Raw genomic sequence first — 124280 nt, forward strand, 5'->3', positions numbered from 1 at the left:
ATAAAACTTGTTCTTCAGTTTCGAAAGTCGTTTCCCTTTATATTTTCATCTTAAAGTTTCGGGAATGATTGGCCAGTCATACCATTTCCGGCGTCTTCTCATCTTCTCCGCTGTCTTCCTCGTCTTTTTCACTCTTCTCATCCTACAAGAGTTGTCACGCGCACGGGAACTGGAGAAAGTAAAGGTCGTGAGCGATGAATCGCGACCCTGAGGACCCTGAGATGTGCCGGTTCCCTTGAATCTCATCTTATCCTTAGAAAGCATCTTTCATCTCTCTTCTTGTCGGATCTTCCTCTTGTTTCGTAGAAACTAAGCGCTTTCATCTGCCGGGAATTAATCTCTAACTGTGTGGACACGGTTCTTCTGTGTTTGCGACCTAATGCCTGCGCTTGGGAATCGAGAAGATCTTCGCACTTTTACTTACAGGATGGGCCAATAAAAATTACTATCTTCATAATCGTAGTATAAATAAGAAATAAGAAGTATTTTCTCGAATAATAGAATGATTATTAAAGATTATTTTAATAAAATTTCTACAAACTTGGATGATAAAATAATAATGTTTTGTTAGAATAGGAGGAGAAGAGCTTTCATATTGCGTTAATAATTTCTGTTTGTAGAAGACGCTAAATCATGTTTATTTGCAAAGTTTTTCTGTTTATGAGAAGTTGTAATCAAACAAATTTATCTCGAGTGTTTTAAATGAAATCATATAACTTTACAAGTATCTGAAATGTTGTTAAAACGAAAATCTTGTATATTATATCTTATACGTGTATCTAATCTAATAACAATTTAGATTATCTCAAACGAATAAAATAATTAATTAAAATAAAAAGTGAACAAGTGTAGTAGATTAGATAAATCATACACCGACTGCTGCTATTATCGCCTTAAATTTATAAAAAAGATTTATGTATTCCGATTTATCGCACGAGTAAAAGCTATATACTGTAAAAGTATTTTTAAACAAACATTATCTGTGTTTAATAATGATAAATAGAAATGATTACGATAAACTTCATATGACAATCGAAATTTGTAGTTGTTTGCAATTGCAGTTGGAGTTAAATGTTTCTATAGATGTGGCAGTTACGATTTTAGTCAGTTTTAACCCACTTTCATCCAGTATGAATTTTCTGTAGCTTCTCTTGTCAAACAGAGAAATTTATTTCGTGTTACGTCCATTCGTTGGGAGCCGCACATTGTTCTACCAGGAATTGAGAAGCTTCGAGTCATTAATTACTCGTAAACAAATAATTCCTTTGCGTAGAAACGCTTGTTTAAAGGCGAAAATCCATTAAACAAACTAATAAAATACACCTTACTCATAAAAGTGGATACTACAAGTTAATTCTACATTTCTAATATTTTCAATTACTAGTTCCTTTAGGATTCGAATATTTCTCCATTTATTCATATTAAAATATAACATAAAATTTATAAATATTCTAATTGGAATATTCACATATTATATTTTACGTGAAACTAAAAGAATTCGTAAATTAAAAAAAATGTACTTTATTACGGTAACATACACAAACATTGTACAAAAATATCTATATCTACATATACTTCCGTGAGGAATCGTTATTTACAAGTAAACAAAGAAAATAATTATATTCGATTTGTCATACATGGCTTGTTCAAGCACGTATGACGATTCTTACTCTACTATGTAACGCGGAATCGTATAAAATTTCCTATTTTGACTACCGGTTCCTTTAAGATGCATGGCAGAATTTATTTTAAAGACTTTACATTTTTGCTAATCGACAGTAGGTTCTGTTGTACACGAATATTAATGTTAATTTCCCAATAGTAATGTCCCTAATTTAAGATTTAATCAGAAACATAATTGAACAGAAAATCTCAATCAGAACAACAAACAGAATACAAATGATAAGATCTCTTGATAATAATCTCCCGAAACAAATATTCAAAAGAAAAAAATAATTAATTAAACATTTCACCTAGAAAAAAAGGTAGAATACGAGTAATAATCTCGCAGCAAAATAATTTCTCGATATTTCTCCAAAAAAGAGAAAGATATTATTGTTCTTCTATTCTAAAATCATTAGACATCAATAACTTCAAAATTTTCTATTATAAAATTATTCATTAACGTGACATTCTTTCGCTGCCAAGAATAAAGTCTCCTATTTTCCACGGTACTTTCACGTGATTTTACATGGTTTACATGGCTTCCTACAGACATAAAATAAGAAAATCTGGACTCCGTTACCGTAATCGCAAACAACAGCGGAGTCCTCGTTTTTTCTCCGAAAGGCGAAAGAGAACAAAAAGAACGCAAGGATGGCGACTTTCGCGATTCGCGAACCTTTGACCCCCGCTCTCAGGCTACAGCTATACTAGCAAAAAATGTGAACAACGATGAACGATTTTATCGTCGAGATGAGTAAAGATCGAACGAAGAATCTCATGGCAGAAGTTTTACTTGTATCCATGGTGTTCGTCGTGGTGAGGTTCAGTCTGTACCCAAACTTTCTCCCAAACGGGCTTCCATATCTTTTTCCACGCTGGTACCTGTACGTCCTTCCACACTGGCACCCATTTGCTCTTCCACTCATCCTTCCATACCTGCTTCTTCTGTGTTACCCAAATTTGCTTCTTCTCAGGTACCCAGACCTGAACCGATTCCTCTTTCCAAACCAATTTCTTGTCGCTAACCCAAACCTGTTTCTTTTCAGTTTTCCAGATCTGTTTCCATTCAGCTTTCCACTCTAGTTTCTTCTCACTAACCCAGACTTGCTTCTTCTCTGTCCTCCAGATCTTTTTCCATATAGGTTTCCAAATCAGTTTCTTCTTCCAAAGATCATGACTGGTATACTGCCAACCATGATGATCCTTACCAACATATTGCTCACCAGGAATACCTATTTTAATCCACTCAGGAACCCAGACCTTCTTCCAGTCAGGTACCTGAACCTCTTTCCATATAGGTACCTGTACTTCTTTCCAAACTGGCTTCCAAACTTTTTTCCAGGCTGGTACTTGGACCTCTTTCCACGCTGGCACTTGGATCTCCTTCCAAATAGGTTTCTGGACTTTCTTCCAAACTGGTACCTTAACTTCTTTCCACGCTGGAACCTGAACTTCCTTCCAAACAGGTACTTGAACTTTTTTCCATTCTTGTTTCCAGATTAATTTCTGTTCTGTTTTCCAGATCTGCTTCCATTCTGCTTTCCACGTTAATTTCTTCTCCCATTTTCCTTGAGGTTGAGCTGGTGGCCCATAGGATTGCGCTGGTGGTCCATAGGATTGCGCTGGTGGTCCATAAGATTGCGCTGGTGGTCCATAAGATTGTGCTGGGGGGCCATAAGATTGTGCTGGAGCACCATAGGAAGTTGATAATCCCCCACTACCACCACCGCCATGGTGGTCTCCTCCTCCTCCTCCTTCTCCTCCATGGTGGTCTCCTCCTCCTCCTCCATGGTGGTCTCCTCCTCCTCCTCCTCCTCCTCCTCCATGGTGATCTCCTCCAAATGAACCTTGGTCGCCTCCAAAGGATCCATGACCACCTCCAAACGATCCATGGTCACCTCCAAAAGATCCATGACCGCCTCCATTTCCATGATCATCACCAAAGGATCCACCGCTGCTATATCCTTGATCGCCTCCAAAAGAACCGTGATCAACACCGTGATCGGATGGAGCACCATAGGAAGAGGATGGGCCTGCTGGAGCGCCATAACTGGATGATGGTGCACCATAAGAAGAGGATGGGCCTGCTGGAACGCCATAACTGGACGATGGTGCACCGTAAGAAGAGGATGGACCTGATGGAACACCATAACTGGACGATGGTGCACCGTAAGAAGAGGATGGACCTGATGGAGCACCATAACTGGATGATGGTGCGTTGTAGGAAGAGGATGGTCCTGATGGAGCACCGTAAGAAGAGGAAGGTGCACCATAGGAGGAAGATGGTGGTGGTGGAGCACCGTAAGAATCAGATGGTGCGTTGTAGGAGCTTCCTACATTTGGAACTCCATAAGAAGTCGCAGGTGGGCCATATTGGCTTGGAGGTGGGCTTAGAGGTGCTCTGAAATTTGTAATTATTTTTTTCTATATTAAAATATTTGTTTTGTATAATATTATTATTATTACTATATACAATATAATACAAAATACTTAATCGCATGTGTTTATACAAATTCATATTTTTATGAACGTAGTTAAAAAAATAAGATCTAAGCAAAAATCTATTTTATCCTCTAAATATTATAACGAATACTTTTGGTTTTTTATATATTTTTACGTATTTAAATTTCCCATAAATGTATAAATATCCGCTAACTATTCACTATTAATTAAATACGATTTTTTAATTCATACATCTATTGTTACAAATTTCACAGCTATTTATTTCGCCAATTAATTACAAAGTCATCTACTCACTCTTTCTTGGTCCTTATCGGGTCCCCAAGAGCAGAGACGAAAAGGAAGCAACACAGGAATAACTGCAAAGATTATTTTTTAATTACCAATTATTTAAGAATTATTACTTCCTTTCACATCTATAATTTATTCATTTATTTCACATCTTTATTTATTATCAGGCATACGAGATAGGCAAGTATACAAACAATAAAGAAGGAGTAAAATATATAATATTTACGGAAATGTAAATGAAATCGAGTCGGTATCATCTATCGAAAGAAAATACACTCATCGTCTAAGCAAAGATGCAAATGAACCAATCATGGTACGTTAGTCATCTAGGTGACTCTAGTGACTGTATAATACATAATTATACTAGGTATATACCTAGTAACACAGTAACAACCTCTAAATATTCAAGCAACTGCAGATACAATCTACTGTGTTTTAACTGAAACAGTACCTCGTACACGAGCATTATACTTATAATTACAGGCTGATTTCAATCTATATTCCGCTCGACCTTCACGCGCTATCTCTCTTTACATCTTGACCATCGATCACGCGAGCGTTCAAGTACCTCTTATACTTTATTCCATACGCTAAAATTGAAATTTGAAAAGAGGAGAAGAATTTTAATAGAGATATCTTTGTAGAGGTGTAGTGCTCGTTGTTAGTGAAATTAATTGAACTGTTTCTTGATTATGAATCCATTCAGAATTAACAATTGATGAAGTAGTAATTAATTCTAATCAAATCGATATTGATTCCAACAAATGTGAATTAAATATGACGTAAATTTAAACATAAAAAGAAGAACAAAATTTAAAATTTTCATTGTTCGGTATCACATACAGTTATCAAAGATACAATTTTTTTTAATGTGAACTGTGTCTGTATAGTATCAACCTCTGACAAAGCTAATTGCAATTGCAAAATAATTTGTCTTTCATATTTCTCCCAGAACAATAGAAGTTACATTCAAAAGCTTCACCTTTAATAACAAAAATTTTGCAACACTTGCAACTTCATCCCAATAATATACTTCTCTTTTCTTTTTAGATTAAAAATAACGATAAAAACAAAACTCAAAGACCAAAAGAGAAGAGTAATTTTCAACAAGAAAAACAGTTCATGGAGAAGATCGATAACCACTTTTTCTGCAAACGTCCTTAAAAAGTTACGAATGATATATCTTGTAGGATGGTTTACAATCGTCTCTCTCAAAAATGAAAGTGACCGCGTGCAAACTAACGAACGGACATAAACAAGACCAGGAATGGGGTCAACGGTGGCCCCCTTTTTCCTCTTCTTTTTCCCCTTTACCAACGTGGAAACAGGAGCTTGATCGTGAAACTCGTAGCTGTTCATTAACGCCAGGAAGACCGACGGGAAAGTGGGCCTCTCAGTTTCGTTTCTCGCTCCGAAACGTGTTTGCTTTTTATTTTGGTCGGCAGCCATTTTGGTGAACCGGCTTACCACTGGCCTTCCTGTTACGTTGATTACCGTAAGCCACAGTTGCTTTGTCAAGATCAATACCCGGACCGATCCAGGAGAGTAATAACCCGAAGATTATTCGATTAATACAATTTTTCAATTTTTAATTTTTTTAGGGAATGAAATTTTCAGTCTTTGATTAAAAAATACACCGTTGTCAATGACATTTTAAGATTAAAAGTCTTTTAAAGAATTATGATATTGTTACAGGCTTTTAAGTCTCAGATTAAAAAATATGCTATTATAGACGATATCTTTTAATAAGAAAATATTCTGAGAACATTACCACGACACTAGAATTTAAAATCAGAGATTAGCAAATAAGCTATTGTCAAGAGTGTTTAAAAAAGATTATCACTATGCTATTATAGGTAATAGTTTCAGAATAAACTAACAATTTTAGAGACAAATTTTAATCATATTAACTTGTGTCAAAGTTGATGGTCTGTTAATTGATTGAATAAATGATAATGTCGATAATCCAAATTTATGAAAGTATTGGGAAAGTTGTTGGAAATGACATTAACCTAACGATAGAAAGGCAAAAGTGTGACATCTCGGCATATTCTTTCACATATAGATACATTAAAGATAAACCGCTGAACAATCACTAAGAATTGATGTGAAGAGCTTACAAATTTCAAGGAATGATGTTTGAGAAAAGAAATGTTGTAGAAATGAATAATTTAATGGAATTGGAATTTTTTTACGGAAACAGATTTCCGTAACTGGGTTAAATGTGGAAGGTAAACGAGTTTCTGATATCTTTGGTACAATTTTACGAAAGATGATCATTCGAGGCACGAGCACAACGGTCGACTTTCCATTCTGCACAACGTGAAGCGACGAGAATACTTACTTAGGATAGCTCCTAGAAAATAGCATCGACGTACTGAATTCGGTGACTCGAACGGAATGTTAACTTCACCAACTATTCGTGAACGAAACTATATAGTTTGGTTTTCATCAATATTTCAAACTGTAACCTTACTCGCAGAGAAGATAAACGAGGGAGATTTTCAAGAAATTCCTCAGATCAGTAGTATAACACGAAGAAGGAAACGGAACCTGCTAATAAAATATTCATTCAGAATTGCAATTTGAACTTTTCGAGAAGTTCTTCAATCTAGTAGTGTGACATCAAAATGATACCTACTGATTTACAATTCATGATTTCTGGAATTTTCAGATTCAAAAATCAAGGAATTCAGAAATTTTTGATGAGCAAAATTTTCATGTTTTAGTATAGACAAGTTCAATATTCCTAACAAGATAATTCAACCTTATCTTCAAAGAACCAAGAATCACTATATAACCACGAAGACCAATCGTTATAATGCTATGATACATTGAGATACGTGATACCAAGATTCACTGTCACCCTGACTTATAAAACCAACCTACTATTCTACTTGATATCTCGAGGAACAAAACTCTATTAACACGCCCACTGTGGATCGCAATGATTGAATTTCATTAACTACAATGTTATATACTACCAGTGAAAAATGATACAAGTGTTTCTTCTTCCAACAAGATAAATACAAGAAGCATACATATAAGCATAGAATACATATAACGAAATAGTATATTAATATTAGGTTGTCCGAAAAGTTTTTTTCGTTTCATAAAGTGATAATAGATGAACAACAATTTCTGTTTTATATTATTTTATTGAATTAGGTATGATAAATTTCATTATATTTCTATTATTATGTTCGTGCATAATTCAATAAACTAATATAAAACAAAAAGCATTGTGCTTCTATTATTTCCTTATAAAATGAAAGAAACATTTCGGATAACCTAATATTTAAAATCATACAAATTTCTCTACTAAAGAAATTATTAACTTTACCAATCTCTCGAATTAAAGATTTTGTCACTTGTACCACTTTTTTCTTGAACTACTCGAACAGTTCCCATATAACACTTGTCTGTATGTTACAAAACTTCGCGTGAATTACTATTCTTTATAACAATTATTTATCTTTTTCCACAATTTTGTGATTTCTTGCGTTCCACGTTTAATTCGGTATCCTATCCGTACGATCCAATGGTTCGCATAGTTCGCAGTGAACGTGTTAATTCACCAAAGCTCGGTTCCAATAACTCTCTCATCACTCCTCCGCGAGTATCGTTAAAAGATATCACATTTCTTTTGTTCCACAGATACACTTGTACTACACGAATCCGTGCCACGAAACAATAGTGACAAAGATGATGACAAAAATTGGACACTGACCAGGCTAGACCGCATCTTCACAAGTTTGAGGGGTGTCGTTCACCGCGCGATGACGAGGAAAAAACGGCAAAGGCTGCCGCCTTTATTATTATTATATATTTTTTTTTTTTTTGGTTACGGTTCGTCACTCCTCTGACGAATTCCTCGTGGCTACGGTGCCTTTTATAGCGAATGTTTCCTCCGCCTAGACGGCTAGTCGCCCTAAGCATAGAGATATTTCGAGGAGGGGTATATCCATGAGTGCATCCGCAACGCTATACGGGGGTCTCTGTGGCGCTTACATCCTCAACTCACCTCTGGAGGGGATCTACAACGCGTTATGATCATCGTCGAAGGTAAAAGGGGCATTTGGGTGCCATCACCGTACCAGACGCGAAACGTGGATTTTTTTCAGAACGTTGTGCTACTCGTCCTACTCGTTTAAACAGGTGAACACTTTCGAGTCAGGTTGCTGGCTAAAAGCTCTAACATTTTAAAACATGTTAGTAGGATTTTAAGTAAAAATTTAACTATAAAGATTGGAACATCTTATTAGCATATAGAGAGAGAAGATAATAAGTCCTATTTTTAAGTAGATTCACGCCTTTTCAAATACTTCAAGATTATGTAACATTTTCATGTCTAATCAAATCTTGATCAAGTAAATTCGAATCCCTTGCAAATACATACTTTAACCAGAAATTGAAACTGCAACAAAATTGTAGTGTACATTGTACATAATATAGCTTTCTTTTTTTTTTGCCAAGTTCTCATTTTCAAAAATAAGAAAATAAAACCTTGGTATATCTTCCCAGAAAAAATTTTTGGCAAACTTCGAATTCATTCTTATTAGAACTCATCTTGTAGATGTAAATTAAGGAAATGATGCAGCAGCATGAAAAATCTACATCTGTCTACACTCTACGCATAGAAGATCAATTAACATTGTAGAATTGACTCATTAAAGATAAGCCAGTCTCTTGAATCCTGGTATCCGAGTATATACAAGAAAGAACATTGTACGGTTGCGTATTTGTTTGCTTTCACTGCTAAAACAGTTAAAGCGTTTTATGCAATCGTCTATACCCGCTGGATCTCCGACTCGCATGTAATCCCAGGAAAGCGCTGAACGTTACAAAACGGCAACCAATTGGTATTTTCCAATGTCATAATTTCTATTAATCATTCGATTGTAGCCTCCTTGAAAGTCAGATATACCATACTTAATATGCATGTAATATAATTTTAAGTATAATTGATTACAATGGGATGAATTATTTAATGTTGGGTTGTTTTGAAAGTTCGTAAAGCTTCTGGAAATGTATATTATATCGTGTTGTATATTTGACTGGAATAACAATCCGAAAAAGAACTTTTTATTATGAATCTTTGACAAATAATAAAATAGCTTGTAAAAATTATTTCGGAAAATTAGTGAAAAGAAAAGACAAGAAATTAGTCAAGAAAGCAATTATAAAACTGTGCCATGGTGCATGATGATTAAAATACATCGATAAGAAAGATCTACATTTAACAAAATATTGATTTTATAAAAACATATTGTCTGTTATAAAATTTTCTTAACATTTTGTTAGAAAGTTTACGAACAATCCAATATAGATAATTGACGAATTATTACGATACCACCTCTTCCATTACTCCTCTCATTTCCATAAGGAACATCTAATTTGACTAAGTCAGACATTTGAAACATCTAATATTTTTCATCCCAACATGCTCTTTTCTTAGGTAAATACAATTTCCTAATAATCTTTAATTCTAAATTTCTAGAAGTTTTCTCAAATTTCATTCACTTTACCAATCTTAATTGGTTGCTTATCGTCATACAGATTCGTTTATCTCCAAATATTGAATTAACGACGATTTCCAATCTCATTTTAGGGATCAGGTAATTTGGTAACACGTGTGATCGTCGATTAATTTTTCTTTCTCCTTCCCAGAACGGGGAGAAATTTGGATCCACCTGTCTTCTGTTAGAGATTTCGTTGCCCAACCGTCGACCACGCAGCAGGGACCACTGTCTCGATTACGCAAACTGTCGGTAAAGATTAGATACGATGTGAGAGTTGTGAACGAGGAATGGGAACATTATCGGTCGTACTCCGTATAAAATATTAATGACCCTCGGGGAGCACGCGAAATTCACTTACTTGTCATGGAAACGTGCTTTGATCATCGACTCGTAATGAAACTTTTGTTTCGATTGACTCAAGAGAGTAAAGAAGACAAGAACATGTCTAAAAACGAGAGAAAGGACGCAGGTATTAAGAGGAAGCATGCAGAGCTCTTGTCGAATATGGAGAGAAATTGACATAATCGACTTTTCATCTTTATGTTATTTTTAATCTTCAAAATTTGTTCATTTTCCCCACATATTTCACTTTTCCAGCTTTTCAACCCTTTCTACTATTTCTAATCTTTTGAACTTTGTTGATTTTGCCTTTCTTTTTATCTTTAATCTTCTGAACTTTTCTGCCTTGGAAGGTGTTCTTATTATTTTTAATCTTACCTATATTTTTCATCCCCTTAACTTTTGTAGTATTTCTTAGCTTTCAGCATTTTAACTTTGACTTACGAAAATTCTGGATCCTCTTCCAGTTTCATCGTTAAGACTGATATTTTAATAAATCTTGAAATACTGGAATTATGATCAAATCATTAAATTACAAGTAACTATTTAATTAAAAGATAATTACTGAAATTTATGGAAATCAGACTATCATATCTATATCATAATCATATCTATAGTAACAGTTTGTACGAAATTGGTATCCTTCGTTGTTTAATTAGTGCTTAAATTTGAAAAATCTGCAGAATGTCCGACTGGATTTGACGAGAACAATCGACTAATTTACAAGCGTGCTCCTACTAATACATCGCCAATAGTTTATGGTTCTTTCTCTTTGAATAATTACTCCACAACATCCTCTTGGAATTTCAAAAATGAATCTTTAAAAGGACAATTAATACTCAACTTTCTAGAAAGGACTATTCTTTTTTATCCTTTTCTTTTAATGAGTTTAAACATCTATTATCTTTTAACAGACAATACATAATAACATGACATAAATTTTTCTACGTTTTACAATTCCTTATGCAAATGCTCACATTCCTTTTAGACATACTGATATGCCCTACTATTTCTCATATCTCTCAATAATTCTAAATCCGGTTTTATTTATTCCCTCAACGTAATATGGAAACTAGCCAACCTATTTGTATTCTAATAATGTTGGCTCATTTTTCAGCTCTCCTTTTAAACCTCTTTAAAACAGCTATAACTGTTTCTCCTTTCATTTTCTTTTCATTTATTTCCTTGTTTTCCTTTCGTATAAATGCATTTCATACTTCTATTAGCACATGGTCGACTTATCTCTCTTGTTATATCTAATAAATTATTACTCATTTAATAACGATAACTAACAATAATAGAAACATGATTCAACATAAAATTTTAACAAACTTTCTTTTAATGAAAGAGGGGAAAAATACTTATAATTTTCTAAAGTAGAAAAGAGAAAGAAACCACACAGTACATTCAGAAGCAAGTATATTGGAACCTCCAACCTGGAAGTGCATTTAGCTGACTTAGAATGTGGGTGAGGACGCGACAAATCGGAGAAACGCATCGGAGGCCACAACGTGAGAAGAAGCTCACAAACGACTTGTTTGAAACGAAGTGCACACAATAAACGTTTTACCGCCAAGAAACTACATCAACTCGATTGTACCTTTTAAAGAGTCACTTTGACTTTCTTTAGATTCTCCTCGTGGCCTGCTATTCGATTTAATACCTTTCACCGGTACCATCCTTTATTTCCGTAACAGCGTTAGAACGACACGGAAGTAAGACTCTTTGTGACCCCTGGAAACACTTACTAAGGAACATACATATGTAGAATATTAATAAAATAATAGCTTCCGATATTTGAGCATTAATGAATGTAAGTATTATAATGTACCTCTTGAAATTGCCCTATTTCTCAGAATTCTTTCTTGTTCTGAAAATTTTCTTGTTATATAGAAAGTGTATATTGGTGAAATTATGTGATTATTATTCGATGAAATGCATTTACAAATTATACTTCTTCTCAATATTGCCTTTAATTTTGAAGATCCTCTTGTTCTAAAAAAAAAAGTGAATATTGTTATTTAGATAGCATTCATATTTTTCAGAAGAACAATCATGGAAAAAAATAATGCATCCTAAAATTATCTTACTACTTAATCTTTTTTCTAATTTTAAAAATCTTTTCCTAAAAAATAATATTGATAGAATAATATACTAAAAGTAAATTTTAAAATATTTATGTATTAAAGTAAATAAATACAAATAATAATTATAAAATTTTGAAGCATAGGTACAATTTCTGAAGGAAATGAAAGTAAATCCTCTTGACCTTACAAGAAATAATGTTTCTGAAGGAAAGTTCTCTAATACTAGGTCGCGACCAAAAATTGCTCCGAACGTAAACTATTGCTTTCTTGATCTCGATGCATCAGCAGAGAAAATAGCATAGAGAATACCGCGAGTTTCTCGCTTCCAATAAAAGTACCGTTGACCCTGCTATCATCTTCATACCGAGTGTAGACCGTGAGATACACGCGCCAGTATATGTGTTTCGTATTTTCGAGTGAAAGTTCAAGCGTTCTGCATGAAATGAAAATCGCCATTCTTCCTTGGAAAATTAGACGTTTCAATTAACACAGCATCATTAATTCTTTTAAGTGCACGTCACTGCATCAATAATAAATTTCAGCTAACAGTATGATGCATTACGCTCGTGTGCATATCGTTGTAATTAAGTACAAATACTAATTAGACCAATTATTACTTTCTTGTTCTTTCAATCTTTGTTTTTATAGATTTTAAAATATAGAATTGACTAATCGTTCTTGCCTCTACAAATAAAATTTAAAGAACATGTTGTTGAATCATATTTAATATAATAATTATGTAATAATTTCTAATATAATAATTTAAATTTGATTCCTTAATTTTGGAGCATTTAATTTTATTTTTCTCAGTCTATGGGATTAAGTAATAAATAAAATGTAATAAAACAGAATGTTGAGTACAAAATAATATTAAATACTCCAAAAATAAGTAATCCATCTCAAATTACTGTAATTATATCTAATCCAAAAATACTAGTTGTGTGTTAAATAATATATTGTCAATTTGACGTAATAATGTATTGCCAACTTTCATTATTCTATTTTCAAAGAATTTCCGATATTTTTTCCTTCTAAATAATTATTGTTACGTTTCTCATGAACATTTGATTGAAACGTATGTATAATGTTAAAAATCAAACAGTATAGTTTTTGTGGTTCTATTTGAAATATAGAGTTCCTGATGAAAATTTTCAGATACACGTGTGAAAGATTCCAGCCACTGAAAGTCGTCATTATGCTCATGATCAGGTCACTTTGACTTTCTTTCGATTTAGGGTTGCAGCTGTCTTCTCCGCACTTTATATTCCAAAGGATAATGGTGCTTGGTTACTTTCACTGTGCCTGGAGCGGAGATCCGAATCATTCTACAAACAAGCATGATCATCGTCCCTCGCTACTTAAGAGTTCGTTTTAAAAGTAAAGGGATCATTACATCGTGTCTTATTTTATTTCTCTACGTTCGGGATCATTTCGAAATGTATGTGATTTGTATATGATTACTGGTATAGAAGCAGCTCGAATTAAATTGACATAACAATTATGAAATGTATAATAACCTACAATATGGTAAGTAGGGAAAAAGATTGATGTCATACCTACCTTTTAATCTTTTCAAAGGATTACATATCAAAACATACTTTAAATATGTGAAGACTATCGTAAAGCAAATTTCACTTTTTAAAAAACAAGTATTTCTAAAAATCTACTTTCATTGCGAATTAATTAATTAACGTTACGTTATTCAATTTACAAATATTTTGAACTTCATGGTATTATGAGCTTTGGTTAATATATAAATGTTATAATAAATACAATAGTATATAAATAAAGTGGCTTTTATAGCCACTGTAATACATACAATATAAACATAAATGTTTTCTATGAAAGTGTCCAAATACTTTATAAGCCATAGTAATATCTAACCATTCAATACATACATGTATATAATTCATTTTTCATTGGTGATATGATAAGTAAAGAGAAATTTGAGCCATGCCAAAATATACAGTTGTGAAAAGTAATTGAGCAATAAAACGTAAGTAGGTTTTTACGTTTTTCTTCGTTTAATCAATATGAATTTCCTGCCTTATCTGTTGCTTTTACGAAGGTTGAACGAAACGTTACGAAACGTGAGTACGCGCCAATTTTAAACTTCATGTTTCACTTCATATTTAATTAAGCTCCTTATGTTAAAAAATATTAAAAAAATTAAAGTATAAACTTCTTTTGCACTATGAATTATTGTTGAGTTTAGTATATTACAACAAAAAAATTGAAATTTAATATTGTTTGTGGTTCATATCTTTGAAAATGTTTGTGGACAAGGATCAATCGTCATAAGTTCTCTCCATATTCGATGCGCACGTAATAATGCACAGATGCGCATCATGCAAAATCTGTGTGTGGCCTCTAGACAGTATCGAATATCGCTAGAAGATGAGAGATAAACAGTCGGAGAAAGTAACTTTAGCTAATCCTATTTTTAATGCCTACGTATAACGTCATTCAGTGTCAAAAAAGAATGTTTATGTAGTATCGGAGATCTTTATCTCGAGCACCCTTCAGTTAATCGAGAGGAATTCGTATTTCCCACAATTAGATGTTCTTGTAAAAGAAAGATCTACAGGTGGGACTGTTAAAAGTTCATGGAATCTTTAAAACTATTATATTCGTCGAATTTGAAACATCTAAGATTACATTTTAAAAAAGTAAATTTATTTATTGCGGAATTCATTAAATTTTAAACATTTCAGAGTTACATTATATAAAAAACGTATATGAATCTATTGCGCATGCACAAATCGCATTAATATTTACCATCGTGCAGGAAAATCTTAATGGTTACCACTACAGAGCACACTTTCCTGTAGACTTTCCTTCCGTATTTATGTAGCAACAATTATGTGATCCAAGCGATGAAGAAAGGGAAGATTAATTTCATTAGTATTCACAAGGACGTCGCCTTGCAAATTAGGTTAGAATAATAAACCTCTTGAATTTAAATGCGCTTCCACTGCCTCCATCACAATAATGCAGAAAATTAATGTTTTAAACGTCATTTACAGCATCAGAACAATACATTAGGAACAACTACTTTTCCGGTGAAGAAGTTCTTGATCTAACCAGGAAGCTTCAACGGATAGAATTAAAACGATTACTCGGTTTCGGTTCCCTGTGTATTAACAGTTTCTGCGGGCGATTCTGCTGGTGGCTTGTGCAATCAATCAACTAACTAGTTGCATTCACATGTAGTGGTTTGTCATATTTGTAACACTGTGCGTCAACTATTGTACGGGCACCGTTGATTACTTTACTTCTCTGTTTTCTGTCTTTATCCAACGATTTTATGCTTCTACCAATTCTTTTAAATTACATTTATAAAAAGAATTCTGATACTTACTTAAGAGGTTATATTCCTCATCAAAATTCCTTCGTACAGAAATCATAACAATTTATTATCGACGACAAAATTTTCTTTGGTTAGCAATAATTAAAGTTTAGCATTTACTATTATTACAAGTTTTCAACCAATTGTCAGTGTAGTGCTTTAAATTGATTTGTTGATTTACATGGAAATTAACCTTGATCAGGCTAGAAAGATATTAGAGAAATTGTCTAGTTTTTAATAGATACAATGACAAAACCAAAATGGGAAGGAACGAATAACTTGAATATGAGAGAGTCGGCGGTGATCTCAGATTAATTTGCAGAACGTGTGAAGAATGACGGTAAAATGTCTGTGAGAATGAAAGTAATACTCTCCTCTACCTATTTAGATATGTCTCATTAATAAGACGCATCTAATATAAGTTTGTAAGTACTTTTGTAGAAGACTAAATTGGCTTCCGACAAAGCAGTTGCATCACATCAGACTTTATTTCACGATTTCTATATTGATAAGGCGAGCCACAGTGGTCAAACCAGCTATTTTAGCTAAATAAGTAGATTCTTAAGTGGTCATCAACGAGGAAAAGATATTCACGATGGCACCTCTTCCGGTTTACCATTTTCAACGAGGCTAATAACACTCTTTCCCGCTAATGATAGTCTTAAACGTAATTGCTATGAAAATCATTATGTCAATAAATTTTTATAGTAACATATTGCAAAGGTAAATGTTTTTGTATTATACTTATTTTATGTTACGTTATCTATTGACATAAATATTTTCGTCACTTTTTAACATGCATAAAACGATACGATTAGAAGAAGACAGCGAAAACTTTTGTTCCTTTGGAGGCGTGTCTGTGGAAATATACGATACCAATCCGTTCCACGCCATTCGTCTGCGAGGATAAACTAACAGATCATTAAAATTCGCCGAAAATACACGACTGATGCTGTTTCGTGTTTTCGAGAATTCGATCGAACTGTTGATATAGCCTCTTTACAAGTTTGTCAAAGTTTACAAATCCTGTTCCTAATATTCCATGTTTAGCACTGGATTTAGGATTAAAAATTAGTTTAAAAGTCATTAAGAAACTCTTGGTTCATTTGGTCTTCTTTACCTATTATGAAATATTTGTATTTGATCAGCTGTTATCTGTATCCTATTAATGAATATTTAAAGTGATTTACATTTCAAAAGCAGTGAATCGCAAATGTCTAAATATAAAAATGTAACAATATCTTAATTGGATTTTAATATTCAGAACAACGATAGTGTTTCATCAATGTTGAAAGGTATTTTATTAGAATTGTTAGAAAGTTATGTTTGTAATATGTTATATAATTGTTGCAAATCCTTGAGAATTCAATGGCTGAAAACGCGTTAGAAACTCATGATACTGTTTTGCATGCAACAAATACGATATGTATAAGTAGCACGTACTGTGATTTTAGATTTGTTCGAATACACAAGCGGCCACGTGAGCTGCAAAACGATTACGTTAAACTGTTAACATTTTCAGTCTGGTTTTCCTCAATTTCGATCTTTATTATTGGTGATTAGAGTAAGTGTCGCGCGCGAGACTTCCAGACTCTTGACTTGAAAATTTTTATTTAAATTTGAATATAAATTTGAATTTAAATTTAAATTTAAAAATTTGAATTTGAATTTAAATTTAAAAATTTGAATTTGAATTTAGACATTTCTATTTAAAATTAATGACTCAAGTTTGAATTTTTCTGTTTAAGGAAGTAACTGCACTCTTCTGAATATATGTTTACAGGATATATTACGAAAAACTTTTATCATGAAGTAGATAAATAAATTCTGCAGGTTTATTTCAAAAACCAAAGAGAAGACAAATGTTTGACATATCTAGTTGCCTACAATGAAAAAGGCGGATTTTCTACCGACCATTATGTCAAATACGTAAGTGAAATACTCTTTAAAGTGTATAATGAAGAATCCATGTACGAACTGCATTCCGAACGTGAGTAAAAGTTCGACCGGGAAGTACGACTGCAAATCTGATGTCTCTCTTAATGTACCACGAACTTTTTCATTTTTTCAATTTTAATACTTCAGTAGTCATAAAGATATTTTTTTTTAAATAATTAAATAAAGCCTAAAGAATAAGTATATGTAAATATTTAAATTAAGTAATATATTTCTGTAATATTATTACTGAAATAATATTTAATGCAATTTCAGAATCCAAAATGGATGAACCAAAGATGTGTTGAACATGAAAATGGAGAATAATTCAAAGCACTGGATCTCTTATAATCAATAGAATAACTATAAACATCTTCATATACCGTGTGACTATACAATTAATATTCCTTCTGCATATTTCTTCTGCATATACATACAATATCATCAGCTACCCTTGTTCTCACCCTTAATTCGCTTCTGAAAGAATCGACATTTACGCTACGAGACCGTTGTTCAGGAAAACATAGAATTCTCGTCAATCGACACTCGTCCCTCATTATCGCCTTTTTCTTCGCTATCTCAATCGTCACATCCTGCCTATTATTTCCATTATCTTTATTACTTGAACTTATCCAAACGGAACGTTCACGGTTTGACTAATCTTTCTAATTGCATACTCAGCGTCGATATGTAATTGATCTTATCATTGATTCCGTATTATCGGACACTCAAAATGGCCAACAAGAAGGTTGTAAAACAGATACTACAAGATGTATAAAAATTAGACTCTTAATTTCCTACATTCTTTTTTACCACTCAGAAGTAAAAATCAAATAAAAATTCTCTTTTTTGTAGAATTGAAAATATACAAACACCTATAAACGATCAAATAAACGCTTCAATGAAAGAAAACTTCCAGCGCCTCTTCAAGATATGGGGGAAATATTTCTCTCTGTGTATCGATTTTCAAAGGTATGGTAATTATTATTTTAATAGTTTTATGACTTTAACTTGAAAAAACGTAAGCAAGAAAAATTTTTATAAATAAAATTTCGTTAAACACATCATTTTTTTCACTTTCTTCTCATTCCTTTCTTAATTCTCGGTAGAACTTTCACGATATAGTGGGTAATACTAGTGGTTACGCAAGCTGCCGATTTTTTGTTCAACGTCGACATAGAGCCCGGACGAAATTGTTTGCTTCTTCCTGAAGAGAATCCGGAAGAGACTTATATAAGGATAATTATTTTCAATTTGGAAGCGAAGCCACAACCATAATTTGTATAATACGTGTACATCCTCTTTATTGGAGGTACTGTTTGTGCATTATTTATCACGTATTATTATTGATTGATAGTTTATTTCTTTATTCTGATTTTTAGATGATAAATTGGGTAAAGATTTAATAAAATTAAATAGTATGAGGTTGATGCTTTAAAAGTAGGAGGAAAGAATGACCATGCTTGTTTTGTACCATTACAAAGAATTTTCAGATAATAGTATGTACATTAAATGAAAATTCATAGAACTTATTTATAAATATTTTCAGTAAGACTATGCGCTGCGTCAGTGCAATTTATCATACCTGTCATCTCATAGCTGTGAGTTGAAGAATAGAGTGGTATTGATGAGGTACAAGCTAATCATTTGCATTCATGAGAGAGCTCCTATTCGACCACAACAATGATTGAGCACAAAAGTAGTATTTCATAAAAACGTAATATTTTATTTAAATAAATTAAATCAATCTTTTATTGACTAATAATATACCGATACAATATACTATTTCATTTAAGATACTCAACTCAACAATTTAATATAAAGATATCTTTTCCATACCAGACAATTCTCACAAACATCACTTTTTAGATCTTAGAAGATATTTCTTATGTTTCCAATTAAAAGAAACACGCTAGTGATAAGAAATTTCAAGTTAACGATCAATCAATCCGTATTTAAAAATCTGAAATCAACGAACTCTACGAAATCCAATTCAATTGTAACTATTATGAGATTAATTATTATCTCGTTGACAATTCAATCAAATGCCATCGAAGTGTCAAGAAGTTCGAGTGCTGCGATAAAGAGTGTTGCTGATTATTTTCTCTTTAATAGAAGCGATCATAACGAGCAAGATTAACGATAATCGATCGCTTGGCTGTTGCCCTGAACAAATTCGAGTAAATTGATGTTTAAAACGCCGGAGAAATGCTCCCTATCGATCGCGTACGCACTTTGAAAGTGAAAAATAGTTACGAGGGGAAAGTGGCAACGTCATCAGTCGAGCATTCGTCGTTGAGGTGCGATTAAGAAAAAAATATTTCTCAATGCTAGCTTCAAGGATAGTCGAACGAAACACAATGAATGGAAATGTACCTTTTTTGTATGTTTAGTTATCCACTGGACTTCTTAATATACTTTAACGACCTTGGAAGACTTATTGTCTGTAACCCCTTCATGACGAAGAAATTCAGTAATTATCTATGAAAGAAAACCAAAGAGTCAGAAATAAGGCAGATCTATTTTAGGCATATATCTATATATACTAAGTATATATCTAAAAACATTTATTTATAATTACAACACCGTAAAATTTAAAAAAATCAAGGAAAGCTACCAAAAATATTGGAACAAAGAAAGACTGACGATGCGTAAAATTTCAGAATGAACACCCATCTGATTAAGCTGCTACGATTAACGAAATACGAAAGAAGATTGTATTCCGAAACGGTTCAATGTTCGATTCGTGACTAGAATTTCCATAACGACTAACGACGAAACGATCCGACGTGCCTCACTTCTTCAACTTCGTAACACAGCAAATTGCGTAACACGTACACACGTGTCGTCCGTGTCGTAAAATAGTAACTACATATATGTATACCTTTGCATTCCAACAGAATCCACAAGATGCTAAGTAAATATCTAACAATAAATCAAATAATAACAAGAAACGAAAAAGAAAAAGCAGAAGAAAATCTCAATTATAATGAATAAGAAAAACAAGTATATTTGCAATATCCTCGACTACAATGTTCCATGTTACATGTGCATCGAGGACACAGAAAATGGTAATGGTATCCGGGAAATTTTGCGAAATTTTGCATAGAACCTGTAATTGTGGATCTCTTTCTACGAATCGACTGGTCAACCGCGATTTCTCTTTTTAAGAGGGATCAAGGATAACCGAAGGCAACAATCATCAATAGGAAATAGTAACCACGTGTGTGTTTAATGTTTTACGGTAGCTATTCCCATCTTATCATTTTGTTTCTTTATTCTTAGAAATAAGGTTCGTTCAACCAAACTGTGTACATTAATCTCTGTTTATTCTACAAACTGTTCACTATCTTACTATGCATATAGGTACCTATAGATACGTATAGGTACAGATTTATGTCCGCTTGTCCATATTCTCTAAAGTATCTTTTTCCTTTTTATTCACTCTTCAATCCTTTGCAGATATTGAAGATACTTTAATACAGCGTACATATTATACATACACATATTAAAAATTGTAGAGATTATATACACATATACTGAAGAATTAAATATTAGAAAAAAAATTGTATTGGTGCTATTTGAACCAGAGATTTTCAGACATTTCTAAATATCATCACTAATCAGAATTCTTCCATTTCCGAGCAGCTCGTATTGTTTTACACTTGAAAGTACTATTCACTAATTAAACATCATTCTCAAATTTTCTAACAACTTCATCGTCTTTCTCCATTCTTCTTCGGATTCTGTATTATCTTTCCTACGTTATGCAAATGAGATCAGTCTCGACAACAAAGGCGAATGAAAACCTGCGACCCGAGCACGGAAAGAATAAGAAAAGAATGTTTTGAAGGAGGGAAAACGGAAATGAAATTTCACCGTTGTGCGGCAGAGATGAATGTGTTAATTGGTTAACAAACTAATGTTTGTGTGGATGACTGTGACTTTTGCTTGTAGCCTTAAGAAATTTCGACTCACGAGAAAGATTGTTGAGATTATTATAGAGTGAAAACATGCATTTCGCAATAATAGAGTTTGAAGAAATTCTTAGGAAAAGTCTTAATGGTGGTATGATAATATAATATATATTGATATGAATAGTAGACTGAATAATAATATAATAATAACATAATGTATTTAATAAAATAATCATATGACTAAATCAATAATAAAGGTAACAAGGCTCATCGTAGATAAACGCGTATAAAAGTGGATCCAAAATGCTAGTTGGGGAAATTTTAAGAATTCCATCGTATTTATGCCGGAAACATTTTCCCAGGAAGAAACAGATTTCATAAATAATAGAATGTCTGATAGGTAATAAATCATCCGATAGCTTAAATCGACAAATGCGTGTTTTTATGAGATTTCGTATCTCTGTCCACATTCTGGAGCGTTGACACAGAAATCAGCCGCAATTCCTGTTCCATACATCTCTAACACATAGATACAAGTATTACGAGTTACATCAATGATATCGAAATCAAGAAACTAGCGAGTTCTTCAGGTTTCTTTCTTAAATTCTCCGTAAACTTGACCTTCGACGGGATGGCTTGATTTCACAATAATTATTTATATAGCTATAGTTGATCTACCAATCATAATGATCAATTGTCTCGCCCGTACAAAATAGAAAATCGCTAATTTATCATTTTGATTGATTAAAGATATCGAAAAGAAATAAAAAGTAAATTATTATTCGTTCAACTAATAAGATTGATCGATTCTTTTATGAAGAAATTAATCAGTTAAAATTAAAATGTTTAACATAAAAAAAGTATAAGACGACGTTCCAGAAAATGTCAAGGAAAAATATATAGATGTTAAACAGGAGTTAAAAAATTACTTAAAAAGTCAGAAAACCGTAAAACCTGTTGCACAGAACTGGTACACACGGAATAACTGTTATTTACATTTCGTTCGTGAAAGCGGTACTCGTCCCTATTTTCCTCTTTTTTTTTTTATTATCATTATTTTTAAATATTTCTGGAAACCAGCTTGATGTCCCGAATAGCAGTTGGAGAGTCGCGTACAATTCGACAGAATCGACTAACGGGAAACAAAATAACAACATGTAAGGCGAGGTATTTATACGCTTGTGACTTGCTGATGAGCTTAGTGCGATCACCTGAGGAGGATGGTAATCATTTACAAAATCCTTCGAGTGGAAGGAATTAATGGGATATCATTAATAGGAAATCACCCCGTTCGATTGCAGCAGATTGGGTCACCGAAAAAATGTGGAAACCTTAAACAGCGGGTTTAATCGGTCCCTGTATATCTAATCAATCGCTCGCTAATGGTAGATAAGACCATCCTGTCGAGATTCGTGGTATAAACGTTCAGTCTTTAATTGTCTGTTATTCAAGCAACAATGATGAAGTTCTTGACACTCCTGCTTGTAACACTGTGCTTCGCTTCCGAAGCCCTTTGTAAGTATAATCTGGATAAGTATAATATAGGTACTATATTTAAGTATTATATGTATACATTATTATATATATTATATATATTATATATATTATATTATTATATATATTATATTATTATATATATTATATATAATAATGTATAACATGTACATATAATAGCAATATATAATAGTACCTATACTGTAAATATGCTTCAAGATATAGTAGGATGTTGTTATGTATTAAGATATGGTGCTAATAAAATATGATATTTAAGTATAAATATGTATATCCTATTTATTAGATTTCTACAACAACACCATTTTCTATTTTAAATTCCTGCTTTATGAAATTATCATTTTCAAACTAGATCTTTCCAGTCTAATTGAGATACTTTATTTCAAATATTTTTTCAAACAACTAAACACTAATGTTCTACGAGATATCATTTACTCGTTTATCCACAAAAAAGAAAAAGTTCTGTCAATAGTTATGCAAAAGTGACTAAATCGTTTACTCTGCAGAAGAATATTCCTGTTTGTACTGTCATATTCTAAAGCTCAGCAAATATACGTAGACATCCAAGTTAAAATCTGCATAGTTTAAGCTACTCGTCTTTACACTTCCTTGCACCATATTCTTCAGTCGTTGTAATTCAGGTCAGATATTCTTCAACAAAAAAGAAAGAAAAATAAATAAATAAGAAAAGAATTAACGTTATATTCCACACGCTATTCTGTAATGTGGCATTTCTTTTTGAAGTAACGCAACTATGATCACTTCTAGTAATTTTAGTAGCGTCAACATATTAATACCATCTATCCTTCGTTTACTTCGACTAGAAATTACGAAATCTTTAAAACTCTTATGCAAATACGCCAAAGATTACGCTTCTAATCAAACAACGCTTTTACTCGACAGCCAAAAAAGGATTTGGTCCTGGAGAACAAGAATGGGGATACGTGAAAGTACGACCGACTTCGCATATGTTCTGGTGGCTTTATTATACCACTGCGAATGTGTCATCCTACTATGAGAAACCGTTGATCATCTGGTTGCAAGGTGGACCCGGGGCATCCTCCACATCCTATGGTAACTTTGAGGAACTTGGACCTCTGGACGTCAACTTGAAGCCGAGGAATTTCACTTGGGTAGGACAGAAAGTCAACAGATGACTTTAACATGAGTTAAAACTTATCGATTTGGTCGATCTTTCTTTCTTGTTTTATCGTGTTCCATTTAAGCAAGCCCCGATATCGGTGTTAACTTGAAATTCGTCAAATGAAATTAGATCATTGGTAAAGTAAATAGATGTCCGGTTTCATGATCTAGTCGTGATTAAAAAGAAATTAATCTTCTTCGGTAAAATGCTCTCACGGTTTAAACAGCTTTAATGTAACATTAAAACTAGAGATTGATATGTTATATAAGTATATATATACTTTCTTTATAAATCAATATTTCCGATAAACCATAGAATTTTTTATAAAAGTCTATCGAAAATTATTATTAATATTACATTTAGTATTTTCATTACGTACACGGAAAGTTAGTTTAAAAAAAGTCGTTGATAAAAATATCTCTGAAATAATTTCTTGAAGCTTTAAGAGTAATTAAGTAGATATAAATATCATAAATAAATATTGAAACATTCACAGGTGAAAGATTACAACGTTCTCTTCATCGACAACCCAGTCGGCACGGGCTTCAGTTATACCACTACGCTAGGAGGATATACGACAACGAATGCAGAGATCGCACACGATCTCTTGGAATGTATAAAAGGTTTCTTGAAACAGCTACCGGAATTCGCTGATGTGCCCACATATATCACCACTGAGTCTTATGGAGGAAAAATGGGTGCAGAATTTGCTCTTTCATGGTACAAGGTAAGGTAATATATTTTAATTAAATTATTTTATTTAATATCCGACTTTTGCATGTATGTTCCTTTTACCATTGCTTCATCTTTCTTTTTAAAATTACAGGCACAACAACAAGAAAAAATTAAGAGTAACTTGAAGGGTGTAGCCCTTGGTGACGCCTGGATCTCCCCCATTGATTCCGTGATGACTTGGGCGCCCTTTTTACTCGCCACAGTACGACAAACCTTCTTTAATGTTATCAGTTATATTTTCAGTTTTTACATCATCTATACACTATCCATTTTTTATATTAATTGGCAAAATATTTTTGTAGGGTATGGTAGACACTGACGGCTATGAGAAGATCAACAAAGCAGCTCTACGAACAAAAGAGGCCGTAGATAGCAAAAGATGGACAAACGCAACCAAGCTGTGGAGCTATACCGAAGGAGTGATTGGTGAAGTTACTAATAATATCGATTTCTATAACATTCTAACGAAAATAGAACCCGATAGCAATCAACTCTCCCTTATGCAAAGGCTTGTGTCAGAACCAACATTTGCTCAAGGTAAAAATATAATTTATTATTTAATATAATTGTCAATGATCCATACATAACGATATATAATAATATTAATATTAATTGATTATACAGGACGATAATTTTTAAGAATTATTTGATCGTTTTAGAATATTCCATCTTCAGCCAGGAATCCTTAAGCAAGCTGATGAACGGCCCTGTAAAAAAAAGCCTTAATCTACCTTCTAATCATAGCACCCAATCCGGTCTGGTGTTCAGCAAATTAAGAGAAGATTTCATGAAGCCTGTTATCCATATAGGTGCTGTCTAATAGATAATAGAAACATTAAGAATATGTAGCGGCACATGAGCTAGAGGACAATTCGAATCATGTTGTTGTTTTGCCTCGGAGTATCAACATCGTTAGGACATACATAATGTAATAATAAATAAACTCCGAGCAAAACAATGTCGCCGCTATGTGCAACTGTCAAACAAACACCATTCTCTACAAATAATAGAGAATCTTAATCAATTAATATCGAATTTGTTTTTCTAGTGGAAAGTTTGTTGAACGAAACTAAACTAAAGGTTGTGGTAATCAGTGGTCATATGGACCTCATCGTTGACACTCCAGGTATCTTCATTTCTAAAATAATCACCTTAACATCTCTTCAATTCCTTGATTTAATAGTAGAATAATAAAAAAAGAAAGAATACTGCAAAATTATGAAAAACATTTCATGTGAAAACTATTTATAAAAAATGTAATATACATTTCTGCGCAATCGTTTTGCATCACTTTCAAAGAACTATAATTTTTGCGATAACTACGTAAAGTATAATATTGACACAACGATGCAGGCACTCTACGCTGGGTTGAAAAGATGCAGTGGAAAGACGCTAATTCCTGGCACAGGTCCGACAGAGCTCCCTTGGTAGTAGAGAACATCATCGAAGGCTATGTAAAGTCTTATGGCAATTTCTCTATGTACTGGGTCAACAGAGCCGGACACATGGTAAATAAGAAATCTAACCATTCAGGTTGTTTCATAACTTGTCATTCGTACCCTCTGTTTATCATTGAAGTTAGTCCCACATGTTATGAAACATCCTTTATAACTGATTATTCTATATAAATATAATTATTTCATATAAAGATGTTATATAAAAATTACTTCATCATGCAGGTACCAAAGGATAATCCAGCAGCAATGGCATGGATATTAAAGGACTTTACAAAATAACAAGCAAATCATTTGAAACGGCTGATTGCATGAAATGGAACCCAACATTGAATGAATGAAAATTAGGACGAACTAAATAAATTAAGACAGTTACAGAAATTCGTTTTGCACCGTATTATACTTATTAAACTTCAAATTCACGACATTCGCTATGTTAATTACAAACAAACCACTTAACTACTAATGGCCAAAAAGAAAATTCGATTACCAGATTCTTCGATCGCGTTGTCCGTTTTCAAGGTCTGATATAACCGCAGCAAGATAGCGATGCTCGTTATTTCCAAGAAAATTCACCACCACGAGGGACTGTTCGTTTATTTTTTGCGATTTAGCCGGGGCCCTGAGGCGAAATGGTTTACCGGAACGACGTGGTTCTGGCTCGCGCTGTGAATTTTCCCACACTCGTAAAACGTCGCAGAAGCAACAATCCGAAACTGGCTAAGCCGCAGACGCCCGCCGATTTTGTCAATAAGGAACGATTGTTTAGATTCGAGCGGATACTGGGCAGTAAAACGAAACGATCCGCAAACAAGACCGCCTGCGCTTGCGGGGCAGTATCGCCGATAAAGAGGAAAGGCTTCTGCGGTTGCCCGATCCTGTAAATAAAACATAGGAAAAAATCTTTCTTCCCAGCCCAATCACCGAAAAACGCTCATAGGAATTTTTATATCTTTACGTTCTTCTTTAAAATATTATATAAAGAAATTCTTTAAAAGTTTCTTCTAATGGCAGTTGAAATTCCTATACTCCTACCTAAATTATATATGGTTTAGAAAAATTTGCTACAACTGGAAAAATAACTACTCAATATTTTGATCTAAAATTTGAATGAGTAGATAATAAGTCTTGACTTTAAATGAAATTAATTAAAAATCTTTTACAGGAATTTTATATATTATAGTAGTATATTTCATATACTACTATATCAATTTAAAAATAATAAAAAAAAAAAATTAAAAATATTCCGATAAAACTAGAAAATATAAATATAAAAAAGTATAATAGTATTGAATAAAAAATAGAAATGTACTTTCTTTCAGACGAAAATTATTTTTACCATCTGCCGCAGCTTCTGTAAATGTTTTTCTTTACTTATACCATCGGGATGATTTAAGGAACGGAAAACAGGGGCGCAGGATTAACACCACGAAGACAATTCTGGTTGTTTTCGAAGAACATACCGAGGATGCCCGGGATATGAGACCAAGGTACTTTGGAGCTTTGAATACGCTAATCCGCCGGTTCCTTCCGCCGTCAGATCCACGGTGATTTGTTTCTTAATATTTCAAGATGGAACGAAGCTCGAAGGACGGCACCAGAAACGGCGAACAAACAAATAACGACGTTTCTTCCCTCAATCTCTTCATCTTCGGTTACGGCCGTAGCTGTAGCTTGGCCTCTTCAAAAACACGATTGAAAGAAATATTTTTAAGTTACTGGATCGTTAAAAATTACCGGCAGAATGTTATTTCATGTGATGATAGTTTTTTAGATAATCTTCAGGAATCAAGGTTCATAAAATTTAGAGAAATATTTGAATATAATAAAAGTAGGAGTATTTATAATAGAAGATCTTGATATTGATTTGTTTTAATAACAACAGCATGCTGACAACTAATGATCGCTAAGAATGAGATAATAAAAGCATTAAGAAGAATGTGGAAACAAACCTAGTCAAAGATAAGTGAAGAACATATCTTCGTTTAATAGCTGCATTGATAAAAGTTAACCTTTATTGATAACGCTTTGTCTCAATTGTAAAATAGATCTATAAAAGTAGAATAGGAAAACATAGATAGCTTCTGTTTAAAGGATATTTAATTTGACCGATTATAGGTAATATAATTATATAGGATGATTATAAATAATAAAATTTATAATACAATTTTATCTTAAACAAAAATTTGATAAACCTGAAACATGTAGATCTAAATTATTCATGATACAATTTTAACTTTCACATACAACTTTTATAGATCTAGAATTTACTAAGATAAATTCTTAATAAGATAGATTTTAATAAGATTATATGCGTGTAATCTGGATTTCATTGATACAAAATTTATACCTAACTCACTTACAAATTTTCCAAATTTATAATAATTAGTAGTTAGCAGTTAGTAGTTCAGACATACGATAGTTCCAATATTAATTATAACGTTACTTTCTAGTCCAGCAGAAAGTGAATCGCGAAACTTCGTTGGAAAAGGGGTGACTTGACGGTTTTCCCCCTAGTCAAAGTCACCGTGGCCCGCTAACGTGGAAGAGAGGGTGGCGAGCACAGAAGAGGAAGACAAGAGCGGTTCCAAGAAGCGGCACGGTTTCGGTATAATTACCGCAACTTTGTTTACATATCGGCTCGTTTACTGCCGGCGTGGGTGTTGGGACAGCATATGTGTAAATAGCAATAAAACATGTACCCACGGGTCTCAGATAGGTAACGCGACGCCTCCCTCGCATTGAAAACGCGCGAACGACGTACCTCCAGGAAGCCACGATGGGCGGAGCTGGTCCATCCTCTGAATCTCCGAGTCAAATTAAACACCCTTCGTTAGAGAATTGGTCTAACCAGCCGCAAATCGTAGTCAGTCATCGACGTATACGAACTCGGACCAGTTCGAGGCGGTTCAGTGTTTCCAATCTTAAAAGCATTATACAACGTTTAACACCTAGAAGAACCAGTCGTGTCATTTTAACAAAGCAAGTTAAGCAATCAGCAAAAGTAATTATTTTTATTAAGAAGTACAATTGAGGATATCAGTGGAAAAATGACACAAGTGTGTCTCTCTTTTAATTAGGTAGATGATATAAGAAAATTTTGTATTATTTCTTTACATATGTAAGTTTAAGTTTATTAATATTGTGGACGGAAGACGTAAATCCACCTCTTTCGTTTACTTTGCGTTGGATGTCTTCAGTTTGGCCAATTTGTTTACCTTCCGATATTCTGCGGAAACCGAAATTACATACATGCGATTATATACCACCCACAATGCGTTACGGAATTAACTTCATTAATTTTTTGAAGATATTGTCATTGTACTGTTATTGTACTACTTTCCTCCCTGGACGGTTCAATTATTCATAAATTTTCTTCTTGGTGTTGAACAATTGAATTATAATTTCTAGTGTTGAATTACGATATTAGATCATAAAACTAATTGTGAATGATTGTGAAGTGCTCTCTAGGTGATTGTTCAATCTGAAAGAATGCATGGTTCGACTGTAGAGGTACTCGAGGATTTTCTTGGATGTTGTTGGTGCTTGAAGACAAAAGAAGTGGACACAGAGAACGAAGTGCTTGCGATTTAGGCTATTTACTTGTGAAATTGTATCTGTGTGAATCACAGTCTTGAAACGACTTTTGAAAATTTAGACAATGGCACTGGTAATGACGATGAGAACGAAGATCGACGAGGATAAGGCATAAGAACATGAAGAGAGGAAGGAGATAGTGAAATTGTATGAAACTACAAAGATTTCAATTTTATAATAGGCTTCTAAAAAAATCCAATACTCCAAATAATAAAGAATTCAGTTTCAATCCTAAAAATCCAAATAATAATAAAAATTCTAATTTCGGTCCCTTATAACTTGAAGAAATATCGATAACAATATAAGAAAGTGCACGAACATCAAATGTTTTGATCATTCCATCTTCTAATGGAGCCAAACAGCTACCAAAACCACCCCTGCTCCTTGTCGAAGATCTACAACTGCGATCTACGCAGAAGTTACGAATTTTGGAGCACAGAAGAAACATTTCCAACCATGTGTCCTCTACCAAGCTGCTATAACTTAGTCCCGGATGTGTTGACCACGAGGAGCGTGCCTCTTTCGTGGGACCTTCCTCTACTAAGATACAAACCACAGCCACGCTATGAGAAACCACCATACTCATACATCGCTTTAATAGCCATGGCAATCAATTCTTCGCCTAAACAAAGACTCACCCTTTCAGGGATCTACAGATTCATTATGGATAGGTTTCCTTATTACAGAGAAAATCGTCAAGGATGGCAGAACAGTATAAGGCACAATCTGAGTTTAAACGATTGCTTTGTGAAGATACCAAGGGATAAAGTGATTGGAAACGATAATGGGGAAGATCAAGCTGGTAAAGGAAGCTACTGGACTTTAGATCCTTCTGCAAGTGAGATGTTCGAGCATGGTAATTATAGAAGAAGAAGGATGAGGAGACAACGAGGATTGACGCAGGATAAACAGGAACAGCATCACACGGTGGTCTCGGTATGCAAAATCAAATTGAGTTGTATCTTTAAAAAATTTTATTTTACTATTTCTTTTTTCTTTTTCACTCCTTTTTCCATTTTTCTTTGTTTCTTCTTTTTTAGTTTTCGAATTTGGTTTCAGAGCTTCTTACAATGCCTTCTTAAAAAGAAACTGGGTCTACTTGATCCAAGTGTTGGAATAATTTTTAGATAATGTGGAAGATGATTATATTTTTTTTGTAAATTTATACCTTGTTATTTTAGGTTTCGCCGGAAATCATATCCAATTTGACACGCAAGGAAAAAGATGAACAGAGATGTGAAACAATTGAGAAAAATGCTGAACAAGCTCAAGGACATTGTGTAAAGTCGATGATGTTTACGATCGAGAATATCTTGCGAAAATCCACAAACGAATCTCCTATTTAAATGTGTAGAAACTATGCATTTTTAATATAAAAATAATTAATTGTAAAATAAATAAATAATTGATTTGATATTGTTATTGTATACTTATTCGATATACTGAATTAAGGTTATCGAAAATTCTTGAATACAATATAAAATAAATGCTGTTTATTACAAAAATGTGCTTATTTTTCTAATTATATATCGCATGTTGCATATAAAGATTAAAAGTATTATTTAACGATTAATCTAAAATATGGTACATTATATACAAAATTATAGTGTGTGTACAAGGAAGACTTGTTGTATACAAGAATTGTGCTATCTTTCAGCAATTAAATGTTTTTTTAAGTTGAATAATTTTTTAACTTCTAGAATGTAGTCTTTAAAGCATAACAGCAAACGAGTAATAACAAATCTATGACGATCCTTTTACAAAATATATGGTATATGGAGATTATACCTAATGAAATTAAATAATATTTAGTATTCACATGTGTATGTGTGTAGTAAATAAACTAAAAAGAGCTATTTTTTTTTTTGTATCTTAAGTAGTAGAAAGCTCATCTATGTCTGACCCAAGAATATATATTATATTAGAATTTCTTATAATATAGTAAACCTACTTTAAATATTATTGTCTCATGGAGACATAGAATGTATTTTAAAAATGCATTAACTTCTATCATATCTTTATCTTGATAATTTCAGCTTCTCCCTTATCAACTTCTTATCATCAATAAACAATGATTTCAGGCATTTGAATTTTTTCTCATTAGTTCTAAATCAGAATCCATCATATCCTTTACAAGACCCTAAAATAATACTTCTTAATACTATATTTATATTTATATATTATTATATATTATTATATATAAATATAAATATTTACTATATTTATGGATATATTTATATTTATTATAAATATTAGTATCAAGTTTTTTAATAATTAAATACCTCAAACGTAACAGTAGGTTTCCAGCCAATTTTTTCCTTCGCTTTATTAGCATCACCCAAAAGTACATCCTGTACAAGCAAATATTTATAATTAATCTATAATGTTACAATACTGTGTAGTTACTGTTACATATAATTAATACTTACGACTTCCGTCGGACGGAAATATTTAGGATTTACTTTAACCAATACTTGTCCTGTTTGTGCATCCTGTCCTATTTCGTTTATACCTTCACCTTCCCACTTAATAGTACGACCTACATATAGAAATGCTGCCTCCACAAATTCTCTAACACTATGCGTTTCTCCTGTTGCTATAACATAATCATCCGGAATTGGCTGTTGCAACATCAACCACATTGCCTGTAAAGTATACAGATTTTAAGAAACTTTCTGAATATTTCCAGTATTATAAAGAATAATATATGTTTCTCTTACTTCAACATAATCTTTTGCATGTCCCCAATCTCGTTTAGCATCTAAATTTCCTAGTTCAAGAACATCTTGTAAACCTAACTGTATCTTCGCTATAGATCTAGTTACTTTTCTTGTAACAAAGTTCTCTCCTCTACGAGGACTTTCATGATTAAATAATATACCATTACATGCAAACATATTATATGCTTCTCTATAGTTTACCACAATCCAGAAGCTATATAATTTTGCGCAAGCTGAAATTTTTAATATTCAAATTAATGTTATTTTAAAATATATAAAATTAAACATAAGATAATATTTATATGTAATCACCATACGGTGAACGAGGGTAAAATGGAGTTTTTTCATTTTGTGGTACTTGAGTTACTCTGCCATAAAGTTCAGATGTTGACGCATGGTAAAATTTTACAGATTTTTCAAGGCCACAAGTACGTATTGCATCTAATAATCTAACTGTTCCTACTGCATCTACTTCAGCAGTATATTCACTTACTTCAAAACTTACCTATGAAAACATAATAATACATTGCCAAATAAACTCTTATAAATAATCATAAAATACAGTTTCAAAAATAGATGTGTACCATGACATGACTTTGAGCAGCAAGATTATAAATCTCTGTTGGTTGCACAGAACTAATCACTTTAACTAAACTACTGGAATCTGTCATATCACCATAATGAAGCTTCATTCTGCCTTGGCGGTGGCATTTTGGATCTGCATAAAGATGTTGAATTCGGGCAGTATTAAAAGAACTAGCTCTCCTAATTATACCATGTACATCGTATCCTTTTTCCAATAAGAATTCAGCTAAATAGGAACCATCCTAGAAAGAAAACATAGTAATATAACAAATTGAGATGATATAATTCCCAAACAGAATACAAAAAATTAACACGTATCTGTGAAAGATAGTGTTCTATCACAATGAAATTTCAAGATGTTTTACGAAACACGTGTAATAGATACATAAATATTTTCTATGATAAATTCCAAATACAGTCTTGAGCCACTATATATCAACAAAGTATGAAATGGCAACCTTACTTGTCCGGTAATACCAGTAATTAATGCGACGCGTCTTCTGCCGTCAGTTGCCATCTCGATACACTATTAAAAACTTGTCTTATTCTTCTGCAATATCGTTCAATTTTGCCAACCTGTCCGAACGTTATCAATACTGATAAGATAATTTGTTGCGTTCATTCATGTGCAATACATTCCGATGCTAGCTATAAACCTCACATTACAGATATCTACAGCAATACGGTTAATAGAATAGGTACGATAACCAATAGAAACTCAACACTGTTCGCAATTTTGAGTTTATACAAGTGGAGAGAAGAAAAAGAATAATATTTAATTTAGAATTAATAAAATTGTATTATTTGATTTAACAATTACATATCCCTCATTTACTCCAAATTAAACTATATTACTTTGCAGATGCTATAAATAATAATGAGACTATACTATATGCGAGAAAAATCTATTTTATTAGCGAATTTTCAATGTTCCTACCTAATTCTTTTTAATGTCCAACTAAAAACAGTATTTATTTGAATGTTTCATTATTTAATAGAAAATGATAACAGCTACGAATCTTTTGAACAACTCAACACGTATAATGCTAGAATTACGCGCCTAGACATTTGTCAAATATAGTGGGGATAAAAGCGGCCAATTAACAAGCTAATAATGTAATCTAAAAGCATTAGAAGTTATACAATATGTAAGGCGTAAGTATGTATATATGTGTTTTATAGTTCTTTTGAAAGTACCTGTAATTTGTTGTACACTTGCAAAATTTAAAAGTAATTTTATTGCCATTGGTGTATTCGTGTAGAGATAAGCATGAACTAGCCAATCATAAGTATGACAATCATACATGTTTATATGTGAGAAAAGTGCTGTTTTGCTTGCCATTTTCACTGCAAAGTGTATTGTCATTCAGGTTGAGGAGTGATTAAGATTTAGTTTACAAAATAACATTAAAGAAAATGGCTCTTTTAAGTGAAAATTCGGGAAGATCGTTACCTGATTACGAGACACAAGCAGCAAAAATGAAAAGTTTCAGTCCGTACGCTGATAACGGAGGGTAAGTTGTACATAACCTATATCTTCTTAATATTAATGAATCATATTTATATATTTATATATTTTATTATATTTTTCTATCATAAATAATATAATTGTGAATTTTAAATAATGTAATAATATAATTATTCAAACTATTACAAATTCACTTTATATAGAAATTTCTTTTGTTATAATTATAGGAGTGTCATAGCCCTTGCAGGAGATGATTTCTGTGTAATAGCAGCAGATACACGTCTCAGTACAGGATTTTCCATTTATACACGTGAACAACAAAAACTCTTCCCTTTGTCATCTAAAACTATTTTGGGTTGTTCAGGCTGCTGGTGCGATACGCTCACTTTAACTAGACTTTTGTCTGCAAGAATGCAGGTAAAGTTTGATGAAGTTTCATTTTTAATTACTACAGTTTAATGTTAAAATATTTCTTAATAATCTTAATAATTCTTAATAACCTTTTTTATGTATGATAGATGTATGAACATGAACACCAAAAAGAAATGCCAACATTAGCAGTTGCACAGATGCTATCAACAATGTTATATTATAAACGTTTCTTTCCTTATTATGTGAGCAACATTCTTGGTGGATTAGATGAGGATGGTAAAGGTTGTGTATACAGTTATGATCCCATAGGACATTGTGAAGTAACAAAATATAGAGCAGGTGGTTCTGCTGGTGCTCTTCTGCAGCCTCTTCTGGACAATCAGGTAGTGAACAGCAGTACTATTATTATATTAAATTGGATTGTAACTACCTATCAAAGTAATATATTTCTTTAGATTGGATATAAAAATCAAGAAGGTGTTGAACCTATCCCTTTAACTCAAGAAAAAGCTGTTGCAATTATAAAAGATGTTTTCATATCAGCTGCAGAAAGAGATATTTACACTGGTGATTCTATAAGTATCAAAATTATAACAAAAGATGGCATACAGGATTCAACCTTTGAATTGAGAAAAGATTAATGGAGTGAAATAAAATTTATACACTATCAAATTTCTATATGAATAAAGTTAACGCTAAAAAAGTATAATTAATATTTATTTAATAATTTCTTATCTTTATATACAACTATTGTGATTTGTATCGTATTATACATTGAAATGAGTGTGTATGTGTGTGTATAAATGCTATCAAACCAATGATTTGTATGCATACACATATAGACCTTTTACTTCTATTTGCATTAATACTATTTTATTTAGCCTACATTAACCAAATTGTAAAATATTATTCATAGATGTATATCACAATAATAGTAGTCGGATGTACTTTAAAAATATAACAAAACGGTAGACAAATTATAATTCATAAATTAATGTTTGCATATTTGAAGATTGAACACATATATAACTTTTAAAAATTAAATAAGAATGCACTCCTTGTACTCTGTACACAAAGGCGTACTATAACAACCTACTTTACAATAGACAGTAATATATTTAATAAAATAATATTTTATTTTAAAGTATATAATAAAATAACTAAAGGTAAAGAGTGTGAGAGTCATTCTCAATCCTACAATATTTCTTGCAGTTCTGTGTAGGGAACAATATATAAAGGTAAGAAATACAGATTGTTCCTCTCAAGATTCACTTTTTATTCCCAGGAAGTGATAATGGTTTACCACGATCTTTACCACGCAATTTGATTCCCAACACTTTCTCTATTTTGCCAATCACCATTTGATTTGGAATTCCACGACCTGCTTCATAATCATTGATGACTTGTGCTTTTTCATTTACTTTCTATACAGAAAAGTAACAAATATATATAAATATATCTTACATAACAACATAAATATGTATAAGAGTTACATAAATAATAACATACTGTCGCAAGGTCTTTCTGAGATAATCCTTTACTTTGTCTTCCCTGTTGAATTAATTTACCGAGATCAAGTGGAATTTTGTCGTGTTTCAACTCTTCTGTTTCTCTGTCCAACTTAGCTGTGTTTTTAGTAGCTACATGTTGTTTATTTGTTCCTCCACCCCCTAACAAAAAAGAACAATTTATTTATATATTTCAAAGGAAAAAACAATTTACTTATTAACTTTCAAATAAATTAAAATATATATAATATGCCAAGAAAAAAATGTAAATAATATAATGAAACTCAATGTCTTGTATTGCATCATATTAGCCTCATAATATTCAAACATATGAAACATGTTTTGAAATGAAACGAAATTTAGAGAATTATATGTATACATATACATATGTATTCCTAAGATTTAATAATACAAATCTTAAGAATACACAATCTTGAGAATTACATACATTTTGCTTGTGTTTCGATCACAAATCCTTGACGACGTGCAGCATTCACTGCCTGTAAATAAATACAATTACACAACAATAGATGTTGGTCTAGGGATCATCTTAGACAAAATAGATGGAAAATATGTACCGTAAAAAGTTACCTGTTCTGATTTAAGTACTGAAGCTTTTGGTGGACGTTTCCGTAATGTAATAGGAGCGGTATTCCAATCTGACATATTGAAAAAAGTTGAATATGCCGATAGAAATGAAAAATTGTATTATCAATGTCGCACGTAATACTATCCACATCCACTATCGTATATACTTGTTCTGAATCTTCCAGTAACTTCTCTATACGTTCCAAAAAGCACGATTTAACGTACGGACCCAGAATCGACCCATGCACAACCAAATTGTCCAATTCCTCGCATACTATTTCAAACACACGCTTCGAATGATACAATTTTTATTTTTTATTCGTTTAACTATAAATTTTTACTGAAAATTTACTAGTTATTAATTTTTGCAATAGGTCGTTTGTTATGCAAGATCATGCACTATTATACATAGATACAATTGATTTTCTATATTTACGAAATGCGTATAAATCAAATGACCGCGGTGTTTAAATAGCTATAAATATATTATTCAAAATTATAACGATTTCATGTATAAGCAGTTTCTGCGAATGTTTCTTGTTTTATTGATTTTTGTGTTTATCTGATAGGGATCATTTGTAAAGTTTTTTAAAAAATGTTGAATAAATTTTACAACAGGTAACAAAAAAATTAGACAGTGAATCACATTTACACATTTATGATAAGTACGGATAATTAACAATACATTCAAAAATATGTAATAATTATACTATGGATCATTATACATTTATAATACATATGGATAATTGACAATAAATTGGAAAATATGTAAAAACTAGACCACGGATTTTTATATATTTGAGAAATTTTTAAAGTCAATATTATACAAAATCCTAGTATGTAAAATTTATAAAATATCAAAACTAAAATGTTCGTTATAATATTTAATAGATGAAACAAATCTCTATTTAAGCCCCACTTCTTTATAGTCAGTTTTATTAAAATATGAAATTAGATAAACATCCAAAGTCTAATAATAATTTACAATAAAAATGTAATTACTAATTCTGTAAAACATAGAACTTTCATTATTTCCTTTAAATTGTAACAAAATAATAAATTATTAAAGAGACAAAATTTGGTAAAACTATATATTTTTATCAAATCAATTTTATTTAGAAATTTACCAACAAGTGTTCGTAGAAATTTTATAATATTCGATGATACAATTATGTTTAAACCATTATAAGTTATTGTTATATAAGAAAGAGGGCAGAACATATTCATCATAAACGAATTTAATAGTGTTTTTTTTTTTTTTTAGACCATATGATCGCATCTATCCAACAAATACGTTACCAATCGTAACGGTTTGTTTTCTTATGTTATGTGCATGATTTGCTAAGTTGCCGTGTCCCGTATTTTACATTGGTGATTTGAAACGTTGATTTGTTTGAAATATTTGAAACAAATGAGAAATGTCTTTCATTCGCACACTTTGGAAATGTAATTTTGGTCCTCGCCTTTTTAAAGTTTATGAAATAACATGGATCGGTCGTTTAGTTGAGGTATTTATTAATAATTGCACAAAATTTATTAGACTAGTGTATTTTTAGGTTATGTCTTTATTAATTTATTTCAGAAATCATATGAGCCTAACAGTTTAGAACGATGGGGTGATCAAATCGTAATTTGCGTGAGTATTTCATTAAAAGGAAGATTATGTTCAAATTTTATTTTTAATAACATAAACTGATCCATTAAGAATATTAATTGTGTTTCTAGAAATTGATATCATCAATCGTCAATAGACTACGGATTTTTATGCAAATTTATATTCTCGAAAATATAATTAAAAATTTGGAACCTCTGTGGAAAATTGTTTTATTACCAAGTGTTATAGAAAGTATTATATTTTTGATGTGTCATATATTTTTTTATGTTATTGCAATTTTGTATTTTCAGTTCTCATATAAATGCATAAAAATTTGCAGTCTGTTAATTATGATAATTGTTTATCATGAAATTAATTACATAATGGAAACAAATGTCCCGTCTGTGAAACAAATCTGTTAATAAATTTATTTCAGTTTGCAGCAATTTGGTCCATAAGTCTATATACAATTCCATTAGTGGCTATCTTTTTCTATCAACACAGCAATTCTATAACAGAGAATATTTCTTTCTTGTGCAAATTAGCAGCAAGTGCTAGTGCAATTTTTATTGCATCATTAGCAGCTCGTGGTTGTTCTAGAGCCAATAATCCAATATATTTGAAATTCTTGAAAACACTGAATGAAGTAAATGCACATTATAATGTCGAAACAAAGCAAGAACTTGATAAATATGAATTTGAGTTCTGGGCAAGACCTGTAGATTTTGACATCAGAAATATAGAAAAGTATATATTCTTTTTACTAAACTAATATCAAACTAATATATATCTGATTTTGAATAATTTTTTGAATTTGTATTTATAGGGTTACAGCTAAAGGGAAGTTGACTTTAGAAAAAATTGCAGCTTCTAGTGGTCGTATAAAAAGGCAAACTGGTAAAGAATTTATATGTACATTGCCTTGTAAATTTTTATCGTATATTGTAGCTCACACTTTTGCTATTAAGATGATATATCCTGGAAGTGTAACAGTTCTTAACTGGGCATTTCGTAAGTTAAATAGATCATTATTGCATACATTGTATTATCTTTTATTTATTGATATAATTTATGATTAATATAGGATCTACACTTCTAAAAGGAAGAATACATTTAATAAAACATGGTGGGGAAAGATACAAATTGTTAACTGCAGATAATAATGAAATTGATGCTATATTCGTTGACAGACGTAACAAGTAATGTAAACATTAGTAACGTTTCTTTCTAAAAATATTATTTTTTGATACATTATCCTTATCTATATTTATATATTAATTTTATAGGAAAACAAATGGTAACATGTTGGTTATCACTTGTGAAGGAAATTGTGGATTTTATGAAACTGGTATTATATCAACTCCAATGAGTAAAGGATATTCTATATTGGGTTGGAATCACCCAGGTTTTGGTAGCAGTACTGTAAGTATTACTTTTGTATCAAACTTTACAACTTTTTATGTTGATACTTTGATGAGAAGAATTGCTGTTACTTTATTATATCTCATTTTAAATCGCAAAGATGAAATTTTGGCAATGTTACAGTTAATATCAATCATGTATGTAAATTAAATGTAATTGAAGTAATGGCAAGACTTCTCCTTTAATCAAACTACGATCATAACATGATAACAGTAAGACATGAAAATGACTACAAAGGGTGCGCCGTATCCTCTTCAAGAAGAGAATGCTATCGATTGCGTAATGCGCTTCGCAATCGATCATTTAAAATTCCCCGAGGAACAAATAATTGTTTATGGTTGGAGTATTGGTGGATACACTGCAACATGGGCTGCTATGAACTATCCTTCTATTCAAAGTTTGGTAAGATCATTACATCACACATTTTATACACTAATTTAATTCAAATAATTTTATGTAAATTGTTTGAAAAATAAAATTATTATATAAAGAAGTTATTATGTTTTACAGGTATTAGATGCTACATTTGATGATGTACTTCCGTTAGCTATTATGACAATGTCCTCATCGCTAGAGGGTTTGGTACGAAACATTATTAGGGACTATTTCAATTTGAATATTGCTGAGCAATTAAATAGGTACTATAAAATTTTACTGAAGCATCGTGTATATATATATGAACAAATGTATAATTTTTGCTTCTTTTTAAAGATATAATGGCACGGTATTGCTTATACGAAGAACAGAAGATGAAGTAGTATGTACCCCCAGTGGTAATAATTTATCAGGAAATCGTGGTAATATGCTGCTTACAAAACTTCTAATACGACGTTATCCACATATTTTTGCGGAAACCTCAGGGTGTGCTACACTTTTAGTGAGATTTTTATCTGCAGATATATCTACTAGAAGTAAGAAATAATTTTAAAGATTATTAAATACAAATTCCAAGTTAATCTTCCAACATTATTATGTAATAATACATATCAATATTTTTTATAGAATCAATAATCGAAACAGTAAGGGTTGATGAAAAACAGTGTCTGAAACTTATTGGAGCAGATATAAAAAAAAATGGTGATATTGTACTGTATCCCTCCACACTTGGAGAAGACTGTGATTCTACGACAAAACAACAGCTTATTGTATTTCTTGTATGTAAATGTGATTAAGGAATGTGTAAAATAAATATCTAGTAATTTATGTCTTTATCATTTTAGGCAACAATGTATATGAAGGATCAACCATCATCACATTGTACACCGTTAGCAGTGGATTTGTTTCAACCTGGTTGGAATCCTGCATCTGCAATGTCAATAACAGAATAAAAGTTCCATGATATTATAATTGACTAATTACTAGGAGTTTTATTCAAGATTCTTATTCTTATGGTAATAGGAACTCTTAAGAGTCATAATAATTTTTAATGCATTTGACGTAAAGTTTTATTGATAAACGTTATTTATTCTGTAGAATTTCAACCTGTTTTTTATATTCCAAATTGATAAAGATATTATCTTCAACTAAAATTTTTGTATTCATTACTTAAGTTCTATACTCCGTTCAATGAGTCGAGTCAATAAAGGTAAGGCTAGGATTGCTAAGCACATGATAAATACAAAGGACTCTAGTTAATGGCTGATAGATGTTGATTTCCTTTGATTTCTGAGGTTTATGATATGCATAATGTACAATATGGACTGAGAACCCAGTCAAACTTTGGTGTACACAATTTAAAATATGTTGTATAAACCAAAAAATCTTTACTATACCAAGTAGTTAAATATATGAGGAACAATGCATCAATATTTTCTTCTGTAGTATCTGAAGGTTGTGAATACGCTCCTACCCAGCCACGTGCGTCTGTTTGCCTTAACTAATTCGACTCGCTGAACAGTCTAATACAATTTTGGTATTTGTAATCTAGGAATTTGTATTTATAATTAAGATTTTTACTTTAATGAAAAAGAAAATCGTAATGTGCATATATATGTAATTGTTTATATATAAAAAAAACTTATAAAAATGTGATGCAACACTTTTATTTTGCAAAAATTTATAATTTGTATTTTTACAAGTTGCAAAGCATTTAAAAATAAATAGATATATCTCATATATCATATGTTTTGTAAACCAATTATACAAAAGATAATTCAATAATTATTACGTACTTTGCATACGATTTAGAACAGCTTTAAGAGAGTCTTTTGAATGTTCAAACGAATCCATAACTTTTTTTTTGTTCACTTTTACTGGATTTTCTAAAAAAAATTTCAATGTACTTCGTGTTTCTTGTAAAAAATAGTCTTTTTGACTAACTGTTTCTAACGCTTTGAAACATCCTTCCAAATTCCAATCAATTTTCCCACTACTTTTATCTTCAGCCTGAAATATAAAACAAATCCCTTTGTTTGAAATACATGTAATTCAAGGACATAAAATACTTACTTTTATTAAACCTAGGTTGACTAGCAATGTGTTATTCCAAACAGAAATCTGATCATTTTCTGTTACAAAAGAACATAGTTTTGAATATAAAGCATCTGTAAGATACTGAGTTCTTAGTCTCACGTCAGCATAGCCAGTTGTACTGAGTGCTGATACTTTCATAATTATTCTTGTAAACTCTTCGATGAATTTTAATTCAGGAGATGCATCATTCTCCGACAAATTCTGAAATGCAAAAAACTAAATGTTACACATAATGCAATGCTGGCAATGTTAATAATAAAAATGTAATATTATTTACTTACTTTGACGTGAGTTATAAAATCTTGCACTACATCATCTGGTAATAGCAATAATTTTTCTCCTGTTGGTGATTTTAAAAATTCCACGATAGTTATTTTTGGTTGTACTATGCTACCATTTATAATCATGTCCTTATTATTATCTATATTTTCTTTGCTTTCATTTTCACTTTCATCTTTTTCATCATTTCCTTCGTCATCTTCCTCCTCATCTTCTTCATCAGATTCTTCGTTATCTTCGCTTTCATCATCATTTAATGTACCTAACGATCCAATTCTTTCAGAAATTATAAGCGAATCGCGCAAAATAGTACGGCCAGTTTGACCAAAATGGTTTCCATCCAATTGTAGGGTTACAAGACGTTCTTTCTTAGCCATAGCAAGAGCTATGGGATTGGCACCCCTTGTTCTGATTTCATTGTAACTTAAATTAAGTTCTGCGAGTAATGGATAACTCCCTTCAACTCCTAACGCTTCTGCTAAAACTACAGCACCTTGTGTTTTGAGCAAACAATCGCCAAGATTAAGTTGTTCTAAATTTTGGAAGTTTGGTAATGCTTTAGCAATTGCTTGGGCTCCTTTTGGCCCAACAGTATTATCATTGAGATTTAAAATTCGCAATCCAGGATTAGAAGACAATCCATTGGCAAGTGCTATTATACCTTGATAGTATATACCATTTTGAGGCATAACAACTTCTTCTAAACTGGTTAACTTTTCAAAAACAGATGCCAACGCCTTTGCACCATCGTTTTCTAATCTATTTCTTCCAGCCACAAATACTTTTAGTGCTAAGGCAGGTGATCCTGAAAGATGTTCCAATATATTAATTTATTTGCTTACTTCAATAACTAACAGAATGAATGATAAGTCTTACCTCCCTGGAAACTATTATTATAACAATCTAATAATGCTTTTGCCAATATTTTTCCACCTGATATTCCAAGTCCATTGTTATTTAATCTCAGTACACGAAGAGTATAACAAGAACTAGAAGTTAGGAAATTGGCTAATCCTTCAATACCAATTGGGCCAAAAGCATTATCACTTAAGTCAAGTTCAAAGAGGCGAGTACCAGCAATACACAGCGCAGAGCCAAGATATTCAAGAGCTTTTGGTATTTCTGTCTTTACACGGCCAGTAAACATATCTTTCCAAAGAGCACGTTTCATTAATGTACCATTTTCTTGTAATGCCTGAGCTACAGCTTTGGCTGCAAGTGGTCCTAAAGTGTTGCCCTCTAAGTCTAGGTACTCCAGATTTGTACATGCTCGTATTGCTTTGACTATTTCCAATGCTAATTAAACAGAAAATTAAACACTTAGTTCACCTAACCTTCAAAGTGTTTATACAATATCGTATAATCTTCTAAAAAATACTAAAAATATACGATAATAGATTGTATAAACTGAAATAGTAAATAACTTACCGTCTTCTTCAGTATCAAGTTTAAGAGATTTCTTTGCGAAAGAGACACCGTTATCGGCATTATTTTCAGTAATATCTTGTAATTGTGCTTCAAGATCGCTCAAATTGAACGACGACATTGTTTGAGTTACTGAAATGTAATCACACTTTGTAATGATCAACCTTTTTTTAATGTTTCTTCGTCACATAAAGTGTCAAATAATTCGAAGTACAAACACTATTCTTGAACAACACTTAATTTCGAAGCTTATTCATAATGTTGATACAAATGCAACGCATCACCACGCGCTAGTAAACGCGGGAGTTATGTACCAACTGTTCAAAAATTCATAATGTAATTTTCTCATACTACACATATCGTATGATACATACACATACATACGTATATGTGAGATTTTCAGCCAATGCGCGTGCTTACATTTATGATTGTAGTAGTCCATCAGGAATACGTCATAGAAATTGTCATAACAAAATGCAAATGTGTATTATGTCGTAATAAAATCTATTTATCTATATATTGATGTATTATAATTTGTACTATTACATAATTGCATATTGTAACATATAGAACAAAATGTAAATAAAAAAATGTAAACGCAGCTTTATTTTTATAGTGTTGTAGTCTAATAATATTGCTCATTAATATTCATAAAAGATTCCTTTTATTAAATAATGCACATGTCTGTTATTACCTCTCTCTTGATACGTTGCAAATGTGGATCGAGAATCTGCCTTAATATTTCTGACGTGAACTTTAAATGTTACACAATTCTATATGTTTGTGCGTTTTATTGTAGTTTCATGAAGATAAAGATCTCAATAAAGATTTTTCCTTTTAATAAAAAGAAACCCAGACAGTAGTACCAACAATTCAATTAAATGAATTTCGCGCGAAACATATCAACCAATCTATGTTCCTCATTCTCTTAGGCATACGCCCGCAGTTGCAGTTACCAGTGCACAGTCCGCACCCGTGCGTCGCGTAGTGCGTCTCAGAAAACTATCCTTGTCGACATAACACACGTACACGTACGCACACAGATGCGTACATGAAATCGAATTTTAAAACCAGGGGAAAACTGAAACTGTCGCGGCGGTGAGACCATATATACACGTTAGACATTTCTTATTTTGCGTTAATGTGGTCACGGATCGAAACTAGTGCACGATTCATTGTCGAAGAAGAAGCTGGTGGTTGTTTTGAGGCTGGAGTGTTACTCGATTAGAATGGTTGCGAGTGTCGCGCGCATCGCTGGCAACCCGTGCAGTGTTGTCGCGCAGCCAAAATAAAATCGGCGGTAGCCGTTCCTTGGGAACTGCCAGTGGACGAATGTACTTCGCTATTCGCTGTTTAACGCAGGCAGGACCAAGCTATGTGGAATTGCCCGCTCTTTTATCTCTACGAAGACTATGGGTGTCATAGCCCTCTGATGTGTATCCCGGTATTTTAAAAACGATTCAGCTCCACCGAGCTGAAAAGTGTTTTGCTTGGCTATTACACGCGTTAACCATTCACCTTCTGCGTTTTTCTTCTCTCTTCGTCAGTCATAACTGATTCAGTTTGGATCACACGCTGCTCTAGGAAAAAAAAATAAAGTTTCGTCTAGGAAAAATTGCCAAGGCAACACGCGATTCATCGTGCTGTCTTCAACAACCTTTATCCGCCCTGACGTGATTCGCCCGGTTTGCCCGCCACAGGACGGGTTATGTTTCCCACTTTCATCGGAATCCTAGGTAAACTTTTTATTGTTTATTAGTTATGAAGATGAAACTATTATTATGAAATATCTTATGGGTTCTTTTGTTTCTCTAATTATTATATAGTAATTATTATGTACTACTAGGAAGATCGATGCTTACGATTGAGAGCCCTTGTCAATGACCTCAAGTTTAGCAACAGAGAATCATTTTCATTGTTTTTTTTTTACTATTTTTCCTTATTGTATTACGTTCTATACAGAGTATTCGTACACGGCGTTTATATTCGTATTTTTGTCCATTAGTATTGTTATGTCAAGTTATTGGTTTTGATCTTATTATATTTTGGGACATGTTTTTTAGAGAATTTTTTGTGCTCATTTGAAATGTAGTTTTTCTTATTATAAATATTTGGTTTTGTTAATTAATATAGTAGTTTTGTTATGTAGTGAATTATCAAAGATTGTATTTTCAAGTTAAAGGAAGCATAGAAATTAATAATTATTATTAACAAGAGAAAATAATGTTATTTGAAATTATATATCTTTTTTATATATTTGTTAAGAATTATTTAGAATATATTCTTACCACTTTAAGAAATGAGTCCAATGTTACTTTTTTATTTAGAAATTTATTATCACTAAAAAATCACAAATATAAATTTTTAAAAGATATTTATATCATTTTAAAATAACAGTATAAATGATATAAAATAAAAATTAATATTTAGCAAGAATGCATAATTTATAACAAAATACAGAGATGAAAATATAAATATATATTTTTTACTATTTTAAAATAAATATGTACATGTATAATTCTACAACCAATATATACATATACAAGTAAATATTACTTTTGATATTAAAATAGAAGTTGTTTCTTTATATAGTATTGTATTTACACAATCATACATATTTAATTTCATCAATGAAGTTTTTGAGTCAATAACTTCTGAACTTCTGAAATATTCTAAGCACATACAAAAAAAGATATTCCAGAGATTAAAGAAATAAAATATGAAGGAACTCTCAATTGTTCCTTTATTTTTTTAGACATTCAATCGTGGTGGGAGGTGCCAAGTATAGCACACTTCTGCTCATTATTTAGGGCTGCCTTCAATCTCCTGGACTTTGATATTGAGGTATCTACCTATATGCTGACTTGTACGAGTAGGCATTGTTCATGAGATTTGCTAGTACTGCTTCAGCTTATAGGAAGTTAAATAGACCATATTTCAGCTTTATGTTCTTAAAAGCTAATGCATTCTTTTGTCATGGCTGCATCAATTTTTTGTTTCTTCAGCAATGTACATATACATACTAATCGTTTATTATTTTAGGATTTAGAAGAAGCTTTGTTAACGGATGGTGGAACCGAGGGACGTTTAGTACAGGAGCTAATAGTCAGGTTACTTGAAGGTTGTTTACCAAATGACACGCGCAATGACATCTCAACCTTTAACTATCAGATGTTTCTTCGTAGACTTTTTAGAAAGAAATGTCAGGTAAATTGGTTCTTCTTTTTTATATATATAGTATACATATCATTAAAAGTAATACATGATTCATTTTGTTCTCAGGAATACAAATGTGAAAATCCTTTTAATACAGATGTAGATTTTGAGTTACTACCACTCCGTCAAAAAGTAGAAATTTTACGTGCTCTCTGCGACTTTCGGCTTGACGCTGAAGACGTGGTATGTATATAAAAAATGCCTGGGAAAGTATTTTTTATAAAAATTATTACAAGTGTATTTATGCTTCGTAACTTTTAGGAGCAATCATTAGGTAATTTGGACTCGGATAGCCTGCGAGTCGAACCTTTAGGACATGATCGTAAGAATTCTGCCTATTGGTACTTTTACGGCACTCGATTATATAGGGAGGACTACATTGATACTTCTAACAGCATCTCGCACAAACAGAAAAGTAAGCCTAGGGATAAAAAGCGTAAAAGACGACGAAACAGAGTGGCGAAGGAGGAAGAGGAAGAGGAGGAGAAGAAGGAGGACAGTTTAATACACGGGAAAGCAAAAGAAAGTGTTTGGCAGGTTGTCTGCTTTACTCAGCAGGACTGGAGCCGTCTAGTTGAAAAATTTCGTGATTCGGTAATTGTCCTATTAAACGATATATTATTTTATTCCTTAGATTCTGCTAACGATGTTATTATAATACTTAGGAGTACGATACCGAACGTAAACTTTACCGTACTCTGTCCGAGGATTTCATGCCTGAAATCCCGAAACTTTTTGATTTAAAAGAAAAACAGCAAAGGCGCAAATTGTTACAACGTAATAGTTCGCGTGTACTTCGAAGTCACGAACCAACGACACAGATGGAAACAGTCATGGTTAGATCGAAGATCAAAACTAAAACAAACAAAGGGAGTAAAAAGGGGACTCAGAATTCAAAGAATGTTTATGTTAAAGAGGAGACACCTCCACCCTTACCTTCACCGCCGATTCAAAAAAAAGGACGGCAAACTAATAATTCGTTGGCTTCAGCTGTTGGTCAAATTGTGATTCATACTAGGGACGAAGTGGAGGGATTAGAAAAAAAGAAAGGCATTGGAAGTAATAGCGATGGAAATTATGTATCCTCTAATTACGGATATAAATACGGATATTCTTTTGGAATTGAAGAAGAAGAACGTCGAGTTGGAATGCACAAAGTTCTTGAAAGTCTCAAAGATCATGTGGATGCTTGGCCATTCATTGACCCTGTGGATGAAGAATATGCCCCAAGGTATAATATTAAAGTTCTATATATAATTTTAGGTATTTTCAAAATACAAAAATCATTATTCTTGTTATTTATGTATGTATATTGTTTTAGGTACTATAGCGTGGTGCGAAAACCCATGGACCTTAGTACAATGGAGGAGAAACTTGAAAATGGTTTATACAAAAGTTTAAGTGAATTCAAACGTGATTTTCGACTTATAGTAGATAATTGTAGGCAATATAATGGCTCTGATAATGGTTAGTATTTTTTATTCTAAGATATACATATTTTATGATTAAATATTTTTTTCTATTACAGAGTACACAGAAATGGCATTTAACCTTAAGGAAGCATTTGATAAAGCAGTGGGACGTTACCTAGAATCGGAAACATCTAGCGACGAGGATCCTTCGTCACCGAAGTCGTTTCTTGCTACTCCCGCATCTCCGTCGTGTCCTTCTCGCATTTCGTCTCCTCATCAGAATAGAAAACGTTCGAAAAAATCTACGAAAAAATCGAAATCATATAAATCTGAAAGCAAAGGAAAATCTAAAGCGAATGATAAGAACGACGAAGAAGAAAAACGGGGCAAAAATTATAAACTTCCGAAGAGAAAAAGAGGTAAGAAGAAGAGTAAAAGAGCAAAGGACGAAGAATCAGTAAACGAAGAAGAACAAGAAGAGCAAGAAAGCGAGGATGCAATGTCTGAATCGAGTGTCATAACAGCAAAAAGAAGGAAACACGTTGACGAAAATAATTTATTGTTAAAAACCAAAAAGCTAACATCCAAAGAATCAGAGGAGTTTAAGAAGATAGATAAAAAAGTTAATAAAGAACGTCATCAGCAAAAAAAGGAAGCGGAAAATGTGCGGCCGATGAAAGAATCGAAAGAGAATAAGAAGCGAAAAGAAGACTTCGAAGAAGATTATGAGCCCCTAGTCGTCGTAAAAAGTAAAAATAGGAAAATCGAGAAGAAGGAACTCGAGGAGACGGAAGTATTTACAGATAACGCGAAGAAGAACAAATTGAAGAAAACCGAATCTCACGAAAATGAACCATTACCGGAGAATAAAGAGAAAACGCAGCATATCAAAGTTAAGAAGAATCGAAAGAAGGAAAAGACGGGGTTAAAGGCTTTTAAATCTGACGAGAAGTCTGAAAAAAGCCGTATTAAGGATAAAGAGAAAAAATCAAAACAGAAAAACGATGAACTTAAAAACGGAGAGATATCAAGTGAAATAGATTCCAAAGATTTAGATTTAGAAAGCGATGTAGATTCAAAAGAAACACATACGTCTAAGAAAATTCCTGCATTTATAGATGATAAAGATATAGAATCGTTGGATGGTTTAAAAGATAAAATAAGCGAGAGGAGGCGAGAGGAGAAATTGAAAAATGAGAAGGAGAAACAGAAGAAAACTGGAAAAAACGACCTTCACAATATGTATTCAAAAAAAGTGCCTTCAAATGGTAGTACCTTTCATGACAGCGATAAATCCAGCGTAAAACGACCAAAGTTGAAAAAGGGAATAAAAGAAGAAAAAGTTCCTATCATGGAAGATCCTGTCAAGACTCAAGACCAAGAAGTCGCTGAGACTAAGAAAGTAAAAGTAGCTCAGTCGAAACATACCAAAGGATTTGGAAAAGAAGAAAGCTCCATGCAAGCATTGAATCAGGCAACAGAACAGACGCTTCATGTAAGAATAGTTTATGTTTCACGTTTACATAATATAGATAGACGTAACTTAATATTTTTGTATATAACTGCACTTTATTTTTTTATCTCCGAATAGGATATCAACAAATGGTTAGATGACGCACCAAGACTCTCTGAATTTTCTTCAGGAAGTGATTCTCCAATATTTCATTCTTCGTCCGTCGAATCTGGCCGATCAGGTCCAAAAGTAGAAGCACCAAGGAAACGACCAAGTTCCATCAAAATCTTCGGTCCTCACGGACCTAGCAGGCCCAAAAAGATCCAACGTACAATAGATCGCTTACAACCTGGAAAAAGTAAGGGAAATTTGCTTCTAAAAAAACCATTGAACTTACCTAATGTTAATGCTGCTGAAATGACCGTGCAATTGACCAGCGACAACGATCAAACAAACAAGAACACGGACGAAGAACCAAAACTTAGTTTAGGAACTGTTTTGAAAAATGTGGATTCCATACAGTTAATTTGTAAAAGTTTAGTTTCCTCGCCCAATCCCAATTTTTCTAACGACGATGAAGAAGAAGACCACAATACTCTTCCTGCAGTTCCGGTGTCTAGTCTTAGAGAAGAGAAAACATCCGGAATAACGACAACGCAAACACCTGCCATTGTAGAAGAGTCTAAAGATAATCAATCTAACGCGAAGGACACGCAGAAGCCCAAAACAGCAACACCAAATTTGAGTGCTTGGTTTAAAGCATTCGGAGCGCCAAAGTCGAAGAAGAAAGACGAAGAGTCAGAGGATGGTATAACGAAGAAGGATGGTGAATTGCAGGAAGTGTTTTGTGGTAGACAAAGAAGAATGAGTACCGGTGGCAGTAGTGTAAGTGAATCTGTTTCGAGTTTCTCCCAGGAGTCACCACCTGGACGTTCAGGTCGATCTCCGCAAGGTCAACCGATAATGGCTTCGGTCGAGCCACAGATTAGAGGAGCCGGATTCTATCAGGACGCTTTATCAACGGGAAGTAGCCCTTACAATAGTCCCTATTATGCTACACCTCCAAGATACAGCGCTCAATTACCCCCCACTCCATCCCCACAAAATCATCCGTTATCTCCAGCCTATCCATCATCATCGTACGAACAGGCGCCTCTTTATTCCCAGATACCGACCCAACAGTCGCATCAAACGTTTCAGAAATCACCTCAAGAAAATTCTGGGGAGATATATCATCAGTTATCACCCACATTTCCTCAGCGATCTCCTCAAACTAATTTTCCTCAGAATTCGACACAAAACGAGTCATATAATCAACCATTGCAATCTTCTAATCAGAGTCAATCTCCTGTTTATTCACAGCATTCACCACAACCCATACAACAGATATATCCTCAACCTTCTCCGCAGCCACCACCATCGAATTATTCTCAACCATCTCCTCAGCAACCATCTACTCCTAAATATTCACAACTATCTCCGCAACAAAATGCTGCCAATTATTCTCAGCCATCTCCGCAAGCTGCTAATTATTCTCAACCTTCGCCTCAGCAACCGCATTCACCTTACTCTCAGGCCTCTCCCCAAGCACCGCCAAATTATTCTCAACCATCTCCACAACAACAACCTTCTCCATATGCACAATCTCCACAGCAGTCGTCTGGATACTCCCAGATGTCTCCTCAACCACCACCATCAAATTATTCTCAACAATCGCCACAACCACCTTCCAATTATTCTCAGCCATCACCACAACCACCATCCAATTATTCTCAAGCATCACCTCAACCACCTTCCAATTATTCTCAACCATCGCCACAGCCACCTTCCAATTATTCTCAGCCATCACCACAGGCACCTTCCAGTTATTCTCAACCATCGCCACAGCCACCTTCCAATTATTCTCAGCCATCGCCACAGCCACCTTCCAATTATTCTCAGCCATCGCCACAGCCACCTTCCAATTATTCCCAACCATCGCCACAGCCACCTTCCAATTATTCTCAACCATCGCCACAGCCACCTTCCAATTATTCCCAGCCATCGCCTCAACCTCCTCCAGTGTATTCTCAACAGTCTCAATCTTCAAATTTCTCACATCCATCACCTCAGACACATTCTGCCAGCTACACGCAATCCTCACCTCAACCTCTCACAACAGGCTACTCCCAGCCATCGCCTCAACCTCGAAACTATTCTCAACCTTCGCCTCAACAAATCCAAACTTTTCCTCAACATTCCCCACAAGCACCGCCTTCATACTCTCAACCTTCTCCTCAGAATGCAGCATATTCACAGCCTCAACAATCGCCTCAGCAACCAGTTAAGTATTCTCAGCCTTCTCCTCAACAACCTGCCAATTACTCACACTCGATACACTCGCCTCAAACGCCACAAAATTATTCGCAGTTGTCTCCTCAGCAACCACCGCCAAGCAACTACTCTCAGCCTTCACCATCGCCTCAACAATCCCGAAACTACTCTCAAACGTCTCCATCGCCTCAGCAGTCCCGTAACTATTCCCAACCATCACCATCTCCTCAACAATCACATACTTACACTCAACCAGCGCCATCGCCTCAGCAAACCCGCAATTACTCTCAACCGTCACCTCAGCAAAAGTCCGCATGCACATCACAGGCGTCGCAATCTTCGCAACAGCCTTCGAATTACTCGCAACCGTCTCCACAACAAAGTACAAACTACAGTCTACAGCAACCACAACCACAATCACAAAAGAGCGCAGAAGATTATCCACAAGCTGCGTCGACGCCTTCAACTTATTCTCACGGATATAAACAGAACCATTCGTATATTCAGTCTTCAGTATCGTCAACATTAAACGAAACAGAACACCGGACTGATTACTTGAAATCTAGTACTACAGAGAAGTCTTCGAGCACGGAGCAGCAGAGGAATTTTGCTGTACCACCGGAGGCTGCATCGTTAAACCTAAATGCGAATCATCAGATTTATCAGTCACCAAACCAGTACCCACCAACGTTTGGCAATAACTATCCTAATATCGACCTCCAGAGGTCTGTTTCGAGGCACGGCGGTCAGGAACAGTCACAACAACAGCAACAAACGTCCCAGGAGCGGCCTAGTTTCACCGACCTCAGCAATTCTCTGAACGCTCAGAAGTACGCTCAACAGCGGTCGTTCCTTGGTAAGACGTCGAGTACCAGCGAACAGCTCTCAACGCAAGATCAGTCGCAAATCCTAGCATTCCAACAAAATCTGACAACTCATGAATCTCTTTATCCTAGTGGTTTCCAATCGTCTGGTTATCCGATGCCAAATTCTAGACCTGTGTATCCAAGTCCACATTACTTCGATGCCAGTTCAAAGGCTGCGACTAACAGCGGACCGGTGAACAGCTCGACCAGTAATTTGCCTCCAGTGAAGAAACGAATTTACAATGAATCGTCTACAGAGGCGTCTCGCGGTTTGACGCAGGAAACGGCAGCGAGAACGGGCCAGGAACAATTTAGCTTCGACCCCATAATGGCATTGCCGCAACCTGAAGCAGTTTCAGCTAGTCAATTCGACACTGCGTTTGTCGGCAACCTAGCCGATTCCGTAGCGACGAATCCAGCGTATGCACGTCTAGGCCTAGGTTTGGTCAGCCGTACTGGTAAAGAACAACAACAGTTGTTGACCATTCCTCGACCACCACAGACGAAGCCAGAACACCTGGCGTACGCCCGTAGTCCAGCATCCGGCGCAGCGGAAATAGATCTGAACTTGCTTCAAAGTTTGCAGACGGCAGCAGCGAAGAATACACAGGGTATTCTGTCAATGTCGTCGTCTCGCAGAGGTGGAGAAGCGTCTAGTAGTTCTACGTCGACACCTGTGAAAACGAAAAAGAGCAGAAAGAGCAAACAGCAACAGCAAGAGCAACAAAACGTAACAAGCGTCTCGTCGGCGGTTAGCACGGAACCACAATCTGGTACAGGTATACCTGGTTTTCCACAATACACGGGAACATCAGCTGACTCGATTGGTCTAAAGAATACCACCATGGTTCCACCAGCTGGGAGTGCCTTTAATTTCGCTGCGTCAACCAGTACCACGACCAGTTCACCTTTCTACGATAAAGACGCATCAGCTGCAGCGGCTGCGTTCGCATTTTTGGATGAGTTTCGGAATCCAAATAGTTACTATAGCATGGCGCTCAGGCAACAGCAGCAACAACAACAACAGCAAGTTCCGCCAGTTACGGACGCCACGCAACAAGCCTGTAACAAGCTTAGCAATCAACCGCCGAGAAATTATCCGCCTCACCCTTTCCTTCATTCCGCTCAGAGATCAGCAGCTTACGGGCCTCCTGTGTCTGCTTATGTAACGCCTCATGGGCCAAACTTAACGATGGATCCGACCGCTTATCAACAGTACATTCATTCCCTGTACGCGCTTCAACCGCCGCCCCATCATCATCGACCGTCCTGGCTTTAGCCGTTAAAATCTTTGTAATGGGCGTTTTGGAACGATTGTATGTGACATTTCGGTGGATATACCGTCCCCATCGAGAAGCTGGAGGAAATGATATTTCGAATATGTTATCTGTTGATAGCAGTGGCAGTAGATTTCTGTTTTACCGAACAAGTTGCGTTAGTGTTTTATTCACCATTCGGGTGAAATGCGATAAAAAATTTTATCGCGATTGTAAATATTGTTTCGTCTAACTTTATCTCGCTCTTCAACCGTAATCAAGACTTTCTTCTTTCTAGGGAAAAGGAAACGGTATCGATATTTTTCCCCTTTAATCCATGTGACTAGGCATGAAGTCCTTGTGTATTATAGAATGATAATGACCTTCCTAATTTTTTTTCTTTTTCTTTTTTAATGAAGCAATTTATTTATTTTTCGTTTATACACGTATAATTCAGAATGACTTCTTTTATTTTCATTAACAACTTTTTTATTTTTTTTTTTTTTAAGAAAAATCTCGGTACTGTGATAAGGGTGGAAGACTGTACTGATTACTATATCCCTTGAGATTGTCGATGCACTACAGACTCGTGAAAGGTCAAACAGTAAAAAAGAATGCGGTGCAAGATTTTCGATCATTTATTTTTTCTGATCTCTCTCTTCTTTCTCCTTTTTTTCTTTTATAAATATTATTTTACTGATTGACTAGCGAATAACGGGTTTTTAAAAGCTCTCTGCGAGATCAGGATGTGTGGTCTTTCCACCGGCTTGTCTTTCCCATTCGCGTTTGTTTCCTTTTTTATTAAAAACCATACGGATCTTTGAAATTTTTACACGATATATCAGAACGAAAATAGTTTACCTTTTCAAGGGTATTCTATTATGTAGTCATATGTACATAAAGAATAAGCCTACTTATTGTAGGAATTTTTGATAGTTTTTTTCTAATAACTAGTCGACAGCTTAGACGTAAGTTGAGTCGCTAGTAGCTGGAAGTAACCTTCTATCAAAAGTTCCTCTTATCTATAGCGCTCTCGATGGCGTCTCGTTTTGTTTCTTAATCTATATTGAGATACGGATTATGCAATATTCGTTTTTTTTAACGTAAAAGAAAAGAAAAATGATGGCCCATTTCATAACTGTGCTCGTAATTGTCTTGCCTGTGGAAAATACATTGTTCCCTCTCTTTTGTGTTCAAACAAATAAAAAATAAGAAAAAATTTACTAGACATGCAAGAAACATATAGAGAGAGTATACGTGACGTCTGATTTTCAAAAGATTTCTGTATGATATCGAGCGCACTGTTGCTGGCGTATCTTGTGTAGAGTATATAGATTCATTAGTGTGTAAGCTAGAACATTTGTTTCTTTGTATATAAAATACATATCTCCTTCATAGACGATGTGCTCGATGTAAAGAAAGATTTACAAAGTCAATGACCTTGTAGAATCGTCTGCGGTAGATTAAAAAGAAGATGAATAAAAACACAATGGGAAATTGTAGGGACATAGACAAGGATGAAAGATGTATGTACATCGTGTGTATGTGTGAGCGGACATGAGTGTGCGTCGTATCTCATGGTCGAGGACGAAATAAAGTGTAATACGCCGCAATCATACATTAACCCACCTTATTGCTAAAAAACAGAAGGAAGCGGAATATTAAAAACTTATAAATATATACATATATATATATATATATATTGTAAATGTATATTGTAAATGTATCTGATGACAGATTAAAGCACAGTTTGTTACAAATTTGTCTTAATTATGTTTTTATGTAGGTTTGTATATTATACATATAATGAAACATAATAGCGCAAATGATAATTCAAAAACCTCTAGAAATCGAAATAAAACTTACTTCTATTCGAATTATTTGCCACATGTCCAGATGCATTATATCATCAATATTATCCAATATGCTTTATTGAGTTATTATATCTTTTCATACATTTCTATTAAATAATCTTAATTAGATACTGTTAGATACTAAAACGAATTAAGGACAAATTGCTGATTCAAAATTCATTAACAAAATAAATTTCTTTTTTCACTTTGAGACAATACCCAGGAAATTTTGAATCGTATATGGATGTTCTTCTTTATCTTATTCACCAAATATAGTCTCATAATTATTTATTACAGTCTTTACAAAATTTATTCGAATGACATACTTAGGCAAAAAATAAAATACTATAATGTGTATTCTTGTAGCATTGTACAATTCGATAATATTCTATATCGGATACGTATTACATTATTATTGAAACTTATAATTTAAAAAATTGTGGATTACGATATGCAATATTTTTTATCAAATAAAAATATATAGTTACATAATTGTAACTATATATTGTGTCATATCTTTTAATCGATTATGTATAGTGTAGTAATAACAATTGATTTGAAATTGTTGAAATGGTAGTCGTTCTTATTACCAAGTTAACAAGTTTTGAAGATAACTAGTCTTCATTTTGAAATAAGCTCGACGCAATAATAGTCTCATGTGATTAATTCATGCTATAACACGTCGAAATCTACGATAAATTATAGAAACATTTATACAAATATTTAAACACACAATTATAGAAAATGATGTTAAGGAAAAGTTAATTGCGACTAGAGAGGACATTTTTTTACAACCATAACGTACCAAGTTGGTAACAATAAGATTGTAATTATAGAAAAATCTTCCAAAAATATACAGATAATGAAACATAATAGCGCTCGAGGAATGCAAATATGATATCCACGAGTTCCACCTCCTGATATCTACATTTCATGATTTTGATAACAAAAATTGCACATGCAGCAAATGAGATTTACGTTTTCATAAAATGGCGATATGTTACAGGGCAAAGTGCACTTGTAGAAAAATCTAGACTGGTTTTAAAATAATATGAAAAGTCGTTATAGTAAACTATTACGTGAAGTTAAAATTTAGTATCAGTGTATGTTTCATTATTAACAGACATATTTTTCAATAGTTATGCTAATATCTTAACTTTAAAAACATTCTTGTGAAATTTCTCAGATTTCTGAATTAAACATTTGAATTAAGACAAAGTTGATAAAACCTGATGAACTTGGCATTAATTAATATCAATATATGTGTTATAATGTTGATGAATTAAAATAATTTTTTTAAATCGTTTGCAGATTGTAATTTCTATTTTTAATTTATTGCATGGCATAAGTACTTCCAAAATGATGGAAAGCATAAATAAGGAATTGTTTCCAATAAAGACACATTATTTTTTATTCAATGCGGGTAACTAGATTATATTACAGATTAAATATCACATCTTATAGAATATTATGTATAATTGCATTTTTTATTTTTCAGCTACTGGACCAATAGTACCATTCTTACCAACAATAGCAAAACAGTTAGGCTTTTCTCCTTTCTTAACTGGCACAATATACACGATATTACCAATTTCTGGTTTAGTAGCAAAACCTTTATTTGGAGCATTAGCTGACAAATTCAAAATTCATAAGATAGTGTTTTTAATATTTCAAGTTGTAGTTGCGATAGCCTTGTTTTCGATATATTTTATACCTGAAATAGACAATAGTGCAAATGTTGAACTTACTTGTAATAAAATAGCAACTATAGAGATGTGTTCAAAAAATGGATTTCCTGATAAAATTAAAAATGATGCGATAACAGAGATCATTCACTTAAATGTATCATGTCAGGTGTGATGTCCTTTTATCTTATTTTTCTACTATATTAGATGTGTTTAATTTATATTTTATGTGTTTTATTTTTAGATATCGTGCAAAGCCTCGAAAGAACTTTACCATGAAATGTGCTCAAATTGGAAAGTACCTCAATTCTGTGACTTAACAAATTCAAGCTCTATTTTAAATAATGACACATTTAATTCTACCGTAACATTTGACATATTTCATGACTTTTATGTAAGATATTTTGCACATTTCCTATATTTAAAGATAAACAGCTAAACTCTTTATTTTACAGCTAAAAAGATGCATGTATGTGCGTATTTTTACTGCCAAATTCTCAGATAATATACCATATACACCATTTTGTGGCAATTATGTAAAAACATCGTGCCTAGCTACATGTCATGATAATCCAACCTTTAATCAATTGTTGCATGAAGTTGATGTGCCTCAGAATTCCACAGAAAATTCAACATACCAGTTTCATTCATTTCTGTGGGCAACTATAATAAGTTGGATTGGAATGGCAGTTGTAGTTAGCATAGCTGATGCTATATGCTTTAATCTCCTTGGTTAGTACTATATATGTTAATTAAATATCTAGTATGCTTTTCATACTGATATGTTACAGGAAATGAGAGAAGAAAGGAATATGGAAAACAAAAGATGTGGGGCAGCATTGGTTTTGGCATATTTGGAATAAGTGCAGGATATTTGGTAGACTTATTTAGTGAAGGAAAGATTCAGAAAGATTATACTTGTATATTTTATATCATGTTGGTCATTATGATTTTTGATATTACTACGTCTGCAACTTTAAGGAAGGTAAAATTCTTTTACCATATATAATATTATGAGTAGAGAAAAATGTAGATAGTACAGAAGTTTGATACTTCTTACTTATCAAAAGAATAAAAAAATTGCCAGGTAATGGGAGAAAGCAGTATCATTACAGAAAAATCCAGAACTCTCTGAGGATGAACCTTCAATATTGTGGGAACTATTCACTATCCTTCGGGAGGGTAATGTGTTGTCATTTGGATGGTGGTGCATAGGTGCTGGAATGTGTACTAGCGTAGTGTGGAATTTTCTATTTTGGTATATTGAAGACCTAGCAAGTAGTTCACAAATAACACGGCTGAAAACTTTGCAAGGGCTTTTGACTGGCGTACAGTGTTTTCTAGGAGAACTACCATTTAATTTTATCTCAGGAAATGTTTTGCGAAAATTAGGTCACATGAATGTTATGAGTTTAGTATTATTGATATATGCAATTAGGTAAATAATGAAATTTCTTGTAAATATATAATGTAGCTTCATATTATTAATTGTACTATTTTTTCAGGTTTATGGCATACAGTACTATATCAAACCCATGGTGGTTTTTAGTTATTGAAATACTTCATGGACCTACCTTAGGTCTTTGTTGGCCAACAATGGTATCATATGGTGATAAGGTAACACCACCTGGTACTAAAGCTACTATACAAGGATTTATTGGTGCTATATTCGAAGGAATTGGTTAGTAGTAGGAAATTAATTATAAAAACTAATGACTTTAAATAATTATTTTTTGTATGGTCATAATTATTTTTCAGGAGTATCAAGTGGCAGTTTAATATGTGGGTGGTTAATGAACACATATGGCGGTGTTATAGCGTTAAGAACATTTTCGGTAGGAGCGTTATTGTGGCTATCTTGCTTCTGGTTGATTCAATTGTTTTTACGAAAATTTAAAACATCGGCAGTACATTTGGGTCATAATCGTGAGTAACGATTATGTGGATACATAAATAACACTGATAAAAATAATTTTAAATACTTAAGAAATTTGTTTCAATTGAAGAAAAATATCTTTTCTTTGTTGATCTTTTCCAGATTTGGTAAATTACGCTAATCCAGATGATGCCATTTTTATGTCCATGAGTCGCGAATTAGAAACTTATTAATAAAAGGCAAACGACAGTGTTCTTTTTAGAAATTCGGTATATTCATTGTTTGTTTATTTAGATATGATGATTTTGATTGAACGTAGTAAAAAATATACTTTTCTTATAATTATCAGACAGTTTAATTCTTAACACATTCGTGACTCATCTTTTTGATTAGCATTATATATTGATTATTCAGTATTATACCGTAGTTGTAAATCATATCATGTTCTGTAATATATTCATTTTTCTTAGACTGAAGTAACATTTTTTTTTTAAATCCACCGATAAAATTTATAAATAAAAATGATAAATAGAACATGTATCATCATATATATCAAACAGATATTGAAGGGAAGTAATACAAGGATGTGTTTAGTTGAGACATATAAAATTGCTCACAAAATATCTCAACCATTTATTCATTGCGAATTCATTTCTTCAGAGTGAAATTATATCATGCTAGTAATTTTATTAATTACCAGTATATTTTCAATTATTTATCGAAATCACGCGATAATAATATTTTTATGAATTCCGCATAATATGTCGATAAAAAGCTATAAATAACTTTCTTCTGATTCAATACCACGTCATTGGATAACAGTTGCACGCGTGCAGAACGGAATAGCTGCATACGAAAAGACTCGGTGGTCAAATTTGCGTAGCGTTAGTCTTGTTTAGGATTCCGTCTTTGCTGATTTTGACGAGATGGTGAAGTAGCCTGGCTTGGCACAGGTTCGACGATAGCTTGAAGATTAGGAATTTCGCCTGCAGTATCACAGCAGTCATTCATTATAATTCCAGTACCTGAATGAATAAAGGCAAGACTTCCCTCACTGGAAGAGGCTAAACTAGCCGACAATGGAGGTGATCTTTCTTTAGGCGATGCTGAAGAAGCTAAATTGTTTACAGTAGTATTACTACAAGTTGCTGCTTCTAATGTTCCATGAAGTTCAAGTATACGGCCTTCGAGAAGAAGGTTTATTTCAGCTTGTGCTTTATATTTTGACTCGACGGCTTCCAATTCAGCTTCGTGTTGATCTTTTGTTTCTTGTAAAAGCCGTTGCAGTTCTACAAGTTGCGCTTCTTTTCGTGCTTCTTTGTTTTCTAGTTCAGTTAAACGTATTTTCAAAGCTTCTACAAGAGATATTCGCGACTCCAACTGTCGTCGTAAATCTATGCGAACACCAATTTGTATTTTACATTATTTGTTTCAAATATGTTCTTATATTTGTGAATAATTGAAATCTGCTTACTAGTTAATTCTTCTGCGTATGATTTTTGTATTTGTGTTACTTCTTGTTTTGTCATTGGTGAAAGACCCCCTGTACTTTCTTGTAATTTTGTTTGTGCCTGTAGATATATAAAAATAAATTTAATATATCATGCGAAGATATATATAATTTTTAATAATACCTCTGCAAGTAAAAGAAATTTCTTCTGTACAGTATCAAGAGTACGTTCTAGCTCTTTACTGCGATTTGCAGCTTTTAAAGCTACTCTTAGTTGATGACCTGCATCGAACAGGGAAGCCTCCGTAGACTGAATCCGCTGTTCACAGTCTGCTACCTTTTTTTGTTCATTCTTTAGTTTGACTTCCACAGATTCAAGACGATCCTTCAGTATTTGATTCTGTCGTTGTTCTTCTACACACTATACGTTATTACTCGCATTACTATACAAATTTCTACTAGTAATACAATCAGTAGAATTTTCATAGACATTACCTTAGTTTGCCAGTGGTGTAATGCATCTTTATATTGATCTTCAGCTTGACAAGCTTCTCTCTTGTTACGTTCTAATTCAGTTTTTAAACTCTCTACTTCTTTTTCCATTATTTTTAAACGATCAGTCTATGTAATAAGAATTTCGTATTTAACAATAGAAAGAATTAAAAATATTACCGAACCTTACTTTGAACAAATAATGTCAACTGACCAAAGCATAATTATGTTCTTCTAACGCACGCGAATCCCTTAGTTTGCCAAGAAGCCGTCGATTACGTTCGGCATGTACTTCTCTACGTTGTCGTTCGAACTGTAGTTGCATTTGCATAAGCTGTAACAACTGACTCGCACATTCGACATCGAAAGTATCTTCTTCTGCTACTTCATCTTCCCCACCATTTTCTTTTCTTTGTTTCTGCTTAATTGCATTTGTCCCTTCGAAGAAAAAATACTTAATTCACAATTTTGTTGATTTACAATAAGACTTGTTATTAAACTTTACTTTTTACTAACTCATTTTTTCGCCAGAATAATTACTACCATGCGTGCAAGTTTCAACATATCGATCAAGCATTGCAGTTGGTGATAATCTAAATTCGGTATCTTGTACAGAACGTTTTTGTAAATTCATTTGCGTCTTTTGTTCCAAAATTCCTAGCAATAAATCTTCATATGGAAGCAAATCGGATGTTTGGGTCGCTGTATCTTCCAGTTTTTTATGAACTTTGATATCAGGACAAGATTTGCTTTCTCGAATCTGTAAATGCATATATATTTTTATCATATTAAAATTTTTTTCTGCAACAAATATTGCATATCTTACTTTGTAAAGAGAATTCAAATTTAAATGTTGTGTTGAAGCTTGGCTTTGAGAATACAAACGTAGCTGATAAACCTTTTGAGACAAATCTGCAAAAGCATTTTGCATTTTTTCATTATGGTGTTCTTGTTGTTCGACTAATTTTGAACTTTCAAATTTTCCAGTAGTTTGAGAGCTTACAATTTCTAAAACCTACACAATGCAATTTTGTATAAACATATCGTATCAATATTCATTAATGCACAATATTCTTACATACAAAAGTACATAAAATACAGAACCTCTTGATCTTCTTGCCAAGAATCGTTTTTCCCATTTTGATTTGTGTTCATTTCTGGAAATCTTCCATCTTCATCAACGTTGATAGATGATTTGGTTTGACTAATGGCTTGTCTATCTGCGATGATTTTACTTAGCTTGTGCGAAAAAAATCCATGTGCATTATTTGTATCCCCACTTCCAATTATGGTGCCAGATACAGACGGATTTAAAGGGATTGGTGTGGATGGTCGTGAACTTGATCCTACTGTGCCATTACCAAATCCAGTAAGAGCACGAACTGCGCAAGAACCAGTAGGTTTCGGCATCTTTCGTAAATCCTATGTACACAATTTTAAATATTATCCGATTTAGTTTGTTCATTCTCGGAAGTTCTAAAGTATACCTTAACAGGAGTTGTTTCTGGAGTGGCTTCGACTGCAGCTTCTGGTGGAGACGTACCGCTTCTGTTATTGTTAGGTGTTGAAGGAGTAGACCGTTGTTCATGAGATGTAACTGGAAATTGCGGACTATGTGGCGGCACTGTCATACTCGGCGACCAAAACGTATCATCTTCACCATTACTGATTTCTGATGGTGCTATCCCTCCACTAATGTTTATTGGAGTACATATAGAAGAGTAATCTAGAACATGTACTGATACTGTAAATATTTGTATATTCATAGGTATATATTATAATAAAACTCACAAACCTAAAGGTGGCGTAGAACGTGAATTCGTAGTACGAAATACTTCTTCTCGACATTTATCTAATGTAAAACGACCACATTCTGCTATAACATCATGATGCTCCATCTTTTTCCATCTAAAAATAATGGACGAACGATAAATATAAAATCCTTTCTCTGAATTACGACTGCTTTCATAATACGAAATATATCTACCTAGCAGCAGAAATCTCTGTATCTTTAGATGCAGTAACAAGTAAAGGGTGCATGCGCACAGAATCTAGCATTGGTCTAATTGTATGGATAAAAGTAGCAGGTTGATCTTGTTGTTGTTGTCTCAAATATGAAATGAAGTTGCAAGGATACATGGCATATAATCTGTGAAATAAATTATATAGTCCCACCTACAAGAAATTTAAGAAACATCAATAAACCTTCCTTACTTTTATAAATAAATACTAATACTTACTTGCAAATGTAATAAATATAAATGATTCTTATCTATTGTCCCTGTTATTGTTGTTGAAGTAAAACGCACAGGAGATGAAAATACGGATGATAACTGATGATAATAATAAGAGGCCAATCGACCAAATACTTCAAAAATTTCTGTGAGGTATGGCCCTAAAGCAGCAGGTAACATTGGTAATAACATCACCAAGAGAAGAAGCGCACTCATAAGAGATAATGTATTTGCTTCCATCTAAAAACAAGTTAACTCGAGAGTTATCATCAATTCAATATATTCTTTACTTATTTTGGAAAAATTGAATTCTACCTTAAGTAACCTAAGTAAATCTCGAAATAAGGTATGACTGGCAAGCTTGTATAACCAAGTTGGCTGACGACGAGCAATATGACCTAACAAAGTAAGGGTTTGAATTCTTTGGCTGCTACTTCCAGATTTGGAAAGAGCTTCCGACAAACGATCTAAGAGATGCTTGTCATGTGGATCACGAACACCAGCTAATACCTCAACAGCTCTTAAGGAATTTGTGGACAGATAATAATCAAAAAGACCATTTACCAACCAATTGTCTTTTGCTGAAAAATTTAAGAAATCATGAAAAACAAAAGGCAAGATTATTAGATATCTTACAATTCATAATCTTACTTACTAGATAAAAAAAGTTCATGGAATACTTTTTTTATTTCTTCTACCTCCGCAAGTTTGTTGGATTCCAATAAATTAAACAGATCAGCTATGCCTATTGAATTAATGTTCATCTTGATGATAGTTGATATTCCGGTATGGACAAATGATACTTATCCTAATCGTCTGATCATATAGTGGAAGTAGAAGTGACTTTATAAAATCTAATTTCATCCATCTGTCATTTGTTATGTAAAACTGGCTTCATTAGAAGCAGAAAAAATTTTGGAATACCTGTAACAGTAAGAGCGTAACATCTCAAAAGATTTATACAGAAGAAGAAATACAAAAAGAATAAAGTTCTTTTAATTTCAACTATCACGAACTGTCAATTTCATATATAAATCGGCATTTAGATTTTGATGCTATAATCCGGCATTGAAATAATCTTCAACGGTACGAATCTCTCGGTCGTTCAATGAAGAATTTCATATACGATATTTTTGTATTATCAATGAATATTTCATTCTGCATAAAAAAAAAAATTTTGTCGGTTCGGTCCTATGATATTCATAAAAAGGTCATTCAGAACCATGTTTGCAAGAGAGAAATACTTTTTGTAAATACCACTTCGACTTTTTAATAATGCATCAAACCCTGGTTTCGATAATGATTATATTGACAAAAATTAACAAGTTAACTTACCCGAAATTCATCGAGTACTTCAAGCAATTTTACGAGTTCTATGGCGACTTGTACACCATCGCAGATATATCATAGACTGGTACGCATTGATATTGCTACAATACCAGCAGCGCTACGATCGCTCAACAATTCCATGTACGTTCCAAAAATTATTCAAATTTCAACAGTTTTCTTTCTAGTGGATCTTATAACAATCACCATAATTAAATGTTTACAGAGAGAACATTTTTTCTTTGGACTCTGAGAGAGGACACAAAGGGTCTTTATGCAATGTTCTCTTTCTATTCCTATATTGCTTTTTCTCTTTATATCTCTTTATATCTCTATGATCCCAATTCAATGAGTTTCAAAGTGTTTTAGAAATACAGTTGCCGATAAAAGTATTTGAACATGATTATAATAGAAAACTTATCATACAAAACTTTTATGATCTGTCCAACGAACTTGATTGCTGAATTTGAAAACTTGATTGCTGCGGCTGTAATTAAATGCAGCAACCACAATCGTATAAACGTTTATATGATCGTGGCAGCAATTAAGATTTGTTTACGTTCACTGCCTCGTTTCGTTGAACAAATTATACAAGTATATATATACATTTTCAAATTTCTTTCAAACTTTACCAATGTAATCATCATTCTCGAGTTTCGTTACAGTGCTAATGAAATTTAAAACTAATTCGTATAACACATATAATACATATTAAATTTATAAGAGACAGACTCCCCAAATAAAGTTCTATAAAAATACATCAAATCGTTTATCTGCATTACATCTTTTCTATGCTTAAATGCTTTCGACTGGTATAATAGCATTATTACATGGCAGCACTAAACTTGTGTTGTGTAGAAAATATGGCGTAAAGTGAACGTCGCACATGTCTCTTAGTGATTTCGGTAAGAGTTTAAGTATTACACCGAAAAATTTCTCTATCGACATACAAGAAAACTACATCGTTTATTCATCCATATGATAAAAGAACCTAAAAATGATTAACGAATTTGAAATGCGAGAGTCATTCAAGAGTAAGTCATTTTAAAAAGTTGAGATGAAACAAGAACAGAGGAGTATTTGGCAAATTATTTCATAAGATTTTTATTACGTTTATTCTTATTAGTGTCGGATTAGTAAACAAACTGGCGTCGCATCAATTGAATGTTTCCATTTCTTTTTAGGCTAACTAATATAATCCAACAGTCGTACGTATCGACAGGCAACAGTTTCGTTCGTCGTGTGATGAAAACGTTTGTACTCTTGTTCTAACCCTTAAAGATGGGTCATTTTGACCCGACGTTAAAAACCTATCTTTTCGAAAATAATGACGAGAAGATAACAAAATTTCCATATATATGTACCGGGTCACATTCGAGCCTATGCTAAAAACCTATTTTTTTTTTAAATAATATCACTAACAAAATGTATGTATTTGAGCTGATGCAAAAAATATTTTTCAAAAATAATGACAAAGAATAAGAAAATTTAGTGATGCATATACTGGATCATTTTTTATCCGCCTCCGGCGTTTTCAGAAGGTCCGGGCTCCGAGGGTTTTAACTCGGTTCCACTGGCACGAGAGCGCATTCCGATCTCCTGAGTTATTACGCAGCCGATTTTCGTTCGTCTAGCCAATCGCTTTTTCATCGCATAAACATTTCGTTTCAACCGCGCTAACACAGTCCTCTTCTCGTCTAATTGGCTCCACAACACAGTAACACCGGTAAAAGTGTGAAAAATTTTTGTCTGTGCTTGGCGTTTCGTGGATTCTTCGTATTGTGACTTGTTTACAGTATGTGTTGTTTTTATTAAAAGAAAATGAAGTACTGTTACATGACGATGTTTTAACACATTATTCGTATGAGATTAGCTAAGGATTAGGACATTAAATTTCGATCACGTATTCCTCATTAAAGAAAACGTTAGTTTTGTTGGTTTGAATAAAAGAAAAGAATGGTCGTCTTGTTTGTGTTTACAAAAAATGTAAGAAGAAGTGACTTTTATTGCTACTTTCAGCGACTGTAACAATAAGAAGTTATTGGTGAAATGTAATTTAATACGATATATATTTTTATATATACATATCTCAAGTTGAAAATGTTAGTTTTAAAAAATTTTTTTTTGAAATGTTGAGTTCGATGGAATGTTAATTGCAATTTTATATTGTTTTGAAATCTTTTAGATTGAAACAATAAAGAAGTATACGTGGACTGGACTCTTACGTATATATATTGCCAGTAAGTATTAAAAGTGAATGTAACTCTGCTGAGAGATATTATAAATATCAAGAATGACTTGTATTCATTGTAATTGTAGACTATTCTTTATATTTTATTACACTAACAAAAAATTATTATACCACATTGTGTTCATAAACTATCATTTGTATTTGTAGTAAAAAGTAATTTTTGCTTTTCTTAATTTTCCATTAGGAAATTAAGTCTAGTTTTTTTTTAAACTTAATATAACTCACTTTCATTTATTTGGCAGTTGTACAAAAAGAAAAGTGTAGAATAGGGAAGTGGCAATAGAGTGAGGAAGAAAGAGGGAAAGAGGGGAGAATTCTGATGTCGGAGAAGAGAGCCATTTTCCAAGTCTTCGTTTAGACATTCTAAATATAACTGGAGGCTCTATAGGCTTTCCTTACTGTGTCATACTGTGCAGAGTAGTATCTTACTGTGTTGCGTAGATCTCGCTCATTTTCTACCTTTAGTATGGCATAATGCCAATTTTATTTGTCTGAAAATTACTGATCCATTTGTAACATTATCTCTAAATATCATATTTGTTAATTAAAAGCGACTATTCCTTTTTTTTCCATACATTTAGGGTAATACTTATTCAGTCTTTTTGTTGATTGATAATCTTGATATATGTTAAAAATGATATAAGTAAAGTATAATTAATTTATTGGAATTTTAATATTTTCATGCTATTCATATTGAAGTATTTCAATTAATGTATAATTTGTTTAAAAGTAATTTGTTTCTTTTCTAAGGAACAAATATTAATTAATGTTGTGTAAGCTAAAATGATATTAAATTACATAATTTTTTTAGAATCTATATAAGGTACTATATTGTGTCTTCTTTGATATCTAATATGTATTATTTTTAGACAGAAATTTCATTCAAATATTGTATGTTGTATCTAATTTTTTATTACAGACCATGGTTTGTAGAGCTGGTCAAATATGTTTCATTCAGTGCAATCTACCCGGAGTTAAAAATAAAATCTTTACTACTGACAGACTTCTGCTTCATGAATCTACCCGTGGTGAGGATCTTTATGTTTATATTGGAGAGCAGTGTCAAATACAACCAGACAGTTTTAAGTTGTATTTAGTATCAGGTGGAAAATTGGTTAGTAATTATATTTCTTTTTGTTCTATTGTTAGTACAATCGTTTATCAATGGTTTAATGTTTTGCTCATGTAGAAGTTAAAGTTGTTTTATTGCTATTAGATCGATTTATCAGAAAAGAAAGATAAAACAATGTCAGAAATTGGTGTGGATTTTTCTTTTGATCGAGAATCATCAACTGAGCATAAGCACACACTTGTAGTTATGGATCCAGCAGATATTTTGATGCAGAAGCAATTTCGCCAACAGACTGCATATAATGCATATAATCCTCCACCACCATCTCCTAATCATTCGTCAGTGTGGGGTGAAGATAATAATGTTGATTTTAAAAGTCTTATTAAGTCTGAAACAAGTATGTAATATTTATTTTATATTTTTGTAATAAGATGTGTATTATCATTAATTGTTTATTTTTTAAAGGCTATGTCGGTTTAGTCAATCAAGCAATGACATGTTACTTAAATAGTCTATTACAAGCTTTATATATGACTCCTGAGTTTCGGAATGCATTGTATAATTGGGAATATGTAGAAGGATCAGAAAAAGATGAAGCTAATAGTATTCCATATCAACTACAGAAATTATTTTTAAATTTACAGGTATTAATATTATCTACAGATATCTATAAGATTAATAAATGTATGGTTGTTGCGAAATATTTAATAAATATGCACGTTTATAGACATCAACAAAATCAGCAGTGGAAACTACAGCACTAACAAAAAGTTTTGGTTGGGATTCTACAGAAGCTTGGCAACAACATGATATTCAAGAACTATGTAGAGTTATGTTTGATGCTTTAGAACAAAAATTTAAAAATACGGAACAAGCTGATTTAATAAACAGACTTTATGAAGGTATATATTTATCCAAATGGTATATATATGTCGGAGATGAAAGGACATCGAAGCCTCCCCTTTGGAACTTCGGGATAATCCCCTAACACCGTAATCTAAATTCTATCATAGGCATAATTAAACAATTGTCGTCTTTCGATCCGATTGTATTTGTTCGAGATTTGTGATAATGAGCTTGGGCTCGAGGCTACAGCCAGTCGCCGAACGTAGCCGCGGTCACGGGATGAACGCTTTGTCTAACAAAGGTACGGAGTAATTCTATAGCTCTCCTTAAAAGAAATATTTGTAGCGGCACGCGACCGTAAACATTCCAACGGTTTCTGTCCCGTGGCTCACCACACGCAGATCCTATTCTTCGGGTATGATGGTTACCAGATGCCGACGCGTCTCCACAGTACGTGATCAGCTAGCCCGAGGGCCGTTATAAACACTAAGATCTAGTTACCTAAAGTCCTTCAAACAGACAAACAGTCTTTGTCTCAACTACGGGAAAATAGGAGAGACCTATTTTTCAACGAACGGCATCTCCCATTAGCAACTTCCCCTCGAGGGCGGTTAGCGTCTTTTTCTAACCACCGATATGGAGATTGACCAATTAGCAGCAACGCCAATTTCCCTCGCCTTCTGAACGAAGGCTATCCTCAACGAATCCTTAGACACACCCCATCATAGTTTTCCTCCGCAGCATCATCGCGACGGAAAGTCATTCTCTCGTGAGGTCGTATTAGCGAGTGACTTAGTGTCTGTACCCCTCGGTGGATATTCCACGTTTCAACAAAGAGTCCGACTTAGATATTGTGAGCATGTTCATCTATCATCCCGTTGACCGCGGATTCGTTGTTGAACCTAGGATCATTGTCACTAGTTTCTCGAGTATCTAATTACCACTGTTACTTGTCCAATTCTATAATAATCGTATTTGTACTAGTCAATGTCTTCTCTATTGCATAACGACAACGTGTAATTCGAACAAAGATTCGTTTCATGCCCCTAACTCTAATTCTAATGTAAACCCGATATATATATCTGAAAATATGGTATATACAGGGTGGTTGGTAACTGGTGGTACAAGCGGAAAGGGGGTGATTCTACGCGAAAAAAGAAGTCGAAAATATAGAATAAAAATTTTTCGTTTTAGGCTTTGTTTTCGAGAAAATCGACTTTGAATTTTCGCTCGGTACGCATGCGGTACGTTATAACAGATCTCACTGTAGATCGTTGTCTCGATGGAAAAATTTAAAAAAAAAATTAAAAAAGATTTTTATTCTATATTTTTGGCTTCTTTTTTCGTGTAGAATCACCCCCTTTCTGCTTGTACCACCAGTTACCAACCACCCTGTATATTTGACTATAGAATATATATATCTGAAACATCTAGATATATCAGAAATGAGTTTCTAATTTGATTTTTATATTGTTAGGAAAGATGATTGATTATGTTAAATGTCTTGAGTGTGGTACTGAAAAATCTAGAGAAGACACTTTTCTTGATATACCATTACCAGTAAGACCTTTTGGTAGTAATGTGGCATACACAAGTGTGGTAAGTATATATAATGTTATATTTTAATATATGAATTAAATTTATATAAAAATTTATTTTTGTAATAGGAAGAAGCTTTAAGAGCATTTGTTCAACATGAAATTTTAGAAGGAAGCAATCAGTATCATTGCGAAAAATGTAATAAAAAATGTGATGCTCATAAAGGATTAAAATTTACAAAATTTCCCTATCTTCTGACACTTCACCTTAAACGATTCGATTTTGATTTCAAAACCTTTCATAGAATAAAACTTAATGATAAGTGAGTGCATATAAATTGTCCTTGTTAATCATTTTTTATCAGTCTTATACTTTCATACTAAACTTTTAATTTTAGGGTTACTTTTCCAGATACATTAAATTTAAATTCTTTTATTGCTTCTATGCCAAATCAAGAATCTCCGAGTACTGATGAAAATATTAGTTTAGCGAAATGCGACGATAACTCTATAACAGATAGCGGCACATTAGATGATGATTGTCCTCCCTGTGAAAACAGTCTTCCTAATAGTAATCATTCAACAAATCATGACCAAGATGATGATGAAGGTATATTGATTCCATAAATTATATGCATTCCATAATTAATACCTATTCAAGTAGTTTATTTTTAGGTATAGATATGAGTAATGGACCTTCAACATCAAATTGTACTGTGCATAATCATGAAAACGAAAAAAATCGTAGCAGTAATGCAGCAAAAGGACCTTACAATTATGAATTGTTCTCAATTATGATTCATAGCGGTAGTGCTAGTGGTGGTCATTATTATGCTTATATAAAAGATTTTAGAACAAACGAATGGTTTTGTTTCAATGATCAAAGCGTAACACAGGTATTTGCAAATGTTTATTTTATATTATATAATACTTTCAGAAAGGAGTATTAAAATGTCTGATTATATTACAGATAACTCATGACGATATTCAGAAAACGTATGGTGGTGGTTCAACCAGGTCATATTTTACTGGAGCTTATAGTAGTACTAATGCGTACATGCTCATGTATAGACAAATTGATTCTGCTCGCAATGCTTTGCCCATACAAGTGCAAGATTTTCCAAAACATATACAGGAATTGTTGAAAAAGATGAAAGAAAATGAAGATAACGACAGGGAGAGTCGTGAAAAAGATCTTGCAACACCTAAGGTGAAAGTATATTGTCAACATCCTACAGAAGATAAGAAACTGAATTTTAGACTTCCCTTTTCGCCTAATGTTACATGGGCTCAAACGACAAAGATTGTTTATAAGAATTTTGGCTTGGAAGGAACGGTGAGCTTAAATCAATGTCGTTTAGTTGTTTACGATCACAATAATGAGTTAATCGTGGCTAGTTACGAAGGTAGAGAACATGAAACGTTTGCAAGTATTTGGGGTAATCGAGTGAATCGGTATAGTTTATTATTAGAAATACGTGATAAAGATCAAAAATTCGAGCCACACCTACGAGGTGGTATGTATTTATTTACGCATATGTATATATACCTTTTTAGTAGAAAGAAAAATAATGTTTTTCTGTTATTTGATAGGTATTGTAACTAAAGTGTACGTCGTCGACGTATCTAGAAAGAAGCTTATTGAAGGACCATTAAATGTACGAGGTTTATTTACACAAACAGTGAGAGAATATAAGCAGGTGGTAGGAAAATTTATTAATATGGATCCGGGCGACATGAAAATAGTTTTACGAAAACACGGAACAGATGCGATACTCGTACAGAATGATGACGCTATATTAGCAGTTGCAGATTTTTGTAATTTAATTAAAGTCTTTGTATGTACGAATGCCGATGCCGAGTGTAATAAATCTTACTTTGAAACAACAATATGTGGTATTGCTGAACAGTTAGAAAACATTATAACACTACGTATAAAGTTACCTCCTAATTCAAGCAAAGGTAAGACGATTATTATATTTAATTATGAAACTAACATAATATTTCCTAAAATTATAGTTATATAATATTATATTTTGTTGAATGCAGAAATATTGGAAGAATTAAATATTCCAATGTTAGACGAAGTGAATAAAGACAAAGAAAAACCTGTGACTGATAGTCCATCCAAAATAAGCGTTCCTGAACCGCATCGAGATGCTAGTACAAAATGCAATGAGACTTCAAAAAGTGGAAAGCTTGTTGAAGATACTTCAGTAAGAAATGCAAGCCCACAATTGGTAGAGGGTGAGGAATGGCATACTCCTGAACAAAGTAATAGCGAAGATAGTAGTCTCAGTGATAGTGACAAAACTTTAGTTGGAGATGCTCCAGGAGACGAGGACTTTCAATTACCTTACCTTCCATCAAGTACAAGTAATCGCGCCATTAAAATGTTAAACCAAGTTGGACTCGAAAACTGGGATAATATCATCGATGATTCAGAATATTATTTCAAAGCCACCCCATATACAAATCATAATGAGAAATGTATGTATCTTAAACTTGTTTTATAAAATATTTGAAATATAGGGAAATATATAGGGAAGATATTTAATGATGATTATTTTGATCACAGTTTTGAAAGTATTAGTGGATAAAAGAATGATATTCAATACTTTGAAGAAAAACTTAGAGCCGTACGTTGGTGTACCTGCAGAATATTTTAAAATTTGTCGTTATTTTGATGAATGTGGTGAGTCAGAATGTAGCTGTTTACTTAGTCAACTTGTTTCTTATGAAGACGGAGAGAAACTTTGGATAGAAATAGGACGGGCTTTACGTAATGGTGAATTTACAGTAAAATTACATCAATTTTTCCTTGATTCGGCTAAGGTACGAATACGCAAATTATTAAGATCTTTTATAAAAATTATTTATTTTTTACCATAAATGATGTTTCTTTTCGACACTTTTTACAGAGCAAATTTTTGTTCGAATGGATAGTCTCGGAAGACATGACTGTTGGGCAGGCGAAAAAAGAGATTCTTGCAGAAATGAAAAGAAGATATAATATAGAAATACCATACGAAAGATGTCGATTAAGGGAAAAGTGTTTTGTGTTACCTTCAAAAGTTCTTTTAGATCATCAAAAGTTTAAAGATTTCCAATATTATTCTCAATTTGAAATGATTGTACAAGAGTTACCTGATAAAGATCCAGTTACCAATAGCAATCAAGTCATTGTTTTTGTCCGACGCTGGTATCCTATAAAATTTCACATTGGTCCACCACAAGAAATCGTATTAGATGAAACGACCTTGAAAGAAATGATGAAAAAAGTAAGTGAACTGAATATCTTGTACATTTCCTAATTACAAAAAACTAATTGGTAATTGAATTTAATAAAATGACTATATTGAATTTTGATTTAGTTATCTTTAATATCGGATATACCTGAAGAATATATAAATATAATAAGAGGGAAAGGTTCAGTACATATGCCTATTGTACGAATTGAGAATGAGGAAGACTGGATTGGATTAACAACTCTTGTTGAATTTAATGTTGAAGATGGTGCTGTGTTCTTATATAGGTATGCATGAAATAATTAAGCTGGTATACACTAAAAGATTACAATGAGATGTCAGAATAGTTGATTCGTAAAATTTATGTCTAACAGAGATAGCAGGGAAACTTCACATCCATTAACCCAAGAAGAGTACGATGAAATCGCAATTCGAGAAGTATCACCTTCTTTACCACTCTCTTCCGCGTCACGTTGTAATGCGCGTAAAGAGAAAGCGCTTAGAATATATTTGGACGGTGAATGATCCTCCATTGAATATACGTTTAATAACACTGAAAAACAATTGTTAAATAGGCATGTGTGGGAGCATGAAACGTTTGCGTACAAAGTGATTAAATCGTGTCAGGTATTTGTGGAATTAAGTACTCAACAATTACAAAATATTCTGTGCTTCAGTAAGTCTTCAATATTTCAAAGCTTCCGCATCTCTAAAGCCTTTTGGCTCTTGGAATCGATCGGATTCGTAAAATTCTTCGACTTTGTGAAACACTACGCGTTACCAAGGGATTTCAGACCTCGATTATCTCGTTTCGTTTTAATGTGTTTCGAGATCATAAGGATCATGATACTCCCAATAACGTACGGATTACTGACTTATAGAATCTCATTCAAGAGCACAAATACTGATGAAAATAATGCAAGTGCTGACTAAGAATGAATTATAAGAAAGAAAGAAAGGGGGGGGGGGAGAAAATTGAATTGCTTGGTGATAATCCGAATTTACACTATGAACTTCTTACAATATGTGTGTGTGTAACTGACGTACATATAATTGGAGTTCCTGCAGCTACATTATTTTCACAAATTCCTTGATATATTTCTTAATCCTAAGAATTTTGATATCTTCACATATCTGTATCAAAACGTTTTAGCTAATCGTCTTGTTTAAAGATGTTATAGATTTTTAATGTCGAAATGCAGCACAGAGTATATTCATTTGTTGATAAAAAAAAGAGAAAAAAACATTTATCTGACACAACAATAATTAACCCTTTTAATGCCAGTATAGGTTAAATCGCATTCTTATAATATAATAATATCATAAGTCCTGAGTTCAATCATTTAATTTGGTAGTTGTAGCGCTTGGATTTCGTTAGAAATTACTACTTCGAAACAACATTATGCATGCTATTGTTTTGAATGAATCAGCAGATACGTTTTATGAGATTTATTGATAATTGGTAATAGAATTTTACATTTCATAATACTTATTATTTACACATAGATTTGACGCTATTACTATCAAGTTAAAAAAAGATTTATCAATATGAACATAAAGATCAATTTTGGCCAGGCATGTTATCCTATACAGTCTATTTTAATTTATTTAATTATGTATGTTTATCATTCATTACACGTTATTGGTACATGGAAATTTGTACCACTAGGAAAAAACCAAAAAAGAACATTTAGCCATTTTTTGGCAATTGCTGCTATTTCCTACGAATCGAGTTTTGAATATAATGAAAATAAAAGATTTTCTCTTGGAAGGAAGTTCACCAAATTTACATTTTGTAGACTAATGCTTGTAAATAATAAAACTTATGAATCAAATATTGATATCTTTCTTCATATCAATATCACCATACATAAACAGAAATATATAAATATATATATAAATATATACATATAAAAAATATGTTTTGTATTAAAATGTATGATAATGCAATGCATATACATAGCACATCATCCTTTTTGCATTTATCACCAGTTCAACTTGGCATTTTTTTGCTAATTCCACACTATTAGAAAATTTTTGGTGCTGAAAGGGTTAAATACAAAGTTGTTGTTACTCCCTGTCACTATTAGAACGTTTTGATAGACTGTCTAAGACTTATCTATATTATTTCTTTGCAATTGTTTCACCATACGAAGTGAGTGCATTGAATTACTTAATCAACAATCGAGAGATACTGAAAATTCTATAAATTAAAAAAAAGGAGGAATTTATATAGTATAGATATGTATTACCTTTGAAATATACTGATATCGATTGTTGTATGACAATTTTACAATGCTCTCACAATTTTCAACGTATAGCTGTAATTTATATTTATGATATATTTGTTACATGAAAGCCTAGTTCAAATCGTTCGTGTATGGTCATACGATAACTTGTTATAAACATGACAATCTAGATGTTTATAGAGTAATTAAAACACAAAAAAAGTTGTAAGTTCAATGCTATGAAAATCTTGTTGATGGATATCATTATAATAATTGAAGAATTTATCTATTTCTTATTAATTGTATTTCAATTTATTAAATTTAAGATAATTTATCATTTCATTATAAACATTTAAGATTTTAGTAATTTTAGTAAGGCAATTTTGTATTTATCGATATCTATAAGAAAGGAAGAAATGATGAATATTATTTCTTTCCTATCATATCATGTAAAGAAATTTTAAACAGTAGGAAATTGGAAAAGTTGAAAATGGAAATTAATTAAAAAACCTAAACTTAAAAAATTATCTTTCATATAGTTTTATAGTTTTTTGTTTAATAATTGATTACATGTTTGTCATTACTACTTAATATACTCTAGTTTTATATTATCTCGCATCTATAATTATTTGTAATTTAACGAACTAGGCTTTGGTATTGTTTAATGATTGTTTTTGTAATTACCAAATATTGAAACAGTGTCCTTTGTGCATAATAGTGGGTATGTGCGAATAATAAATTTGGAAATTTATAAAATTGCTGGGAAATTTTTGAAAAAGAACTTATGCATTCTCTGCAATCCTTAAACTGATATTTTTATATTTATTTGTACCAATTTAACGAATCGTTTGTAAGGCCTTAAGATTCAATTAATGAGTTTGAAATTCTTTTTTTTTCGTTTAGATGGTTCGAGTGTTATTAAATTAATACTTTTCAAACTTTCTTCGCGAACAAAAAGGAATGTCTTTTCGTTATTGTAAGATAAGACTATATTTAATATTTCGCTAATTTTTCGCGATATTTGCGTGTACCTACTACTATCTTAAGTATCTTTTTAAATATTTAAATTGGACGTGAGTATTTCGCTGTCTTTTTGGTAATAGTTTGAAACATTTAAAATATTTACGTATATTTATGTTAGTGGAGGAGTATACAAACGACGTTGAAGAATCATATTATATCCTTTTTGCGGATAAGTTCAACGCTCGATAATTGTAGCGCGCGGACTTTACAAGTTACGATTGTAGTTTCTATCGAATTCTTTTCATCATCGACAATTCGAATATTGTTCTTTGTATCATACACTATGATTACGAAATCAAATTATTATTTATAATTATTAATAATTGAATACCGAAGTGACTGAATTTTGTTTTTTGAATTTTACCGATGTTTCCTCTTTATCTCAGCCGATTGTTACATTCATTCATCTTAAATATGCTTTCTTTGCGTGAATCGTTTGAAATGGACTGAATAAATAGTACGTTGAATCTATTTTCTTCGATTTAAGCTTTGTTTATTTTATATAACATCTAACTATATATATAATACTTTACAGAAGAGATAAGTCGATCGTTTTGATGATAAAATCGCAAATTCATATGTCGGAGAAGAGTCAGGAACAGGGTTGTGGGCGTTTGATAGACCTCCCTTGGAGTCGGCCATCGTTGTGTTAGAACGACGATACGGCCTGAGTACGAGTATGGACACTACCGATTCGACAATCAACAGCGGTGGTTGGGCACTTGCGATGTTAGTGACGTTAGTCTTAGGTTCGATGACGAATCCACGGTCAACGGGATGAAAGATATACTTGCTCTAACTCAAACGTGTACTGATCGTAAGGCGCTGCTCCCTTCGTCGATGGGATCTCAAGAAAGAATGAATTTTCATCCCAATAATGCCACAGAGGAAAATTATGATGGGGTCTGTCTAAGGACACGAGATATATAGTATAGCCCTCGTTCCGAAAGTAAGGGAAGTTGACGTCGCTGTCAACTGGTCAATTTGGGACAAAGACTGTCTGTCCGTTTGGAAAATCTTAATTGCCGGAAATAGCCAGGTTTTATAACGGGTCCTCGGGCTAACTGGACTTGTGCTGTGTACGTGCCTCAACAGCAAGTTAAATAAAAATCTTGTTTTGTAACTTTATTAGCAATTTTATAAGCTATTATTTAATTCTGATTGATTAAAAAAATATTTATTATTTACATTCCAACATAACCTAAAAATTATCCAATTTTTTAGAATTGAGCAAAAAATATTTCTAGAAAATATATATTGTTCATTTCATAGTATTATTTGATATAATATTATTATAAATGAGATGGAGATAAATCTATGATATATGAATCTAAAGAAATTTTTCGCCCATTTTCAGTTTCGTGCTTGCCGACATATGTATGTGGCCAAAATCTTTAGAAACATCAAACAGTGAAGTGAAACGTAAACCTTGACTTTGAATGTTTCCTTAAAATTTTTGTGCGGATAAACAGAAATTTATACTTGTTTTTATTTCATGCAAAATATGGTATACTTACACTTCCCTTCGAATTTAACAGAAGAAGAATTGATGTTGCAAGCGAAATATAATAAGCTTAAAAGAAAGGTACAGGTTATGTTTACACATTTTAATATTGTAATAAATATTTTAATTTTTAATACTACGAATTAATTATTTATGTATTTGCATGATTAGAATAAATCGTATTTAAATTACTTGATTTTTTATTTTAATTTAATTTTATTTTAGTAAATTTTATTTTATGATGGGAAGTTACTGATATGTTTACAGGCTATGTTTTTGGTTTTTGTTATTTTCTGTGTAATTTTTATGTATTTTATATTAATATTTTTATAGAAAAAGGCATTGCAAGATTTGAAAGCACCAAAGCAAGAAGCTGAACGAATACCACAAGCTCCAAAGCGGCCAACAGAAGCTAGGGATGCCAGGGAAGTTGCCAAGAAATTGATAAAATCTGGAGTAATTACTGCTCCAAAAACTCCTAAACGGCCGGAACAATCTTTTAAAAGACCACGTGGTTTAGTAAGAAAATTAAACAGTACAGAAAAGACGGTGAGCTCATATCAACCATTCTCAGCCACACAAATGGAGGAAGAAGAAACAGAAACAGTAAGGCCAAGAGTTAAAGATTTGTACGATAGTTTTGTGAGTGCTCAAGACCCAGAGGATCGTACTAACAGAGATATTCAACCACCATCTAAGCAAGAAATGAAGCCACGAGCTGGAAATACAATATTTGTATGTGGTTACAAGATATCGGAAGATTTTTTAAAAAAGCATTTTCAAACATTTGGAAATATTATAAATATCTCGATGGAAACAGAAAAAAAGTAATTAATATTAATTCCAGATATTTTATCCTATTTGAAAGTTTAAATTTGTATTATTTGAATTATTTATTTTATTTACTTTTTAGCCGTGGATTTGTTACGTTTGATAAAACGGAAGCTGCTGAAAGAGCAATTAGCGAAATGGACGGCAGTATGGTGTCTTCTATTCAGTTGAAAGTATCACTGGCACGAAGACAACCCATAATAGAAGCTATGACTGACGCTACATCTAGTTCCATGTGGTCGCCGATTGCGGCGAATTATTCACAGAAAAGTGCACACAAAGATAGGAGAGATTTAATAGTGTACGAGGAAGATCTTTTTGTGTGAACGCAATATTTTTTAATTTTTCTATGTTTCCTTAGAGTCTATTGTTGTTACAGTATATGGAATCTTACTTTAAAATAAAATTGTACATAGCCTGTAATGTTCATAAGGTATCAAAAAATATTTTCTTCAAATCATGCTTCAAATCTTAACTGTTATGATGCGGCGCTGATATTGTATATTCGTATCTAGTCAAATGGTTAGACAAGGCATGAAAAACTTTATCTTATTTTCTTTCACGTATTATACTTTGTCGATCGATGAGTTTTAGATGATATTTCGTATTTGATCTTTTTCTACAAGTCTCTGTGTCGATAAAAAAATAGTCGTTGCAAAATTTATTTTTGGTAATAAGGTATCTGTAATTGAATTATACATATACACATACATGATATATATGTATGTATATACATTGTATTTATACATATTCATTGCTTAAGAAATTAAATACAAGTATTTTCATAGCAAATTATGGTAGGTGTTATTTCTTTCACATGTATCATTTAACATAATGAATATTCGCCTGGGAAAAGTTGATCAGTCAATTGATTGGCTGTAACTCATACATATTTGTCCAACACATAACAAGCGTTCAACAATTAACTATAGAGTACAAACCTAACTACTTAATTGCATGACCAAATCTTCATTGTCTTTAAATACGTGTACTTATTACTCTACTGCAAGTATTAGGTCTATTCTCTTATTCCTTATCGATCGTAAAAATAGAATGCCCATTATGCGTATATAAAATCACTTTGCAACGGACAATTGAAACAAACATAATAGCATAGATTCTATTTGTAGATAGTCTTCTTACACCATCTGTACCTTATTATTTTGGTGGGTTAAAATAGTCCCAATGATGATGATGCGTAACTGTTCTAGGGTTGCTGAAGAAGAATATCAATAAGCCAGCAACCAGAAGCAACAATGCACACAGCGTTAGTTCCACTTCTCTGATCTTCTCTCTCGACTCCTCTCCCACCATAGATGACATATATCCCACAAAATGTCTCATAACTTTTAAACCAGCTAATCGAAGAACTCTGACCAATTGCCTGGTACTGTCTGCAATACTCGGTTCTGTGTCAAGGCTAGGATTGGCCAGGGATAAAAATTGTGAGGGAACTTGTGAAGCTGGAAACGCTATGAGATGAGTACCTCCTATAGGGAAGGGAGGAATTGGCGATTGGGACGATTCTCTTTGACTTTCTCTGTCTGACTGATCTGTGTATGAAGTGTAAGAAATTACAGCACGTTGCGGCTGCATCTCGTTGGTAATGCCGTGACTCACGATACTGTCTGGTGTGTCCGGAGTCACAGAGATGGCAGGTGGTAGTGATCTAACTGGAGAAGCAGTCTGTCGTGTTCTAGGGATACCTATTGGAGATGGCGACCTGGACCTTGACTTTCGTATTTTCCATTCGCTGATTTCTGGCGAAGTCTCTTTGTCCTTTTCCTGTGACGTCAAAAATTCTTGTGACTCTGAAGGTTTAGAGTCGAAGGTGGGGTCCATTGGATCGTTGCTAGTTTCGGACAAGAGATCCAGAGACACCCTGGGCTCCGTGCTCTCTCCCATGGCGGTCGCTATGGATGGGGGAAGGGACACGCGGGATTCTTCCATGTTGGACTCCTTAGTAGTATCCGGGCTCAATGAAAGAGAGGTTTCTGTATCTAGAATTCGTAAGGACTTATCTTCAGTACCCTGACCAACTAGTAATGTTTGTGTGCTAGGAGTATCTTTGTCACTCGGTACTACTTGCGAAATTGCTAGGGTGTGTGTCGACTCTTTGTCCTCTACCTGCGCGACCGATAGTGTATGTGTGCTTGATGTATCCTTTGCTTTTTTTCTAACAACCTTTTGATCCTCACTCTTTGGTTTCTCTTCCTCTGCATCTCCACAAACTGACTCTTCTTCAGGCTTCCTTTCGACGCTCCGCCTCTGTGCAACGGGAATGTCTGTCTTCGCCTCAATCGTTTTGCTCTCTTCCTTTTGACTCTGAACCCTGGATGCAGCCACAGTCTCCAAATGGCTTCTTATAGCCATCAACTCCCTAATAATAGAAGGAGACAGACTCTCCTCCATGCTGCCACCTATGTTCTTCAACTCAGACGCAGTAACGACCAATGCATCCACTTCAGATGCAACGATTTTACCAGCTTCAATTTGGGAAACGCTCAGACGATCCACTCTTAGGTCAGCAACTTCTAGATTGGTGATCCTCACAGGTTCATCTGAAAACAGGGCGGATCTAATGGACTTTAAATGCGTGTCTTCGTCGCTATGAATCGGTTCACCTAGATGTGGCGCGGATAAGTGTTTGTCCTCAAAAGCTTCCATTTCTCTAGTTGGAGATGGAGATTTTAATGAGACAGTATCGTATGAAGGTTCTGGTTGTTCATCCTTACGTAGTCTTTGAGACATTGGTAAAGGAGGAACAGGTGGTGTGCTCATACTTGATGGACTGGGTATTCTCTCTGTGGATACCATAATCTGGGAGCCTGAGCTAGATGGTGCTACAAGTAGCTTTGCCTGTGTTACTTCTTCCTCTATCACCATGTCATCAGGTAAGGGATCTGTCTGCGTGGCAGTGGTCGTTTCCATAGCAATTTCCTGTTGTATCTCACGAGTGGATCTTTCTATAGATCTATCTTTTCTAGATCTTGGTGGTCTAGGTGGAGCTGGCAGTGGTCGTCCCTGCATTTTACTCAGAACTTCACTGCTACGGAGGTTTTTGTGTTCTCCATCATCGGAGTCGATTTCTATGTATGGAGTAGACTCAGTTTCTTGCAGGGTCATATCATAAGTATCGTCAGTTAATATATTAGTCTCCTTAGACCTAGCTGGGCCAAGAGTACTGTACGCTCTTTGGGGACGTTTAGGAGGAACAGATCTGGGAGTAGTAGCAAACTTGTCCCTCTTTCTCCTCGGAGGAGGAGGTCTAGGTGGCTTCTCTCGTTTTTCTATAATGGCATAACCTATTAATTCTCTTCCTAGATCAAGGTCATCTCGTGGAATATCCTCCTCCACATAACCAGCTTCTGGCAATGACTCTGCACCATGAGATGTCCTATCTTCATCAAGTGCTACAGAAGTTCCCCTAGACCTAGATCTTCTTTTTGGTGGTATAGGTGCTGGCTCCACATATTTTTCTCCTTGAAGTCTCGTTCCAAGCTTCTGAATATTCTCTTCACTCGTTGTCATGATTTCTTCAACTGTGTATACTTCTTGTTTCTCTAATTGTTCTGTGGTCATTGTAGGTGGCAATGGAAGAGGTTTCTCAGGGGCAGAATCACTGGTCCAATCGGTGTGTCCATTGCAAATAGGTTCTATTTCGTCATTTCTACGCTCAAGTTCCTTACGCAATCGTTTCCGTCGAGTTGGTGCCACTGGCGTTGGTGATGGTGGATGTGGAGTATCCACAGGAAGTTGTGATCGACTGCGTTGTAAGGATTTCGATTTTCTACGCATAGGCTTCACTACTACAATATCGTCCAACGGTTCAATTGGAAGTTTCGCAGGTTCTCCTTCTGTCTGGTAGACTATCCTGTGTCTGGAGTCGCTACTGCTTTGATCACGGACCTGTTCATCCGTAGATTCGCTCCGATGAACCTTGTTTGAATCCCTTTTTGGCCTGACTGGTGGCATTACATCATATGACTCCACGGAACCTTCTTTTTGCTTTCTTATTGACCTCTTTCTCATGGGAGGAATTGGTACCATGTCGTCATTGGCTAAAACATTTCCTTCTGTTCTCAAAACATCTCTGATTTCACTATTTAAATATTTACCAAGAGTCATGTCATCCTGACTGAGTCCACGTTCTCGTAGGAAGAACTCGTCGGAATCAATTTCTTCAATAACCCCATGTCGACGTCGATCACAGGAGCTGGCACTCGAATGTTGTTGTTCTCTGTCCGATTGAGCGGATGATGGTTCAGGTTCCTCGTCTTCATCCATGTCTTCTTCGTATTCTTCTTCTTCGGATGGTGTCTTGTGTACTCCATATCTTCTTGGATCCATCATCGCAAAAGATCCTTCATAACCTTCTTGCCTGGCTCGAAGAACCTCTTCTAAGGACCTGGATCTTGGAATAGGTCTGAATTGCTTTTTAGGTATCTTTTCCTCTGGTCTCCATTCTTCTTGATCTTCTTCCACATCTTCTTCTCTAGCATCGCGTTGATATATTTCCTTTTCAGTTGGATACAATATCAGATCTGACTCTGGTCTATCTCTGTTATACGATTCTTCTTCTGTCCTGGAAGTTTCTGACCTTGGATGTGGCTGACGATCAGAAATTTCTGGGGATTCCTGTTCATAATCCATATATTGAAACTCTTCCTCCCTGTGTTTCTCTTCCCAGGGTATCGTGACTGCTCCTTCTTCGCTCATAGACAATCTAGGCATCTCTATGGAAGGGTGTCGCCAAGGTTGAGCCCTTTCTGCCGCAGATTCTTCATTCGATTGGTCCTCGTCGCCAAAAGCAGTAGTCTTGTTAAATCTCTGAGTCCATCTGTCGGTTCTTTTACGTGTCCGTGGAAACGTAGCACTCTCTGCTGACTGTGCCCTCGAATCTTTTGGCGTAGAGGTCGCGTATTCGCCTCTGCTCTTTGATTTTTTATCGAATATCCGCGGATAAGTAGGAAAGTCGAAAATATTCTTCTTGGAGCCCATCGTGGAATCTGTAGATCGCTGTTCGTGAACAGGGGATTTCTTGCGAGTCAGAGCGTTAGGTAATCGAATGTTAGGCTTCTTGATATTGAACTTTGCTCTCTCAGGTAGATGAAATTTTGCCTTTTCAGGAAAGTTGAATTTCGGTCGTTCGGGTAAATGAAACTTTGATTTGTCTGGCAAGGATAACCTCGGACGATCAGGTAAGCTAAATCTAGGTCTTTCTGAGAAGGAAGATCGTATTCTATCCATTCGACTGGGTCTCTTATCGGATCTGGACCTGTCCGAGCGACCGCTGCTTGTCGTCCTGGCCTTGTCTTGCTTTTGTCGCTCAGTGAAGGCGAACGTGGGTCGTTGCATGTTTCTCAGACGGGAACGTAGCTTGCTAGCCTGCGTTTTTAGACGTTGGGGCAAGCCGCGAGCACCGCGACGGAGAGGAAGTTCCTCCAATGCCAATGAGTCTACCTGAAATAAAAAGATTGGTATGCTTAATTCGTCAAACGATCGAATGGCTCTTTCACGTGAGGATCGAGATTGAATGCAGATGACGTTGCAGAGATGCTTGAGATTTATTGTGAGCTACCTTACCGATGACAACATGTTTGGTATGGTTGAGATGTTTCATTGCGTTTGATGCAATCAAATTCCGTTTCTACAGGTTGAGGAACGTAATGTTAGAGTTTGAAGAAGCGTTTGAGAAGGAAAACAGATTGGGCATATTGGTTTGTGAGGTAGGTGGTAGATTTTGGTAGAAGTAGTATGATGTGAATGAAAAGAGGATACAAAAGAATAAGAAAAGGAGAAATAGTGATACTTTTGTGTTTTATTTTGTATGAAACCTTAGTGAAGTTCCAGAAATAGAATATAACAAATTTTTTATCACTTTTGTGATCAATAAAATTTTCTTCTTTACTAAATATAACAATATTTTTTTTATATAATGTAACGATCTTTGAATGAATAAACTTAATAATTTTCTTTTTTTCATATTTTTTTGATATTCTTCAAAATTCTCAAATAATAAAACGGGAGTCAGTCGTTACAATCAAAGCAGAAATGGACACAATGAGAGATTACTGTCACTGGGTTTACACCTCCTTTTCTTTCAAACTGCATTTCCAAGACATCTCGCAACATTAATGAGTCAGAAACGCTTTTGAGTTCGCGAAGAGCGCGGAAACTACTGCGTCTCAAAATAGACCTTGCATTTCTATCCATCAATTATTATTTTTTCGCTAACCAAAGCTTCTAAAGTGTTGCATAACCGACCAGATGCACGTCGAAATTCATCGATGGTGAATTCGCGTTTGTCCGAAGAAAATTTTCATGTGGGGTCGGATACTCTCCTGAACTTTAGAATCTAGAATCTACAATCTAACAAAATATTTCTCAAAAACAAATAAATAAATGTTAAGAATCGTTGTGATAACATCTTCTAGAAACATTATAATTACAAATAAACGAAACGTAGGGCAATTCACTGTGCTAAATACGGTAGGTCTCTTTTAAGGATTTATGAGGAGACAAGATAAGATTGTGTAACGAATGGGAAAAGCCCGAGTTTTCTGGAACGTTTGCGATGTGATTGCACAATGGCCATCGGACAGTGACACGTTGGCTCCAATGCTTTTTATACGCGTGTTTTGCTAAATATAGGCCTTCGTGGGCAACAAACGAATGAATATTCGCGCGACATTCCTCAATTCGTGTTCGTTTTGGAAAATTCTTCTCCTGAGCGATGAGCATCGAATTACTTCCTTAAAAAGAAAAAGGTATAAAAAAAAAGAGTCCAAATCGTGACAAGGTAATTGTTAAATACTTTGTTACCGTTGACTGATTTGTTGCTTTGGATGGGGAGAATTGCTGGGATAACTGCCGGGTAAATCTGACCAAGGAGATTGTTGGTTTTCATTTTTGGCTTGGAAATGTTTGCTTCGAGATCATGAAGGTAGTAATTTGACCTAAGGTAGGAAGGTGAAAGAAAAAAACAATTGAATATTGTTATATAAGGTGCATGAAAAATTCTTGTCTGAATTTTATTATTGTATTCTATGTGTAGGAAATTTAAGGTTGGAAATATTCTTATTGGAGAAATGTAAAATTGGAAAATTTCAAATGTAAATGTTTTAAGTAAACTGGAACATGTCTGCATACTTCCAGCAAGAAAACAATTATTTTAAATAGATTCAAATATAGACGAGGTTAAACTTTGCATAAGAAGTTTGAAAAAATATTAATTAGAAAAATATTGATCTTTATGTAGCTGATATTTTTAATATTAAAGAGTGTAACTTCAGGAATATGAATTCATCATATCAAAATAATTCCCACATTTTGCTGACTCAATCTTATTATTGTATGAAGTATTATTGTATTGTATGGTATGAAGTATTCAGAAACTGAGTCTTCCAGCTCTAGTGACCTACTGTCAGTGCGTCATCCGTATCATTGGAAGAATTTAGTTACAGCTGACGCGATGTGTGTTATTATTAGATACTGTATATAATTTTAGTAATAATTAGTAGTACAATCTTAGGAACATAAATATATCAAGTTAACTAAAAATACAGAATAACATTAATTTAATAGTAGATACTTGGTAATATCAACTTCAGAAAATTCATTATGATTAATCTAATGGAACCCAAAAATTTTTAAATATTACAATGGAACTGAAAATATATTTAACAATTCTGTCTTTTCAATATTCAATACTCTATTTCGATACTTTAATACAAATTCTCAATGTTTCCAATTCCTACTTCACACATCAAAAATATCCTACAAGAAAGAAAAGATAGATCAAAACTGTAAACAAAAGATTTATAAATAAAAATTATCAATAAAATTAAACTGTACATAAGTATATGCAAAAATCATATATCCAGAGAAAAATTACTCACTTGACTAGTGTTGACCTCTCCATCAGTCCTGGACTCAGCGCCTGGAGTAGCAGCGCTTAAAAATCGTTCCTCGAGCCGCTCCTGCAGTTGTTGCGGGGTCTCCAATTCTTCAGAGGTGTCGCCGGTTTCCACGAGCTCGCGAGCTTCCATCGCGGTGTCCTCGATCTTGCCGTCCAACGGGAGGACGACATCGCCGGCCCGTGTCAGCTCCGGCGGTAGCCTTGCCCGGTCGTCGATGCTGTCGTCGCTGTCAGCGACGGGCACCACATCCGTGTCGGTGATTCGCACGACCGGCGCCGTCGCCGGCTTTGGCGATGGCGACGGCGCCGCGATCGGTTCGTACTCGTGCTCGCTGTTACGAAAAGTCACTTGTTTTCTTCTCGCTCTAACCGGCATTTTTTCCTTTCTTTCTTTCTTTCTCTCAAAATTAGTTCATATACAAATGGTTAATTGACAATTTGGATATTGTTAACTTTTGAGATTATCTTGTTCGATGTTATCTGTAGCTTGGACTTTGTTAATTCTTAAAGCGGTTCTCTTTTGGAGGTAATTGATGACTTTTGTATAAATGGGTAATTTTGATTGAAATGATGATTATAGGTATTGTTAATTTTTGAAGTTATTCTGGCTTATTGGATGTGATCCACAATTTAGATTTTGTTAACTCTTAAGATGGTTCCTTTAGGTTGGTGATAATAGGTAATTAGTCATTCAAGTTTTGTTAATCTTTGCACATAGTACAGTCTTTTTACTTATTTGTTATCTTGCATTTTCTTGATCTTTGCAGTGGTATTTGCAATTTGTGATAGCTTAAGGTTTGTTAACTTGTGCAGTGATTGCACTTGATTTTGATAACTTGTGCAGTCTTGTAATTAGTTGTCAGCATGAATTTTAATGTTATATGCTTGATAACTTAATTCTTTGAAATGGATTGTCGACTTGAAACTTTGATGTTACGTACTAACTTAAGTCTTTGGAGTTAATGATCAGTTTAACTATCGCTATTATTTTGTAGTAATTTTTACGATTAATTATTTTCTTATAAACTTGAGCGTTAAGAACTTGAGTAATTATACAAAAACACTTATCAACTAATTTACACATTTACGTTAAATAACTGTTAATGTTATCCATTTTATCTTGAGCGTGATTACGTTTGTACCATTAGTACGAATACTGTTAGTTTCAGAGTCAGTCTTATTATTGAGCAAACACCAGGGAACGAGGTCTGATCAATTCAAGCTCGTTTCACTGAAAGACGACGTCACAGTGGAAAAAGTAGCCACTGGTCGGACAGACCGCAGACTTCCAGCGGTGAGTTGGAGTATTCATGTTTTGATCACAGGGTTAATTTGCAGACGGCTTATTCAGGAGGGCAATATTGAAGGAAGACACATCCTTATTTAGGTATAATTTTCTTCGAGGGCGGCAGGAATACTGTTACAGTGACAATATTAATTAATTTTTAAATTCTACTAAATCTTTCTTAAATTTTCAAATATTAAATTTTAGTTTAATTGTACTTTATAACAATTAATAAACAATATTTTTACAGCTATTATATGTGCATAAGGTGCTCTAGAGCTAACAGTTAAACTTTTTCGATACACAATCAAGCACAAAATGTTATATAAATATAAATTATTTAAAAATTTGTTAAGAAGTTTTAATAATTGCTATGACTAATTGTTATATAGTATGACAGACGTACAATTATAAAACTGATTATAAGATGGAATATATTAAAAAAGTTTGGTTGTTAAACCCTTTGACACTCTGTATATAATTTTTTAAATTGTTTATATTAAATTGAATATTGCTGATAGTTTCTTACATACCTCATAAATTTCGAAATGCCTTATAGTTTAAATAAAAAGGCGTCCAGCCTTCCAATACTAAATTTTCAAAAATATCTAGCTCCAGATTTTTTCAATCAACTATACTTGCAGCAACAGTACGAATATATTCATACGCAATTTAAATTAGATTTGTTAAACTTTTTACTTTCTTTTATGCCTGCTTTTCTATAAAGGTGGATACGCTCGACAGTGCATCTAAAAATCATCCAGTACAAGTTACTCTCGGTTATCTTGAAGAATCCTCGACACAGAATCCCTTGTTATCTTTGTCCTGATTGGTTGAGCGTTATCACGACTTTCCACAGACCGATCATCGATACCAGTGCTGCTATTATCGCGGTACAATGACTCGATGCCCACTTAATCGCGTCGTGTCTATTCATCCATCCCTTTCATCGAGTTTAAACTTGGAGGTTAGAATCGCGTCCTTTCGCTTCCGACAGTCATCAACCCCCTCTCTATCCATCAAATTATACCTACACGTGTACATTTCTCATATTCATACTCGTCCATCAGTCACTCGCTAATTTTAAAGAAAATATTTAAAATGATAAAGTTTGTGTCAAAGTTTTAAGATATATGGTAATTATAATATAATATAGTTTGTTTTGTAATATAAATGGTTAACAAATGTTAATTCCCTTTCATAATTGTAACAAAATTTATTCTTATCCTCAATGTACTAGATATTGAATAACTTATGAACAAAAGTATATATCTACATTCATACCATTTATCCACATGTACATTTACAATTATTTATACTCACATACATATACGCAGATTTCCAATCATGAACACCTGCAATCATATACATTCGTACATAAATGTACAATGATATACACCATTCAAAATCACATACAGTTCCAATCATATACATATACGCACACATGTATATACCTGTACATTACAGTCATCCACTGACTCCAGCCATAGGTACATCCACATACATCATTGGAAAGATAGACAGAGGGATACGAGAGGAGTTTGGACGCGGAACCGAGCTGACCGAGGATTCTATGTATAGCCAGCCGGGCGAACCTTAAATAGCTGCGGTGGAACGCGAGCATAGTCGAGACGCGTAACCTATACAACATCGACTGGTATCTATGCGTGTGGGATACCAATCGGAAGGAATATTCATTTATTTTCAGCTGGAAAAGGAATGAACTAGCCTGGATACCAAATTACTAGCATTTGCTTCAAAGCGTTGCTTGGTTATTGTCGTGCATACATAAACGTGGAGCTAGATATAACCTAACTAGAAACACGTAGACAACATTATACATACATGTACATGTACACATATATAAAAATATACACGTATTATTTATATATACAGAGGTATAAGAAAACTATCAATAGACAAGCTCCAAACTGTGTTTCAAATACTTGGACGCAATTCCAAGATTGGTCTATTAGTCGATGGTAGAATAAAATGTTTGGTCTGACTTATTACTGACCTGCAGCGGACCGCAGGTGGCTGCTGCATCGTCCTGGACGGCGGTCTACCGTGGAGAGCACGTCGTTCCGGCAGAAGCGAGTCGCTCTGGTAGTACTGACAGCCACAACGGACCTCGCGGCCGAGGCTCGACGTCGACGACGCTCGTGAGGTGCGTCCACGTTGCTCCGGCTCCATCCCCACCCCCTGAGCTTCCACTTGTCCACCTCCAGTCTCCTCTTCCTCTCTGCCTACCTGATGACGATGTGCTGGCTGATTTGAAGTGTCGCGTGTGGCCTATTCACGATCGCGCCCTTTCCTCCTCCAGTTTGAATCCACGTTGCGTTTCTTAGTATATTTTCTTTCTCTTTTACAAGTAGTTTTAGTTTGTTGGTTCACGTAGTTGCTTTAAGTTCTTGGTGAAGATTCTTGGAGGTTATATGTGAGTCGATGTTACGTGACGCCGCCACCACCCCGTATGTTACACGGGGAAAAGGATAGAAAGAGGGACAGAAACAGCGAAATAGAAGAAAGAGAGAAAGAGAGAGTGGAGAGTTGGTTTACCTAGAGCAGCCCGCCACTGCAGCGGCTTCTAGGCGACTCTGTACCCTCTCTGGTCCATCTACGCATCACGGCATCAAGATTATTTATAGAAACATTTCGTCTTGAATGTCTATTAATTCAGCCGACCAGAGTTCACCTGCATGTGCGTATCATCGTACCACCTGACGGCGTGGCAATTGCACGGTTTTCGCACATGCGCCATGTAAGGCGCTTTCGGAGCGCGGGAATTCAATTTCCCTATATGGCGCTCTAGAGATTACGATTTTGGGGAAAGTAGTGCGAAGATTAACAAGTTCAATGCGGAAGAATTCCTACGATTTCTACCTTTCGTGAAGAAAACAATTTGAGAAAGATTTTGCCTATTTGATTTTACTTAAAGAATATCTAGAACATATGTTAGATTGTTGATAAAAAATATTAAAAAAAATACATACACATATCGACTCTAAATTGAACGTGTTAAAGATGTTTAATCCTTTGGATTTAAAAAATGATTTAATGATATTACGAAGAATTGGTTGATAATCCTATTGAGTTTTGCTGTTTAAGATTATTTTTTGATTTGTATATATTTCTTTATCTCATTTGATTTAAATCTGATTTGTTAATGATCTTTTTAAGGGATGGACAATTATAGAGAAATGTTCAAGACATTAGTTGTTTGGATATAGTAAAGAATTGGTTGCACATCTCGATAATGTTTAAGTGTTCAAAATATTATAATTCTTTTTTATTTTGTTGCATTTAAATTTAATTTTTATAGATCATTTAGGAGATGGGAAATTCCAAGGAAATTCCAGGGAATTGTTAAAGATATTAACTCTTTGAATTTAACTGTGAACTTTTAAACATTAGAAATGAATTCTTATAGGTATGCATTTTTAACTTTTTAGTTTTAGTGGTTCATTTTTTCCGTGGGAAAGGATGATATCAAAATTACTAGCTTCTTAATCCTCTATAACACTATGAAACTTAGAAATCGCATATATATATTTTTTTTAAACTTTGTCTTCTTTATTTGTCATTCAGTTAAAAATCTTAATTAACTATAATATATCTTTCAATAACTGAAAAAATCCTGGTTATAGAGGATTAAACAACGATCACATGGAAGGTTAATTTAGTTACCGATCGTTCAAAGAGGGGATACTAATACCTTTTTTCTATTTCTTGCCTTCTTGAATCGTCGAACAATTTCTCGAATTATGTCGTAGGGTTCCGTTGCTGTTTTTAACGAAATCACTCAAGAAACTCGCATATCTTACATTTCTTTTTCTTTTCAGAATTATTAAAACGCACTTTACCCATAATATTTTACAATATATCCTTAAAGTATTCGACAAAGCACTTTCTCGTTACATTTACAATATCCCATTCACATTCTCGTTTTTTCTTAAAAATCATCGAAACGCGGGTTCATCCACTAATCGCATCTATTAAACAACCCGACCTGATGAAACTCAAACAAAACAATTGGTATGAAAGAACACGAGATCCAAGAGAAGTATCTGGAGCAAACGGATCGAACCAGACGAAGTGGACGAACAAAACGTTTAATCGAACGAAACACCAATCCAAAATCTTTTGTGAAGAATAATTGACGATCGCCAGATGTCGATGGCGCGTGAATCAGAATTATCGAAGCTACACTGCCAGCCATAAATGTTAGGGCACCTATTCATTACAATTATTGGGAAACTCTAACAAATTTTGGTTTATTTGAGATTTTATATTGTATTATAATTATATGTTATAATTATAATAATTAGGTTAAGGCTTTTTATGCGAATTCATATTTTTCATATTTGAATGCAACTGCAAAAATGGTACTTAATTATAAGTAAAAATTTGTTTTACCTTCTAAATGTTACATTGGGAAGATTACATTAGAAATTTTATATATCTTCCCATATTATATACACTCTGTACATTTTTCTACAATCAAATTTTCCATAAATCTGCAATCTAGATTATGATAATCATATAATAAAATAATTAAAAAATAGGAAGGACGAAAAGTATCTAATTTGTATTAAATATAAGTAGGTATTCTAATATATACTTATGGCTAGCAGTGTATATTATGACGGATTCATGAAAGAAACGTAGAGGATCGTAGATATTGTGCCGTAATTATGAGAGTCGTCGCGCAGAATGATCGAACGTGCAAATTTGATGATTATGTCATGATTTGGCACTCGATCATGGAGCCACGTCGTCTTCCTCTCGCGTGTTTCCGTCGATGAGTAAAATAGAGTAGCGAACATTGCGTTCAACATGATTCTCTTGGCTCTTTATACGCTTGGCTGTTTTTACGGATAGTCCTGGCTTCCGGGTGTAAACGTCGATCTTTTAGTATCTACTCTTTCAGCCAATTCGTTTAATACTATTTAGTATAGTGTTAGTACAATTGATGAAAGAATTATGGTGAAATATAATTAGTTATGATTTCTTTTTCATGGTGAAATATCATTAATAATAATTAATTTGTTTAATTAAAGAAACGTGAATATTACAAGAACTATAAAAATTGAAAGATGTCAGTGTTCTGGAATAATGCAGGTAGTTATTCGAGTTAATAGTAAGTTCTGAATATTTTTAGGAGATTTCTGCCGTTTTAGTACACCATAGCATAGGAATGTCAAGTGAGAAAAATATTTATCGTTCCTGTACTATAATTAACAATGATACAGGGGTGTTTTGTAACACGTAGAACCTCGTTCGATGGTGGATGTAGTCGCGAAAACAATGAAAAAAGTTGGTGTAAACGCGAACCCTGTTTGTCCTTGTACTTAAGTTCTAGCTTTTTTCACATTAAATTATTAATGAGTAGACTGTGGACAGTTATTGCAAATCTGTATCTCTATAAAAAGCAATGAGAAAAGAGTACTTTAGACACTTTTGTATATCGTGTAGATTCTTTATATTTTTGTGTATTTAAACTTAATAGCAAATATTTAATAAATTTAGTAAATTTAAAAAATGCATAAACATTGGGAAACTTTTAACATATAGACAAACTACAGTATTACGATACATTTCGACATTAATGCAAATTAAACTTAGCGATATATACAGTTAATATTGACGATTAAAGAAATAGATTTTCCTTTTTGGAACATCAATTACGTAATCCAGTGTAACGGCGCTGTAACATGACAACCGCAGGCTTGAATTTAGGTCGAAAGTGACTTCCCATATGGTTAAGCAGCTGTACATTATTGATATACAAAAATGACTATGATTCGAGAAAAAGGTTAAACAGGGCACATATTTATGCAAACTTTTCTCATTCCTTCGTGTCCTCTATCTACCATTAAAGCTACATAGTTCCCTATGTTATAAAACATCTTGTACAGAAAGGCAGATTCTTACTTATTAATTTATAAAATATCATTTTTACAATATTACAAGAAGACTTTAGAAATCTTCTACTTATATATTCGCCAATTATATGCAAAAATACTTGTGATACGAATCACCAAATATGCTTTCTCATTCAACTACTATTTTTATAACTCCTTTATATTAATCTTAAATATACTTAAATATACTCTGTTTGTTCATCGAGAATGAATTTTATAATTAAGGAGCCTTGTTGAAAAAGGGTCCAGAAGACAAAATAGTGAATTGATTAAATAACAAAGTGACTCTAGTTTTTTAAAATATTAGTTACGTTTGTGTTTATAATTATATCAAAATATAATGTAAGAAAGTAAAATGTGTTAAAGTCTTTCAATAAATATAACATGTAAGTGTTTCAATACTTATAACTGGAAGTATATGTATTTGCCATAAACCTATAGACCCTTTTTATCAAAAAAGTTTCCTCAATTAGTTTTATTTCCCTAAAAAATGCTTCTCTTCGATAATCAAACAAAAGATTGAATATTCTCAAGAATATAATAACATGTAATAACGGCAGTTTATAATGAAATGAAATTAACAGTAAGACATAAAAAACCAAAGAAATAAACTCGGCTATTAAATGGTAGAATTAAATGACACCCAGGAACCAGAGGACTATCATAGAGATTGATAATCGTATGGTCTCTGATATCAAGTATGTACATATGTGATCGGGTACATTGCTCGCTTAATAATGCTGGACATTATAAACGGTAAATGTAGAATCTTCTGCGTTAATCGTCGTATCCGTGATAATAGGACGCAAGCGTATTTCGTACGTTCTTCTGGATCTCGCTTTCTTTCTTTCTTGTTTCCTTTTCGTTTCTTGCAAAACATAGAGGATAGACAGAGATTTCATGTGCATGTATATGTGTTATGATACAGTGACCGCGAATCATGTATACAGAGTATTCCAGATTTTTCATACAAAACAATGTTCATAATTTTTATATATTCTATGAATAAGGAATGTTATATAGGTCATTTACAGCTTCATTAAAGATGTATAGGAAAAATATGAAATACCCAAAAAAGAATAATATTTTAGCATACTATTGAGCTTGTAGATATGAATAACTTTAAAGAAGAAAGATATACCAATCAAATAGTAGTACATGTGGTGAACTGATAGAAACAGTTAATTCGTTCATTGAGATGAAATAAAAATAAAATTTTTATTACAACTTTTTTATTTTAAATAACCTATATTTATGGTCTTTTTAGTTTTGCTCGTAGAACATTTTTGTTTTGCAGAAAAACTTGGGGCACTCTGTATAGTTTTAAACACAACAATACTCGACGAACGTTCGTCCGAGAAAACTGCTATTACTCTGCTCTCAAGTCGTTGCCCCTCTCCGTTTTCCCTCGTTCTTTTTCCTTCTAACTCCATTTTTTATCTTCTCCTCTCGTTTTCTTATAAGGACTAGATTGTACATAGTATTTCCTATATACACACGAACACAAACGAACTTGTTTCGTTTTTCATCTCGATCCTTTATCTTCCTTTTCTTCTTTCTTTACTCTTTCCTTGTCTTTCTCTACAGCTATTTAAAAATGGAAATCATAGTGGCGTAAGTCAAGATTTTGAGGATTTGAATCTAATATGTAGTTCGACTTTTAAATGTATCATTCTTTTGGTTTTATACTTGATTAAGTTATATAACTGCAGATTCATATTTTTATAATATAAACACAATTAAGTACAGATTTGCTTCACATACTATAACAAGTACTTTACATATCCTATGTGTTCTTGCATATTGCATGCATTTTGTGCTTCTTTATGATTTGAAAAAACATAACTGATGTTTTAGTAAATTATAGCAAACCAACTTACAACCACTATGATTCTTAGTCTTCCATTTGTTCTCTCATCCCGTAAGCTAAATTGTCCGTCATATAGGAGAGAGCAAGTTCAATTTGGCGAATCGTCATCTCAGCGACTCAATGAGAGCCACTCTTTCTCGCGTTCTGGTCGCTCTACTTTTTGCTTATAAATAAACGAGCCTCGCGGTTGGCACTTTGTGACGTCGGCGGGCCACTGTGTAGAGCTGTGAACGGGAAAATCGAAATGAACGGAGGAGGAAGATAACAAGCGTGAAATGGCCAAGATGAAATTGGAGGGTTAAACAAAAGAAAGGAAGAAAGAATAGGAAAACATGAAAGTAAGAAATATGGTAATATTGTAAGAAAATTATATACCTGGCGTTCCACTTGTAATTTCATTGATAGTGAAAAAAAATAAAAACAGTTTTTAGGTGAAGATTACATAGTTTGATCCGACATCCGATGATGATAAAAAGATTCTTTTCAATATTATCTTCAACGCTGCTATTTTTCCTGTTTAAGATCACTCATATTAACATCCGCTTTTTACTAGCTTAATTTATTGCAACATTGTAGCCAATTTGTGGACAGGTTCAACGAACTATGACATTAAAATGGACCTAAATAAAAGAAATAAATAATAATTATTTAGTTGTATTCATAGAAATCCGCAATTTAGAAGCTGCTAATTTCAAATTAATCAGAAGATTAGCAGAAAACTCAATATACATAGTTGCAATTAGAAGAAAAATGATACCAAATTTCTGTCTGATAGCGTACATAATAAAAGAAGAGAATGTTCGCCTAAAACTTCGCGATAAAACGTTTACAGTTACATTTAAGATGTGTGTATATAATTTTCTGCAAATGTATTTTGCGCATTTTTACCGGTGTATTATTTGCCCTCGGTTTATCCGGAAAAACCGGAAACACCTTGCGCGAGAGGGAATTATATAACAATGGGAGAAACAAACAGGGAAAAACAGGTGGATAGCCGTAGAAAGAGACGTTGTCTGCGTGGGTGACGACTACGAGACGAGAACGAATAGAGAGAGAGAGAGAGAGAGAGAGAGAGAGAGAAGAGAAAGAGAGAAAAGGGAGGGAGAAAAAGCGCCGGAAAACCTGTGCTTCGCGGACACATCAGCGAAAATAGAATCGCAAAGTCTCGGACCCGCGTTTCTACAATAAAGTACGCATATATTATGTATGTGTATGTACAGTAGCTCACGAAAAAATTCCGATACTTGTAGAAATCTTTTATGAATTTACTATGTGTGTTATGCAAGACACTTTGACAGCACTCCAATGAGATCCAACTGTCGTAATCATATTGATAAAATTAAAAATAAATCAGAAAATGTATATGAAAGTTACAAGACATTTAGTGCAAATATATATTTCGCAGAGGTCATAAAGGTATTTAATAAACAATGAATTATTCATTACATTAATAAACCTCAATATACAATGGAACCATCTTTAACGCTTATTACATGTTTGATGGTTGTTCATGCTGTATACTAAATTTTTAATATATATATGCATATATGATTGCAACGAATACCTTCTAACTTTTATGCACATTTTCAGATTGCTTTCAAATTTTATCAAGATAATTACGTCAATCGCGTCTAGTTAGAATGCTAATCAAATTTTCGAACGTTTTATGCACCACATACTTTTATTAGTATTCAAATACTTTCGTGAGCTACTGCATATGTATATGTATGTATCGTGAGAGGTGTCGGATATAGGTTTACTGCGTAATGGCATAATTCGCGGTCCGAATGGTTCTACAGTCCCGGATGATGGAATTAGGACCACTCAAAGCTTTTAAGTTGAACAATGTAGTGGTCAACAATGGGTAAACAAGTGATTTGATCAGATTTCAAATATGTCCAATAGTACTGAAGCCAAATAAACTGTCCGATTATGGGAATACAAATATTCTGCGACGTGACCTAATAAAAATTAAATAAATTAAATAAATTAAATAAATTAAATAAATTAAATAAATTAAATAAATTAAATAAATTAATTGTTACATATACATAATTACCTACATATATGCTTGTAATTATTAATAATTTGGACAATCAAAGACAACTTGTCATTTATCTGATATAGTATATGTAAAACTTCTGCGTGTGATCCTAATTTGATACCCGGAAACCGTAAAATGCATTCACAGTATTCTACATATATTGAAATAACGAAATTCCCTTTATTTCTCTATAAATTGATTAATCACCGTAAATTCCAACATGTTTTCGTTTCTTTTCGATCTTCTTCATCTTTCTTCCATTTCTTCTTCCTTTTTAAGAGACAGAGAAGAATTGGGAGGGTGCGTGGCCTGCGATCCGAATAACCGAGAACCGAGAACCGAACGGAAAACCGTAAAACACGGAAAAACCGAACCGAGTCATTCGACGACACGCTAAAAGCTTCTTAAAATCGTACAAAGCACCAGTGCGTACAAATTCACTCCTCCGTTCGTCTATACATACAACTTGACAATCACAATGTCCCTCTCTTTCATACGTATTATAATTAGTCATCTTTCTCGTTCAAATTTTTTTTTTGTTTCTTTTTTTTCTTTTTACCATCGACGCAGTGACAGAATATATTATATATTTCATATATATATATATATATTTGTATGTTCATATATATACATATACATACATATATATACATATATATATATACATATACATATATATATATATACATATAGACTTTTTTCTCTGTTTTGTGTTTCGTTTACTAGTCCGTAGCAAAAAACTGGCAGCGGTGTGTCGCGATTAACATAGAACGAGTCCTTAAAAGGAGAAACACGAAGCCGCGAATATAATTTCTTCGCTCGTTCGTTTCATTCTCCTCCTCCTGCTCCTCCACCTTCTTTAACACTTCCTCTTCCGTATCCGCACGTTTCTTCGCGGGCAGAGAAGAGAAAAACGCGTCGTTACCCGGCGTCGTGTGTCTTTTTTCAACCTTCCAATCGACAAATACCTATTGACAAGGAGAATGCGGAAGTCATCGAAAGATCATCGACGAACGGACGACGAGAACGACGATGACAGAACGAAAAGTACGACGCCGGGTTACCCTGAGACGGCGTCGACGATATTCAACACGAGCGGCCAATTAATCCCCGTGATTTATCGAACGACGATACACGTGCATGTGGACTGTACACACGTGATTTCTTCCGTTCTTCGCTTATCATTTATCTTTCTCTTCCTTTCCTATACATACATACATACATCGTTTTTGTTTCGACTCCTTCGATTCTCATTTTCTTTCTTATCCTTCTTCTCCTTTTTCTTTCTTTTCTTTTTTTAAATCTTTTTTTACTTTTTTTTGTTTAGACGCGATTTAATGAGGTCTCAGTGTAACGATTTTATTGTTGCAATTGTAGTTACAGTAATCGTAATCGTAGTCGTGGCTGTACGGCGGCAACAGAGATGTGGACTCATGGGGGGCCGGGCAGGAAAGATGCCTGGGTCAGGCGAGTTCGTTGCTGTCCGGGAAATGGTCGCGACAGTCAAGACAGGCGGCCAGATCGAGCACCAGGTGATGAAGAGTGGGATGCTCGAGGACCTCCGCGTCCGGCAACGGTGGATGGCAACGGGGCCTCTGCTGTCGACCCCTGAACGACCGGTGCAGATTCAACACCACGTCGCAGAACACGTAGCGCACCAGCAACAGTCGTAGGAAATCGTCGCCGAAGAATTGCAACACGCTGGTTTCTGCGTGGACCGATAAAAGCGCTCGGTCAGGTCCAAGGCGGTTTCTCTCGGAGTTCTGGTACGTTTTTCTTTTTCTTTCTTTTTTTTTTTTTGATATACATGCGGACATGTATACGTATGTACAAATGGTTGTAACAGTGTCTCCGTGGTTGTGTACAATGGGTGTGCAGTTGGAGTTTCTACATTTGTTTCTCTTTTTTCTTCACTTTCTTCTTTTTGCTTTTCGCTCTTAGAGAGCTTTGGTGGTTTTAGAAATTAAAACGAGGCCCTTTGAGGTTGTTCGGATTTTTTTTAGGAAAATGTTTTCAAGCTTGTGGTGTTTCTTCTTTGTAATTTAGAAAGATGTGGTGAATAACGAATAGCAAAATTGTGAGGGAGTTTGTTGCATGAGAGTAGTAACATTACTGCGTAGAATTTGTTTATCGCTCGAAACAATTAATCCTATCTTTTGAGTTGTGGGAGAAACTCTTTTTTTATCAATGGTAGAACATATTTTCCTCGTATTCTTATAAGGAAGACACGACGCATTAAGATTAGATTTTACCTGTTTTACCGAAAATAATTATACATAAGCATCGTTTAGTTACAATCGACAAGTACAAGTACGATTGAAAAATACAATTTTGCGTATAAACAATACTAAGCATGAAAGGATTAAATTAAAAAGTAGATCCCCGCCGCACAATTTTACTATTTTGTCTTCCTGCATATTCTAACTTCTTGCCATATTATTATTCAGAATGCTGAAAAAGAAATAGGATAAATGGGAATAAAGGGAAACGTAAAATAACATAATTTCAATATTGGAGGAGAGAAGGGAAATACCATAGAAAAGTGAAAGGTTTAAACACCTCCAACTGCACGCTAACGGGCAACCGATTCATGGAGAGACCCTTCCAACACTTTGTACGCTCATTCGTTCGTTTCGTTTCAGAATTTTGACGTTCGAGCAATTCGATTTATGTTCCGATCGGGGACGTCAGCTCGCCGGTAACTTCCATCGTCAAACTCGACCCTTTTGCACTTGATAAATTTTTATGAACTCTCCGTTACGGGCAAATAAACTTTCCCGATTTCTACGAATGTTTGCGACAAGTTTATTTCGATCCCGACGCAAAAGAAGTGTTGGTAACTCTTGTTCCAGATGGAAAAACCCGGCAGGTACATCTTTTCTAAGGTGTATTTTTCAATCCTCGAAATTCAACATTGTCCAAGTCTTATTCAAGAAAAAACTTTCTTGTTCCTTACATATTATCTTCTATCTAAATACATATTATCTTCTATCTAAAAAATAGGAAAGAATAACAACTATAAAGGCAATTATATTCATCTAAACTTTCCTCTTTTGCATTTGTAACATGAAATATGGAATTTGTATTATAGGAAGTAAAAATCACTTATATCTTTGATATTAAACATCTAGTAAATAATTCCTGTCTACTACAACTGTCTAAATAATTCCTGGCATTACAAACAGCTTCATTGTGCTAGAATTTCGTTTGTTTATAAGAGGAGAGATTGTATCTCTAAACCAAAATTTTTCCGGTTTAATCTGAAATAGAATAAAGTAATAATCAGATGAATGAAATTAAAAATGGTAAAAAGTAAATAAAAGTAAATAAAAAGTACAAGAGTAATAGTAGATAGTAATAATAGTCGCGTTGAAATGAAATTAAATTAGAAAATTAGATTAATTGTTAGATGGGTTATTTTACACCTTATCGCTGTCTCTGGTTAAACTGACGAAAATATGCATGACAAGGATAGTTTACTCTGTTCGTAAGACTCGGAACTGTATAGTCCAATCGGGTGGTCGTGATGCTAAAAAGAGAAATGAAGAGTAAGCAGTGGAGAATCTTGAGAAAATTTTCTTGATAAGCAGTCAATTGCATCTGCGACTGTTTCGTCAGCGCAGTTACATTACCGTCATTCATTATACAGTCAGTACTGCCATTTATTTCGCTATTCGTTCCCATATGTCATAGGATGTAATTAACGAGAATAGGAAGACAATTAAATTATGACAATTGGCATATACAGATAGAGAACATTCTCCTACGAAAACCATATCTTTCTTCTTTCACGCTGTGGTTTGAAAATTTGAAGCATATGACATAAAAGAGAAAGTGGTGGGAAAATCCATCCACTTTTATGATTTACGTGCAGTAGCATTGTCATGATCGCTCGGTTGGACTACACTTGGAAATCGATTGAGGACCAACACCACAGATACGTACGTTTCTTTAAAATTATAGAATTTCATAAAATGATAGAATCTGGCTGAAGGAAATAAGGAAACATATACCGAATTCCCTTTCATAGTCACAACGTTGGAAAACAGAAATCGCTGATGTGAACTGATATTAAAACAATTGGAAATGAAACGTTACGTTAACTTGGTTCTTGAAGTTCTAAAATTGATTCTTAATTCGTCATACTATACTGGAAATCACCTGCTGACGTCCACGATCTTCCTCTAAACAAAAATTCGACGACGGTTCCAGATCCAAAGATATGGCCGACAAATTTGCATATTACTGTTGCTGCTGTTGTTGCCTGCTACTAGAGAACCTGTTGTTGTTGTTGTTGTAGTTGTTGTTTCAACTTTCGAACGAATTATTGTCAAGCTAGACAGCCAGCTGGCTGTCCCGATCGATTTCGGTGAAACTTTCTAAGGGTAAAGTGAACTAAACGTATCCGCACAAAGCTTTACTTAACGACGCGATTATTATAAAGAGAATGAGAGTGAGTGAGTGAGTGAGTGAGTGAGAGATAGATAAATAGATAGATAGATAGAGAGAGATAGAGAGAGAGGAGAGCCTGCGACAAAGGAAGCCACTCGTACGTTCAAAACTCGCACACGACATATCGCTGTCGCGAGAGGAACAATGGAGAGCCCCTTTGTAGCCGACCCTAGATCACGCGTCTAGGAGGAAAGATTGCCGGTTCAGCGATAAACACGACCTGGATCTAGGCCAGCTCTGTTTATCGTTCGAACGCAATCGTAAATCCCTTTCGGCGCGTTCTGGCTGCCGGTGAACGAACCGAGACGATTTCGAAGACTGGGATCGAGAATTCTTCTAATGCGCTCCTCGTTAGCAAAGCCGATTATAATCGTTATTAAGGAATAACCATCGGATTGATCGAGAAGTTTGTAGCGTTTTTTAAATATAAACTTCTATCGAATAGATAGATATTTGAGTTCTCAACATTTTAAACTCTAAACTTCATCATTTTCGAACGTGGTGCTTTGAATTTTCAACTGTTCAAATCTGGAAGCTTGTCGATTATTATAGCCACTTAAATTATATTGCTGGATGCTTTATAGTCGTTTGACGAGCGAAACAATGTTGAGAGAAGATGGCGTTGCTTGTGGAGGATAACGCGTTCCGCTGTCACGCCAATTTTACGTGATTTGGCACCCGCGCCACGTAGGTCAACGATATCTGGTAAAAGATAAAGAGATTATGAAAAATAGCAGGGCGCTTATCCCAGAATCGTGGAATTGAATGTCTGAATATCCGCATAAAATTTTCTTTTTATAATTCCTAACAGACACACGTTGTATTTACTTTTTAAAATGAGCTTAAACGTTATTCTCAAGAAAGAAGTTTCCTATAAATGGGCCGATACTTATGAGCTGCAACATACTTCTTGGATGTGAATTGATCTAAGGAGGAACACTATGGTAATTTTTGCAAATGATTTGCATTTGGGAGAGATCTGATGTATGATTGCATATCGTTTGCTAATTGATGATTTTAATAATTAAAGAAATTTACGTCGGTGGATTTCTTTCCTCTCTGTGAGCCCACACTCCTTTCAACGAAGATCGATCCTTGCCCCTTTGGAGGAAAAAAAAAGATAGATGATACCAAAATAAATTCATTCGCACATAAATAATATAACATCTAATTTACCTTCGCACTATTCCACGTCTCTTAATTACAAAATGTCCTATTAGAGAGACTTCACAATCTTCAAACCTGTATCACAAAATCCTCTACAAAAAACCAAAGAGTGAAATACTGTATCAAATTCATTTCCATTATCGTCATTCCAAAAAACATAAATCTATTATACAGTCTTTACAATCGTTTAAATATTCTAAGATCCGTCTAATAAATCTCTAAAAGCAATATTCTCATCACCCAGTCCACGGATCGAACGCAGCCAGACCAGAGCCAAGAAAGTTTCACCGATATGCCCCATTCCCCGTTCCCCATCCAATTAGAAGAGAAAGAGGGACAGAGATAGATAGACAGAGAAGGAAGCCAGAGCAGAGCTCTTGCAGGCCGTGTCAGGCGACAAAAACAACGTCCTGGATCCTTACCGCATCTGGAGCGCGTGACGAGCTGACAAGCCTCGATGAGGAATCGCTCGATGTAACGCTGGCACCGCTCCCAGTGGTGCACGGCCAGGCTGCCGATGTTGCATATAAGGCAAAACGCGGCTAGGGGGGCGTGGAGAAACAGAGTGAACAGGCTTCCACCGTGTCGAACGTCGCGTAACGTTGACGGCGTGTCTTGGGGCGACATCAGCACCATCAGCGGCTGTCCGAAATAACGAGGTATCTGTTGGAACACGAAGCTGTTGTCCGAATCGACGACCACGAACAGCGGTTTCCTTGTGAATGGATAGAGGTCACCCGGGTATAGGCAGTGCGGTTCCTTGCCACCTGTCGGCCTCTTCCCGTGCTCCGGGTCCCTCTTGCTACACGTGGACACGCCACCCAGGTCGTACCCCACTGCAAAATCGGAAGGTTTATCAACATCGTGCAATTCCGGTTTCGTGGAGCGGCGTGATGTCACGTGGGAACGGTACCCTAACTATCGGGCTACGCGCCCTTCCTTGGCTTCGTTTTGTGTTTTATGTCAGTTTTGGCTTTTCAGGTTTCGAGTTACAAAGAGTATTTAGGAAATTCGTAGATAGGAATATGGGGATTTGGTGCTTAAGATTTATAATTAGGAACTAAGGCATTTAAAATTTTTAAATATAAATGTTGGAATGTTGAGGTGTCAAAGCATTGAAGTTAAAAGATTTGGAAACTGGAAGATCTCAAATTTGAAAATTTATCGCTTCCAAATGTGAAAGTGTACAAATTTAAAGCCCTGTAATTTAAAAATTTGCGGATTCAAAACTTTAAAATCTAGTAAATTGAAAATTCAAAGCTTCTAGATTTGAAAATCCTGAAAAAGTACAAAGTTTCCAAATTTAGAAGCTTAAAAATTTGAAGCTTCCGAATTTAAAAGTTTGAAAGTTCAAAGCTTCAAAATTTGAAAGTTTAACCACTCAGCGCTTCGAAATTTAAAAATTAAAAACTCATGGGTAAAAAAATTAAAAAGTTCGGAGATTTGAAACATTGAAACCGGAAGTATTATTTTCTAACGTAATCTATCTTTTTAAAGCTATAACAAATCTTCCATAAGGACCGAATAAAACCGAAACTTGCGGTTGCTGAGGCCTGTTTTTCGCACTGAGCGTTCTATAAATAAAACAACGATCAGTTGCATCGGCTGTTCACGCGCGGCCGGCTTGAAAGAGCGAGCTTCATTTCGGCGAAACAATGAGCAGAGAAGCTTGTCCGACCGTGTCGGTTTTCGAGACTCGCCGCTTGAAATTGGAGCGTTACCAAAATCGTTGCCTGTATCCTTGGAAGATTTATTTGTGTCCGGACTAGATCGTACCACGACATTGTAATTTGTATCGCGCATTTTGGAACGTACCAATTCTGCTTTTAAATTCTACCTAGTTTCCCGCGCGTCTGACCATTCCTAGTTTTTTCCACTAAATACCCTATATATGTTCTCTATTCAAATTTAAAAGGTCAAATTTAATTTCTTGTCTAATGCTATAACGGTATGGTGAATGCGTATTTTGAAAGCCGAAATAAAAATAACAAGGATCTATGTTTATACGTATGTTACTATGCTAAATATTCCAAAATTATTGACTGTCTTAATATTCTAATCATGTTGTTGATTTTTTACGGAGCTTTAAAGATATATTAACCTTTTTTTGAGATAGTTATATCTTTAAGTGTAACAAGTTGTTTTCTTTCCATATTAAAATATTTTCTGCTTAACATTATGTAACATAAAAATAAAAAAAGACAAAGAAGCTAGACTTATTATATTGATCCCTTATGGTCTTCATATTTGATATATTGAGATCAGAACACACATCCATAGTCTAATGCCAACGTTTATCTGTAAAATCTATCGCAACCGTAAAAGTGAGATTTTTAACGACACCGAGAGCCGAGATTTATTTAAAAGAGGCAAAAGAATTGTCGGTCGAATGTAACCGGCGGGGTTTCTTCGATATCGACGCGTCACCGCGTATTTCGATATTGATTGCAAACTTAGAATCTACTGGGCCGACAGCTTGGAATCTCTATCGCGGAATAACCTTGACACGGATGCGCTACTCTACTTTCGTTGAAAGACCGTTTTCGCCTTCTCGAGCGGCTTGTAACCTCACTGCGCTCTGAATACCGGCTTCCGAGCGCTCCTTTGGTGGTCAGCTTGCTAAATTTTTCAACATCTTCGACCTTCGGTCTTGACTCGAATTTTTTTCTTCTATTCTATCCCTCCTCTTTTCTTTCTTTTTTCTTTCACTTCTCCTTCGTCCTTTTGAAGGTATTTTATGTGTAACATTTAGGCAACATACAAATGGACGATAAGTGGAAAGTGTTACGTACTTTGAAGAGAACAGCAGGAAGGGAGAAAGAGAGATTGCTCGATGACTGGAGAGGAATTGTGATACAGAATAAAGTAGTCTGTACAAAAGATCCGTTTGGAAATAGGTGGCCAAATTTTACAGCGTGTTTCGGTTCTACTGATGAAAACGGGTCACGTGAAGGTTATGGATTTGCGGACGTTTTCATCTCAAGTTGTAGAGGTACGCATGTTATACTGGAAAATATATCAACGTTACTTTATTTTATATGTATATACCTCTTTGGAAACGAAATTTTGTGAGTATAATAAAAGTTAGAAATATGACTAATAGTAATTTCTGAAGGAAAGTATTTTTATTTACCTTCCTAACCTCATTACGTCCTGTGGCACAATCGTATTTCTTATCATTAAAAACTTCCCAAATTTATGAAAGTTGATAGATAATGAGATATTCAAAATTTTTTTATTCGTCGAGACGGAAGAAAAGTAGAGGTTTAATAATCCAAAGTTTGAACCAAAATATCTGTAATATAACACAAACGTCTATTATACATTATCATATTTATAGCGTAATTTAACCTGCATATAAAATTAAACACGATCCCAAAATTTTGCCACCAATTTACCACTTGATACACGCGATAATAAATACCCATAGGACAATAAATACTTGTTTACATTTACATGCGGACACTGACAAATACTGAGAACACACAGAAATATAGTAGCTCGCGAAAGTAAATACTTATAGAAACTTTTCATGAATGTATTATGTGTGTTATACGAAACAGTTTGAAAATGAATATATTGTAACAGTAGTTTTTTATTGCTGATTTTTATGCAATTATCAGTAATTTTAAGATACAAAAATACGTAATGATATGCAACGTTATGATACGCAACACATACAAAAGCATACAAAACATATAAACGTATAAAGATACAGTATTGTTTTTGTGTATAGTACTGTTTATGATATTTAACAGGTAAACCAGATCTCTGCTCAGATCCTACTCTTTTAATTGTATTCATGAAAATTTGAATTTATATAAAAATCAGCAGTCTACTAATTATACTATTGATGAAATTCGAAAATGTTTTATATAGCACAAACAATATATGTATACATAAAAGGTTCCATAGCAAGTACATATTCAGACATTTCCGCGAGCCACTATACATGTATCACAAAAGACATCGAAAGCATTGCATAACGAATTCTGGTATTAAATATACGAATTACTAATTAAACCAGGACAGAAATGCGATGAATGACGGGCAACTATTCCAGATCGGCCGGAAGATAATAGATCGTCGCGGTTGAACGTCGTGGCACGTGGAATATTAGGAAACCATTTAAACGACCTGGATTTTCTATGTAGTTAATTCAACATGCACCGCGAGAGGTCATGGTCGTGTGTATCTCGTATGCCGACTCTCAAGATGTCTTCTTTCGATCCGCATAAAAGTTTCATGAGGATGCCCACTAATTAAAGACGAAAAAGAAGAGGACGCTAGCGTGTGTTCTTTCAAGTTCCTTCGAGTCGCGGACACCTTGTACTGATCTTTTTGCGAATCCAATTAAAGGCGTTGATTTCTGAAGGAGAAAGGAACGCTGTATTGTGAAACTGAGGAATTTTCTTTGTGGTACAATGTGGTTCTAACGTGTTAATGAGAAGAGACTATTTTTAGGCGTGTAATTGAATTGTTCTCAACAAATTGGTTGGATATGAATAATTTTTGTTGCTATTAGATAACAGAAATTCGTAAAATTACTAGTAGTTCTAGTTTTTGTATTAGGGGTATGTGAATTTCATCTGCAAATTTAAATAGAATTTTTTACCTTCTGTAATGTATAATGCATTTAATTATATACGTGAAAGTATAAATATTTATACCTTTCTAAAATATATGTTTGATTTATGAATTTCATAGATATCATTTGAATCTGTCTATGGAAGTGTGATACTTAAATATTGATTTTTTATGCTGTGAAATTTTCAACTGTTATTATATAGTAGTTAATACTTCATCTAAGCTAGTGTAGCATTGTCTACAGCTAAATAATTTTTTCTGCAGTTCTTGGTATCTTCTATATGTATCTATGATTATATACATATAAGCTTCTGACTCTATAAGCCTCCTATTCTAACCAATCTTTAAAGCTGTAAATAATATAGCCTAAACAAAATATATCCTAGCACAAATGTCTTAATAATTAGATTTCCTGCTCTTTGTACTTCCTATAAAAAACTGAATCCATTCAAAAACTATCCACTATATATGTGAGTTATTCTTTAACCCTTTGTAACCAAAACTTAATTTGCTTATGAAACAAAAATATGACAGGTTATTATAGTTATTCGTATTAATCTAAAATATAAGAATTAATTATTATTATAAAAATATCATGAAGTAGAAATAAAATAAAGTAGAGTTTAACAAATAGATACATGTAACTTCCATAGTGTCATACAGGATTAACATTGCTTTACCTTAACCTCAACTCAATTTCCAACAACTTATTTAATTTAAAAAAAAACATTATATAAGCATACCATTCCCTTCCAAGTACAATAGCTGCAAACTTCCATCTTCCAAATTCGGAAAAAAACAAAGGCCAGAATAAATTTAACTACCGCAACTGATCGTCATCATCAGTTCCGATGAAATGCAGAAGCACTTTCCGGTCTTTCCCACTCGACTATACATAATCCGAATACTACTAACGAAAAGAGCGTTCCTTTCAGTAACTAAATCAACGATGAGTGCGGCTCGTGTGTCGTATGCTCACTGGAAGCCCTTGAACGAATCGGAGAAAGGTGATAGTCCGATTCGATGATCCAATTAGTGGCATGCGTTTAAAGGTAGATCTACGCGCGGTGGCGTAGGCATCGTGTAACATTGTTGCGACACGGCTTATCTGTAAACTGCGGATTTTTAGACATTTATAGGAAATTTGGAAGTGCAAAATTGCACAAAATACACATGATACAAAAAACATATAAAATATTCAAAGTATAGTGTATAATGCTTGATAGATAAAACAATTTTCTGATCGAATATCTCCTTTCTTAATTATATTTTCAAAAATATTTATGAAAAAAAGTCTCTGCAGAGTTTACAACTTTTTAGTTATAATCACAAAAATTTGAATCTGTATAAATACCCGCGGTTTACTAGTATACATATATATTTAATTGAGTGTGTTTGATTAAATGTATTTAACTGCTGTAACAAAGGAAGCAGCTTCATTTTTCAGTAATTTAATTAAAGCAACAAATATCTCGTTAAATTCGATTTTATCTTTGCTAAATTAACTCTTTCCAGTTAAAAGATTAATATACGGAAAAATAGCTTCTATATATTTTACAATATCTCAGAATTGTGAATTCAACCCTATCTTCTCTAGATTTTAGTTACGTGGTTTTACCTCTCTAGACTCAATTTGTTGAACAGAATACGAATATTTTGTATGATAGACATGGAAAAATCCTTTCTTCGTCGTTCAAGGATCGTTAGGAGAGTTAGACGTATCGATAGGACACGGAAGACTCGCTCTACCCGACCGGTCGAATTACCGGCCGAGGAAACTGACCGAAAATGCCGACACGCGTTCGCATTCGGCTTCGTCAAGCGCGTGATTCGTTTTAGCCTTGCATCAACGACTGCCCTCTACCGTGATAAGTAATTTTCGGCCGATCAACGAAATCGATCGGAGGCCAACCGCCTTTTTAAAACGGAAACTATTTTCGTTGACAAGAGGCGAACATGCTTTGATCGATCAACTGGTTATTAGTTCGCGTGAAGTGTTTCGATTTGGAGATTTTCAGGTCGTGGGGGTAGTTGAATTGTCGAATGAGAAGTTTTACAAATTTACTAAGATACGGTATTAGATTTAGAAAAGAAAGCTATGTAAAACTTGATTTGGAAATGTTGGCTTTAGGATTAGTGCGAGAAAGTACAAACGTATAAAATATTGGATTTGTGTTGCATATGATACTTATCAATATACGGATGTGGTTATAGTACTCTGAAATTAGGTTAGACACGTGTCTGTCGGTGACAATATATTTCAAGAAATCGTCAAAAATATTTAGCCCAATGATGATTTGCTTTTGTACATTTTATGAAACAACTCTAATCGACAAAGCTAATAAAACTTCGTAGCTATTAAGATTAACTATACAACAGAAATATTGCAACCACGGAAAACGCTCTTCCTTATTTTCCTTCTCAAGAAAAACCCATTAACATCAACCATCTATCAAACTTCCTCCAACTCTCTAATCTGCTCTACTCCTACATCGGCTGCCTACATCTATTCCATATCTCTTCCCTGACAGCAAAACGTAAAAACGGCTCAGCCAAGGCTCTAAGATACTCGCGGAAGCGTGATCGGTCGCGATCAAAGGCAACACTCACTTTCTTCCGGATGCTTGACGGTGGAGAAGCAGCCGTCGGCGGACAAGTAGAGCAACAGCGCTCCGTTCGCGGGCAGCTCCTTGAAGCCGCTCGCGAGGAATACCTGTACCTGGCTGTAGGTGGGCTTGTACAACAGGTACTTGTGTGGATTGTCCCGCCTCGGGGCACCGTTCTCGGCACCAGGATACGCGCCAGGCCTGAATGGCATCCTTCCTGCCGGCGACGCATCGTGCAGGTGATTAGGGTCGTCCCTTGGCTCCCTCTCCAGCGTTTGCAGCATCCTGAACATGTCCATCGACAATTCACTAAACTTCACCTGGTCGGCGCAATTGCCAACGATCAGGATCTCCTGCAGGGATAGGCACATGGGTGGCGTACGTTCGACTGGCGGCGAGGTCTGGGGCCCCAACCTGTGGGTTAGTATAACCGGGTTCGAGTCCGAGTGCACCACTCCGACGGCCGATTCGGCCTTCACGAACGCCTTGATCTCGTCGAGGACTAAATTCCACTCGAGTTGATCGTCCGGTTCGTAGGTGCTGGTGTAATCAACGATTTGGGCATCCAACTCTTGGACCAATTCACGGACGAGCTTCATACGATTCAACAGCAGGCAGACGACGATGAAACGGGCGTAGTACCTGAGCTTCTTCACCATCAGGTCGCTCCTATCCTCCTTGGCGGCACGGCTGTAGTAAGCGCGGCCGCGAATCGCTGCGTAGAACGAGTAGGCCTCGTGAAGGTACGAAGTCTCACTGGTGCGAAGGTAGTAATGGTAGTAGAGCTGGCCGATCTTGCTCGCGATCTCACCGATCTGCCACCTCTTCAGGCCGTACTTCGTGTCCAGTATCGTCCTGTAAGGAGAGGGCGCGCGTGGGTTCACGCGCGCCTTTTATGGTTATTGGTCTGGTAGGCGCTTTGGTAGGAGTGTTGATTGATATATTGAGTTAATAATGACATAAGAATAAACAAACAAAAGGCACTAGATATAAGAAAAGAAGTATAATTTTATACTTTTATGTCTTTCTGGATCTTCTATTAAGTAACTGTTGCTTGAAGTAAATACAATTGCTCAAATATTAAGTATTAAGAGATTTATAATCTTGTTGTGCCAATTATAAAAAACTGGTACTGGTTTTTCTTTGCTTGTATGTATTTTCAGTTTTGAAGTTAAGATAATAAAGGAAGAGAGGTACGTTAACGTTTCTATGGAGAACGCTGTATAAAATTCTATATTATACTTAAAACCTTCTCCAGCTAGGCTACAAAAATACAATACTTCCAACCCTATCCATTAAACAATTATCATTAAAAAATCCTCGCAAAACCTAACAATACTTTCTTTCACGAGAAATCACACCTCCCTAGACTAAGATCAAAGAAACGCTAGTAACAAAGTCTCAATACCTAACCTTCCGCGACAAAAAAGGTACAAGGAAACTGCAACACAATAAAAAAACTAGACAAACGAAACAACAAGGAAAGAAAAGAAAGGTAAAAAAGAGAAACAGGGGAACATAATACAAGCTCAGATACCAGCGATACTTTTGAAACTGATGGCCGTACGTTCGAGAAACTTTTCCCTATTGTTTTGACGTGTGGAACCGATCCTGAAAGAGCGTCCCCGATATTTATTAACAGTCGACACGGCACGATCGCGTGTCTACCTATCTATACTTGCAGCCACGTGTTACGTATGCACATATATCGTACGTGTGTGTATATAGGAGATGTACCGTAGCAGTTGGGTGTCGCATGTCTGCACGAACGCGAGCGGTGTGAATAGCCGGATAGACAATTGACTCTTTGTCGAGTCGCACCATCAGCCAACCGGCCCATGTTGATGACACTTTACGATCAAAAAGGAAAGGTACAAAGGGCTGAAGATTACCGGGCATCCAGTGCAACAGAATCGAAAGGGTAAATAAAGACGTGTGTGTAATGTGGTCCAAGTGGGCCAACGAAGCAAACTCACCCAAGTAAATCGGTCTAGGGTTAGCTTCGACTGTTACTTAGTGAAAGAGGTTATGGGTAGAGACTATGGTGAGTTTATGAATGAAATGATGACTGGAAAGGGATGGAGTAATGTGATTGGTCTATAATATATAATTTATGATACTTTATATATATGAACGGTTCAGAGAAAAGGTGAAACAAGCGATTTGTAATTAAAAAAGTTTCGGTAGAGAGAAACAATTAAACTTGATTTTAATTCTTCAGACTTTCAACATTTTGCATCTAACGCAGTGAATAATTAATTCTGATTTTAAGGTTACATGTAAACTAAAGAGATTATAGAATGCTGTGACTACAGCAAACGTTTGCACGATCGTTATATCACCCCCATAGTCCACAGGGAGTACGACGGAAACCACGTGACACAGATCCTCGTGGCGATCGTAATGTTCCTTCTGTCGTAATTTATAGACAAGAAACGGAAGGAAAAGAAATTGGAAACGCTTTTACCGTTCAGCCACTGCGTGCGCTATGATAGTTGTTTGTTAAATTATATTTTTAATTAAATTAAATTATTTTTTTCGAATGAAAAATATTTTTTGACTCGCTTTTTTAGAAAATATATTGTAAAGGAGTATTGTAAATTGTAAAGATGTATTGTAAATGTATTGTATCTGTATTTTATACTGACCCTAAATATATAAATAAATAAGTAAATAATCAGTTTCAGAATTAAACAATTCTTTAAACTCTACGTTCAAAGTTCACTTTATGTATTCATTCAATTTGTGTCAAGTGGCGAATAATCATAGAACGGTTTAGTTTCCTTTGAAATAGTATTTCCCTTATCGTTCACCGTAAATTATATTCAATAATCTTTATTAAAATATTATTATCGGCGACATTTACTGACCTTTCTTGACTTATTCCCCAATGAAAGATCATCAGAATCGACGTTGAACTATTTTAACATTTACGTAAGTCTCAGATTCATACTTTCAATGGCCTTCACGGTGCATTTTACTTATAAAAAGTTACGTGAATAATTTATGATGTTGAACACGAAATTTTAACAATATTTGCAATAATTAAATATTGAAGAATTAACATCTGTTAATTTCAATCATGCACTAATAATAATAATACTAATAACCGATTAAATTACCATATTTTTATTAATCTAATATAACTAATAATTGCTATGAAACAAAAAATTCGTAGTTATTGGAATAAGTATATTAAATCATACAGAAGATTGAACATAAATGGATGCATTCGCATAGCGATGGCCACGAGAATCCAAGTCACGTGCTTTTCATCGTACAAGAACTCTTCGGAGAAATCACATAAAGATCATGCAAATTCTGAATCGTATTACGAGAAAAAATCATGTAATATGATCTGTAAAGATATCTGAAACGCAATTGAACAGAGCCTAGTAATTTTAGAGATGAAAATATAATTTCTTAATACATAATTACTATAAACTATTATATGATGTAGAAATCTTCATTGCAAATGGAAGAATTTCAAAGTTATAAGTAATAACTCCATTTTGTAATACAAGATCTACCAAAGGCATTGAACTTTCCAGTTGATTAAATAATAAAATATATTAAAGAAGCTCTATCTTTTTAAAGATTTGAACTATCAAGAACATTGGAATCTTACAATTAATTAAACAATAAAATAATTGACAATATGCTTTATAATTAATTAAAACATACAAGAATTTATTGGAATAGAAAACTATTAAATATAGTTATATGTATGTATCTATCTATTTTCATTGAAATCATCTGTATCCATATAGTATATACTCCCAGGTGCATATTAAAGATTGATAGATCTAATGTTAAAAGAAACCATGTGCAGTTTCTATGTTAACTGATGTATCTTTTAATTCACAGCAAAAGATATTGAAACACTCGAGCCTGAAGCGATCGTTTTAAAGGATATTTCAAGTTCCATTCCGCAAAATTCAGCGTATAAAAGAGAAGATGTACAAAGGAAACGTGAAAGCAGACTAAATTGAAATTAACGTATCTTTTAAACACACATATAATTTTCTCACACAAATATATCCATTTTGTAAAACGTCATTTAATTTCATATTTCCTTCGTACATATATATATATATATATATCCTTATCTTTCATACTCTGAATTTTATAAAATTAAATCACACGTATTATATCATACGTACAATATGCTATACAAAATCTGCTTCAAGAACTATAAAAGTCTAATATAATATGCTCGATGTTTCTTCGTATCTCCAATCCTTATTCCAAACGATAAAAATATCTGGGTTGTGGATTTTAAAAATTCAAAAGTGTCTAAATCGTACGTAACACGCAAAATACATAAAATATCCAAAGTCCAATACTCGTTATAATATTTAAAGAGTGAAACAAATTTCTGGCTAGATCCTATTCTTCCAGTTGCAGTGTCAGATCTACCTAATAAGGTATAAAGATATCTATAATGCTAGCATTATTACTAGACTACGGATGTTTATATATTTATGGGGAATTTAATGCAAAAATGTAAGGAATGCGCAAAGTCCTAAAAGTGCATAAAATATTCAAAGCTTAAATTTCATTTCTTAAACTAAAACTTTAACAAAAGCGTTTGTACAAACAGCCGCAGTCCAGTTATACCAAATCGAAAGTGATAAAATTAGGAAAACGACAATTGATGAAACCAGTAAGATTATCCTGTCCTTGTAGATGTACGAAGAGTAATGTGTAACCCACTAAAAGCACCGACATGTCGTAGGGAAATCGCGATGAAGATCTGAGTAAGCGGCAGAGATACACGATAGCTATATACACACACGCGTGACCGTGTTCACTCGCGCGCACGATTCTCCATTCACGTTCACGTCACATGGTGGGTCGAGCGCGTAAAAGGACCGTGCCGTGGTCCTTCGTGAACGGGCGCAACCGATCCCAGTTTTACACCCCTGTTGCCTATTACGTACGTCTTTCACGTACGTGTAGATACACGCGTGTCTTTTCTGCGCGAGGCGGGCTTCCGCGGCCCGTCAGGCCCTTCCGAAGGAGATAGAGGAATCACCAAGAGAACACAGCTCTGTTTCAGCGTTATCCTGACAGAGTCGCGGATCGTGTCGAAGGACCTCGTGGCGTGGAGGACGTCGTACGTGTATGATCGATGGCTTCAGCCACGCCAGCGGCCACCCTCGTCCGACGATGACTCACCGTGTGGCTTCCGTGTGGTATATACGCGACACAATGTTGCATGATGCTTTTCATTTTTCTTATCTTTTCTTTCGTCATTTTCATTCTTTTCTTTCTATTTCCTTATCTTGCTGCTTTTATTCCTCTTCTTCCTTTTTTTTTCAAGTTTCACTCACCTGTGCTGCTGTTGAAACTTCCACAGCTTCGTGTAGATGTCAAAGGTGCGCCCGAAGTAACCCTGCCACTGCTTGTGCCCGTACTGTGGTAAATCCCGTAGCCCGTTGAACAGCTGCTTGCTTTTCTCGAGCAGGTGGCAGAACTCGAGGACGACTTTTCGCTCGTGGTCGTCCATGCCAGCCATCATGACCATCTTTTCGGTGAATCGAGATCGCGGCCACTGGCTGGACGGCCCTTCAGACGACGGTCGCGGTGGCCCCGCGTGATGGCGCCTGGCGATTCCGCCACCCTCTCTTCCTGCACTCTGGACACGGACGCCGCGACCAACGCGCCGACCCAATCAATACTTGCCCACCCCGCATCAGGGGGCGCACCGTCCGTGTCGTACCACGCCACCGAGCACCACGCCACGAGCCACCCCGCACGCGTCGCAACGTCGACCTGAGACATCTGTCTGTTCCGCCGATAGACTCGCTCTTGGACCTCGTTCGGAATACGCGAGCGATCGATAGATTTATTTCGGAGGGTAACTGTCATGGATCTGACGAGCTTCATGGTAAATTGTTTCGATGGTAGGTTATCAGGCGTTGACTCGTCGGAGTGATCTTGCGAGTGGTAGAGAATGTAGGTTGAGCAGGATGTCGCCACTGGTGTTCCGTGGTCGAGGTTCAAACAGCAGAGTTTCGCTTAAAGCGGGATTTGGAGGAATTTTGAGGAACGACGGTCATCAGTGTAGAACTAATCCTTTGAATGTTACTGGAATAATCAAGATTGGCTAGAGAAATGTGTTTAATTTTTTTATGACTTAAATTGATCGTGTTTGGAGTAAGTAAAATGGGAATAATATGAAAATATATGTATTACGTTTATATTCCTTATCTGTAGAATCTACCTTCTTTATTGTTCCTTTCATTTGTGGCCCATCCAATTCTTTCAATAATTTATTTGTCACCCGTTTCGCTTGTTTTCTTATTTTCAAATCACTCCATGCCCGCTATTTTTTAGTGTAATTTTTATAGCTTCAACTTGCATTATATGCCGTGTAGATCTGAGTAAATTGTATGTTTGAATCTGTTGAAATATTTATCTTAAAATATATAGTTCACTGATAAACTAGTATATAGCGCAACCATATAAAACCAAGAAGAATATTCAGAATGTGTATTTTTGGTATTTTTAGTTACTAATTTAGTTACTACTACTAATAATAATATCAATGAAGAAAAGATTTATAATAATAATAATAATAAAGAATATTACCTCTAATGATCTAAACACCAAGTATTTGTTTTTCTTTGCTCTTTTCACGTCTTCATCTTCAAATGCTCGCTCCACTATTATTTCCAAAATCATTTCACTTCTTCAACCATTTTTCAATTATCCCCTTCGATAAATCGCACGAAGGTTCTTTAAAAGCGATTAAATTTTCGCAGTTTGAAAAGATGGGGAGAGTCGCGAATCTGGAGTGAACTAAGGGGGTGGCGCTCGACACTTTCGTTGTCGTGGCTCGTTACGGCTGCAGAAACGGTGGGAGTTTTGCCGCCCTGGTAGTCGGCTGCCGCCGTCGGCGGAGATTAATTAACTAGATAACGGTCGGTGGCTGCGAGGGAACGTTGGAAAAGGAGGTTCAACGAGAGGGAGTGGAAGAGCGAGACAGGAAATGCTCGTGGGGGTGCGTGGCCACGGTGTAGAAATCCCATGGCTACCGATGGTCTCAAGACGCCTCGTAATGGACAGTTGTTTTTGAAGATTTTGGAATGTGACGATGTTCCGTAATATTTGTCCATAATTAATTTAGACATTGTGAATATTGTAATACATATATAATTTAAATGCTTCTATTAATTATCTGGAATATACATCTTGTTAAATCTGACCTAATCCGCTCTATCTATACTAAACATTATACTAACATTATATCCCATTATGTATATTTTTCTGAACCTAACTAATTAGCGCGTCATCTCATATATAATACGCTTCATTTTTCTAATAAAAAGGTAAACGATTCTATAATGCAGTGTATAATATATTACATACTTTCAACCACATTCCAAATAATAATACATACAGATCAAAGTATACTAAAACATCAATCCTAACTGATACTTCTAGTGTTATATCGTAAAATATAATCGATGTATACACATGTAAGTATCTGTGGTTTATTCGTAACAATACAGAGAAACCGATAGGGAAAGGGGGAGGAGGTAGAATTGCACGGACATCGGTAGCCATGACGGGGGTTTCAGAGTCGGACGGTGGACTTGGCGTATATCGACTGTGTCGCCTCATCTACAAGTCAATCAGGCTCGCGTGCCAGCGACTCGTGAAGGCGGTTCGGTACACGTAAGTAAGTGGCCGACCGGCCAGCCGGTGCAATACATATACCTGCGGCCGCTGTCCAATACGAGCGTCGACACGGCCACCTTTATGCCGGGTATGCAAGTATAATGCGCCGCTGCATATATGAATGCTTATGGTAATCCGCGCGCGGCACCAGCCTCGTTTCGACGTTGGCCCGGATGCCTGCTAGATAGAGCACGGCCCCTGTCTATTGTTATCGGTCGTTCTCTACATGCACCCGACGCCGCTTTTCCTATGTCCATAGGATTTGACAGCCAATCCTTGATTCTTACATTTCCTATAGATATAGATTTTGTGTTAATTTTGGAAGAGAGAATATTCGAAAAGCGTTGAATTATTGATTTTTTTGAAGGAGACGATGCATTTTATTAATTGTAGGGACTGTTAACCTCAACTTTAAACCTAACCTTTTATTGGTTGTATTCGCAGCAGCTAATGTAAAATACTAGAAAAATAATATCTCGATAGAATCTTTAAGGACATATAGATTTCTTAAATTTAATTTATTTTTAAATATTCGTAACTTAGATATTTCAATTTACGGACTCACTTTTTAAATCTCCAAACATTTACAAGCAAAACGATACCAATATCAATCTTCACTTCCACATACACCACGTATCAAGATAAAGCCCGTTGGAAATGCTTAATAAATAGCCCGAACCAGTCAGACCATTTTATTCTTCTCCAGGTGAGGCAACCACGACAGATTCTAGATTGATTTAGCCGGAAAGCTGAGGATGGATTCTACCCGGTGACTCAGTGGATCGATGTCAGTGTGAATCGTGGTCGAAACCATGGATGAAGCACATGATTCGACCCCATGGCTTGAACCTACCGATGGCAGCCTGTCCGTGAGTATAGACGAGCGATCATATCGGGTCGTTAACTGATATTAATAGCAGGGCGCGGTGAACTCGCTCGTACTGCCTCTGTCTGTCACGTTCTGTCGCTCTTTTGGCCGGGTACTCTGCGCTGTCCTACCTAAGGGACCCTTTGCCCTAATTGTAACAAATTAAATCACGCGATATCGACGATTCCCTCGGGTGAAATCTACGCGCGGCAGAAGCGTGCCGCGATTGTGCACGCCTTTTCAACGCTCTAATCTATTCTCGTCGGACCATTGTTTCCAATTAAAGGGTCCCAGATTTACGCTCAACTACGAGCCATGCTTCGGGCTTAGTTACTCTAGATTAGTACAAGATACAGATCTGTAACATAGGTTCGTTTAGGTTTGCGATCTTTATACGTAATATTAAGCTGTGTTAAGTCATGTGCCTTGAAGATTTTGGTTTCTATTAAATTTTGAATAGAATTATAGATAGGGGTTTCTTGTACAATAATCGATATTAATTAATTCTTAAAGATAATAGTTATTAAATAATTATTGTACAAGTTTCAGCTCCGAGAAATTGGTTTTTCAATTGTAATAAACTGATATTGTTTTACTTTGATGATTTAGTCTATTTTATATTTTGCAATTCAGTCTGCACCTATCTAACCTAACCTAACCTCAATCTGTATCATTTAAAATCCAAGGAATCTGACGAGTGCTATTCAAGACTTAACAATCCTAGTTAAGAACGTTCAAAATTAATAAATAATTTGTAAATATTTTATTTTGAGAACAATGATAAAAATCGTATAACTCTACCTGTTTCCCCCTTTTTCCAGATTTTTAGCAGGTATGGTGAACCTTTTGCGAAGCAACCGAGAGAAATCTTCCTCCAGAACGTTGGGCTAGATTTATAAGCATGCGAATAAACTCTTTTTAATATGCAGCACTAACCTGTTGAATGCATTGTGTTCGTGACAAGCAGTGATTACATTTGTTCTCTCGAGTTAGATACATTTTTTATCATTTCAACGATCGTGTTACCGATGATAACCGCGTTAACCGCTGTTCGGTATCGTTGTAGATCAAGGGTGCTTTAATATATTACTTTCTGGTCTCGCGGCTAACTCGATGAAAACCGACCAGAAAGAACAATGAAAGGGAAGCCAGAAAATTTGTTGCAGTAACTGATTCTCCTCGTAAAAATTCCTTTTGTATCTGAATAAAAATATTCAAACAGCCCATACTTTTCCTATATTTCTTACTAAATGACTAAAAATTAACCATCTTCACTCTACGTGTGTGGCAACAGAAATAAATTTATGTTCTTACTCTCTTTCACTTTCAAATATCCTTCTAAATATAAAGTTAAAAGCTAAAAAAGCTAACAATGTGATGCTTTGATATATTCTCTGATACAAATAAGAGCAAAGGCACTTCCTTTGTTCTCCAAATTCCTTAATAACTCTTTATCCTAATCTATGTATACGTAGCAACGATCTATGTAAATATTAGTAAAAAATGTATTATATTTTTCCACACAAACAAGAGCAAAAAGAAGCAAACACAAGCACTTCAATTCGCCGATAACTCTTGACTTTAATTTCAGATAAGGATCTCTATAAACATTCTTACAACTCCAAAAATATATAGGCTACCATTAATATTTAAATATCTTTCTAATTCTTTCAAGTCTAGAAATATATCAAAATAAATCTAAAGATAATGTATACTAATATTTAAATAACTGTTTCACATTCTCCAAGCTTTCGACTATTTCTTATCCCTAACAAGATCCCTATCTATCAACCAATAAAAAGAAAGTGGAAAAAAGAGAAAAGAAGAACTAAAGTGCAAGGATTTCGATGCGTGGTACGACAGGGAAAAGAGAAGAAACTCGGGAAAACTAAAAAGAACGGTAACAGAGACGACTTTTGATATTTCCTGGCTTTACCATTAGCCAGACACAGTCCTCTAGTCGGCGAGGGTAGCACGGTGGATGCGGGGAAAGCCTCAGGAAGCTCTAACTCACGGGCAAAGGGGCAACCCACACCGTTCACCCGAGCCAGCCCCTGCCATTAACATTAACCGAGCACATACAGGGTGTTTGCAATGGCATTATCGATCGGTCCGGTGAAAAAAGACCAGCGAATCGAGCACTTTGTACGATACGTGCAGGAAACGCCTAGTTTACATTCACGAAACCCGGCTAAATGCCGATAGACTCGTTTTCGGCCTCTATCCACCGTACCCGACCCGTTCGTGATTGCCGACAACAATACGGATCATCCTGATTCAGAGAGAGAGAGAGAGAGAGAACATTTTCGACCTGAACTGATTATCCTTCGGATTCTCTTGGAAGAGGAAGACTCTATTTTGGGCTCTTGCAGAATTCTATTGCCAACCAAGGGTGATTTGGTTTGAGTGCTATCTTGTTCTTGGTATCAGCGTAGAAGAATATGAAAGTGACCTTCTTTGGTTGAATGATATCTGGATGAAATATTGGAAGTGAGTAATTTATTATTTTAAATAGAATAAATATTTTGTTCTAAATAGAAGAAAAAAATTCTATCTATGGAGTCCTCCAAATTATTGTTTACCTGGTTAAGTGATTCTTGGGATGATGATGATTCTTTTATGTCTTTAGAGAGAAAATTCATTATACCGTGTACGAGATAAATATTTTCTTCCAAACGTAACAGTGGCCTTAAAAATAATGGAAAATTTAAGTGGGTCGTTTATCCTCTAGGTTTGTCTTAACTAAGTATTGAAATGACATGATATTCTGAATGAGATAAACATTCGCCATAATTAGTAAGATGGTACCACGACAGTAAAGAGTAAGTTGTTAAAAAATATAAGAAATAAAGACATGAGAAAACTTTCGCCGCTCTTTATCAATTCTCATATTCTACAGCAATTTTCAACCCTATTTGTAGCATCGCACAGATGCACAATCTCTAAACCAAACGCAACCCAATAATCCTTCAGACCCCTGCAATTTCGCAGAAAAAGAAACAAAAATTTCTTTATTATTTACCTAGTGATTCGTGAATAATCGATTAAAGCGATCACCGTTAAGAATCAGTCTCAGATCGAGCAGTTCTTCTCCGTTTCAACAATCATCCCCCTTGGCCAGTTCGTTTCCGGTGGAAATCACGAACCATGTCTAGCCGTGTCTCGTTGTTCATGCGTGAAGCCTCCGATCGTGAAGCAAGGAACGATGTCAATCGTGCGAGAAACATCGAACCTTTTGTGTCCTGATCGATGAGTGCGTATTCGTGTCCGGATCACTGTGGATCCGTGCTACTTCCGGTCGCGGCCATCGTCAACCGTTTCCACGTATAATCGACTATGCACGGTATGCTGCTCGTCTCACTTTCTCACTATCTACGGATAAAAGTTATAAGAAGTGAGATATGGTGTAACAATTTTTTGAGATAAAGGGAGATGGCGGTTGATAAAGCCATAA

At 34.3% G+C, this 124280-nt stretch overlaps 16 protein-coding genes and 2 long non-coding RNA genes across 47 annotated transcripts; 11 read left to right on the top strand and 7 right to left on the bottom strand.

The window, feature by feature from the left end:
- The first annotated feature begins 1039 nt into the window (after positions 1 to 1039).
- On the top strand, positions 1040 to 3320 carry LOC117211662. Its single transcript, XR_004488291.1, has 3 exons — positions 1040 to 1248; positions 3008 to 3131; positions 3240 to 3320. It is a non-coding gene; the product is annotated as an uncharacterized LOC117211662 (long non-coding RNA).
- LOC117211648 (pro-resilin-like) lies at positions 2351 to 8363 on the bottom strand. The gene is made up of 3 exons (XM_033455772.1): positions 8147 to 8363; positions 4423 to 4484; positions 2351 to 4066 (listed from the first exon to the last, which is right to left on the bottom strand). Exons 1-3 carry the CDS (start codon positions 8159 to 8161, stop codon positions 2455 to 2457), a joined length of 1689 nt encoding a protein of 562 aa, XP_033311663.1. The 5' UTR covers positions 8162 to 8363; the 3' UTR covers positions 2351 to 2454.
- Positions 8364 to 22825: 14462 nt separating this feature from the next.
- LOC117211652 (retinoid-inducible serine carboxypeptidase-like) lies at positions 22826 to 26777 on the top strand. The gene is made up of 9 exons (XM_033455778.1): positions 22826 to 23080; positions 23981 to 24210; positions 24718 to 24948; positions 25048 to 25158; positions 25259 to 25493; positions 25616 to 25765; positions 26005 to 26082; positions 26310 to 26464; positions 26636 to 26777. Exons 1-9 carry the CDS (start codon positions 23023 to 23025, stop codon positions 26690 to 26692), a joined length of 1305 nt encoding a protein of 434 aa, XP_033311669.1. The 5' UTR covers positions 22826 to 23022; the 3' UTR covers positions 26693 to 26777.
- A 132-nt stretch (positions 26778 to 26909) lies between these two features.
- On the bottom strand, positions 26910 to 34331 carry LOC117211654 (GDP-mannose 4,6 dehydratase). Of its 5 annotated transcripts, none has more exons than XR_004488288.1 (8): positions 33776 to 33967; positions 33312 to 33554; positions 33040 to 33232; positions 32728 to 32960; positions 32437 to 32652; positions 32290 to 32358; positions 29175 to 29333; positions 26910 to 27288 (listed from the first exon to the last, which is right to left on the bottom strand). XR_004488288.1 is itself a non-coding variant. In XM_033455785.1 (8 exons), exons 2-8 carry the CDS (start codon positions 33827 to 33829, stop codon positions 29244 to 29246), a joined length of 1098 nt encoding a protein of 365 aa, XP_033311676.1. In that variant the 5' UTR covers positions 33830 to 33888; positions 34250 to 34331; the 3' UTR covers positions 29175 to 29243. The 5 variants fall into 5 exon arrangements, 4 of the variants coding, with proteins under 4 accessions (XP_033311675.1, XP_033311676.1, XP_033311679.1 ...); XM_033455785.1 differs by lacking the exon at positions 26910 to 27288 and adding an exon at positions 34250 to 34331 and having other exon boundaries at positions 33776 to 33888; XM_033455784.1 differs by lacking the exon at positions 26910 to 27288 and having other exon boundaries at positions 28794 to 29333.
- Positions 27683 to 28649, top strand: LOC117211664. Its single transcript, XR_004488293.1, has 2 exons — positions 27683 to 27900; positions 27983 to 28649. It is a non-coding gene; the product is annotated as an uncharacterized LOC117211664 (long non-coding RNA).
- LOC117211657 (forkhead box protein I1-like) lies at positions 30356 to 31654 on the top strand. The gene is made up of 2 exons (XM_033455797.1): positions 30356 to 30943; positions 31189 to 31654. The coding sequence occupies exons 1-2, from the start codon at positions 30356 to 30358 to the stop codon at positions 31351 to 31353; spliced, it is 753 nt and encodes a 250-aa protein (XP_033311688.1). The 3' UTR covers positions 31354 to 31654.
- A 126-nt stretch (positions 34332 to 34457) lies between the features above and the next one.
- LOC117211658 (proteasome subunit beta type-1) lies at positions 34458 to 35871 on the top strand. Its single transcript, XM_033455798.1, has 4 exons — positions 34458 to 34826; positions 35008 to 35197; positions 35299 to 35535; positions 35608 to 35871. The coding sequence occupies exons 1-4, from the start codon at positions 34729 to 34731 to the stop codon at positions 35791 to 35793; spliced, it is 711 nt and encodes a 236-aa protein (XP_033311689.1). The 5' UTR covers positions 34458 to 34728; the 3' UTR covers positions 35794 to 35871.
- On the bottom strand, positions 35857 to 37651 carry LOC117211660 (endothelial differentiation-related factor 1 homolog). Its single transcript, XM_033455800.1, has 4 exons — positions 37252 to 37651; positions 37109 to 37160; positions 36662 to 36822; positions 35857 to 36576 (listed from the first exon to the last, which is right to left on the bottom strand). The coding sequence occupies exons 1-4, from the start codon at positions 37324 to 37326 to the stop codon at positions 36421 to 36423; spliced, it is 444 nt and encodes a 147-aa protein (XP_033311691.1). The 5' UTR covers positions 37327 to 37651; the 3' UTR covers positions 35857 to 36420.
- Positions 37652 to 38558: 907 nt separating this feature from the next.
- LOC117211750 (phosphatidylserine lipase ABHD16A) lies at positions 38559 to 42219 on the top strand. Its single transcript, XM_033455957.1, has 11 exons — positions 38559 to 38756; positions 38831 to 38884; positions 39279 to 39589; positions 39669 to 39853; positions 39927 to 40041; positions 40129 to 40264; positions 40502 to 40666; positions 40775 to 40902; positions 40976 to 41175; positions 41267 to 41418; positions 41485 to 42219. Exons 1-11 carry the CDS (start codon positions 38667 to 38669, stop codon positions 41590 to 41592), a joined length of 1644 nt encoding a protein of 547 aa, XP_033311848.1. The 5' UTR covers positions 38559 to 38666; the 3' UTR covers positions 41593 to 42219.
- Positions 42220 to 42292: 73 nt separating this feature from the next.
- On the bottom strand, positions 42293 to 45395 carry LOC117211749 (ran GTPase-activating protein 1-like). Its single transcript, XM_033455956.1, has 6 exons — positions 45135 to 45395; positions 44444 to 44572; positions 43892 to 44311; positions 43018 to 43820; positions 42713 to 42937; positions 42293 to 42649 (listed from the first exon to the last, which is right to left on the bottom strand). The coding sequence occupies exons 2-6, from the start codon at positions 44559 to 44561 to the stop codon at positions 42428 to 42430; spliced, it is 1788 nt and encodes a 595-aa protein (XP_033311847.1). The 5' UTR covers positions 44562 to 44572; positions 45135 to 45395; the 3' UTR covers positions 42293 to 42427.
- Positions 45396 to 45416: 21 nt separating this feature from the next.
- Positions 45417 to 56716, top strand: LOC117211748 (serine/arginine repetitive matrix protein 2-like). Of its 2 annotated transcripts, XM_033455954.1 has the most exons (9): positions 46149 to 46176; positions 47196 to 47284; positions 47483 to 47647; positions 47723 to 47839; positions 47918 to 48250; positions 48322 to 48887; positions 48978 to 49123; positions 49185 to 50563; positions 50660 to 56716. In XM_033455954.1, exons 1-9 carry the CDS (start codon positions 46149 to 46151, stop codon positions 54977 to 54979), a joined length of 7143 nt encoding a protein of 2380 aa, XP_033311845.1. In that variant the 3' UTR covers positions 54980 to 56716. The 2 variants fall into 2 exon arrangements, with proteins under 2 accessions (XP_033311846.1, XP_033311845.1); XM_033455955.1 differs by lacking the exon at positions 47196 to 47284 and having other exon boundaries at positions 45417 to 46176.
- A 654-nt stretch (positions 56717 to 57370) lies between these two features.
- Positions 57371 to 60718, top strand: LOC117211641 (major facilitator superfamily domain-containing protein 6). Of its 2 annotated transcripts, none has more exons than XM_033455757.1 (10): positions 57371 to 57912; positions 58121 to 58232; positions 58308 to 58663; positions 58739 to 58888; positions 58950 to 59226; positions 59286 to 59479; positions 59610 to 59932; positions 60000 to 60175; positions 60253 to 60420; positions 60533 to 60718. In XM_033455757.1, the coding sequence occupies exons 2-10, from the start codon at positions 58169 to 58171 to the stop codon at positions 60601 to 60603; spliced, it is 1779 nt and encodes a 592-aa protein (XP_033311648.1). In that variant the 5' UTR covers positions 57371 to 57912; positions 58121 to 58168; the 3' UTR covers positions 60604 to 60718. The 2 variants fall into 2 exon arrangements, with proteins under 2 accessions (XP_033311648.1, XP_033311649.1); XM_033455758.1 differs by having other exon boundaries at positions 57371 to 57617.
- Positions 60719 to 60955: 237 nt separating this feature from the next.
- Positions 60956 to 66035, bottom strand: LOC117211639 (hamartin). Of its 5 annotated transcripts, none has more exons than XM_033455753.1 (15): positions 65882 to 66035; positions 65202 to 65470; positions 64862 to 65127; positions 64553 to 64786; positions 64300 to 64487; positions 64108 to 64220; positions 63800 to 64038; positions 63417 to 63734; positions 63139 to 63327; positions 62829 to 63072; positions 62527 to 62750; positions 62316 to 62441; positions 62005 to 62241; positions 61845 to 61941; positions 60956 to 61764 (listed from the first exon to the last, which is right to left on the bottom strand). In XM_033455753.1, the coding sequence occupies exons 2-15, from the start codon at positions 65308 to 65310 to the stop codon at positions 61256 to 61258; spliced, it is 3093 nt and encodes a 1030-aa protein (XP_033311644.1). In that variant the 5' UTR covers positions 65311 to 65470; positions 65882 to 66035; the 3' UTR covers positions 60956 to 61255. The 5 variants fall into 5 exon arrangements, with proteins under 5 accessions (XP_033311644.1, XP_033311645.1, XP_033311643.1 ...); XM_033455754.1 differs by having other exon boundaries at positions 63211 to 63327; positions 63800 to 64050; XM_033455752.1 differs by having other exon boundaries at positions 63800 to 64050.
- Positions 66036 to 66648: 613 nt separating this feature from the next.
- On the top strand, positions 66649 to 76666 carry LOC117211638 (ubiquitin carboxyl-terminal hydrolase 47). 10 transcript variants are annotated; one of them, XM_033455742.1, is made up of 17 exons: positions 66680 to 66777; positions 68058 to 68112; positions 69043 to 69237; positions 69340 to 69592; positions 69661 to 69839; positions 69923 to 70097; positions 71519 to 71640; positions 71709 to 71902; positions 71978 to 72189; positions 72255 to 72475; positions 72550 to 73096; positions 73173 to 73541; positions 73629 to 74069; positions 74158 to 74414; positions 74501 to 74860; positions 74954 to 75114; positions 75202 to 76666. In XM_033455742.1, the coding sequence occupies exons 3-17, from the start codon at positions 69046 to 69048 to the stop codon at positions 75350 to 75352; spliced, it is 3834 nt and encodes a 1277-aa protein (XP_033311633.1). In that variant the 5' UTR covers positions 66680 to 66777; positions 68058 to 68112; positions 69043 to 69045; the 3' UTR covers positions 75353 to 76666. The 10 variants fall into 10 exon arrangements, with proteins under 10 accessions (XP_033311634.1, XP_033311633.1, XP_033311638.1 ...); XM_033455745.1 differs by lacking the exon at positions 66680 to 66777 and adding an exon at positions 67473 to 67598; XM_033455744.1 differs by lacking the exon at positions 66680 to 66777 and adding an exon at positions 67479 to 67667.
- Positions 76667 to 77569: 903 nt separating this feature from the next.
- Positions 77570 to 81042, top strand: LOC117211704 (negative elongation factor E). Of its 2 annotated transcripts, XM_033455882.1 has the most exons (4): positions 77570 to 79157; positions 79436 to 79663; positions 79916 to 80409; positions 80496 to 81042. In XM_033455882.1, exons 2-4 carry the CDS (start codon positions 79574 to 79576, stop codon positions 80737 to 80739), a joined length of 828 nt encoding a protein of 275 aa, XP_033311773.1. In that variant the 5' UTR covers positions 77570 to 79157; positions 79436 to 79573; the 3' UTR covers positions 80740 to 81042. The 2 variants fall into 2 exon arrangements, with proteins under 2 accessions (XP_033311773.1, XP_033311774.1); XM_033455883.1 differs by lacking the exon at positions 77570 to 79157 and having other exon boundaries at positions 79433 to 79663.
- Positions 80978 to 92249, bottom strand: LOC117211702 (serine/arginine repetitive matrix protein 1). Of its 7 annotated transcripts, none has more exons than XM_033455872.1 (4): positions 91637 to 92248; positions 88315 to 88666; positions 84532 to 85876; positions 80978 to 84474 (listed from the first exon to the last, which is right to left on the bottom strand). In XM_033455872.1, exons 1-4 carry the CDS (start codon positions 91810 to 91812, stop codon positions 81572 to 81574), a joined length of 4776 nt encoding a protein of 1591 aa, XP_033311763.1. In that variant the 5' UTR covers positions 91813 to 92248; the 3' UTR covers positions 80978 to 81571. The 7 variants fall into 7 exon arrangements, with proteins under 7 accessions (XP_033311763.1, XP_033311765.1, XP_033311764.1 ...); XM_033455874.1 differs by adding an exon at positions 90943 to 90974 and having other exon boundaries at positions 80978 to 85876; positions 91637 to 91774; XM_033455873.1 differs by lacking the exon at positions 91637 to 92248 and adding exons at positions 90943 to 90974; positions 91074 to 91430 and having other exon boundaries at positions 80978 to 85876.
- A 923-nt stretch (positions 92250 to 93172) lies between these two features.
- On the bottom strand, positions 93173 to 117972 carry LOC117211703 (protein SCAI). 4 transcript variants are annotated; one of them, XR_004488305.1, is made up of 5 exons: positions 117606 to 117972; positions 112274 to 113124; positions 105499 to 105912; positions 97424 to 97637; positions 93173 to 97130 (listed from the first exon to the last, which is right to left on the bottom strand). XR_004488305.1 is itself a non-coding variant. In XM_033455881.1 (5 exons), exons 1-5 carry the CDS (start codon positions 117797 to 117799, stop codon positions 100921 to 100923), a joined length of 1476 nt encoding a protein of 491 aa, XP_033311772.1. In that variant the 5' UTR covers positions 117800 to 117967; the 3' UTR covers positions 100771 to 100920. The 4 variants fall into 4 exon arrangements, 3 of the variants coding, with proteins under 3 accessions (XP_033311772.1, XP_033311771.1, XP_033311770.1); XM_033455881.1 differs by lacking the exons at positions 93173 to 97130; positions 97424 to 97637 and adding an exon at positions 100771 to 101165 and having other exon boundaries at positions 112274 to 112683; positions 112912 to 113124; positions 117606 to 117967; XM_033455880.1 differs by lacking the exons at positions 93173 to 97130; positions 97424 to 97637 and adding an exon at positions 100771 to 101165 and having other exon boundaries at positions 105499 to 105909; positions 117606 to 117971.
- On the top strand, positions 107486 to 109864 carry LOC117211705. Its single transcript, XM_033455884.1, has 2 exons — positions 107486 to 108068; positions 109140 to 109864. Exons 1-2 carry the CDS (start codon positions 107840 to 107842, stop codon positions 109232 to 109234), a joined length of 324 nt encoding a protein of 107 aa, XP_033311775.1. The 5' UTR covers positions 107486 to 107839; the 3' UTR covers positions 109235 to 109864.
- Positions 117973 to 124280: the final 6308 nt, after the last annotated feature.

This window comes from Bombus bifarius, unplaced genomic scaffold, assembly GCF_011952205.1.
Source record: "Bombus bifarius isolate JDL3187 unplaced genomic scaffold, Bbif_JDL3187 scf7180000008240, whole genome shotgun sequence".
NCBI classification, from domain to species: domain Eukaryota; kingdom Metazoa; phylum Arthropoda; class Insecta; order Hymenoptera; family Apidae; genus Bombus; species Bombus bifarius.

What these genes read in the sequence shown, in the direction of transcription:
- LOC117211638 (XM_033455743.1), top strand. Translation starts at nt 69,046, where the DNA reads ATGGTTTGTAGAGCTGGTCAAATATGTTTCATTCAGTGCAATCTACCC. An exon ending in AATAAACAGACTTTATGAAG is followed by an intron (nt 70,098 to 71,518) that starts GTATATATTTAT and finishes TTATATTGTTAG; the next exon opens with GAAAGATGATTGATTATGTT. An exon ending in AGAATAAAACTTAATGATAA is followed by an intron (nt 71,903 to 71,977) that starts GTGAGTGCATAT and finishes TTTTAATTTTAG; the next exon opens with GGTTACTTTTCCAGATACAT.
- LOC117211641 (XM_033455757.1), top strand. Translation starts at nt 58,169, where the DNA reads ATGATGGAAAGCATAAATAAGGAATTGTTTCCAATAAAGACACATTAT. An exon ending in TGCTATATTCGAAGGAATTG is followed by an intron (nt 60,176 to 60,252) that starts GTTAGTAGTAGG and finishes ATTATTTTTCAG; the next exon opens with GAGTATCAAGTGGCAGTTTA. An exon ending in AGTACATTTGGGTCATAATC is followed by an intron (nt 60,421 to 60,532) that starts GTGAGTAACGAT and finishes GATCTTTTCCAG; the next exon opens with ATTTGGTAAATTACGCTAAT.
- LOC117211750 (XM_033455957.1), top strand. Translation starts at nt 38,667, where the DNA reads ATGTCTTTCATTCGCACACTTTGGAAATGTAATTTTGGTCCTCGCCTT. An exon ending in CAGGTTTTGGTAGCAGTACT is followed by an intron (nt 40,265 to 40,501) that starts GTAAGTATTACT and finishes ATGACTACAAAG; the next exon opens with GGTGCGCCGTATCCTCTTCA. An exon ending in ATTGCTGAGCAATTAAATAG is followed by an intron (nt 40,903 to 40,975) that starts GTACTATAAAAT and finishes TTCTTTTTAAAG; the next exon opens with ATATAATGGCACGGTATTGC.
- LOC117211748 (XM_033455954.1), top strand. Translation starts at nt 46,149, where the DNA reads ATGTTTCCCACTTTCATCGGAATCCTAG. An exon ending in CACTTTCATCGGAATCCTAG is followed by an intron (nt 46,177 to 47,195) that starts GTAAACTTTTTA and finishes TTATTTTTTTAG; the next exon opens with ACATTCAATCGTGGTGGGAG. An exon ending in CAACAGAACAGACGCTTCAT is followed by an intron (nt 50,564 to 50,659) that starts GTAAGAATAGTT and finishes ATCTCCGAATAG; the next exon opens with GATATCAACAAATGGTTAGA.
- LOC117211660 (XM_033455800.1), bottom strand. Translation starts at nt 37,326, where the DNA reads ATGTCAGATTGGAATACCGCTCCTATTACATTACGGAAACGTCCACCA. An exon ending in CAGTACTTAAATCAGAACAG is followed by an intron (nt 37,161 to 37,251) that starts GTAACTTTTTAC and finishes ATTTATTTACAG; the next exon opens with GCAGTGAATGCTGCACGTCG. An exon ending in GATCGAAACACAAGCAAAAT is followed by an intron (nt 36,823 to 37,108) that starts GTATGTAATTCT and finishes CTTTTTTGTTAG; the next exon opens with GGGGTGGAGGAACAAATAAA.
- LOC117211657 (XM_033455797.1), top strand. Translation starts at nt 30,356, where the DNA reads ATGGAGCCAAACAGCTACCAAAACCACCCCTGCTCCTTGTCGAAGATC. An exon ending in AGCATCACACGGTGGTCTCG is followed by an intron (nt 30,944 to 31,188) that starts GTATGCAAAATC and finishes TTGTTATTTTAG; the next exon opens with GTTTCGCCGGAAATCATATC.
- LOC117211749 (XM_033455956.1), bottom strand. Translation starts at nt 44,561, where the DNA reads ATGTCGTCGTTCAATTTGAGCGATCTTGAAGCACAATTACAAGATATT. An exon ending in ATTTTATAACTCACGTCAAA is followed by an intron (nt 42,938 to 43,017) that starts GTAAGTAAATAA and finishes TTTGCATTTCAG; the next exon opens with AATTTGTCGGAGAATGATGC. An exon ending in TCAACCTAGGTTTAATAAAA is followed by an intron (nt 42,650 to 42,712) that starts GTAAGTATTTTA and finishes TTTATATTTCAG; the next exon opens with GCTGAAGATAAAAGTAGTGG.
- LOC117211703 (XM_033455879.1), bottom strand. Translation starts at nt 117,799, where the DNA reads ATGGTCATGATGGCTGGCATGGACGACCACGAGCGAAAAGTCGTCCTC. An exon ending in AAGTTTCAACAGCAGCACAG is followed by an intron (nt 113,125 to 117,605) that starts GTGAGTGAAACT and finishes CTCTCCTTACAG; the next exon opens with GACGATACTGGACACGAAGT. An exon ending in CGTCACGCGCTCCAGATGCG is followed by an intron (nt 101,166 to 105,498) that starts GTAAGGATCCAG and finishes CGGTCCACGCAG; the next exon opens with AAACCAGCGTGTTGCAATTC.
- LOC117211648 (XM_033455772.1), bottom strand. An exon ending in CCGATAAGGACCAAGAAAGA is followed by an intron (nt 4,067 to 4,422) that starts GTGAGTAGATGA and finishes TACAAATTTCAG; the next exon opens with AGCACCTCTAAGCCCACCTC.
- LOC117211705 (XM_033455884.1), top strand. Translation starts at nt 107,840, where the DNA reads ATGGACGATAAGTGGAAAGTGTTACGTACTTTGAAGAGAACAGCAGGA. An exon ending in TTTCATCTCAAGTTGTAGAG is followed by an intron (nt 108,069 to 109,139) that starts GTACGCATGTTA and finishes CAACTATTCCAG; the next exon opens with ATCGGCCGGAAGATAATAGA.
- LOC117211658 (XM_033455798.1), top strand. Translation starts at nt 34,729, where the DNA reads ATGGCTCTTTTAAGTGAAAATTCGGGAAGATCGTTACCTGATTACGAG. An exon ending in CCGTACGCTGATAACGGAGG is followed by an intron (nt 34,827 to 35,007) that starts GTAAGTTGTACA and finishes TTATAATTATAG; the next exon opens with GAGTGTCATAGCCCTTGCAG. An exon ending in TTTTGTCTGCAAGAATGCAG is followed by an intron (nt 35,198 to 35,298) that starts GTAAAGTTTGAT and finishes TATGTATGATAG; the next exon opens with ATGTATGAACATGAACACCA.
- LOC117211652 (XM_033455778.1), top strand. Translation starts at nt 23,023, where the DNA reads ATGATGAAGTTCTTGACACTCCTGCTTGTAACACTGTGCTTCGCTTCC. An exon ending in TTGCTCTTTCATGGTACAAG is followed by an intron (nt 24,949 to 25,047) that starts GTAAGGTAATAT and finishes TTAAAATTACAG; the next exon opens with GCACAACAACAAGAAAAAAT. An exon ending in AGAACCAACATTTGCTCAAG is followed by an intron (nt 25,494 to 25,615) that starts GTAAAAATATAA and finishes TGATCGTTTTAG; the next exon opens with AATATTCCATCTTCAGCCAG.
- LOC117211639 (XM_033455752.1), bottom strand. Translation starts at nt 65,310, where the DNA reads ATGAACATTAATTCAATAGGCATAGCTGATCTGTTTAATTTATTGGAA. An exon ending in ACAGAGATTTCTGCTGCTAG is followed by an intron (nt 64,221 to 64,299) that starts GTAGATATATTT and finishes CATTATTTTTAG; the next exon opens with ATGGAAAAAGATGGAGCATC. An exon ending in AATTTCTTTTACTTGCAGAG is followed by an intron (nt 61,942 to 62,004) that starts GTATTATTAAAA and finishes ATATATCTACAG; the next exon opens with GCACAAACAAAATTACAAGA.
- LOC117211654 (XM_033455784.1), bottom strand. Translation starts at nt 33,829, where the DNA reads ATGGCAACTGACGGCAGAAGACGCGTCGCATTAATTACTGGTATTACC. An exon ending in CTGCTCAAAGTCATGTCATG is followed by an intron (nt 33,233 to 33,311) that starts GTACACATCTAT and finishes ATGTTTTCATAG; the next exon opens with GTAAGTTTTGAAGTAAGTGA. An exon ending in AACCTACTGTTACGTTTGAG is followed by an intron (nt 29,334 to 32,289) that starts GTATTTAATTAT and finishes AATGCTTTTAAG; the next exon opens with ATTGGAAACACTGAACCGCC.
- LOC117211704 (XM_033455882.1), top strand. Translation starts at nt 79,574, where the DNA reads ATGCAAAATATGGTATACTTACACTTCCCTTCGAATTTAACAGAAGAA. An exon ending in ATAATAAGCTTAAAAGAAAG is followed by an intron (nt 79,664 to 79,915) that starts GTACAGGTTATG and finishes ATATTTTTATAG; the next exon opens with AAAAAGGCATTGCAAGATTT. An exon ending in TCGATGGAAACAGAAAAAAA is followed by an intron (nt 80,410 to 80,495) that starts GTAATTAATATT and finishes TTTACTTTTTAG; the next exon opens with CCGTGGATTTGTTACGTTTG.
- LOC117211702 (XM_033455871.1), bottom strand. Translation starts at nt 91,812, where the DNA reads ATGGAGCCGGAGCAACGTGGACGCACCTCACGAGCGTCGTCGACGTCG. An exon ending in CCACCTGCGGTCCGCTGCAG is followed by an intron (nt 88,667 to 91,636) that starts GTCAGTAATAAG and finishes TTTTCGTAACAG; the next exon opens with CGAGCACGAGTACGAACCGA. An exon ending in GAGAGGTCAACACTAGTCAA is followed by an intron (nt 85,877 to 88,314) that starts GTGAGTAATTTT and finishes TTTTTATTTCAG; the next exon opens with GTAGACTCATTGGCATTGGA.